Raw genomic sequence first — 144,179 nt, 5'->3', positions numbered from 1 at the left:
GCCCAGTGATGGAGTTTTGGGGGAGGAGGGTGTTCCGGCTTGTAAACACCATCACATTACTCCGTACCTCTACCCTGTGCACAAGTACCAGAGTACAAGGTCTATTGTATTAATACTGTGCTGATAATGTCACTGACAGTTAAAACACCAAAAATATATTGGTCAAAGTAAAGAATAAAAAATAGGGGCTCCTGGGTGGCTCAGTGGGTTAAGCATCTGACTTTGGCTCAGGTCATGATCTCACAGCTCATGAGTTCAAGCCGCACATCAGGCTCTATGCTGACAGCTCAGAGCCTGAGCCTGCTTCAGATTCGGTCTCCAAATCCCTCTCTCTCTGCCCCTGCCCCACTCACACTCTGTCTCTCTCTCTGTAAAATAAAAATTACCAAAAAAAAAATTTTAAAGAATAAAAAATTTTAAAAAATAATATTTTATTTACTCAGCTTTTTTGCCACAACTGAATGACACTATTTTTAAAGCTTTATTGAAGTATAAGTGATACACAATAAACTGCATATATTTAAAATATAAACTTTGATGAGCTTTGGTGTATGTATACACCTGTAAAGCCATCAGCACAGTCAAGATCAATGAACCCATCTATGTTCCTAAAAGTCTCTTTGTGCCTCTTTGTAATCTCTCCGTTCCTTCCTTCACCAACCTCCTTCTGTCTCCTGATCAGAGACAACCGATCTGCTTTGGTCACTAAAGTTCAGTTTGCATTTTATGGAATGTTACATAAATGGAATAAGATGATATGCACTCTTGTTTGTTCAGCTTCTCTCATTCAGTTTAGTTATTCTGAGTTAATCTGTGTTCTTGCATGTATGTCACTGCAGTGTATTATTTTTTATTTCTGAGTAAATTAATTCCTTTTTATTACTGAGTGGTAATCCACTGTATGGATATAGCATAATTTATTTATCCATTCATTGGTTGATGGACATTTGGGTTGTTTCCAGTTTGGGCTAATACAGATGAAGCTGCTTGAACATTCCTTTACCAGCCTTTGGAGAGACTTATACTTTTTATTTCTCTTAACTAAATGCCTACCAACAGAATAACTGAGTTGTATGGTAGGTGTGTGTTTAACTTAAAACTGTCAGAACTGTTTTCCAAAGCGATTGTACAATTTTTTATTCCTTCCATCAGTATTCTCCCCAACATTTGGTATAGAAAGTCTTTCATTTTAGCCAGTCTGCTGAAAAGGTACTGAGGATCTCATTGTAGTTTTCATTCACATTTCCCTAATGCCTAATACTGGGCATCTTCTGATGTGCTTATTTGTCCTCTGTGTCACCTGCATGTCTCCTTTGATCATATACTTGTTCAAATCTTTTACCCATTTAAAAAAAGTGAGTTGTCTTCTAATTGAACTGTAAGAGTTCTTCAAACATTCTGGATACACCTTTTCTTCATATATGCACTTTGCAAATGGTTTCCCCCAGTCTGAGGCTTATCCTTCATTTTTGTAATAATGTCTTTAGAAGAACAAAATGTTGGGGCGCCTGGGTGGCTCAATCAGTTGAGCATCTGGCTTCGACTCAGGTCATGATCTCACGGTTTGTGGATTCGAGCCCCCAGTCAGGTCTGTGATGACAACTCAGAGCCTGGATCCTGCTTCAGATCCTATGTCTCCCTCTTTCTCTGCCCCTCCTCTCACGCTCTGACTCTCTCTCTCAAAAATAAATAAAATGTCAAAAAAAATTAAAAACTTCAGAAGAATAAAATGTGAATTTTGATGACATCCAGGTTATTATTTTATCTTATAGTTTGTGGCTTTTTGTGTCCTATTAGAGAAATCTTTACTAAATGTAGGGTCACTAAGAATTTTTCTGTTTTCTTCTAGAATTTTTGCAATTTTAACCGTTACATTTAGGTGTGTGATTCATTTTTAATTACATTCTGTACAAAAATCATTGCTTAGCAAAATTTTAAAAAGACGTAAATAAATGGAAAGATATATTAATGGATCAGCAGACTCAGTATTGTTATTAATTCTTCCCAAATTGATCTATAAATTCAACCCAATCCCAGTGAGAGTTTAGCAACCTTTTTTTTTTCTTTTTTTTTTTGGTAAATATTGACAAGTTGATTTTAAAATTTACAATGGAAAGGACCTAAAGTAGCCAAAACAACTTACAAAAGAACAGATTTGGATTGACTTACACTACCTGATATCAAGACTTAACTACAAAATTATGGTAATCAAAATAATATAGAATTTGTATATAGAGGAACAAACAAATTGATGGAACAGCATACAGAATTCAGAAATAAACCCACACATATATGGTCAATTGGTTTTCAACAAGTGTGCCAAGGCAATTTAAAGGGAGAAAAGATAATCTTTTTAACAAACAGTGCTGGAGCGGTTGGCTAGTTTTAGGCAATGAAATGAACCTTAACTCTGTGGACATTTTGTTGAGTCATTATCAAGAACCTAAAAAAGGACTCTGGTTTGAACAGGTTTTTGTTTTGTTTTGTTTTTTAATTTTATTTATTTATTTATTTATTTATTTTTAAATTTACATCCAAATTAGTTAGCATATAGTGAAACAATGATTTCAGGAAACAATGATTTCCTTAATGCCACTTACCCATTTAGCCCATCCCGCCTCCCACAACCCCTCCAGCAACCCTCAGTTTGTTCTCCATATTTATGGGTCTCTTCTGTTTTGTCCCCCTCCCTGATTTTATATTATTTTTGCTTCCCTTCCCTTATGTTCATCTGTTCTGTGTCTTAGAGTCCTCATATGAGTGAAGTCATATGATTTTTGCCTTTCTCTGACTGACTAATTTCACTTAGCATAATACCCTCCAGTTCTATCCACATAGTTGCAAATGGCAAGATTTCATTCTTTTTGGTTGCCAAGTAATACTCCATTGTGTGTGTGTGTCTGTGTGTGTGTGTGTGTGTGTGTGTGTGTGTGTGTGTATCTTTATCCATTCATCCATCAGTGGGCATTTGGGCTCTTTCCATATTTTGGCTATTGTTGATAGTGCTGCTATAAACATTGGGGTGCATATGTCCCTTTGAAACAGCACACCTGTATCCCTTGGATAAATGCCTAGTAGTGCAATTGCTGGGTCGTAGGGTAGTTCTATTTTTAGTTTTTTGAGGAAACTCCATACTGTTTTCCAGACTGGCTGCACCAGTTTGCATTCCCACCAACAGTGCAAAAGGGTTCCTCTTTCTCTGCATCCTCACCAACACCTGTTGTTTCCTGAGTTGTTAATGTTAGCCATTCTGACAGGTGTGAGGTGGTATCTCATTGTGGTTTTGATTTGTATTTCCCTGATGCTGAGTGATGTTGAGCATTTTTTCATGTGTCAGTTGGCCATCTAGATGTCTTCTTTGGAGAAGTGTCTATTCATGTCTTTTGCCCATTTCTTCACTGGATTGTTTTTTGGGTGTTGAGTTTGATAAGTTCTTTATAGATTTTGGATAGTAACCCTATATCTGACTTGTCGTTTGCAAATACCTTCTCCCATTCTGTCGATTGCCTTTTAGTTTTGCTGATTGTTTCCTTCGCTGTGCAGAAGCTTTTTATTTTGATGAGGTCCCAGTAGTTCATTTTTGCTTTTGTTTCCCTTGCCTCCGGAGACATATTGAGTAAGAAATTGCTGCGGGCAAGATTGGAGAGGTTTTTGCCTGCTTTCTCCTCGAGGATTTCGATGGCTTCCTGTCTTACATTGAGGTCTTTCATCCTTTTTGAGTTTATTTTTGTGTATGGTGTAAAGTGGTCCAGATTCATTCTTCTGCACGTCGCTGTCCAGTTTTCCCAGCACCACTTGCTGAAGAGACAGTCTTTATTCCATTGGATATTTTTTCCTGTTTTGTCAAAGATTAGTTGGCCATACGTTTGTGGGTCCATTTGTGGGTTCTCTATTCCATTCCATTGATCTGAGTGTCTGTTTTTGTGCCAGTACCATACTGTCTTGATTACGGCTTTGTAGTAGAGCTTGAAGTCTGGGATTGTGATGCCTCCTGCTTTGGTTTTCTTTTTCAAGATTGCTTGGCTATTTGGGGTCTTTTCTGGTTCCATACAAATTTTAGGATTTTTTGTTCTAGCTTTGTGAAGAATGCTGGAGTTGCCTTGATAGGGATTGCATTGAATATGTAGATTGCTTTGGGTAGTATCAACATTTTAACAATATTTGTTCTTCGTATCCAGGAGCATGGAATCTTTTTCTATTTTTTGTGTGTGTGTGTCTTCTTCAATTTCTTTCATAAGCTTTCTATAGTTTTCAGTGTATAGATTTTTCATCTCTTTGGTTAGATTTATTCCTAGGTATTTTATGGTTTTTTGTGCAACTATAAATGGGATCGATTCCTTGATTTCTCTGTTGCTTCATTGTTGGTGTATAGGAAATATTGGTTTAATTTAAGTGTGAACCTTTGTCTATGCATGACAGTTCCCCTCCTACATGCAACCCCTTTCTAATTCTCTGTCTTGTATGACAGTATTTGTATCTGTGTCTGGGTACTATAATATACCATAAATTCTTGAAATCAGAGACCATGGCTTGTTCCTACAACTAAAAAAGCAATGGTTTGAAGACACTGGGCATTCACACAGCATTATTCAAAACTAATAACTAGATTTACTCTCTTTCCACCTTCTCCCAGGGTGTAGACTTTCACTACAATAAGTCAATTGTGATTACTAGGTCCAGCACATATCAGGGAAGGACAAAAAACAACAGGCTACCAATCACATAGCTTCATAAAGATCACATCAGACATTCCACAAGACAATGTAATGGGCCATATACAATAAAACAACTGTCACTATTAATTATAATATAATAATGATATTAATTAGTATTAACTAAGATTTGCTATAAGTCAGAACTGGTACTAATGTATTTATATACTTCAGCTCACTTAGTCTTCACAACACAAAATTCATTATGTAAAACTATTATTATCCCTCATTTACTGAATGAGCAAATTAAGATATGGAGACATTGAACAATTTACCTAGGTTCATCCTAAGTGTTGAAGCAGGGAGTGAGCAGGTTTGTACAGGCTCAAGTGTTCCACGGATCTATGAGTTTGGCATTATTTTTATTGCTTTACTTTATCGGAGTTTGGTTTTTGTTTTTTGTCTCCTTTTCATGTGATTTGTTTATTTTTATTTCATCAGGGTGTTCTTTAGACTTACATAAATAGTCTTCAAGTATAGGATCTGTATCATTTTCAGAGAGCCTGTGTGGCCTTTTGTAGGAATGGAGAGAGCTGATTTCTTGATTACCCTGCACTGTTCTATCACTTACAGTAATAATTACAGAAGTAAAAGTGTAATAAAATGGGAGGATTTAACCCATATTTTATGAGTCACTAATGGGCTCTAAAAAGCTGCCATTTTATTATTTCCTTTAGAGATACTTAATAGGTAATGTCAGTAGTAAAGTTTAGTGCCCAACCAGCACTTAATATTCCATGTCTCCAGAATTATCCACACTCCTCAAAGGAAGAACAATCAAAAGAGGTCTGGTGTGCGTGTGCATGTGTGTGTGTGTGTGCATGTGCGTGTGTGTGTGTGTGTGTGTGTACATGCGTGTGTGTGTGTACATGCACGCGTGCATCTAAATTCATATCATCTAGGTAAATAACTCAAATGTAAAGGAGCAGGAATCAAAGGGGTACCATCAACTATATAGATTAGGCAATGAGAAAAATGTAGGAAAAGAACCAAAATGAGAATATTATCCAGAAAATTAAAATTGTATGTGGCTATACATATAGCTTATACCACCTGGAAGAAATGACCTTAAATTGTAGACACAGCATGAAACAGCCATTGCAGAGTAGGTTAGTTTCACATTGACTCATATTATCTGACCTCCTTTGACATAGTTCAACACCTAAAAATTTTTCATTCCTCTCTAATAAACTAAACATCTCTTCATCTTGGTTTAGCTAGATGTCCAATAACTACCCTTGCTAGAAGCTGCTGACTTCTTTTCAGCCCCTGCCTAGCTGCCTGGTTTCTTTGCATTTTCTGGAAAACAAGTGCGTATCTTTATATCTAGGCACCATTGGAAGTAGTGTATCACCTCATAATTAAATTTGCTACAAGGCCTATTCATCCCCTTTCCCAACACCACCAACCCAAAGTTGTAGATCCATCTGGCCACTACCAGAGTCTCTCCAAGTAGAATTAACCCACACAGTTGTTGTTGCTCAAGAGTTTACTAGAAGGCTCCAGTATTTCTGAAGATCTAGGAGATAATAGGTTATAGGTCCGTGTATATAACACTGATTCTTTGAAATTTGTGGACACTTGCTTTTTAATCCAGTTCACGATCATTTTTTGTAAGTGTTCGATGTGTGCTTAAGAAGAATGTGTATTTGGGGCACCTGGGGGGGCTCAGTTGGTTATGTGTCTGACTTTGGCTAAGGTCATGATCTTATGGTTCAGGAGTTTGAGCCCCACATCAGGCTCTGTGCTGACAGCTCAGAGCCTGGAGCCTACTTCAGATTCTGTGTCTCCTTCTGTCTCTGTCCCTTCCCTGCTTGAGCTCTGTCTCCATCTGTCTCAAAAAGTGAATAAACACTTTTTTAAAAAAGAAGAATGTGTATTCTTTAAGCATTTGGTACAGATATCTATTAGATCAAACTTGTTTACTGTGTTGTTCAAATTTCTAAATCTTTATTAAATTTTTTGTTGAATATGACAGTAATTGAGTCAGTGCAATAAACTATTACTAGAAGTCTGTCTTCCTCTGGTTCTATCAGTTTTTGCTTTATATATTTAAGATGTTTTGTTAGAGCCATATGAGTATATGAGTTTAGAGTTGCTAATCTTCCTGGTAATGTCAGTATTTAATCATTATTTGGTGACTATATATATATATATATATATACATATTGCTTCCTTACTTAAAACCTATTTTGTCTGATAATATGTCTGTGTCACTTTTGTTTAGGTTAACACTTGCTTCGTATATTTTTTTTCCATCCTTTAAGCCATTCTATGCTTTTATACTTTAGATGTAAACTGGAATATTTTTAATCTGATCCCCCCGTCTTTAACTATTATGTTTAATCTATTTTTCTTAATTGTATTATTGATATAGTTAGGCTTGCTATCTTTTTGTATTTCTATTTGCCCCACCTTTAATGCTTCTTGACTCTGGGATGCATTTATTTAATTTGTTCATTTTTGTTTGTTTCTTATTTTGTATTGAACCTGTCTTATGTATTGCTTCAAAGTCTCTTGCACTACTTGTCTCTTAGTTCAGCTCCTGCTGCAGTGACCATTTCTATGTGGATTCCAAGAGCTTCACATAGGTACAACACAACAGCACGTTGTCTCAGCCCTGTGGCATATGCTTCTCACTTCCTGCCTGATAGCTTCTGGGGGAGCCACACATGCGGGCATAATCTAAACATTTTAGGGAGAACAGGGAAAAAGGACCAATGGGTAAATGCTTTCTGTTTGTTTGTTTGCTTGTTTGTTTGTTTTGAAGGACAGCCATAAAATGCACATCTTATAACCTCCCAGCTGTATACCTAATGTGAGAGTAAGCAATTACTTGACTGGACCAGTGAAAAAGAAGAAAGGAGGAAGAAATTTAAATTAAAAGATCCTGACTTCTTACCATTCAAAAGCCACTGGTAGTGGACAGATGTTGGCAAGTCATGAGCCTCCATAGCTTTATAAAATAGGGACAATAGGGGCACCTGGGTGGCTCAGTCAAGCATCCAACTCTTGAGTTCAGCTCAGCTCATGACCTCACAGTTCATGAGATCGAGCCCCATATCAGGCTCTACTCTGGCAGCAAGGAGCCTGCTTGGGATTCTCTCTCTCTCTCTCTCTCTCTCTCTCTGCCCCTATCCACTTGCATGTGCTCTCGCTCTCTCTTAAAATAAATAAACTTAAAAAAACTAAAATAAAACAAGGACAATAATGTTTATCTCACAAGATTCTCATAAGAATTAAATATGTAATGCAGAGATAAACCTCTTTTTAAAGTGTATCTCTAATTTTAAGTGCTATTTTATTCTGAAAGGGTGTTATTTAGCATTGGCAGAATGCTTGGGGAGATAAGTAATTTCTGTGATTTCTGAAGATCATTCTAATGCTGGGCAAAAGCAAAATATCTCTTATATGCTCACAACAGTGGACCTGCCATTGGGATCATTCCATTTACTTCTTAATTTATTTCTACCCTGTACCGTGTGACTTGGACAGATTACTCAACATCTCCCAGCCTCGGTTTTCTTTTCTCCTCTTTCAAATGGTAACAACACCTACCTTGTATAATTGTTGGGGAGATGAAGACTAGCTGCTTTTGACAATAAAGTGCTGTATGACAGTAAAGACTATTGAGTCAAGGCATGTTCAGATCAGCCTTGAATGCTTCCTTAAAGAAGGTTTTAGAAAACACTTGAATCATAACCAGAAAGGGCTTTGGGTTTGGATCGGCCTGTCCCCCTGGCTACCTCTTTTACCCCATTTTGGCAAAAAGGCTGTAAACAAGCGTAAGGGCTGCTGGAAGAAATTCACTACTGAATTCCTCCTGAAGGAACTCTCAGCCATGAGGTGCAGACTCTGAAATCCCCATAGTTGGGCTATGAGGAACAGCACACACGTGAGTAATTGCTGAGACTTAAGTACTGAGCCACTGTGGGAGAGTATTATTCATAATTAGTGCCAGTAGGACTACACACCTATCTGTCTGCTCCAAAGGCATGAAATGCACACGATTTACCTCCCATCCCAGCATTTCGTCAAGAAAGAGCAGCAGACACCTCTGTGCTTAAAAAGCACTGCAGAACAACTCCCTGTTGACCCCTGCCCAAGTTTTGAGTTGATGCAAAATTTCCATTTTTCTAGTTTTATCTGTTTTTTTTTTATGGCCAGGATATGTTATCTAGATCTTTGTACTCCTCATATTAATGTGGTCTCTAAACACAAGTCAAAATTCATTCTCTGATCCCAAAAGAGTCTGTAACTACTTTAAAGAATTTCTCTCCACCAATTCTTTTTTCAAGGGAATCGAGCTGACAGGCCTGAGTTATTTCAGACAGTTTAGATACGAAATTTTATGCACACATTTGTTTTTATATATACTCACAGGTGTTCACACATATCTTTCATTTCCTTTAAAATTTAGAAGGAATAAAAACACGAGCCTTGAGTAAATCATACAAGATCTACTGTCTGTCTGGCATATCCTTTGTTCAGACATGTCTCCTTCCCATGTTTCTTTCCTTGCCTGGTCTATTTTATTCCATTTGAAGAAGCCAGTGTAAGTCTGTTCAGTTTCTGCTCACTAAGGACCTTGTACTTCTACATAACCTGGGAAAGTGATCTGAAAACCAGCATTCTTTCAGGACCTCAGAAGCACCACACCATAATAAACTCCACAGAGAGAGGAAACTAGAATGAGGAAACAGACCAATATTTTACTCCCATTTCTATGAGGAAGACTGCCAAGGAAACTTGTTTATGCAAAAGTCAATATATCAAGATATTCTTTATGCTTTCTAGGTAGGGATTACAAGGTGAAAGAAAGCATTGCAGCAAATTATTTACCAATAAAACAGCGCTCGGCCTGAAAATGAACGTACAACTCCAGTGGTCCTGCGTCGTCTCTTTGGCAACTACATTGCACAGTATCAATCACATTCCTTTATAAATTTAATTTTTAAATGGCGCAATAAATTTACATGGTATAAAAATATCACCATGTTTAACGTTTCCTATTTGTTCTGACATTTTTATTATTCCAAACATAAAGCAGTTTATATGTAAATTGCCATATGCTCTTAAGTTAAACTGATAGAATCTTGTCCGTAAAGGACTCATCATTTTGTTGTAAATATGTGTAAAAACGCATCGCACAAACAATTCCAAGAAAGAGAAAAAAAGTGTCACACAAAAGTAGCAAACGAACTTTGTGCCCAACCCAACTGGGTCATGAAAAATATTTTGTGCTTGTCTTTAATTATGTTCCAACAATGACCACGTTCTCTGTTTTAAATGAAGGCCATTAGGTAATAAAACATTATTCTTTATCATAACGCTTAGCGATTAAATGTGCTAAATGGGTTGGGCAGATTGTGTCTTCCACTATGCAACTGTCCCAGCTTCTAAGACAGATGTGCACCCATACACCCAGAGTTAAGGCACAGAACAGACAGCTGAAGGTTAAAGAAAATTTTCTGTATGATGAAATAATTTCACTCAAATTTATCCCCCGCAAAACTGTCCTAATAAAGTTTTGTTCATAAACAGACTGTTTTATAGAAAAATCCATGAGAGCCATATTTTATGTCACTTAATCATCTATTTGTTATATACTGTATTCCATTATCCAGCACTCTAAACTAATATTTAAATAAATTGCATAGGGTAATAGAACAAATCGCATAACATTAAATTTTTATATATTGAAGAGATCCATGGGATAGTGGCTATTTAGGATGAGACAGGAGGATGAAGTAAGCAATGGTATTTGAAGAAACAATTACAGGATCCCAGGAGTGGGCTGCTTCCAAGATCATTTATTCATTCATTCATTAAATGTTGACTAGCACCTCCTCTAAGTACCCGGCACTCTTCTAGACATTGGCAATAAGGAGGTTGCTATAGACTCTTTGTATCGTCTCAAAATTCATATATTGAAACCTAATCATCAGTATGATGGCATTAGGAGGTGGGGCCTTTGGGAAGTGATTAGGTCATAGGGGCAGAGCCCTCATGACTGGATTTGTGTCCTTATAAAAAAGACTTCAAAAAGCTCCCTCACCCCTTATGCCATGTAAGGATACAGCAAGAAAATGGCCATCAATGAACCAGGAAACAAATCCTCACCAGACACTCAATCTGCTAGACTCTTCATCTTGGACTTCCCAGCCTCCAGAGCTGTGAGAAATAAATTATTCTTGTTTAATGCCACCCAGTCTGTGGTATTTTTTTTAGCAGCCCAAATGGACTAAGACAGAGGTGAACAAGACCAACAACGTTCCTTAAATTTTGGCATTAAAGTTTACTTTTGGCAGGAAAGAAAGTAAATAATCAAATTACCAAATAGTAATATATGTCCTGTAGTGCTGAATGCCATGAAGAAGAGAACAGAGAGATAGGATACTTTTAATGAGAGTATATCATTATCTCATTTAGACTCTTTGACATATCATTCTGGCTACCACGGAAAGAATAAACTGCACTAAGACAATTATGGAAGCAGAGTGACTAGTTAGGATGCTATCATCTTAGACAAAGCAAGAAATAAGGACAACCTGAATTTGAGTGCTCGTGATGCACACAACAAGCAGGGGTCATATGTGAAATCTATTTTGAAGGTAGAGGCAACAGGTTTGCTAATGGATTGGATGTGGAGTGTGAGAAAAAGAGATGCCTCACAGATGATTTCAAGATTTGGAGATTGAGAAATACTGGGTGCAAGAGAAAGCATTTACAGAAACGAGGGACACAAAGTAAAAATATTAAATTTACTTTTAAAAAAATTTTTTAAAAGGCAGGGGGTGGGGGGGCGCCTGGGTGGCTCAGTCGGTTAAGTGTCCAACTTCGGCTCAGTTCATGATCTCGTGGTTTGTGAGCTCGAGCCCACATCGGGCTCTGTGCTGACAGCTCGGAACCTGGATCCTGTTTCGGATTCTGTGTCTCCCTCTCTCTCTGCCTCTACCCTGCTCATGCTCTGGCTCTCTCTGTCTCAAAAATAAATAAAACATTAAAAAAATGTTTTTTAAATGAAATTTTAAAAAAACTTTTTTTAAAAGGGACACTGATGGAAGAATGGGTAAGAAGGGGAAAAGTCAAGAGTTTTATTGGCCATGTTAAATTTCAGAAGCCTGATAAACAACAGGGTCAAGCTGATGAGCAAATAGTTAAAAATGCAAGTCTGAGGTTCAGAGAAAAGTTCAAGCTGGAGAAACAAATGTTGGCATCATCAGTATATCGATGATATTAAAGCCTCAGGAATGGATGTATCATCTAGGAAATAAAAATTCAAAGAAAGGAAAAGAAGGCCAGGGACTGAGCTCTGGAGCAGTCCAGTTTGTGGAGGTCAGGCAGAGGAGAATGACCTGGGAAAGGAATCTACAATGGCTAGCCCACAAAAGAAGGAAGAAAAATCTATGAGGGTACAGCCAAAGGCAGACAGTGTCTCCAGGAGAAGGCAGAAACCAATAGAGTAAAATTCTGCTGGTCTAGTAAATGAGCACTGAGAATCATCCAGTGGGTTTTGCAGGGGTAGTCCTTGGTACACCTATACCTTGGTACAACTATACTTCAATAAAATACAAATAGTAATAGTAATAGTAATAATAAAACTGTGTCTTAAAAACCTCAACAGAAGGATTGGAAGATGAAGTAACATTCAAAGACCTAAGACAAAAATCAAGGTGGTGGATACTGTGACAAAAGAAATAATTTTTTCTTTTAAATTGAGAGATTAGGCTAGGAGGCCCCACAACGAAACAATGAAGTCCTGAAGAAAAAAACACAAAGACAATGAAGAGAAGGAAATTATCAAAGAAATAATTAAAGGGTATTTCTCAGAACTGAAAAAACAGGGACCTTCAGATGGGAAGGGTCAACAAGAATCTAGCACAATAAGTGAAAAAGGCCCTCAGGTCGTTAAATTCCAGAACACCTGAGAAATGAGCAGATTCCAAAAGTTTCCAGAAAGAAGACCATGTATATATGAATAAACAAGCATCAAAATGTATTGGACTTCTCAACAGCAAAGTTATAAACCAAAAGAAATGGAGGAATAGATTTAAAATTCGAAGGCACAGTTATTTCCAACCTCATATGTTATACCCACTCAAATTATCCAGCAAGAGTGAGGGTAGGAGAAAAATATTTTCAGCCATGCAACTTCCCAAATCATTTCTTTCCCATGTACCCTTTCCCTCAAATTACTGATATACTCTCCACAAAATGAGAGAGTATATCAGGAAAGAAGACATGGGGTCCAGGAATCAGGGGATCAAACACAGGAGAAATAAAAAATAATTTCAGGCAGACAATAAAGGGAGGACCCACGAAGTGATGACATTACATCAGGTGAGAGAATTCCTAGATTAAAGTAGGTGGATGAAGGGCTGCAGGAGGGATGTTATAGGTGAGGCAAGGGGGAGAAGGACTTGCCAGACCATCGGATATGTACTTTAAAGGGTGTTGGTAGGATCAGGAAGCTTCATAAAAATAACATAGAAAAATTAGCAAGAGAAAAACTGGCAATTATGAATACCAAGAAAATAACTTTAATTGGAAAAGTAATGGATCCATAGTATGCTATTTTGCCCAGAAGTGAGAAAATATTTATACTGTCAGAACAATGTAAACACTAAAGTTTTTAAATAAAAAATTATGATGTAAATATACTGAAGGAGGGGAATATAACTATATTGGTATGGGGAGGAGGGTGAAGAGAAATATATCTTCATCTACCACAATACCAAGTCAATAGATATTTCCAAAATTGATAAATCAATTTAAAGTTGATTAACTTAATTTGAATAAATAGCAATAGAAGCATATTATGTAGAAATACAGAGGTAAAAACCATAAAAAATAATTAAAAGGCTTCACAGTCGTGGTCTCTGGGGAACAGGACTAAGGGGTAGGAAAGAACATGGTAGAGGGCTACAGTATCTATTGTAAGCCTTCACTAAAAGCCTTGACATTTTAAATTGTGTGTGTGTTATTTTGACAAAAATAGAAAATACTTTTTTGGAATTCATTTTCCTTTTCAACATTCCATTCCTTTCTCCTTTCTTTTTCTTAAGTTCTAAATGCCCATAAACGCATACCATTGTAACGGACAACACAGGGCAGGGAGGCAACCATCATATTGGTTATTTCAGTAGCATATGCCAAATGTTTGTTGAGCTGCAATGGGAATTATCTGCTCTTTTTAGATTGATTTCATATATGAGATACTTAAATTCATATCTTTATTTTCAAAAGATGGAATTAGGTAGACATGAAAGTTTCTACATTCCATGTAAGGTTTTCACATAATCAGGATCCAAAATATAGTAACAAGTTCGATTCTAAAACTAGGTCTGCATGACATTTGATCATTCACTTAAAAAACAAAACAAAATCCGGAACATTTTCACAAAAGCAATAATGTCATAAACACAAAATTCACCAACCCCTACTTACAGAATTCCATGGAAGGTTATGAATCAATACAACCAAGAAGAGAGGCCTTTGTTCTCTTCATAGGGGGCAGGAAGAGGAGAGTTCACCAATATCATGAAATAAAATAAAGAATAAACCAGTAGGTCCATCTCCTAGAATATCATTTCCTTAAATTTGAAAATATAAAATGCTTTCTGTGTCTTACAATTAATCAAAATAACCTACATTCAGATGCTAGAAAATACTTGCCAAATCTTCCCACAAAGAAAAGACATCTTTCTTTACCCTTCATCCTCCCAAGATCTTATGCGGTTTTTGTTTTGTTTTGTTTTTTGTTTTGGATGGCTAAATAGCATTGAAAATTGATAATAAATCAAGCCAGCCTAATATACAGTCTCAAAGTTAACTGACATTACATTAAACAGATGATCAACCATCAAAATTACTACAGCAGTGTTTATTTTCTAGATCATATTTTGTAGTCTTTGAAATGTCAAATATGCATTCCCACTGAGAGGCAAATGTGGATATACATATGCAAGGATGTCATCAACATGGAGAAGATTGAAAGCAAACTTACAAGGATTCATTATAGAACTAATCCTTCCTAAAATTCTGATTAAACAAGGGACTGACAGGTTGCTTGATTCTGAGGGATTCGAGTTATTGATTACTGACAGGAAATAGGGCTCCTTATTGTCTGACTGAATGGAATTTCAGATTGGAAAGTCTGAGGCCTCTAAAGAACATTCACTTAGGCTGTGCTTTATGGAAATTAACATTATACAGTCTCTTACAATCTATTAACAGACTGAGAACTGTCACCTGAAGAGCTGTATTCCTTTTTATCACATTAAAGAGCAAAAGGCCACAAACATGCTTATTAGTGAGCCTAAAAGGTTTTCAAAAATATATAGGCCTTTCAGAATAATGATGGGAAATGTTATACCAGACTTCTATGCCGATCAACTTTTCTCAAGCATTTAAATTTGCCTTTGCTTTCTGGCTTAGCCAACCTCACCCTACCCCAAGTACACACACTTTAAAAAGTATCCATAAATATCTATAAATGTGTTTAGCCATGACACTCGAGTATTGACTCTGGCAACCACCATCTTGTCTTGATCCCAGTCACAAAACTCCAAGGCACTAATTGGGAATAATGGCTCTACTCCAGACTACTTGTGCCTTTGTCCCTACACTCTGTCTGGGGACAATAGCATAGGTTTGCCTCTTTGAAGGGGTCACAGTTTTTGTGCAGAAACAATAGCCAAACAGACCATTGCAGATAATGGTTGAGTGATAGACGAAAGCATGAGGGAGGAGCAGGGAGAAGGAAGGTGCTCACTGGCTCCATTTGAGGCAGCATTTAAGCTTGCCCTTGAAGGCTAGGGGAGGGATGGCACCACCAGAAGCTGAGAGTAACATTCCAGTCCAAGGAACAGTTTCTGAAAACAAAGGCATTGCTTGAAAACACGGTGTTTTCAGGAACTATAAATGGGTTCCATGTAAATCAGACCAGAATGCACTGGTAGAGAATATAAGAGATGAGGTCAGAAAGATAAGTTTTAGAAATAAATTACAAGGTGTCTAGTATGCTGAGCTAAGACGCCTGAATTTTTCTCTTGTAGGCAATAAGGAATCATTTAGAATTTTTAAGTAAGAGAATACAGTCCTATACATTTCAGCGTTAATCTGCTTCTTCATGTTGTAACACAAATTCACCTAAGAAGACCCTGAAAATGCTCTTATCTGCATTTTGGAGTTGAAAAGAGGATTCATTCACCAGTACAGATTCCCATAGTGCCTTAGATCAAGTGCCTATTAAAGGAGAGAATACAACTCCTCTGTGTTTTATACCCCTTCTAATTCCGCTTAGCCCTAAGCAAGAGGGCCTTAAGTGCATGCTAAATCTATTCCCAGAATTTCCCAAAGTAATCTCCAGCTTCGAGTCTTCTACAAATGACACTCACCAAGAAAACTTTCAGAAACATCTCATTTTCATTCTACATATTGCTTCATTTTTTAGAATCAATGTCTCCATATAAAAAATGTCAATATATTTGGATTTTTTTTTGCTCTTTCCCCAAAACGAGTGTGTGGTTATTTGTCCTGACAGTGCCTCCATTCCTTTGCATTCCACCTCAGAAGCCAAACATCTGACTCTGGGTCACCTCTTCAACTTAAGTGAACACCATTTTCTTGCATTCCTATGAAAAGAGATCCTTCTGAAGGGCAAAGTAAGTGTTCAATAAATGCTGACTTCTGGACTTGTAAGCACCACCTGCTAATTTCTAAGCAGATTAGAGCAGAGGCAGATCTCCAGACAAGGCCACATTCCCAGGACTGACCTAACCAGAGAACACAAAAACAATCATCACTAGAATGAGCCACAGCTGAACTGCCAGTTAGGGATAGTTCTTTGAAGAACCTAGCTGCACAGTGCCAGATGGACAGATATAGTTTATTCAGAAATCTCTCGAGAGATTCCCAGGCTAAAAGTTGCTACTGGGGCTCAGGAGAGGCCAGTCCAAGCCTGGACGCCACGGCCTCAGGCCAGTGCATGTGACAGTGACAGCCTGGGCTTCTTACATTGCAGAGGAAGCAGTGGGAGCAATGGGCCCACCTCCGGCCCCACACTGGAATCCCCCATGCATCCCCTCTGAATCAATCAATACCTGTTAACAATGACCCCAGGCATCATGTTGATGGAGGTGCTCTTTGGGTACCTTTAACACCTACAGACATGGCCACACAATCACTCAATCAAAATATTGGGGTTTTTTAATTTTCCTTTATAATTTTTAATATTTAAGGTTATTTTTCAGCTTAATTAAATATAGAGAATTAAACTACTTTCTAAAGCACTGTTACATGTTTATGCCATACATGCAGCATACCTAGCCCTTATAATAAACATTGTGTCCATTCTAGAGATGAGGAAAATGAGTCTCTGGGAGGGTAAGTGACTTGCGCATCACACAGCTTTTAAGCAGTAGAACCAGAGCCACCTCCCGGAGTTTTCTGTTCCCTTGGTCAAGGCTATTTCCCCTGTGCCACACTAACTCTTGGGGCTTGCTGAGACAAGTGTAATCAGTGAGAAAATTAGAGAAGATTAGAGATTTTCTCCTGGAGATTCAGGTGTGTGGTCAAATCTTGATAGACAGGAGGGATGGAGAGGGAGACAGAGAAGAAAAGGAGGGAGGGAGAGAAAGAGAAGAGGAATAGAGGGAAGGGGGGCAGGCTTAACTTGCTGATTTCCATCCCTCCAAGTAGACCTTTTGATACATTGACACAAAACTTATGTTTCATAATTAGAAATATGTCTAGCTTCAGCCAAAGGAACTGAGTTTACAAACGTGTTGAAGATTCATCTCTTGATTTTAGAGAGATTTTTGTCAAACTAAGTGTTTGGGGTATTGATTCCCCCTTCTCTCTGCCACTGACCATTGCTGCCATATGTGATCTGATGGTCATCAATGACACAGAGGCAGGAAATTCCTGAGGCATTAGGAAACTCCATTCCAGGAGGCTGCTGAAGGCCTTGAGTGTTGTGTCCTGGTTAAGAGTGTTTAAGATGGCAAAGAGAACCATGAAAGTCACCTTCTCCTACCAATTTCCTTCACTACAGAATCTCATTTTGTTTTCCTAAATCCTTGGCTGTGAAAAAGCCACTATTTTTCTCCCTTTCTTCAGAACCCATGTCTTCTTCTAATGTTGTACTCAGAATTTTTTTTTTTAAGGGACCATCTGACTTGGGAAATATTTTCTTGAAATACAATAAGACAGACAATCCCTAACTGTCCCTTACATAATAGCACTTTTAGGGACCAATCTTGGAAACATCAAATTGTGAATTGTAGGCCCGTTGATTACTGAAGTATAATAATTAAATTACATAGAAATTTCCTTAACAGTAGGGTTGAAACGAACAAAATAACTGGCAATTGGTCTCAACCAGAGTAAATAATGTCCTTCTTTTTATTTACATTTGGCTTTCCTATAAACTGCCTACTGGGTTGTGTGGAACTAAGAGGCCAGCAAAAAACTGAATCCCCATCCATCAGTATTAATCTCACACTTTACTGTGGCTCCATCCATTTATCTTTCCGACACAAATTAGAAATTCAAGAGTTTTAACAAATGAGCCTGCAAATGTAAACTTATTAGGCCATATATTTTTACTACACACTGTGCAGTGCCCTCCACAAAGCTGTCCCTTCAGAGAGCATTTTCCTATTTTGTGTTATTGATGGCAGCTAACTAATCACATTTTTAATGTTGTCTTTGGGGAGGGCTGTTTGAGTGAATGTGCAAGCTAAACTACCCAGAATAAATCTACCTTATTAAATGCTTGAAATTATGTGTCTTTTACGATAAAGAAACTCCCGAGCATTGTTACATTTGCTAACCTTCTTTCTGCAGGAATCAAAAGACTGGGATTAATTAAAATAATACATCAAAACTGGGGTGTTGTACAGAATGTGTCTATGTGTGAGGAAAGGCCAAGAAAAATTGGTTAATTGGTCTCTTCATCCCTATTCACTCCCCTCCATCTAAATAGCTTTTAAGTGTTGCTTTCTGAACTGGAACTATAATCACATGAGCTGATGTTCAGACAATGGCTGATCCCCATCCCTACCTCCACCAGAGGAAATTCCTTCTGGTTTACATAGCGCCTCTCTGATTAACAAAGAAGTCCAAAAAATTGGTCCCTAGACCTAGATTCTCTAAAACATAATGTATAGATACATTGTGGTCCCAGCGTTGTAGCTCATCTAAACAAAGATGCACTGATTTAAATGCCTCCGAATGATACCGTTTATCAGAAGTATCAAAAGAAAACATCTGCCAGTCAATGCTTCTCTTAAAGCACAGGTCCTCCTTTCCTGTAGCTGTAGTGGTCAATCTAATGATGGGGCTCACTCTGTACCGTGTGCAACCATTTCATTATTCTGAGGTGGGTTCATTACTGACAGGTCCCTTATTACTGAGCTCAAGTGCTGATCTGAGCCCTGAGTGCATCTGCTTCCCACCTCTTTGCTTTGGAAGTTTTGCACTCTCAGAAGCAAACGCATACAGGGCCACAATTCTGGCTTGTCACTTAAATCTCAAGGATAACAAATGATGCTGAAGCTAGAGTAGAGGGAATGGAGATCATCTGGGAACCAGAGCTCTCAACGGCACAAGTGGTAGAAACTTTGGAATCTGCATCAATGCATGCACTTCTGGATTTAAAAAGACTGTAATGGAAATTTACCTAAAAGGAAAAAAAAATTCTTGCATAGTAGGAGTTGATAAAGCAAGAACTCAATTTTTTGCAAATTATTTTCCTATTACTTGATTATCCCACTTGAGATGTATGGCTTTTGTGAAACTGACATTTAAACACAATAAGCATATGCTCTTTGTAGAAATTAAAGTCACCAGCATTTCAAGACTGTGTAATAGATGGCCCTAGTGTTCCCTGCAATCAGAGTTCTTCTCTATTACTTAGCTTGGAGGGGAAACATAAACTTGATTAGTACTTAACTAGAGTGTAATGGCTGATAAATTGGGCTTAATGTTTCAAAACCAGACAACTATGCTAAGGTTGCCTAGAATTTATTTCTTGACTACACAGATACACTCATTTTTCTCACTCAGTCACAGGAATCAACAATTTAAGGATGCACTGGCTCTCTTGAAGTGTATTTCTTATTTGTCTTGGATTACTTAAAGATTTAGCTGTTCTCCCCAGCAAAGGTGAAATCCCAAGGGAGGTGAGGACTGATAAATTAAAAAGAAACTATGGTTGGCAAAGGTGACACCCGCTGGGAAAGCATTCTGCATTAGAACTTGGTTTGAAAAATGCAAGGTGTTTATTTAGTCCCTCAGCAAATACTTACTGAGCACCTACTAAGAGCCAGGATCTGTGTCATGTGCTGGAAAGACCAAGTTAATGACTCCTGCCATCAAGGAGCTAGTGAAGAAGACAACCATGTAAGCAGGTAATAAAACATGGTAAGGGCTATTATAGAAACATAAACCAAGAGTTTGGGAGCTCAAATAATCACTAAAGACATGTCTCTGCCTATCAAATTTGTATGTGTTACAGTGCTTAGCACCTAAATTACACTTGCTTTCATTGCATTCACCTGGAGAAAAGAAAATTCATTTTGCTGTTAATGTTAATGGAAACAACATTCACATTTTAATGTTACACTGTTACCTTCCTTGTGCAACAGGCGGAACTCCCCACCCCAGAAGAGCTTCTAAAAAAGTTGGGTTTACACAGAAGTAAATAAATGTTCGTTTCAATATTTCAAACAGTACATACTAAGGGATATTTATACTTAAAGAGCATCTTAAAATTAATCCTTTATTTAAGCAAAGAACCCTTTTGCAATTTGAACAATCCCCATGTGTATTTGCAATATAAGCCTGGATTTTCATATATTAGGTTTGAATCACAAAAATCTTAGTGATAGGTTCCCCAGGCCACATATTGTATTATCTTCTTAGGCCATGACACTGCCTTGTTTGCAATGAATAGAACAAAAGGCATTAAAAGCACTAATCCCTCTTGCCCTCAGGATAAGGTCCAAACTCTTTAACCTTTCATGGATCTGGTTCCCCTTAATCCTCCAGCCTCCAGTTGACTGACATAAAATAGTGGGACCTCTGTCAGTCTAGCTTCCTGAGAAACTGCATGGAACAGAAACACCTCCACCCCACCACTGTCTCTTCCAGTCCTATTAGATATATAATGTGAGCCATAAATAAACAAACTGTTTTCCTGAAGCTCTTGGATTTAAGAGTTGTTTGTTACAACAGTGTAGCCTAGCCTCAGCTGTCAGCCCTTGGGCAGCCAAGGTACAGTGTGGCCTGGAACACTGCTTTCCACACTTAAGCCCTGGACTTCCATGTTCACAACTTTTTACATCCCTGAATACTATTTTTATTGAAATCAATTTAATTTTTCCATCTAAAAATACGTATTTTAAAATAAAACTACATATAGTAAAACCTTGGTTTGCAAGCATAATTCCTTCCAGAAACATGCTTGTAATCCAAAGCATTTGTGTATCAAAGAGACTTTCAAGAATCATTGGCTCAGTTGTGATCATGTGACGTATGACATCACATACTACTGGTATTGCTAGACATCGGTCTTTAGCAAGTTAAAATTTATTAGAAATGTTTGCCAATCTTGCGGAACACTCACAGAACAAGTTACTCACCATCCAAGGTTTTGCTGTATTACTATTGTAAGCGGAAAATCAGTATCACTTCCAGTAAGTAGAAACTGTAAAAACATTAACTCTTAAAATAAGGTATTTATTTAGGTACTACATTAAAATAGGTAATGTACCACTGACATGGATCTAACACACTTTTAGAAATACTAGTGAAGTAAAGAAAGGCATTAGCCTTGACGTCTAATTGACTGGACATCATCTCCACTTCCCACACTGTATCCTCATGTAGCTTAACTGACCTCTCTGAAGCTCAGATATTTTATCGATTTTATAACATGGAAAGTGATTACATAAGATTAATTTGAAGATTAAGTGAGAAATGTCTGTGAAATTCCCAGCACATACTTAAAAATATATATATTTTTTTAACCTTTATTTATTTTTGAGACAGAGAGAGACCAAGCATTAACGGGGGAGGGGCAGAGAGAGAGGGAGACACAGAATCGGAAGCAGGCTCCAGGCTCTGAGCCATCAGCCCAGAGCCCGTCGCGGGGCTCGAACTCACGGACCAGGAGATCGTGACCTGAGCCGAAGTCAGACGCTTAACTGACTGAGCCACCCAGGCGCCCCTCCCCAGCACATATTTTTAAGTGCACAGTTTAATAGTTTTTAGTATACTGGCTCATTTTTAATTGTCAAAAATATTAGATTTATTGCTATTATTATCAGCATCTCATATCACTAGAGTGTGAGCTTCTTAAGGTATGACGCTTATTCATCTCTGAATCCTCATACCTAGTGTTGTCCTTTTTTGAGGAGGATAATATACCTGGTATTTGTCCTTTGTTTTCCATCCCTGTACATATAGAATCAACCAATCGATTAAATTACTTCTCATGGTTCAACTGTAAATCGCTTTAACCAAGCTGTGCCTGATTCCTACCTATAGGCTAATCAAGGGTTCTCATCTTCACAAACTGCTTTCATTCTTCAAAATAACCTAGATCTTGTCTTTTAGCTCAATGGTTTACTAATTAGTAGCAAAAGGATCTCAAGTTTGAAAGTTTGATGTAATTATAATAAATTATAATAATTATAATTATACTATATAATTATATATAATTATATATAAATTATAATAAAAGAAAAAGCCAGATTTTACACTGGGAAACCACAGGATCCAGGACATTCAGACATTCAGAGTATAAATTACAGCTCGCCCTTCCTGCAGACATCCAGAGGCCATTTTGCAGTGGCTAAGCACACAGCATCTAAAATCAGAGACTTACGTTTGAACTTTGAACCCACCATGGACAAGTCACAAATCCTTCTGTCCTTAGTTTCCTCATCTGTAAGTGGCCCTATTAATAGGACTCTCCTCTTAGGATTGTCAAAAGGGCTAAAAAGAAATGCACAAAGCTTACAAGGGTTTAGAACAGGCCATGGCACACAGCAAGAGCTCATTAAATGTTAGCTGTTATTACCATCCTTTGTATACATGATTATTATGATTATAAAACTATACATCTGACAAAGTATAAAGATTCACACTTTGAATCACGATAAAAATTTCAGGCAACTGAAGGGAGAGACCTTTTAGACATCCTACAACTGCTTTTTTAAATATTTTTTTTCCAGTTCAGTCATTTTATTAACAATGATAAACTAGATTATGCTGTGGTTTAAAAAGAAAAGTCCAACAAACGTTTCTCTCGCTCTTCCAGATGACAGAAAATAGGACACCCCAGTGTCGCTCATCTCCACATGCAGCCTTCGTTCTTACCTGCTTGAACCGGAAGGCATCTCTACCTCAACATGCATGTGCATGGCTGATGGGAGGGATGAGCAGGCTGGGTAGCTGAGCTGTAACTGACACACTCTACTCCCTTTCACAGGCCTTGGCCAAAGCGAACTGTAGAGCATACCTATCCTCAGGGAAGCAGGTGGAGAAAAGCCGCCCACCCAACTGTCGGGAGGCAAAGGAGAACCAGACACTGAACAGGAGTCCTAATGCCTGCCACAGTTGTGAGTGAGTATGACAATCACTTGTGTGGTGACCAGGTCTTGGCATTTATAATGTCTCGAAACTCTTAATAGAAAGCTGTCATTACATCATAAATCCAATAGAACACTTAACAAAATTCCAAAACAGATGTTAAAGGTTGCAAAAACAAAAACAAAAACAAAAAAAAACCAAAAAAAAAAACCCTGCTAAAACATACTTAATTCACATACAATTCTGTGATTTATAGTAGCTTATTTTCCCACCCTAAACTCTGATCTTAATTCATGCAAGAAAAAAAGGGGGTTTCCTCTTTTTTTTATCCACAGAAAAGCAAAAAGGGCTGTTCTAATTCTCAGGTCCAAGGAAATGTGGGTTTGGATTTTAGTCAATAGGATCGTGTGATTTGCATTGGGCAGGCAAAAAACCAACAATTACCTTCACACAGGAAAGAGGTGCCCCTATTTTTCTGGCTCCTTCCAGTTTCCCTCCGCTTTCTTCAAAAATGATAACTTTCTTATAATTCTCCTGCTTGTTCAAGCTATCTCCCCAGTTTTCTTTTTCCTTTCACTGTCAAACTACTAAAGCAAGTTATATCTCCTGACTCTTGTTCATTATTCTCTGTTTCCTCCTACCATGTAACTTTTGAATTTGATCCAAATCAGCACCTCCAATCTCAATCATCCAGCTACATGGATGTGACGTCACTTGAATATCTTACTCCACAAATCTAGAATCGCACCCAGAATTTCCTCCAAAGCCAGGTCTCTCTGTTTCATTATTTTAGTTAATATTCTGCCCAAGTTGTAATTGTCAATTAACTCTGATTTCCTCATGTTTCTTGACTCTAAATTTTATCTGGTCCCAGGCTTACTTAATTCTTTTTATGAAATCTTTGTTTTGCATACTCCTCCCTCTCCGGTCTTTGTCATCATTATACCTAGTAACTCATACCTGGACCACTGAAATCATCTTCTAACTAATCTCCCTTTCTCTAGGCTTTTCTATCTCCTGATTTCAGCATGCCACCTGCACAGTCATTCCAAAACATTACCTTTATTAAGTTAATCTCCAGGAAAGGGAAAGACTCTTTTATAACTACCACTGCATACAGTATAAACAACCATCTCCTTTTCATCATTGGGAGTTTTGTCATGGGGCATGACTCCCTCCCAAACAAAACCAAAGCACTCACTGATTTTAGGAAAGATCACCTAATTTCTCTTTCTCTGCCTTTCCCCATCCATTGTCCCTACCTAGCATATTATCTCCCACTTCAAATCCCACTTGTCATTTAAAACCTAGAACCAATTCATCCATAAACTCTTCCTGAACCATGGTTGGCTCTGTAAATAAAACTTAATTTGTATACAACTATGTAATCCCAAAGCAGCATCCCACAGCATGACACTCAGGTGTATTCTGTTTAATCAACATGGTGTTGCTGTTGTTGTTGCTGTTGCTATTGTTTAAAATTTAATACTCTGAGGGACTACATATACTCTTCAGCTTCCTTACCACTTGAGTTTGAGAACCCTGGTCTATGCTGTGTCATGCTGGTGGCATCATTTCATAATTTTTGTCTGTGATTTTTAAACATATGCTTTGTTTATTTTTCCAACTTGTACGTTTCCTAAGGTCAGAGAAATGTTTTTATACAATTAAAATTTTAAATAGGGCAAGATGAGAAAACATTTATAAACATAATTAGCCAAAGAGTTGTTGGCTGTTCTGTTTCTTTTACCCCAAGTTCTGCCAGCACCAACACCAGGCGACATCTTTAAGCCATTCAGGAACCAACATGGTTTTATTACTGGGGAAGAAAAATCGTTCCATAAATCTCTTCTTTCTTCTTTTCTCCTTTCCCCACCCAACTGATAACTTTTATTTTTGTATTAATTCATAGATTTCTTCAGCCCTTGATCCCGATTTAATATTCAAACAAAAAAATCTGTATGTAAAAGCATCCATTTGGGAGCTCTTCAAAGCCCGTATAAGACAAGTAGTTGTTAGAGAGAGTAGATCCAATATAAAGAAATGAGCAAAAATCATTTCAAAGAAAAAAAATATGGAAATTCAGCAGAGAGGGGAAAAGTAATCTTAGTGTTTATAATGGCTTGGAAATAAAAGAGGAAAAATATTTACAGGAAATACTTTGAGAAAAGAGCAAAAATAGGAATATAGTAGTGATTGAAAGAGCAAATTAACTAATATTTTTGAGTATCTAATGCCCGCCAAGATTTCACACACCTTCTATCATAGTGACCATACAAGGTTGATGTGATTGTTCTTATCCTCAGTAAGGATCCTTTGTAGAATTTACCTGAGGCTACACAACTCGGTAAATAATAGCATCATGACCCAAACCTGGATCTGTCTGACTTGAAGCCTGCATTCTTGGAACTTGGCTACACAGCCTCCTAATAAAATAAAATAGAAATAGTAGGCTTAGTAGATGACAATTGACCCAACAATTTATATTAATTAATAAAAGCTTTCAACTTTATTCAAAAAGAAGTAGAAGCCCCAGAATAAAAATTCTAACACTGGCATAAGAAAAATTATGATTAAGAAGAACTATTCTAATGTGAAATGAGTAAGAAGTGGGCATCAGGCATAGCAAAGCAGCAGTCTGGAGAGTCCTCGACCTGGGACAGGACTTGGAGATAACGAACACACAAAGGCAGGAAATTCTAGCGAGACCACACTAGTGAGGGCCGAAATTAAAGTTGACTTTGTAAAGTGGTTCAGATATTTTGGATGAGGATTTTGTAATATAGTTCGATATCCATTAAAATTTACATGCCTTATGTGAAACAGAAATCTCAACCTCTGGAAACTTAACTCAGAAAAATAATACAAAACATAGGGTGCTGGGAAGACAGGAGCCTGCATGAAGAGAAATGAACATAGCTGTGCTTATATACAAACAAAAACAAAAACAAAAACAAAAAACAAAAAAAACAAACAACAAAAAACTGGTAATAATATGAATATCCAATTTTGGGGAAAATATTGGTAAACTATGGGATATTATATAAGCCATTGAAGTGCTAAATGTGATTGCTTAGAAACCTTAGAAAAGTACTTAAAATAGGCTAAAGGCAAAAAGAAAAGCATTAATCATTTCGCAACTATAATAATGGCTACTATTTTTGAGTACTTACTATGTGCCAAATTCTGATCTAAAAGCATCACATGCATTAACTCATTTAAACCTAATAACTACTCTTTTCTATGAGGAAAGTGTTATCATCTCCATTATGTAGAAGGGAAATCTGAAGGTAACTAACAACAGGTTTGTGCCCCAGGTCACACAGCTACTGAAAGTATGGGACAGGTTTCCAGCCCATGCGGTTTGGTTCTAAAGCCCAAACAATTAACAACCACAGTGTTAATGCTGCCTCCATAATTACAAAATCTACAATTTAATGAATGCGGAAGTGAAATATATAGATAAATATTAAGAAATATTTCTGAAGAGGAATTAGTACAACTTGGAAGTAAGATGAAAGTAGGCAATGGAGTAGATTTATTAATTTATTTTGTTCCTAATCTGTGTAAGGGCCTGTACTGTCATAATAAGAGAGCTCTCTGGCAATGCTTTCATTCAATCCTTCCTGGAGTGTTAAATTAATCTTGTGGTCCTTTCCACATTTTTGTTTTAGAGACATTAAAATCTCATAGTTAATACTGATCATAGGTAACTAGCCACATCTAGTTGAAATTTATACATACAGGCTCACAGAAACTTTCATCCACAAAACAAGACATTATAATGACATAAAAATAGTGAAGTATAAACAAAAAACCAGTAATAGGAATAAAATTATTCCCCCAGCTCCGTCAAAAAAAAAAAAAAAAAAGTTAAACTCTTAAATTTATCACGTATGCCTTAAAGTAGTGAGCATTTCGTACCATAATCTAATTTCTTTGAACTAAAATATGATTAAACATTGTAAAGAGATTAGTGAACATTCGAATTTTCAAGTTAGATTTAATCCCTCAGCATTTTGGGGGATTATGGTAAAGAGAACTACATTGTTTTCTTTAGGATAGGACTGTATAAAATGATATATAATCAAATATTTCTTCAATTAATCCATGTCTTATGACCTACTACAAATAAATCCCAAAGGACTACTGCAATAAACGATGTTACATCTAACTTCTGCAAACCACAAACTGTCACTGTAATGTCACATTTCACTTCAACCCAATTTCAAGACTATAACCCTCCAATTCTCAAAGGTAATTTAAACTGTACTCAACTTTAAAAGGTTTCAACTTCAGTTAATGCCATCTTCATTGTTGCTTGGACATTACATACCTAAAATATTAGGGACAAATTAATGTAGTAAAGCAACCAGAGGCTCTGTTATCAACAAAAGAGACATTTTTCTCGTGCTACTCCTGGAAAACGATTTTTTTTCACTTTATAGACACACCATATGTATTGTTTTCATAGGCATCAAGAAATTATCAACCTAACAGCTATAAAAAGAGAATGGTTAAAGCCTCTGCATAATGAACACTGAAGCAAACCATATATATTACACATACAAATTTTCAAAACACTCCTATCACATACCATTTAAAAGGAGCTCATGTGATTGAGTGTTGTAAGCCAAGGAATTTTATCCATTGTTTCTAATACTGTTTCAAATGGAATCATTTGAAACCTTGATTAAAAATGTATACTGGCATGTCAGGTAAAGTATTAGGGAATAGAAATGTGCTTTTTAAGACCCATGATACAATTTTTTGCTATTGGAGGAACAGAAAGTAAGAAACAAAATACCAACGTAGGTTTCAAAATAGCAAAGCTTGCCACAGCACCCATCCTCAATTTTCTCCTACCAGAGGTTATATAAAGAAATAAAATTACCAAATGGAAGAGCATACCGAGGCATACAGCAGCATTGTAAAAATCAATTTAAGAAGTACAGCTGCAGTTGTCTTTCCTGGGTTTTTAATTATGTGTTTGTTTGCCATGGTGGCCTAATTTAGTCAAGAAGATGAGCCAACATTAAAAGCTGGTAGGAGAGGTAAGTAATCCCCAGGGTGGGCTGCTTGTGCTCAAGAGTTTAAAAGCTACATATACAGAGGCAGAAGCCAAGGCACATTTGAGAAGGGGGTCCACATGACAAACAGTGAAAGGCGAGGAAATCAAATTTTTCACAATTAGTTGAACAACAACTGTGACAGGTTTAGCGCTTAGCATTTTCATTTGTGTGCTCAAATTTGGTTATCTGTCCTCTTTTATGCAAATGCGATGTGACAGGAGAAGCTGGGAGCAGTGGAGCAGGCCAATCACTCACAACAGGGGCGAGGGGCTGCTCAGCTGAGAGGCCGGGATTAAATGGACTGAATGCTGATGGATAAATGACAGGAGCGGAGCTGAAAGCCTCATGAACTGATTTAAAACTTCTAAGGGAGGATGCCAAGAATATAATTATGCTTTATGCCCCAGCCTAAACTGTCAAAAATAAAAAGATAAAAGAAGAATATAAATTGTACCAAATGAATATTATCAGCATTCATAATTTAACTAAACCCAACATGTTTATCCTACCCTGGAAAATAGATAAGATTGGAAAGCTGTGCTTTTCTACCACAGGCCTTGGGACTGAGGCAAAGTTTAAAAAATTTAAAAGCCGAGCACGGTGGAAGGAAATCCATGTCGCAGCCCTCTCCTTAAAGGGCTTCCATCTCCAGCAGCGCAGAGGCCCTCTCTGCAAAGGGGGTACAGTCAGTTCACCTTCCACTGTCTCTCTGCAAAGAGCTGGAGGTTCAGGCTGGCACCTCCTTCATGCCTGGAGCCTCAGAGCACAGTCACCAGCACCTAGGAGATCCTGAGTGACATTTCCATGAGGTTGTAGGCTGTCTGCATTCTGCCCAACCAGCACTAACAGTCCATGATTCTATCAAGCCAGAAGGGTTGGAAAACACTAGAGCTTATTGTCTCATTTGCTTCATGTAGGTCTTACAATGTTATTGTCTCTACAAGTTCCTAATAGAATGTTCTATAACACTAAATTTCTCAGAAGGTAGATTCTCCTATCTGAAAACAGGGGTATGAACTATCATCCTTGGTTTCTTTCAGCATCTGACTACAATTTCTCTATTATCACTTCACTGCACGCGCGCACACACACACACACACACACACACATATCCCTTTCTGGGAAGACATCAATGATGTAAGACAAAAAGACAGAAAAACCCATGGTTGTGTACTCTGTGGATAAATACATACATGAAGGGAAAATATAATCTTAAATTCTCTTCATCAAACAGAAGAATACCAAGCAATACGATACAACAGGAAGAGACACAGAAAGTAAAGATGGTAACAAAGGCAATCGTGTTTAAATGAGCTGCATAATACTCATACTGAAGAAAATAAATACATAAATTTAAAACATAATTTGTCCCAATCAATTGATGCTATTAGCTAATAGACATTATTTTTACTTTGTAAGAAACTTATTTCTTTATAAGAAACATATTTTGTTACCTTGGTCTACCTCTTAAAGTTCATCATGATTTACCACAAAATTAACTACTGTAGAGAATGTCACAAAATTCAGAAAATATTAATTGCTATACATAACGTATTTAACAAAAACAACAGGATAAAAATACCAATTCTTGTGCAAAAGACTTGACCTTAATATGCTCCTAAGAAATAATTAAGCCTATCTTTGCAAGACTAGAATAATATAAATAAAACATTTATTACTAAACTAACCTCTTAATATTTTTTATGAATGTAAAAATATGTATGCAGAAAAGCATTCAAATCATATATATCGATGACATTTTACAGAGTAAATACACCTGTAGCCACCATCAAGATCAAGAAATAGAGCATTACCAGCACTGCAGAAACACTTGATATGCTCCTTCTCAGCCACTAACCCTTCAAATGTAACCACTCTTTTGAATTCCATCAGCACAAATCTCTTTTTCTGTTTTTGAAATTCATACAGATCAAACCATACAAAATCTACTCTTCTGGTCTGACCTCATTTTTAGGAAGGTGGGAATGTCCGACTTCTTTACGCAGTATTATATCTGGGACATTTATCCATGTTGTTGTGGAAGGGCAATTTATACTTTTTCATTGCATAATATTCCATTGGATGTACAGAATATTCTACTCTGACAAACACTTGGTTTGTTGCTGAACATTCCTGTACATTCACTTTGGGACATATGTATTTTCATTTCCATGGAGTACATATTTAGGACTGAGATTGCTGGGTCATTGCCTCTGCATGTATATTTTAACATGAATACACGGCTTTAGTAGATCTGGCCTAATAACTTTCTAAAGGAGAACAAACACTTTTTATATAGTAGGAAAATCTCACCATGCCCTGTGAAATTTTCTTTTAGGTTACAAAAAAATTAGCAAGAAAAAAATTAACCAAAATTAAATACACATGCCACAGACACAATTCTCAGCCGGAAAATAATGCACCTAAATTGAAACCTGGATTGATTTCTCTTAGCTCTGCTGATAGTATTTATGCCTCACCAGGAGAAGAAAGGAGTGGTAGTCATGGCTGGCAACTTGGACGCAGGCTGCTTAGAGCTCATTGAATGAACTAGAAAATGATCCGTTCATTGAGTGGTTTCCCCAAAAGTGTGCCGTGTGACTAAACCTAGGTATATTCCCACAAGTCCCAACTGTATGTGGCAGATACAGGACCCACACTATGTTATTCAGAACATGAGCCACACTTTTATTCATCTAATAGATCTGGGTTTATCCTTTTAGAACAACAAAAGGCCTGTTGTTTGATTTATAAATGTGTTTTTTCAGTGGGTAAACGGACAGAGCCCCCGCTGTTCAGTCTCATGGCCAGTTTCATACAGGTGAGGGCTTGGACGACACTGTAAGTCAATAACGATACTAATGAGGTTCCTCTACTGCTGAAATGGGGCCACACAGCTTAAGAAGGAAATCCAACTCCTAACGCTATCTACCAGGCATGCCAAGACATGGTCACAACTGAAGACATCAGCAATCTCCAAACAACATTCAAGTTTATATCAGCAAATTTACAGTCTGTGTCACACTCACTTCTTCCCAAGCTTTCCATAGCTCACAAGGAGGAGGAGCTGCGATCTGGATCTGTTCCCTCCAAGAAGGCCCTTCATCTGAGACTTTGCCCCACTTTCTCCCCAGAAGCAGTCGTGGTCTCTGGTGTTTTCTTCTATTGGAGTGGAGGGTAGTTCGCACACATTGGAAATGAAATCTTCACCCACTGTACGCAATCAGCTTATCTTCCCCTGGGTTCCACATCACCTTTCTTCTGGCAGCTGACTCCTCTTGTTCACCTGACCAGGTGATCTTGATTGTCATTCTCATAACTTCATATTTAACCTCACTGCCATTCCCCAGCACAAGATACTATTTATGTCTCTATTTTCCTAGAGAAGCTAGGTCCTTTCCTGGGATGTCCTTGATTTCAGGCCACCCCTTTCGAAATCCACACACAAATTCCTTCATGAACCCCTCCAATCCCCAACCCCCTTCCCAGTCAGTGTGCCCTCTTCCATTCTCTCTGAATGTCCAGTCTTGATTAGCATGGTTATGTCATCTCTGCCACCAGGTTGTTTCCTGGTGTTATCATCAAGAGATATTTAAACTTCCATCTGAAATGCCTCATCCTTCCTCTCCCAGGCAGTTCAAATTGTGTTTCCACCATTTGACTCAAGTTTCTTAAACAAACATCAGAATTCTCATTAACTATTATATTTCATTTTTTTACACTCTACCTCAACCAAAACAATATGAAAAATATAAATAATTTGTGGGGAGAAATTATTTTTCAAAAGTGCCAGCATACCTAAACTATCCTTCTCCACCAGACACATTTTTATTCATCCGTTAACACTCAGCTCAGATGTCATCTCTGTAGAACCTGCAGCAACTCCTTGAGACAAAGTTAGTCATTTCATTTTTTGAGATTCATAAGACCATTGCAGCATTTAGCATGTTGTATTGGAATTATACCTGCTAGGATATATGCCATCTCCACTGGGCCATGAACTCCACAAGAGCAAGGGCTGTGTCTGTTCATCTTTCTATCCTCCATTTCAGTTCAATTCAGCAAATATTCAGCACGCAGCACTGTGTCAATTTCAAAGTTGGTACTTAATAAATATTTCATGAGAGAATGGAAGAGTGAAGGGAGATAAATTTACATTCTTTTAAAACTCTTTCAAAAAAGTTCTGTCAGAACCTTCCTTTTTCATTCTCACATCCAAAAGGAAAAAGTGTGTTCTTACAAAATCCATATTTAGATCAGGGAAACTTGAGGTTTGTTTTTCCAAGTTTATTTTATGTTTATAAACGTAAGTTTACGTGATGAATAACTTGAATTATATGGCATTGCACAAGTGGCCTTGGAGGTAATCTAGTCTAGGGAGACAGCTAATATATGACACTCTCAGTGCTGCTCTCCACCTCCTGCACCCATAGCAGACAGCACTAATCGATCATGGCACTCCTTCTCATTAAGCCCAGACTCAGCCTTAGAATTCTCCACTCAGCACTTAACAAACAGGCTGCTCTCTAGAGTTAGTGGTCACGATGAATCCTGCTTGTCACTCTTGGTCTATTCTCTCTTATTACAGATAAGCAAAGAGAGTCCCAGAGAGGTTAAATGGCTTTGCCCAGGTCATAGAGCTAATTAGTAGTAGAGGCTGAACCAAACCCTTATCACCTAAGACCCTTTCCACGAGAACACACTTTTTATTTCTATACTTGATTAATAGGAATGAATACTTCATAGAAAATGTTAGTTTTGTTTATTTTATGTACATATGTGTTATATACTAGATTATATGTTATAGATAATGGTTTAGAGCCTTGGCTTGCTATCTCTCAACCAATTGTGTCAACGGACCAATGTATCATAAAGACCTCATTGGTATGTCATACCAATCCAATCTTCCCTTAAAGCCATGGAGGCATAGTTTTTAAAAAACTAACAATAGCTTAGTCCAGCTCTCTGGAACAAACACTAATTTTTTTTTTAATCAAAAGTGAAGTGCCTCTAAAGTTTGCCATAAAAAGTTGTAAAACAGGGAGTGTGGGTGATGGGTATTGAGGAAGGCACCTTTTGGGATGAGCACTGGGTGTTGTATGGAAACCAATTTGACAATAAATTTCATACATTGAAAAAAAAAGTTGTAAAACACAAAAGGATGCAATGAAAAAGAAGCACTGGTCAGTTTAACTGTTTGATATCTTTCTTAGAGCTTCTTTTCAAAAAACATTGATTGATTGATTGATTGATTGACTGATTGATTTTGAGAGCGAGCAAGTGAGCGAGCAGGGGAGGTGCAGAGAGAGAAGGAGAGAGAGAATCCCAAGCAGGCTTCATACTGTCAGCACAGAGCCCAATGCGGGGCTCGAACCCACAAACCATGAGATCATTACCTGAGCTGAAACCAAGAATCAGTGCTTAACTGACTGAGCCACCCAGGCACCCCTCCTTTTTATAGCTTCTTATCATATCGAAGACATATTTGAAATTAGAATATAAGCAAGAGTTGTCACCTATGTTAGTGTTTCAATTGGTTGTTCAATTAGTAACTTTAAACTTTCTCTTCACATTTTCCTCTTCCATTGCAGTGTCATTGCCACCAGTACAAGTGGGGTCAGGTAGGAGTTCAAAACTTCTTATTAGTATTTTTTTAAGCTGCTCAAATGCTGTAGTTATCTATCTTTATCATACATAAATGCTTATTATGTGTAAAAGAATGTATGTAAAAGAAAACCAAAAATATATTAAGAAGTAAGTGTAAGCCATTGTTTTCTTTTCCAGAGTATAAGCTTCAAATTCTCCAAAGGGGTAGACTTGTTTCTTCCCAGTGGGCCAGCAGGGGTATAAGAAAGAAACCGAGAAAGTTGAAATAAATTAAAATCTCAGATTCCTTAGCCTCTTTTTCTTTGAGTAGCAAAGTGAAAAGTACTCTCAAAGAATCAACACCCAGGATACCTCATTACCAGAAGTAGAGAGGCAAATAAGAAAGAGAGTAAAGAAAAAGCAACCCCACAGCCCAAGAATAGATGAAAGAAGACAAGCTAAGTTCTTAGACATGGAATCACACAAAGGTTAGCCATTTGAGGAAAAATGAAATAAACCATTAGCAAATAACAATGATAGCTTTTTGTGGGGGGAAGTATCTGACTTTTATGGACAAAGAAAAAGTGCTTATAACTGACCCCTGATTGATATTTGGGCAACATTATTTCAATGCATGACTTACAGGTGTAGCAGACTTATGACAGTGGCCCTGTAGAAATGCCTCTTCAAAGATCTGAGGTAGCAAAGGAAAGCATCAACAATCCTATTTTTGCAACAATACCTAGGAGAAATTGTGATGGCAATTATTACAGTTATTTACCTACTGCTTCTCAGACCCAGTCCGACCCTTCTATATTTGGCTTTAACTGTGTGTCTCCAAACTACATTTGCCAGACTAACTGCCGATAGGAGGCACTGCTGGAAGACTTACAGGGAGAAGAAGGGGAGAAGAGACGCTCCCACTTCAGTCTTTTTTTTTTTTTTTAATGTTTATTTATTTTGAGGCGGGGGAGACACAGAATTTGATGCAGGGCTTGAACTCACGAACCACGAGATCATGACCTGAGCCGAAATCAGCCACTTAACCGGCTGAGCCACCCAGGCGCCCCCCCCCCAACTTCAGTCTTATGTGCATCCTTCCAGCATCTTTTTCAGCTGCGTGTGATCCCCTTAGAAGTCCAAACACCAGCTGTGAGTCAGTTCTCTTCCATGACAGCTATCTGTTCCCTTCTATTCTTTGCTGTTGAAAGAACAATGACTGCCTCCATTACTTTTAAGCTGTTGTAACTAACACTCCATTACCTATTTTTGTAAACTGTTACATGAAATTTATCACTGGGAGACAAGAAGGCGACATGCTATATATGCATGAACTGAATAAAAGATGACAGTGACCAATCACAGACAGACTTAGAAAGAAGCAATGTGATTGTTTACTGATCATGATGCACATCTCTTATTTACGCAGTCATTTGTGGACTTAAGAGATAGTGATGAAGTTAGTACTTTAAACACTCACAGTTAATACACTATGGTAACTGATTGTGAATCGTAGTGTGTGGGACTGGTGTTATTAAAACTGTGGTAAGTAAAATTCATGTACATTGGGGTAGTCTAGAGCAAAGACTGCCTGTAGTTATTTGTATTAAGACTCAACTATTTGGGGGCTCCTGAATGGTTCAGTTGGTTAAGTGTCTGATGTCAGCTCACGTCGTGATCTCATTGTTCTTGAGTTCCAGCCCTGCATAGGGCTCTATGCTGACAGCTCAGAGCCTGGAGCCTGCTCCAGATTCTGTATTTCCCTCTCTCTCTGCCCCTCCCCTGTTCGCACTCTCTCTCAAAAATAAATAAACATTAAAACGTTTTTTTAAAAGACAAGTATTTGAGGGTTCATAACTTAATTTCTTTTGAATCATAATTTATCCATTTCAACAAATGTACCTCCAAACAGACCTGACTAACCTTTACTTTTGAAGCAAATTCATGGAAAATTTTCAAACGAGGGTTATCCATTTCCTTCTATTCTTTATTCCTTCATTCTACTGACACCTTTCCTAGAGTTCACACACTAGACATGAGTCATGGTGGCTCATGCCCATTGGCCTATTTTCACTGTGGGATGCTCTATTCAGCAGACTTTTGTTAAGCACAGCCAACGATTACATGAGAGTGGGTACCTGATACAGACATAGATTATAGTTGTCTGGGACAAAGTTTGAGTCACTGTTTACAGTTCTCCATAATTTCCTGTTTTAGAATTTTACACCCATGCTCTTTCCCATGAGACATTGCTTTATTAGAGTAAGAAGAGTATATTTTTACCATATTGGTGGCTTTGGCTGTGCCTTGCTTGAGCTGATGCAATATGGGTAGATGTGACAATGTACCAGACTGATGTCTCAAGAAGCATGACTTATTCGATTATCTACCATGAGAAGAGAATGCCCCAGAAAGAACATATATGAAACATAGCTGAAGCCAACCCGTAGCCTCAAGCAAAGCTTCTCAGTTGACTCCAGTTCTAGATCAGCTGAATCACTGTCAACCTATAGACATGCAGAAGAATAAAGCCTTATTGTAAGCTACTGGGTTTTTTGGATGTTTTCCTACACATCTGTAGTTTTTTTGTTTGTTGTCATTGTTGCTGTTGTTTTTGCAATAGTTGATTGATGTAGGACAACAGAGTGCATTTAGCCAATTAGAAAATCCCTCCAAAAATGTATATTGGAAAATACAGAAAAGTGGAAGGATCAGAATGGAGTAGAGACACAGAAAAGGATGAGATATTATGGAAAAAGAGGCACAGAGTAATGTTACCAACCTTGACTAATTTTGGAATTCCAGGCCATATATACCTCTGAAGCCAGTTTTCTCCAAGACATTGAGCCCACAAGGGGTACCTGAAGCAGCCTGAGTTCTTTGCAACACGAAGAGTTCAACTCTCACTATTCCACAGCTTCCATGCCTCCTAAGATCAGGGCTTCAGAGTATATTAGAAGCAGATGGAGGGGAGAAAGAGAAATGATGAGACTTTCCACAGCATTCTCTATATCTAAAGCAGACCAGGTCTGAGGGCAAATCCAATTCATCCTTCTGAATAAGGCACTGGGAGTAGATGGTAGAACTAGCCTGCATCCATTTTCCTTATAACTATGTGGGCCTTTCCTTTGCCCTAAGACATGGAGCCCATAGGAAGTATTCTATTCTCTGAGCCTTTCAGATAAGTAAAAATACATTAAGCCATTACCATATTCCAAGAAAATCCTTAATCCACATAATTTCGTCAGATTTTCTCAATAGTTCAGTGAGAAGGTGGTATTTTTTTTTACTTCCATTTTACATATGAGGAGACTGAGATGGACACCGTAAATTAGTTGCTTGAGGTCACATAGTGACTAAACCCCAGGTGTTCCACCTCCATTCTCCAGTCATCTTATACCGGTTGTTTTTAGGAAGTAGTGGCAGGAACCAAAGTACCAACTCTTGCCCTGGAAAGATTTTCATTACCCTAATCATCAAGATACAGTCCTTGAAAGAAGCAAACAGTTCAGGGGGGTGGGAGGGAATCTTTTTCTTTTACTCACAATAAGCATAGACAAACACATTTTTCCCTTACACTGATTGTTTTTATTCTGGCACTAGGCTTTGTTATTCTGTCTTCCTTCCCTGGGATTCCCCCCCTCCTCAATAGTCCTTCCTACACCTTTTTTATTTTATAATTTCCCTTCTTCTGAGTGGCCTGAATGGCTCAGTTGGTTGAGCACTGGACTCTTGATTTAGGCTGAGGTCATGATCCCAGCTTCATGGGATCGAGCCCCACTTCGGGTTCCATGCTGAGTGTGGAGCCTGCTCAAGATTTTCTTTTCCTCTGCCTTTGCCCCTCTCCCCTACTTGTGTTCTCTCTCTCTCTCTTTCTCTCTCTAAAAAAAATTAAATAAATAAAATATAATTTCCCTTCTCCCTTTCCCCAGAAAAATCCAGGGTAGCCTAATCCATTTATTTGACAAACATTTGGGTGCTTAGTACTATCAGCAAGTTACTTACATTTTGTAATGGACAATTACAATATTCCAGCAATGTTAAGATTTCTAGGGATTGGGTGAAAACAGTAATCCACATATCCTAACACCTCACAGCTGCCTCAGTTCTGAGCAAAAGAACTTTCTATCAAAACTGACTTGAAACACAGAATTCCATTAGTTCCATGCATTTCTTTCGGCCATATCACACTTGGGCAGTCCTCAAATGATGGGGCTGTGATGACTATGTTCTCATGTGCTTTGTCACTCTTCTCACAACTCATTCTGCCATCCTTTCCACCGTGCACCCTGAAATGTCTATCAGTTACAAATTCTCTTACGTTCTTCCCTCCTTCCCATTGACTCTCTTCCTTCAGTCTGTAAAATATGGACCTTTCCTTTGCTTTACCCAGCAAAGTCTTCAAGCTACCATCCTAAATTTTGCCTCCCATTCTGAATTTCCTACATTCATTCTCTACCAAACATCAGTCTGACTTCTCCTTCCATGAAACTGCCCATAGCCTTTTGAATCGGCAAATCCACGGGTCCTCGCTGTTCTGATCTTACGTCTTATTTTATCAAGCCCCCATGTGTGATGTTCTCGTCCTCATTGGCTTTTGTGACATCCTTTCAATTAGGTCTTCTTTTTTTTCCTAGCAACTCATTTTCATCTACTCCTCTGGCCCTTGCACATGTTGGGGTTTACCATCCTTAGTTTTCCTGCTTTGCATGCTACCTGTCCTAACTGGGAAATCTCATTCATATAGTGCCTCTGGTTCTTAGGCTTGTATCTCCGTCCCAGACTTCTCTCCTATACTTTGGGTAGCAGACATCTGCCTACAGGATATTTCTGTTTTGATATCCCATGAGGCCCTGAAGCTCAACATGTCAGACATGAATTCAACTCCTTTTCTTGTTCTACAAACTTTCTCCCAATCCCACAGGCCCAACTCAGGGTATGACACAGCCAAACTTGGTTGCTCAGCCTAGAATCCAGGAGTCTCCCTGCCCCTACTATGCCCAGTGTCTCCCTTGCTTCCAGTACATCCTCCTCATCACTGTAAAAAATGAACTGCAAATATAATCACTTCACATTCCTCTGCCCTCATCTCTGTCTTCCACTCCATCCCCTTCTTTCTTCTAAACTTTCAAACCTTTCCATGCCTCCCCGACACCTTAGCATGATGAAATTCAATGTTCTTACCATGCTCTGAACCATGTTTCTTACCAGACTCTTTGTATTCTAGCTTCCATTTCTTTTAAAACCCTTTACATTCCAATCGCTTCATGCTCCTGGCCACTTCTCTCAGTACTTTTCTTTTCTTTTCTTTTTTTAATTTTTAAATGTTTATTTTTGAGACGGAGAGAGACAGAGCACAAGCGGGGGAGGGGCAGAGAGAGAGGGAGACACAAAATCTGAAGCAGGCTCTAGGCTCCAAGTTGTCAGCACAATGTATGAGAGTTTATTTTCATAAATTGATATTTATGGGAATTTTTCCCCCTACATATCAGGAAAGAGAGTAGATAGAGCAGAAAAGGATTATAAAAGAGATGGCAAGATATTTGTTGACTCACTGGCTTGAGAGGTTTAGGGCAATAAGTAAAAGGAGCTGTGTTCGAGAAAGAACAGATGCTACGCATTGTGTCCCAGGAACAAAGACTGATGGAGCTGGAGAGGGGTCAGTGACTTCTTCAGACTGCAGTGCAGCACTGCCACCCTGAAGGTGTGGTGTGGGTAGGGGAGAGGCACTGTGAGGTCTGGGTGCACCCAGTAAAGCAGTGTTTTAACAGAGACCACTGTGATTGGCCATAGAGGCTGTGGTGAAGGGTCCAGTTGAATCTGGTGGGGAAGAATGTGAGGGGACTAGTTAAGGCAGATATTCAGGGAATGCTCAGGTGTAACTGGGAAAGAAGGTAAAGCAGAGGGGGTGCTATTCAGCAGTTGTACGGGGGGTGGGGAGACCATGCAGCAAATGATATTCCCACTAGCTGAAAAGAAAACTGAAGTCATCTAACGGAAACTCTGAGTTCTACTACCAAACTTTCCCAGAACACGAAATTTTCTTCCCCTCCTTGCTGCCAATTAAAATGGAGGACTTGTGTCTACTACTCTCTAAGGACACTCTTTCTAAATGTGCTTTGGATCTTTTCTTATCCTATGTTTTTAAACTACCATTATTGTTCATTCTATCTTATTAGAACTCCTTTCTGTAAAGATTTTAAAGTGTTTTTTGTCTTGTTTTTGTTTGTTTGTTTTTCGAGAGACAGAGAAAGCATGAGCAGGGGAGGGGCAGAGAGGAGGGAGAGAGAGAGAGAGAGAGAGAGAGAGAGAGAGAGAGAGAGAGAGAGAGAGAGGATCCCAAGTAGGCTCCACACTGGCTTGAACTCACGACTCATGAGATTATGACCTGAGCCAAAACCAAGAGTCGAATGCTTAACCTACTGAGTCACCCAGGGGCCCCTCTGTAAAGATTTGAACATGATTGTCTGGCCTTCTATTATCCTACCTGCCTTGCAAACTACTAATCTCTCTCTCTTCCACCTTTAAAACTCTTCTAAAAAAACCTACCTGTACTCTGTTTCTATATCCTTGTCTTCCTTTTACTCTTTAGCCTATTCCTTTTGGCTCCCATATCCGTCATTAAAAAGCAAATAAGCAAGGGGCACCTGGGTGGCTCAGTCAGTTAAGTGTCTGACTTCGGCTCGGGTCATGATCTCCCAGCTCGTGAATTCGAGCCCCATGTCGGGCTCTGTACTGACAGCTCAGAGCCTGGAGCCTGCTTCGGATTCTGTGTCTCCCTCCCTCTCTCTGTCCCTCCCCCACTCACGCTCTCAAAAATAAACATTAAAAAAATAATCAAAACAAAACAGAAACATTCCAGAGTCATTAATGACTTCCTTATCCTAAAATCCAATGGACATTTTTCATATTTCATCTTACTTTGCCTTGTAACATTTGACACTTTTATCACTCCCTCCTCCCTAAAACAAATTTTTGTTGTTGTTTTGGCCCCTATTTGTAATTACCATCCTGGTTTTCTTCCCACCTCTTTGGCTGTCCTAATTCTTTGCAGAATCTGCCTATATCACAGAAGTTCTTCATTCTATATGTGATCTCTAGGAATCTCAATCTTATAGATTAAGATTTCTATGCTAAATAATTCTCAAATTGTGTATCTCTGCATTGCAGTCACACTGGGCTTCTTTCCGTTCTTCAAATATACCATACTTGGTCCCTGTATAGTATTTTTGTACAAAATTGTTCATTCTTCAAGAATATGCTCCCCCTCTAATAAACTCCTACTCAGCTTTCAGATCTCAACTAAAAGATCACTTTTTGTGGGAAGACTTTCCTGACATCAAAGGTCAGGTTCATTCACTTTATACTCCATAAAACTCTGCTTCTTTCCTTCAGAGAATTTAATTTATAATTTTGCTTTTGTTCTATGTTTCTTTTCTCTTTTGAATGATTTCAACGTGCTCCCTGCCCCCCCCCCAACCCCTGAACTATGGTAAAGGGCAAGAAAAGCAAGGTAAGTATCAGTTGTTTTCATCTTCACCCACCTTTCCATAGGCGAGCTCTGCCCTTCCTCAGTATGAAGTCTCTTTTAGGCAGCAGTGCTGACTGGAAGAGTAAAAGGTCAACATGTATGTAGAACTACTTCATTTACTGGCACTGGTTGTAGTGTAACCAGTGGGAGAAGTAAATCTGCAGTACTTCCAGAAATTCTCAAGCATGCAAACTCAATTGACTCCTCTTACAAATATACCTCAAATACTTGCTCTCCGGACCTTATTCTTTATGAGGAACACACATCTTTCCGAGACATTTCCCCAGATAGTGCCCTAAAATGGAAGTAGATGTTACTCTGCCTTTATGTTTTTCTCAAATTAAGCTTTTTGAGATAATTTAAATCCACATGCAGTTGCAAGAAATAAAGGTCTCATGTATCCTTTACCAAATTTCCTCTCATGGTAATATCTTGCAAAACTATAGTATAAGATCACAACCAGCTTACTGACATTGGTAGTCAAGAGACAGAACATTTCCATTACCTTAAGGATCCCTCAGGTTGTCACACCCACCACCTCCATAATCCCCTGGCAACTACTATGTTCCCATCTTTATAATTATGTCATTTCAAGAATGTTATGTAAATGGAACCACACACTATGTAACCTTTGGGGATTGGCTTCTTTTCATTCAGCATAGTCTTTGGAAATTCATCCAGGTGTGGCATGTATTAATATTTCTTTTTTTGCTGAGTAGTACTCCATGGAATGAATGTATCAGATTAATCACTCACTCATTGGAAGTCATATGGGTTGTTTCCTGGTTTTTATTATGAACAGTTATGTACAGGTATTTGTGTGAAAAAAAAAAGTTAAATGCCCAGGTGTACAATTATTGTTGGATATGATAACTGCATGTTTAGCTATTTAAGAAAACACTGTTTTCCACACTGGCTATACAATTTAACGTTCCCACAAGCAATCTACGAGTGATCCAGTTTCTCTGCATCCTTGCCAGCGTTTGGTTTTGTCACTATTTTTTCTTTGGCCATTCTGATAATATGTAAGGATATCTCATTGTGGTTTTAATTTCCACTTCCCTAATGGCAGATGTCGAATATCTTTTCATGTGCTTGTCACCTGAACATTACCTTCAGTAAAATGTTTGTCTTTTGCCCATGTTCTAGTTGGATTGTTTGCTTTTTATTGTTGAACTTTAAGAATTATATATTCTGGGGCACCTGTGTGGTACAGTCGGTTGAGCATCTGACTCTTGGTTTCAGCTCAGGCCATGATCGTGAGTTCGAGCCCTGCATCAGGCTATGTGCTGACAGTGTGGAGCATGCTTGGGATTCTCTCTCCCTCTCTTTGCTCCTCCCTTGCTCGCTCTCTCAAAGTAAACATGTATTAAAAAATAATTATATATTCTGTATCCAGTGCTGACACATACTAGATGTGGATTGTAAATAATTTCTCCCACTTTTGTAGCCTATGTTACTATCTATCCTCTTAACAGATTCTTTCACAGAGCAAGTTTTGATTAAGTCCAATTTATCATGCTGTTATGGATCATACTTTTGGCATCAAGTCTAAACTTTTGCCTAGTCCTAGATCCCAAAGAATTTCTCCTTTATCCTATTTCCTTCAAGTTCTGTAGTTTTACATTTAAGTCATTGATCCATTTAGAGTTAATTGTTGAATACATTGAATCTTAGGTCTGGGAACAGGGCATTTTGTTTTTCGCCAATGGTGATTGTTCCAGGATCACTTGAAAAGGTTTATTTTCTCCAATTGTTTTTACCTTGCCAAAAATCATTTGGGCATATTCACGTGCATCTTTATGAGATCTGTGTTCTGTCTCCTTGATCCATGTGTTTATCCTTCCCATCAAGATCCATCCATCATAAACAGTCTCAATTACTGTAGCTGTAAGTCTTGGAATTGGACTCCTTCCACATTGTCTTTTTCAAAATTATTGTATTCTAGTGCTTTTCCATATAAGTTTTAGGAGAATCTTGTTATACACACACACACACACACACACACACACACACACACACACACACACACTTCTTGGGATTTTGATAAGCATTAAACCTGCATATGAATTTGGAGAATTGACACTTATTATGTTGGATTTTCCAATCCATGAAGCATCTCTCCGTTTACTGAGGCCTTCTTTATGGGCATTGTGTAGTTTTCAGCACACAAGCCCTGTCCACGGTTTGTTAGATTTACATTTAGGTAGATCTTTTCGTTTTTTCCAGGTATGGGTGTACCTACCATTGTGTATCTAATTTCACTCTCCCAAGTGCTCAATGTTAGTATATAAAAATACAATTTTTATGTTTATTTGTAGCAAGCCATAGCTAGAACTGCACATAGGAAGGCCTGAAGTGTTCGCATTTTGGAAAATTCCCAGGCAAGAGCGGTCACAGGTAGGGCACAGAATATAGCTGTGGAAATCTTAGGAAATTGAAGTTGGTTGGACATTATATCTGAATGGTTTGGCCTATGACTTCATGTGGGAATATAAATTGTGCTGAGGTGCTCTTGTGGCAGATTAAAAGGGTGTCTTTTTTGGTGGTGGTGGTGGTGGGATAACTTGGAACTCACTCAGGTTGCTATCATCACACCTATATTGAGTGCTTCCCATAAGGAACGGAAGAGGAACCCTGAATTAATGTACTCTCGGATGCGTGTTAACGTAATTTTTATACATTTGATGCTCAATAAAGTTTGTCAGTTGCGGGGGGGACAAAAACAAAAATGTATTACTTGCTTATAGGATGCTTTCCTTCCATTAGAACTTTAGCAAATTCAAGATTAAATCTGGTCTTCCCATCTTCAGCACCTTAGAAGGCTCTGTTCTTTTGTGAGTACCCCCAATTTGAGGAGTCTCTCCTATTTTTCAATGGAAATCTTGATCAAACAAAATTTAAAAACCCACTCTAGGTTAATCAAAGAACGGTTGGTTAGGATTCTATTTCATTTTTAATATATGTAGTTTTCATCCATTTAGTATTTACAAATATGACACATGTGAGGGCTGTCATGGCTAACAATCAGATCAGTACTCAAAGAATATTTTTGTTAAAAGTTACCTGTTTGGTGCTTAAATTCTTACCTCATTCAGACATGACAATTGTTAAGTGCCAGAGATCTTCTTTTCTATCATTTCTTTAATTTCTGTTAACTCTGAACATTAACTTGATTAAAAAAATATATATATGAAATTGACATACCACCTACTACACTTACAACACAAAAATACTACTACATTGAACTTAGTACCAATATGACTGCTGACCATTTCTACTCCAAAATCTCAGACCTCTACAATTTCTATTTCTTCCTAACACCAATTTCTAAAAAAAAAAAGGGGGGGGGGGATGGTCATGTCCCTAAAATATTTTATTTAAATAAGACCTTTGGAATAAGTAACATTTCAACATTAAAAACGTTCCAAAATGTGGAAGACTTTCAAGGCTTACTTTGAAATTTGCACTCTATCCTCCTTGAAGTCAGAAGTCTTTTCATTAATTCCACATCCTAAATTCAAAATCCTCAAAATACATTGCATACTGTATTTTAAATAATCAGAATCATGATTCTCTTTAGCACTGAATACAAAGTGCATTCTTGTACACTTCATAACACATTTTAGGTTTAAAAAAAAAAGTGGATCAAATACTGGCAAGAGAAGTCTGCCACATTCCAAACCCTCAAATACTAGAATTTAATGTCATATGATACAGCATATTAAATATTAGATAAAACATCATTACATAAATAGCTCAGGAAAATGTTCATGGTTTGCAAGGACTTTTATTTTTCTCAAGAATCTAGATTATCTTTTCAAAAACTATTTTTTTTTTTTTTTGGCTTAGGACATAGAAATAAAATACATATGGAACCCATCCTCCCACTTCTTTATAATTTTCTTTCAGCCTATTTCATGCTTTATGTTTCAGAAACAAATGTTCATGAATTTCATGGGGAAAATTGTTTTTTCTGGAGAAAAGGAATTTAGAGAGAGAAAAAATATGGGGAGTTTATTGTTGCTATAAATTACATGGTCTTTGTGTATCTAGTGGATGTGGTATTGAGAAATGGAAATTCCAGTCCTGATTCTGCCATTCTTAAAATCTTATTTAATAAATGTAAAGATTATCATTCTATCTTTCAAAAGGCTAGTTACAAGACTGCAAAAGTTCTTAAAAATTTATAAAATGCCATAACAAAATTATAAAAATCTGTAGTTCCAAGGAAAAAAATTTGCTAAGGTATACAAAATCTTGGCAATGACATATTGTAGAAAATACTAATAATCGTGTCAACTAATGCATCCAAGCTGAACTACTGTATCAGGCATAATTTGGTTCCTGCTAAAACATGAATATAAATTCAACAAATTTTAACACGTGCAAAAAACTGAATTTACAGAGTTCTCCAAAGCTAGAATACTAAAGTATCTAGGCGTTTACACATTATGTCCTTTGTAAAAGATCAACTGAGAAAGTCTCACGAGTTTTAAAAACAAGTATACTTTGGCCCAAAAGTTTTGAGAATTCATCTCGAAGGAATAATCAAAGATGCTCAAGGATACAGTATCATTTATGTTAAAATAAAAAATAGAAAGAAAGGCCTTACATGCCTAAAATGAGGATTGACTCAATACATTAGGCTTTATCTACAAACTGGAAGGGCTTTAAAAATGGTATAAACCTAGTATCATAAGTGAAAAAAGACTACAAAACAGTATACATTATATAACCCCATTTTTAAATGCTCTGTGATCACTTATAACAGGCTTTCAATCATCCTTTTTAATTTCTAGCTTTTCTACATAACAGGTATGACATGTGATTTAAAAAAAAAAATTTAAGACCAAATTCATATTTCATGCAGAAATATTGTTTCAGGTTAAGTGAAAGCTGACAACACACTCAATCTGCAAATATTCCACAGGGGCTGTATATGTAAAGTATATATTACATAAAGTATGTTTTAAGAACAATTTTACTAAGTACATCATTATTTATTAACCAAAGTCCTCTACTATTTCAAGCCAGAGTCCTCTACTATTGCATAACCAGATTTCTTTAACTAGATTTTTATCAAGACTTATGCACTTTGAGATTGATAATGTATTTTCTTGTAGAAGCAGTGTCACAAGTGGAAGACAGATGATTACCAAGCTTATTTAACCCACGTTATAGGTGATAGAAGGTATATCTGCAATGAACACAAAAGAATATGGCAATATTTATCACTCAATGCAATTAAATATGAAATGAACATGCTGAATGCTGGAAAAGCAGGTCAAATCAGACCAGAAGAATAAATGTTGAGATGAAAACTGAACATTATGGAGGGACGTTCCAAAAAGTGTCAATGGCTTTAGAGGCTGACAGTATAAGCACTTTACATCTAGTTTCACTTCAGAATATATGGCAGTCTTTCTTTGACATCACAATAGTACTCTACCGTTATTACTCATGATAATGATAAGGAGAAGCACTGTGGCCTTCAAACAGAATAGAGATCAATTCTAGCAGAAAAGAGGCAGGAATTGGAAGAAGGGTATGAAGGATTTGTAGGTGTGTGAGAAAAGGAGTCATCAGGCCAACAACACACAGGTACCAAAGGTGACTTAGAACAATTTAAAGTGGGAATGGAGGGTAGAGAGGGGAAGAGGCAACCTGGAGCCATTTGTATAGATACATAAACATTTTCAGAATTCTCAATTGTACAATGCCTGAGGGCTGCAAATTTTTCTTTCTACTAGGTCATATAACTGATGCAAGATGCAGGACAATTTTAAAAAGTTAACAACTGTTTTTAGTAAGACTATTTTATTTAAAAATTTTCAAAATATAAAAATAATAAACATTATGGATATTTAACAAACAAAACAACATAATTCAACTATAAATAATAAAAATGTTGACAACCCCACATAAACATGTAACACTATAAACATTCTAAGCATACAAGAGTAGTTTTCTAGTTCAAGTTTTACCTTTTTCAGTTCAAGTTTTATTATCATTTTGAAAAATAAACAAAAAAAAGCTGCTACAGCTTAACCAATTACTTTCGCTCCACTCAAAGAGCAGGGAATTTTTTCCCCATGCCAACACACATTCGTGAAATGGGATACTTATGGGCACAGGTATTAAAAACTGGAACAACCCAGTCTCCAGACAAGAAAAGACTCCTTTGGTGTTTTTAGGTTCAACAATCCACAGAACTTGAGTACAACTAAACCACTTATTAAAGGAAATCTTGTGCCAGATAACATGTTCTGAAGTAATAACACACCCAAAACAGGTTCAGGATTCTGAGAATCAAAAGTAAGTATCTATGAATGCTTTGCTGATACTTAAAAATTGTATCTTTAGAACATTCACTAAGGTGCTGGAATGAGTCTTATAGATGTAGAGAACAATCTACACAACCAACGCAAAACTTGTACAATGTAAATAATACATCTCTTTTCAACTCATCAAATGTTCTATAAATATTTAAGAATTACCCTGCCTCCTGTTCAGCAAAGACAGATGGGAATTTGAAGCAGAGCAGGATTACACCATATTTAAGACTAGAAAAATTTTCCATGTGAAATATGGGAAAACTGAGCCATGCTGAATGTATTGTTGTTTTTATTCTAGCCAGATTAAATTCCTCTTATCAAAAGAGCTAATGACAAACTGAAGAGACTATCTTCTTTTTTGGAAGCTGGGCACAAATAAGCATACTGTCATTCTGTATCGTATCTTTAAATTATGGGGTGTTTCTAATGGACTGGGCTCTTTTCCTGACTCACCACAGACCACTTTTATAATTATGCTGCTAGATTAGAGTAAGTCACAAGTGATCATACATTAAAGCCTAGCAAAGTCTAGATAACAGGTTCAAAAATGATATTGAAAGGTTTTGTAGCACCAATAACTTTTTCCTAAGACACTTGAGGGGCTGCATCACTTTAAAGTATTATTTATCTTGTAAACAAGATCAAAAAATATTCAGTTGATCTGTATTTTGAGCATAAATATTTATAAACTCTATTTAAAAAAAACAAATATAGCATGACTAGAGCCGCTAATAGTGTAAAATCTAAGAATATTGAAAAATATAAAGATATATAAAAGGCTTCCATAATGCAATCATGCAGAGGTAAACTGCTTCAATCAATTACACAAAAGTGATTCTGTACAGTTATCTACACATAGCTCCATGAGAATCCTATTTAGGAAAATGAAATAATGAAAATCCTCATCTTTAATTAATCAACATATAAGGATTTAAATATGTAATGACCTATTGGCTCTCACAGAAATTTTCAAAAAGCACAATGATCTTAATGAGAATCAAATCATCTCGATTTCTGATTCCCAATGGCATATTCAATTTTGTTTTGCTTTATTTTGTTTTTAATTTAAAAGCAAGGGAAAGAAAAAAGAAAGATGACAAAGTAAAGTTGAGGGGGCTGGTATGTGGTCCACATCTAAGAACCAACTGAAACTGTTAACAAGTATGGTCTCTTCAGACTATGTTCTTTGGGCTTCTAACCTAGCAAGTAAATCACTATCACAGGGGAAGAGAATTTTCTTTCCTTAAAAAGAAAAAATACTGAACTAATCTGGGAAAATATCTCCGAACTCCTTGTGGCTATATGCTAGTTTGCAAATGTGAACTAAAACAAAAGTCTAATTTTAAAAATGCCCTGCAGGCTACCAAGTCATAATTATATTAGAAGACTTTCTGAAACATGTACTTTTCCCTTAAATCAAGCCTAATATTCAGGAAGCTGTTGTCAACTAATGTGGATCAAAATAGATAATTTACATTATGATTGATGTGTTCATTCTTTTTATTTTTCACGAAGACAAATGCATTGAATACTCAAAAAGAAGTGTTTGCAGAATAGTCAACTTGGCACAAAAACTATGAAAATATGAGCACGGCTGAATGAAACTAAAAAAAAAACAAGGGCAAATAGAATCAAGTGTAATTTCCACTTTTCTAATAAAGAGCTGCTACTAAGAACAACTTCCAAACTTCTCAAATGCCTCATGAGAATCTATGAAGAAATACTCAGAAATTAATTTTCTGAAAACTTCTTTATATGGTGCCCATTACAAAAAATGGTATTTTGGGTGAATATTTAGGATAAGATTTAATCATACTCTTTATAAATAATTTTAAGCCACACTGCTTATAAATAAATATGGACATACACCTTTTAAGACAGTAAAACTATAATCTTTAACAATGTTACACACACAACACAATTTCCCCTTGCTTTTAAGATTGTCTTTGATGTCTTGATTGCAAGTGAGGAAAATATGGACAAACTGTGTAAACCAGACATTTAATAGAAATATCTCAATATTTATAATCCACAGATCATCCTGTATTATTTGAAAAGAAAGAAAATTATTCTCCTTGTTGGTTTTGAAGAGCTAAGAAATTTTTTAAAAATATTATTTGGGTAAGTGGCCTTGGCAACAACCTCAGTAAGTGTATTTAGAAGAAATAGGCAAGTTATTATAGTGTATAAAAAAGTATTTTAGCATCTGTTCAAAATCATTTAAGTGACTACCTTAACCCCAGAAATGTATCCTAAAACCCAGAAAAATTAAAACCAAACCCATGCTTAACTTTTTAATCATTTTCTTCATTCTAAATTGTTCATGCTAATGAACACAATATCATGGCTTTATAGATTTCTTAGACACAATTTTCAACGTGGCTGAGACTGAACTTATCTCATATTAGGAAACCAAAAGGTCTTTTTCCTTAGTGTTTAAAAAATAAATGGATATAAAGTAAGGGGAGAAGACGTTTAAGAATAAGGTCAGACAAAGCACACACTCAGACATACTTCTGGACTCGGATGTACCAATTAGAGAACTGTGAAGAGACAAAATGCCAATTATAGTACATGTAAACATCTATTCAAATTGATAAAGAGCAAACATAAAATGATAGGATGATATTTTAACAGTCGTCTCCAGACAGGAACAGGTCTTGCTGTTGTAGTCACAAAGCTAAATTCAGGCAATGATGATCTCTCTCTGCTGGAAAAAGAGAAGACTATTAAAAACACTTTGAAAATAGTAAGTAAATCTAAAAACTGAATCACACCATAAATTGATCGCCAACTTTTCTAAACATTAAAAAAAAAAATCTATTTCAGAAAGGAATCAAAATCAAAGTTGAAACAAATTCCACAAAGAATCAGCTTTGGGTTAATGATATTAACAAAACCTCTCTGCATCATGCTTCCTTAAAACATTAAGCCACAAAGATCTCAGCACTACAGCATGGCTGTGGTCTACAATTTCTGCTTAGGAAATGCAGTAACTGACAAAAGAGTAAACTGTTATAGAAGTATGGGTAGGCAAAGTAGTTTTAAGAAATTATGAACAAATTCCAAGACACTGTATATAAAAATTAAAGCAAGAACAATCTTCTTAAATTTCCCAAAGATTTCAAAGTAATTGTGAGTTGGATCTACTTTCCTTAAGCTCCATATGATAATGACTTCATTCTTTAATTAATATAGGACATAAAATTCTATACTAAACACAATGATTAACAACCAAAAATAAAAAGAACACATCAGAATGAGACAGTGCTTGGTATACAAAAGAAGACTAACTTTGGATGATGGGAAGATAAGTGGATGGATGAAATAAAGTTAATAGGGAGGAGTAATTAGAAAGAAACAAGTAATCTTAAATTGATACAAAAAAACGCAAAAAATGCTTTCAGTTACACTAAGTAATGAGTACATATTACTGATAAACTGCAAGAAAGTTATTTACCAAATTAAGAATTTTTCTACTAACAAAGTATGACGTTTTCAATTAGAAATTACTGAGAATGGCAGTCATTTCACCAAGATTTATTTCTTTCTTAGAACTTTTAGGCAGCTAATCTGGAAGATAATCTGTCATCTGATAGGTGTATAATGATCGGAGAGAGAAAAAAAAACTACTCTTCTCTAAAAGCCTGTATACATACCTTAGAATAACTAGCCAGTTCAGGAAGTTAACAAGAACAAGGTAGTTCCTGAGATCTGGGAAAAGGAAATTTTCCTCTCTGCCTTACACACATCATTCCCTGATGGTTTAATCCTAGATTGAATTTTCATTTTTATTTATAGGGCTTTAGAAGAGTAAGAGAAGCCCTGAGAGAAAAGACCAAAAAGTGAACTAATTTAATTAGCCAGAATTTCATGCAGAATTTCATGCAGCCTTTGTTTTAAAAGGCTAAAAGGGAAGGGAAGGGAAGGAAAAAAGCTTACAAATATTTATACAAATTCTAGAAGGACTAAAACTAATTTTCTACAACTGGTTCACATCATGTGTAAGGGGAAGGAAAAAAAAGAATATATAGATTGATAAAGTTTGTATAACACTCTAAAATAACCATTCATATTTCCACATATCAAACAAGCAACTGTTTTTGCTTTCTTAAGTAACCCTTAGAGTCAATGATTAGTGTTCCAAGTAAGATTGGAAATACAGTTCCCATAAACAGTTCTAGTCACAGGAAATTTCCTACATTTAAGCTCAGCCATACTTTCTACAGTTCATCAGCTAAAACACTAAAGTCTCATCTTTATAGTAAACTACTGGTTGATACACTTGATCATATTACAGTAAAACAAGAGCTATGGAATACTCTCCCATTCCTGCAACATGATTTCATTAAATGGTTGGGCATCAGTTAAATACTAAAATTAATTTTTTAAATCTTACAATTATCCAGTAACATTTAAACAACACTGCTTAAGTAGACATAAAATATTGAGTGAAATATGTAAAATGACAACTCAACCATCCCTTGAAGTAATCCTAATCAATCTTTTAACCAATAATATATAATTTCTCTCAATTTTTTCCTGTAAGCAGTGACTACTACATTGTTCTCAATCCTTTTTGACTTCAAATTCAGCTCAGATCTATACTAAAACAAAGAACTTGTTGGGAGAACTGCAGAATTTAAAATGTGTTTCAAGTTTTAGGTAGCATATTGTAATAGGAAAAGTGTTTTAGCCTTTGAGTTTAGAAGCAAAAGGAAAAGTTATAGGTAGGAAAAGTCTAGTGAATTTGGAAGTTTATCTATACTTTAAAGGTTAAATGAATTTTGCACCAGCCAACGGTGAGCATTTGGGAACACTTACATATAAAACTGTACCAAGACATGATATACAGATTATCATAATCAAATCTAAGTTGCTTCCATTGATGACAGAAATAATGGCAACAGATAGGGAGAACTGGTACAGATATATTAAATTGTTTTAGATCAAATACTAATATACCACCAAGGAAACTGTAGATGTGCAAGGGACCTTACAGATCATCTAGTCCAAGCCTTTTCATTTTACAGACAAGGAAACACTCCTGGTTGACACTTGCTTAAGGCCAGAGAGTTAGTTGCAGAGCTGGGACCATAAGCTAAATCTCTTATCTGGTATTCTATGCGAGGTCATCTTTGGATATAAAGAAAATTAGTGGGATGGACTAGATTGGTGGCTCTTGGTATTTCTATTCTTATACACTGACAGAAACCAAAAGCTGTTTTACTCCTGAAACTGACAACATTTAATACTCCAAATTATTAATGTCTCACTTAATTGCTGTGGAAATTCCACTAAGACTACATGTACATTCCTCCAACAGTATTTGTAACCCCACTGTTGCAATACTTAACTGTATCACTTGTTTAGCAAAATAGTCTCAATAACGGAGAAGACCTTCAGGAGAGACTTTTGAAAAATTGATAAGAATTAACAAGGGTGGTAATTGTCACTCCATTATTGGAGATTTAAATATGCATTCATTCGTTAATTCATCCAACAAACATCTGAGTGCCCACTATGAGCCAGGCTTTGTGATAATCACTAGAGATAAAAAGATGAATAAGACATGGTCCCCTTCCTAGAGGAGCTTGTAATTTAGTGGGGAAGACAGACATATAAACCAGATAAATTATATTACAACATAAGTACTGTAACAGAGATATGAACAAAGTGCTGTATTAGAAGGGAGTGTAAAGGTATGAACTAGCTAATGACCAGGAAGTCTACTAATTTTGTGCAAGAACTACCACATTTACTGCAAACACAATCTCATGCTCAATCAATAATTAGGAAGGAGTAACAATGTAGAAGTAAAAAAAATAAAAAAATAAATTGGCACTGAAATCAGAATGCCGGCATTTAAATCTAGTCCTTTCACTCACTAGCTGTGACTTTGGGCAAGTCACTCCAACTCTATTAGCCTAAGTTTCCTTATCTGTAAAATGGGAATCAGCAACTACTTCAAAGGGATATCTTAAGTTTTAAATCAGAAACATGATAGTACATACAGAGTACTAGTATTTATAAACATATTAATTTTAAAAATCCAATCATTAAATACTAAGTAATATTTATAGCTAAGATCTTATTAATGAGAATAATAATATAATTGTGACCCTAATGAATGTGTGTAATGTTTAATCCCCATACTTTGGGACCAAACTGAAACGCTTGTTTTCTGATTCATTCAAAGCAATATGGCTTAAGAAAACATTTTAATTTTGGGTTACTAGAGAATTTAAGACTAGGGAAACTGATAAGCTATTTATGGATTTAAATAAGTAGGAAGTAATTATTTTACAATAATTTTTAAAATATCAGGCTAAAATGTATTAATCAAATTATAAAGCCAAAAAATCAGCATGGAGATTTAACTGGCCTTTGAAAGATTTTCTTTCTTTATAATACCTGTTTGGTGTAAAGAGAAGAAACGTGAGCCTCTGCCAATTTGGCACCTTTCACGACTACTAAAAAGAAAAGAAAACAAACTTACCTAATGAATCAGAATAGCACATAGTCAACATACAAGAGACTACATAAAAATATATCACAGATCTAAGTAAAGAAGTTTTTGAGTAAAGTCACTATTTTGACAAAAGAAATTGATTTTGAAATTTTAAATATTAACACGTGTACCAACTGCAAGCCCAAACATTCCTATGAAATAGCATTATCATCAGGAACATATATACAACTTTAACCCTAAATGTGGGAGGAAAAAAAAAAAAAGAGGAACAGCATCCATTATTTACCCCACTGACAGAAGATTATGGTGTTTGGAATTACAGTTGTGACTGTGAGGATCCCAGTATGGGAAGAAAGTGATTTTTTTTTTTTTTTTAATGTGACATTTAATATAATCACTATAATCTCAGAAGGGGCAGGAACACTTGCAACTGAAATGATGAATTTTAAAAGATAAACAGGTAATCTCCCACCCCCTCAATCTACAAAGAATGCATTTATTTCCTGAAACTGCTGTTTTATCAACTTTCAATGATCACGTTCATTTGCCAGAGAAATCCACTTAAAAATCACAATATTGTGTCAAATGTCAAAGATTTTTATACAAAGTATAGGAAATGCACACTTAAAATATCAGACTGGAACACTTACCAAACAGTGTTTTCCTAAAGTAGTATCTATAGTACATTTCTTTATTCATACATCTTCAAATGGTCAAGTTTTCTTTCATACATCCAAAATGTAATGTGATGTTTTCTTATTCACCAAATGTTAGCTCTACTTGAAGTCTGGTTCCAAACTAATCAGCCTGCTTTTAAATTTTAAGACAGCTGTTGAAAATTTATAGGATCAAACCAAACTGAAGTGGTATAAATTTTTAACATTGGATTGTACATTATTTGTAAAGGTACCAGTAATCATTATTAATAAGTTAGTGATTATAGCTCCTTTTGTGATAATTGGGGGGAAGGGTAGATCACCATCTGGAATGGTCTATTTATTTTAATTTTTTTTCTTTTCTTTCTTTTTTTTTTTTTTTTTTTTTCTTTTTTAAAATCAAGGAACATTGTCTTGGTCTTTGTGGGCTTTTTTTTTTTGTCATTTTCTTTTCTTCTCTTTTCTGTTCTTTTCAAGAGACCATTCCGCTTTATTTTTAACATCTGAATGTATAAGGACTCATATGCAAAGCAGTCATACACCATTATCATTAAAACCCATATGGTAAAATACATACACAAGTCCAACAAAAGGCTAATACATAGTAAAGCCTAAGCATACTACTATGTAATATTATGAATACATAACTTGGAGACTTTAGTTAGAGTACTATGTTATCTATTCATTTTTGAAAACATTCATTAAGATTTTAAATGCAAATTCATTCCTTATTTGGAGTAAAACAAAATCCTCTAAGTTATAACAAGTATTGGTCATAAGTTTTTAGACCTATTCATTAAATTACAAAGAACCCAAAGAATTCTGTAATGTTCAGTAGAAGTATGTAATAAAAACATTGCATATGTTCTAGTGTGATGTCTTTAGCAATTGTTTACTGAAATAAAATGCAAACATCAATCTTTCAAAATACAGGATCAGAAGGTAGTTTTCTTCTCTTTTGTCTATTTGTGAAATCCATCTTCATCACATTTTACCAAAAAATTGTTTTTACAAATATGTAAAAGTACATTAGATAATACTAATGAAACACAGGTAGAGTTCTAGCATATGCAGATCAATGATCAGTCAAATCATCTTCTCCAAGAACGAGATTCATTGTCCTCTTCTTCTTCATCATCATCTTGAAGTAATGAGTCATCCACCAAAGACTCTTCCTGAAACTTTAGGTTAAAATGCATTTAGGAATTTACCCAAAAAAAAAAAGAAAAGAAAAAAGGTGACACTTTTAAATACTGATTTCTCTCAACAGAGTCGAATACAAAAGGTATTTCTATAGCTACAATATTCAAGAAACAAAGAAAAGCAACCTTTATCCACTCAATGGTTTCTCTACAGTATCTATTCTATTGCTTCTAGCAAACAAGCACTAAAAAAATATCTAAGTAAGCTTTTTGTACATGCCATTTCTCCTGCCTCACTCAATCAAATTATGCCATCTTCTACACCTACAAAACATTGCTCAATACCTTTTGTTGGAAAAAAAAAAAAAAAGAAAAAAGAAATGAAAAAAAAGAAAGAAAGAAAACATCAATAAATCTTCTCTGACTTACCCTAACCCTGGACACTAAATCAACCAATTAACTTGTAGAAAAGTCTATCAAGATTTATATTTCTTTTCTGCTATATGTAACAAACATTTCTTTTATAGAATTCCTTGCTTTTCCCCATTCCCTTCATAAAAGCTTCTCAGACTGCTTTTCAAACTTTTCAAAATACCTAATACCAGGAGCTCTCCTGCTTTTCTCCCCATTCAATTCAAACTCATGGAAGGACAAAGGTATAATCTAAAATATAAAATGACAAATCATGTATATGAGTTTCAAAATACACATTTTATTCTTGCATTTGACTACGGATATGTATAACAGCCTTGAATGCTCTTCAAACAAAATGAAGTGCCATTACAAGAATCTAACAAAGGTAAAACATGGAATCAGTTCCCCACCTTACCTTTATTTATTAACTTCCTCAACTTTTTCCTACAGCTTATTTCATGATTAAAATAGAGTTGCTTATTTTTAAGTGTATGGTTTCAAAGTGCTCTCCCATTTCACTGTTCCTTATGCTTACACCTCTAAGCCACCATACTGATTGCTGTACCCAAGAAAAAGGGACCCTTCCATACCTATTCCTCTTCCACACCTAAAATGCCTCTCTCAACTATATTCCCAGTCCCAGCTCTTGGTTATGGAAAGCTTTCTTATCCTTCAGGGTTCAGCTCCACTGTCACCACCTTCTTCAAGATTCTTCTGGACAGAAATAATCACTCCTTCTCGTGGGTTCCCACAGCGTATTGTTCAAATCTTTATTGAGCATATCACTCTGCCTTTCATTATAATTAATTTTTTATGTGTCTGTCACCACCCCCCTTTCCAGATTATAAGCTCCTTGAGGATAGGGACCGTGTCTTATTCATTTTTGTGCCTATCACAGTATCTACCATTTAGCAGGCATTCACTCTAATCAACTAAAACAATATGAATTAAAATAAAGGAAACCTGAAATGTTAATAAAGCAAATAAGTAGGATATATACTCTAAACTTAAAATATTACAAGATTTCCTGTGGATAAAAATCTAATGAATAATTATTGTTTTCTAAGAGTAAATGAAAACTGAGTATGTGTGTGTGTATATATATATATGTATATATGTATATACACACACACACATATATATATATATATATATGATTTTCTTTTTCTTTTCTTTTTTTGGATTAGCAATCCACAGTTCTCATTAATCCAGAAAATTTAAAGTTGTCTGCATTTATCTGATATCCCCTGCCTGGAATATGGCTCAGGAATAAAAGTTTTATGTTAAAATCACAGCCATAAAATCACATTTCATAAAAAATGTGAACATTTGAGGGCAAAGACAAATTAAAAAAAAAAACATACTTCCTCTTCATCAGGTTCAACTTCTTCTGTTTCAACAGCTGAAATATTAGTTATTGGTTTATTCCATGCCAGTTTTAGATCCTGCCCTTTGAAACGAGCTCCATGAACTGCAGCCTAAAACAATTAAGAACATTACAATGTAGAACATTAATAATTTCTGAAGAAAACAATGAAATGTTACAGTACTTAATATTTAAATCAGTAAAACAAAAGTGAAGACAGCTATCCGTTTACTTTGTGGTTATTTCTCCATTTACTATTTATTATTATATTTATAATTTACTTTTTATGGTTATTTACTTCTAAAATCAGTCTTGTGATTGGAAATACCTTTAAACAGGAAACAAGAACACTTTCTCATACTTCAACGGAACTACTTTACTACTGGCCGGTATCTGACTAGAGAACTATGTCTACATGTTTATAATACAATGATAACTGCTATTCAAGCAACAATCTCAAACCATTTCAAGATCTTGGCTGTAGGTTCTGAACTGAAGTCTCAATGAGAATCAATAGGCTAAATGTATCTTAATGCATTTTAATTCTTGTTAATTTACGAATGACATATGTAGTAACTACAAACTGGAAACCTTTAACAAATATAATAATTTTGCATGCGTAAAGTATCATATTATTTTAAAATTACATCAGTAGTTTAAAGTATCACATTATTTTTAAATATACGATGTATGACATATCACTGTTACAAAACGTAAGTATCTCCATGAGAAAAGAAACCCTGAATGTTTCTATTGAAACTAAAGTACTTCCTACAAAGCTTTCAGAACTGCATATGATATAAGTTAAACTTAGTATTTGTTACATTAAGTGGCTGGTGAAGAAATCGTCCATTCAAATTAAAGTAACATGAACTAATAATATAAATCAATGTTAGCAACATACTGAAATAACTCATAGTCACAAAAGATTTATAGTACAACCTCAAAGTATAGCATAATGTGAAATCTAGAAACAATTACATGTTCAATGACAACTGATCATAAGTTGTATGACATTAAAGTCTCTAGGTATAAATTTTAAATCTGCACATAAAAATCCGTGATAAATTTAAAAGATTCTGCGCCTATTAAAATGCAGCTCGGGAGGAGTTTTTAGTCCATGGCTTCATCACAGTGTCACGTAACTGAAAGAATTTTTAAGTACTTATATATGATATTCCACTTAACAACTTGCAAGTTTTTAAACCTGTAACTATTACATAAAAATATACTACAGTAATATATGTACATATATATACATATATTACCGTAAGGAACTCGAATAGACTCATGCAAAATGTCTACTCAGAAAGTCCATCTTTTCATCTAGTTAAAAAAGGCCAAAAATTTCAGTGACATTTTCTATAGGTTCTTGACAAACATTTCTGATGACCTAGTATTATAAATCTCTATATTTAGCACACACATCTTCAAATTTATAAGGTGAGTCTACAACTCTCTAAAGTTTTAATTTTAACATTTTACAGGATGATTTTCAAAGTTAGATGTACTCAACATTTTATCAATGTTCTCCATTAGAAACTTTTGACTATTTGGCTGTATAAATTTTTGAGATAACGGAGTCCTTGCTTTGTGAAGAGGCAAATTTATTTTAGATAATCTGCGACATAAAATCTTTAAAGTTAAAAAAAAAAGTTCTGCAATCCATCCATTTTATTATTTAAAAAATTCAAATATTTCAGGTCACATAATATAAAAAATTGTAATTCATGATTAATCTTCCCAAAGAGATAACCACCATTCCATGAAGAATTTGGGAAAAAGCTCTGCAATACACTAAAAAAAGTCCTGTACACATACTAAAAGGGTTTGTGTATATACATATGTACGATATGCACATGGGAACATACTTTACATCATACTTAAACTAATTTCTTGAATGGAATTTTGTCATATTTGGCAAAATACTCTTATCTCAAATGGATCTGGATTTTTGTTTATAATGCATGTTTTTACTGCTGTTGTATTTGTCATAAAGAAGCTTAAATTTTCATGTTCTGTAATTTATCTATCTTGTGCCAGTCCTTTAAAAAGCTTTTCCACACTAGGATTATTTTCAGAGATCCCCTAGCTTTTTACTAGTCATATGTATTAAAAAAAGAAAAAAAACTTTTATTCATCTTGATTTTGATACCAAAAATAAAGACATAATAATGTACTATTTTTTTCCTAACAGTCCATTGTCCTAACACTCTTCACAGATTATTCAGTAAATTTAAATTCCCTGACTTAAATAAAGCATTTCCTTGTAATCCTCTATAATTTTTATATATACTTATTATGTCTTTTCTAGACTCAATTTTGCCCTAGTCTCTATCCATACCATTACTATATTCTTTATTTCATAATGAATTTGGTATGCTTTTCAGAATATTTTTGGTTATTCTGACATTATTTTGTCCTATGACCTGTGGAATCTTTTGGCCAAGTCCAGTATCATACTGTGTTACTGATGCTTGATAATATAGTATCAGCTAGATCAGTGCTTTTCATTTCTGTGGCATTTGCTTCAAGAGTTCTGCCACCATTTTATTAAAATGTACATTAAAAAATGAACTTCATAACTACTTATAAAATGTTAATAAAAAAACATGTTTAAATATATTCCAGGGGATGCTTATCTGAGCAAGGTGGCAGTGGTCATAAAGGTGGAAGTGGGGCTTAACATAAAAATATACAAAATAAGAAAGGAAAGTGGGAGCAAGTAACTTCAGAGAAAGATATGAGGAAGATTCAGAGGAAGAAATTAAATTTGCTCATCTCAATGTAAACAGTTGATAATCCAAATGAAAAATTACCAAAGTACCAAAGTAAAGCCAGAAAAGGAAAATATATATATAAACAAATCTTTTCTAAAGAAAAAGGTTTTAAAACGATACATGGTCTAGGGGGCGCTGGGTGGCTCAGTCAGTTAAGCGTCCGACTTCAGCTCAGGTCGTGATCTCGCAGTCTGTGAGTTGGAGCCCTGTGCTAACAGCTCAGAGTTTGGAGCCTGTTTCAGATTCTGTGTCTCCCTCTCTCTGCCCCTCCCCCACTCACGCAGTCTTCCTCTGTCTCTTAAAAATGAATAAACGTTAAAAAAAAAAAAAGATTACATGGTCTAAAATCAGTAAACCCTGATAATTTCACAGATAAATTCTATTAAACTTTTGAGAAAATATATCTCCAGTGCTACTTAAAATTAACTCAAAGCAAAAAATGGAAACTTTTCAAGTAGTTTCTATGAAGTCAGGTAAAACGGATAACTGATAAAAAATAATATCCACTCCCCCAACCTACAAACCAATTTTACTTTTGAAAACTGAATTAAAAGTAAAAATAAATACAAGAATAAAACCTTGCCATTTGCAAAATCATGGATGAATCTGGAGACTATTATGCTAAGTCAAGTCAGAAAAAGACAAATGCCACATGACTTCACTTACATACAGAATCTAAAAAAACAAAAACAAACACTCTTAAATTCAGAGAACAAACTGGTGGTTGCCAGAGTCCGGGAAAAGGGTAGGGGAATGGCGAAATACACATAGGGGATTAAAAGGTAAACTTCTGGTTAAAAAATAAAAAGTCACAAAAATGAACAGTATAATACAGGAAATATTAAAACCGTAATAATGTACATGGTGACAGATGGTGACTACACTTGTGGTGAGTACTGAATAATGTAGAGAATTATCAAATCACTATGCTTGATTGGAACTAATTGGAACTAACTTGGAACTAAGAACTAACTAATTGGAACTAACTTAATTGGAACTAATATAACACTGTATGTCAAGTATATCTCAATAATTTTTTTTTAAAAGTGAAACAAAACCAAAAACAAAAACAAAAAACAAAAAACCAAAGAACAGACTTCAGATTTCAGGGATTTATCAAAGAAATACAATACTGTGGGAATTTATACCAGAAGCAAATAGTTCAATTTTAGGAAACAATATAAATAGATGAAAGAAAACAAAAACCCTCAAATTTCTAACAAATACACAAAAGTTATGATATAAAATCTGTTTTTGATAAAAACCCAAAAATCTCTACAGCATTCAAAAATGGGAATCATTTGGGGCGCCTGGGTGGCTCAATCGGTTAAGCCTCCGACTTCAGCTCAGGTCACGATCTCACGGTCCATGAGTTCGAGCCCCGCGTCGGGCTCTGGGCTGATGGCTCAGAGCCTGGAGCCTGCTTCTGATTCTGTGTCTCCCTCTCTCTCTGCCCCTCCCCCGTTCATGCTCTGTCTCTCTCTGTCTCAAAAATGAATAAACGTTAAAAAAATTAAAAAAAAAAAATGGGAATTATTTGCATGCTACCTTCACCTAAAAAGTCAGCATCATATATATTACTAAAAGTATTAAAAATGTTTTCATTCATTTACCATTTTCATTCATTTCATGAACAAGACAACGAATGACATTTCATGAGTGAGTAAATGAGTAAATACACAACTACTACTACTACTACTGTTATTTAACATTTTTCTTTTTTTATTTTTTTAAGGTTTTTTTTTTTTAATGTTTATTTATTTTTGAGAGAGAGAGAGAGAGAGAGAGAGCAAGCGAGCAGGAGAGGGACAGAGAGAGAGACACAAAATCCGAAGCAGGCTCCAGGCTCTGAGCTGTCAGCACAGAGGCCAACGCAGGGCTCAAACTCACGAACTGTGAGATTATGACCTGAACTGAAGTCAGACACTTAACCAACTGAGCCATCCAGGTGGCCCTATTGAATAACATTTTTCTGAAGGTACTAACAATTAAACAACACAAAGTAAGAAGTTATAAACATGAAAGACGAAGGTAAAACTACCATTACTTAGTGTTATGATTGAATGAATACTTGACAAACCCAAAAGAACAAAATATAAAACTATCAAAAGATAATTTGGTAAAACAACAGTTACATATTTAATAAAAACAAATAGTTTTTCTACATACAAACAATCAAGAGAAAATACAATGGAAAAAATACCTCATTTAAAGTAACTTTAAGTTAAATGATTGGGGAGAACTACTAATATATTTACCTATACAAAGAAATTATACATATTGTTTATATATATTTTATATTATATAATCTGTAACACATGTATATTACCTACATCTTATATATAAATAAAATACATACAAATATATATATATCTAATCTATATAAAGAAAATCTTTAAATGCTCTCAGAGGATAAAAAAAGGATTGAAATACAATGATATGCTAGAGGAGTATTTAGTATCATAAAGATGTTAATTCTACTATAAAGTATTCTTCTTTTTAGAACCAGGTAAGTAATTTCTAAAGTTTATATGAAAAATAAACACATAAACATCTACCACGAAGATTCTGAAAATGAATAATAATAGCTGGGCATAATAAGAGGGAATTCAAACAACAGCCTTGAAAAGCTATTAAAATATATTATAAAGTTTAGCTTAATTAAAGATGAGGAAGAAGCACATGGAAAGAAAACTGATCAATGGAAGAGAACAGTACTAAGTAAGAGTACCCTTACATCCTACAGGTGAAATTATGGGAAAACTAGCTTTACTCAATGAAATCAAGTAGACACCTAGTTTATTCCTTACATCAAATAAAATTCTTATGAATTTTCATAAAAATGTTTAGAACTAATGAGCTAATTTTCTAGTATATAAAGAATTCCCATAATTCATTCAGAAAAAAAAAATCAGTAGAATAGACAACTCAGCAAGATAATAGGCAAATGACACAAATAGTTGACAGAAACAGAAATAAAGAGTATTTAAACACGAAAATGTTCAACTTCAATCATATAAGTGTATTAAAAATGAAATGAGTTGCTATTTTTACCAAAATAAAATTGCCTGATATCTCACGATGGCTTATGTACCCATGTATTTTACATAAGCAAACCACTATGCAGAGTACACACATATGGCAAGTGTATGGGGAAAAGGCACTCGCATACATCTTTGGTGGGCAAGCAAATGTGGTACAACCTATATGGGTGGTGGGCAATTTCAGAACTTTTAAATGCATATATCCTTTCATCCAGTAATAACGTTATCAAGAATATATCTTATAGTCATATTCACATACATACATAGAGAAATATTCACCAAGAATATTCACCGCTACACTGTAAAAGAATAAAAACAACTTAAAGTCCATTAACACGGTTATGTTTGGTATATCCATTTGGGGACAATCTCTCACTTTTCAGTCATATTTGAATGTCTCGTGTACCTTATTTTGTACTTTCACTTTGAAATATTGTGCATCTACGGATTATAGAAAATACAAAGACATTCATTCACTCATCTAGGACAATGGTTCAGTAAGAACAATGATATATTTGGAAATAAACACTGAAAAAGGTTGACAATTTTTTTTTTTCCCCTTGGGAAGACTTATCACTTACCTTGAGTTTATATCCTCTTATATTTTTGGTGTTAAAATTTTATTTATTCTATAAAATGATGATGATGGTGCATGAAATTTCGTTTGTACTTTTAACGCATTTTCCTTGATAAAATTAAAAACTGATACCTCTATGTCAACACACTAATTTTTAAATTCCTAAACGTTAATGATCCCGGATATCCAGAAGTTTGAAAACCAATGCCTTAGCCTATATACCCTGCTTGTAGAAGATCAGCTTCAACTTAATTTTCTATTCTCTTCTACAATAGGAAGGTTACAAAATTTTAAGAATTTTTTGGTTTAAGCAAATGATTATGATTTAACAACTTCCATAACTTAATTTCAAATGTGTATCATGGCAATGGTAGTTCTTCGTTTCAGCCTACTGAATAATTCCAACTAAAATGGTATTTACTCTGAAAAGGTAATTCTTTATTATATCTAACTTATTTTGTCACATATTCAAACTCCATATAATTCAGCGTTAAAGTCTTGTTTATGCATTAATCCCTAGTCTTTTGAATTGATTGCTATTCATTTGGAAAACATGAATTGTATTACACACACACACACACACACACACACACACACACACGTGAGGTGGAAAAAGCAACACCCAAGAAAGAAGGTATATGTCAATAAATCTTGTAAGAGCAAAACTTCCAATACTTATTTCAGGGGTAAGAGGTTTTTATTCCTCAGTCACATAAGCAAGGAGAAATTTTAACAATGACAGCTACCATTGTTTTATGACTACTGCCTAGAAAATAGAACATAAAGAGACATACTCAAGCTACCTAACATTACACTGAAAATTGTCACTAAAGCATCAATTAAAGGAAGCTTATTCTTAACTTATACTCAATAATACTTTTTGAAAAAACCTGATCAAAGATTTACTTTGGTTAAGTACCTGACTCCTTCCTCTCTCTCAAAAAAAAAAAAAAAAAAAAAAAAAATTATAAAGTATTTTAAAAAGGGTTTAGTTTTTAATGTAACATATATACATACAAGTTTTAAGAAGTTTTAAACTCTCATCAATAATACTCTCACAAACGATCTTTAAGTGAAAAGATTACCCAAACGAGATTTAAAAAAACATAACTCTAGGATCCATTCCTATTCTATAAAATGATCCACTTCCTACATCACTGATCTTAAAACTAGTTATTCCAGGGCCCCAGCTGAATGCTTAACTAAGATTTTTCAGACCCACACTCTTTTACTGGTTATAATGCCCCAAGAGCAACTCCCACCAGGTTAGGTCCCCAATAAGGTATCATTGTGTTGTCAAGGAGTATTCACTATAAAGAAGATAAATCAATTTAGAAAGTTTTTTTAAACTTTAACTTAGACCACAATCAAGTTAAAACTTCTGAAAGGCATACCACTCTTCCATTCACATTAGGTTAACTGTTTGGAACTCTTACAGCATTTTTCCAAGGACAAAATGGTACATGTATCTCTCTATAATCCTGAAGAAAGAACACACAAGGCTAAAAACATTTCCTATAAATCTCCCACACCTCATATCCATTTTCCTTTTTTTTAATCTTTTAAACCCAGATGAAAGACAAGGTTGCATATACTTGACCATTCTTTGTAAAGACAATTCAAGATACATAGCTTAAGATTACTATAAAGACCCTAAAAGCTAGAGCTATATATCATACGTTGCAAAAAGTTGTAGAGGCCTAGTTGGGGGTATGCTAAGCTAGGGACACTTCTTTAGAGTTCAGCTTACTGGGACTAGTAAGTGGCGGATGACAGATGGCTTAGAAGGACTGCCATCAGGATTATATCTTAGCTTCTACCTTATCTCTCATCACTCATTCTCCCAAAGCAGACTTTGTTCTGGGCCAGCTGAGAAAAAGTGTAATGGAAAGTGGGATGGCCCTATCCCAGGTGAAAGAGAAAGGAAGGAGAAATGCTGGTGTCTCAAGACAATACAACTTAACATTCAACTTGGTAACTATTCTATCATGTTATAAACAGAATTGCCTAACTGCTTTAGGACATTCTTTGTGGCCATGAATTCCAATTCATATGACCTATCTACTGTCAAAGTGCAGTTATCTAGTAAGTTAAAATGTTTTCCTTTATATAAAACTTAAAAGAAATATTTACAAAACATTTAAATCTGAATTTTCAATAAATTAGATTTCTAATACTTACTGCTTCAGCTTCTGCTCTTGTCTTGAATGTAATTACTGCATGAAGTGAAGAGTCATCAATCTGACAATCTTCAATTTCACCATATTGCTTTAAATTAAAAAGAAGTATTTTCTCCAAATAAATATTTGAAACATCCAAAATCCTAATGGTTTTTAAAACACCAATAAATGTAACCCAGAATATATAACAATTCATGGTGATTAACAGAAAAAAAGATGAATAATTCATTTAGTACTTGATGTTACAAGATAAAGAGTAGTCCTGTTTACAATTCTACACTTTTTAGAATTAGGGAAACTTATACTTGATTGAACTGTGCTTTAAATCAACGAAAGAGCGTCAAACACTGGGTTTCCTTATTGCCTTTCCTTGTACACTCATTATTCCAATCCCATAACGTGCCACCTTCTTTCTAAAACAGAATATTTAATCCTCAGAATTCATATTTTTGTGTGTGCCGTTCTCAATTTAAAGATGGTGCAAATAAAAAGAGTCAGAATTTAAATAATTTTCCCAAAGTAATTCAGTTAAATACCAGAAGAGTCCAGGTCTTTTAAGTTTAACATTCAAACTGACCCTGCTTTCACTCTTAACACATACTCCTCTACACCACACTCTTATAAAGAGTTAAACATGTTAAACAATGCTTGCTTCTGGTTTGCTGGATTTTATTTTTTCCATATGTACAAAGATTTTTCTACAAACAACCTTTATCATATAAATTTCTAGTCCTTTATATATCATCACTAATACCTTTCTTCTTTTTTACCCCAAAATAAAATTATAATTATAATCTCATTAAATACACACGCACACACTCTATATCGAAAATTTCTATGAAGATAATGGACTCTAGAATCTGTTCTGTCAGGTACTAGCTTTGTGAACTTGAACAAGTTACGTAATCTCTTCATGCTTCATCTTCATCTCTAAAGTGGGCATAATAAAGGCACCTACCTCAGAGAGTTGTTGAAATAATTCATAATATATTGAATTATATAAAGCACTCAGAATAATATCTGACACGAAATAAATGCTCTATGATTTTTATTACTACTACTACCACTACTACTGCCACCCCACCACCACCAGGCCCAGTGGGTAAATTAAAGAAAGCATTTCGTTAATCACAATTTGTAACAGTCAACAGTCCTATGAAAATGTAGGTTCTTTTCTGTTACTTGCCACAGGTTCAAATTCCAGGTTGAGACAGAGAACTACACTTTAAACCTGCATTCTTAAAGACTGATCATTTTTAAATGTGCATTACCACTACTAAATTTGGACTTTCCAGACTCCTCTTCCTTAAATATTAATTTTAGTAATTTCATAAACATATACCACTTTTTTCAGTAACTCTCTACGTCCCAACAAAGTATAGTTTCACCTTTGTAACTTCTGTTAACAGCTTAGAATGTGACTGTCAAACATATAAATCTGAATTTCCAAAAAGATTTAATCATTTCTGTAAGCTTATTGATCCTTCAAGATCTAAGTTCCAGTTTTACTGCCTTATGAAATTTTCTACTATCCTTTTCCGATCATATGCCTGTGTAAAAGATACTTCTCTAAGTTACTACTTACAGTTTTTAATAAATGTAACTTGATTATGCCACAAATTATGTTTATAATTTACTTTAACTTATCTGTGTTAAAATAATATATATAAAATCTTTGGAAGGTAAAGAACTGGTTATTTCCTACATATCTCCAGAGCAATTACTATAGGCCTGAGGGCATGACTGACGCTTAGTAACTAACCTTTGGGATACCACTAATCACAACGTTTAAGTTGAAACTGCCTTTAAACAAATATAATTTCCATTCTGCACATGAGCCAAATGGATCCCAGGAAGTCCAAGTTAAATAATGGCTTAGCCAGGACTAGAATCTCATTCTCCTTTCTCATAAGTCAGTCAGTCTGTATTAGACTGTATACCCTGGCACTGACTAAGGCAACTTCAAGATCATATATCAAAATTTCATCTTGCTTCATTTCTAAGGTCAGCTAGATCAAGAATACAGTATTAACAAATAAAATTCCATCGTAATTTAAAAAAATCTGGATGGCTTACATATGTTAAATTTTCCCTTAAAAGTATCAAATGACACTAAACTACTGAACTTTTCCCTCTGCGATAGCAAAGTTTAAATCATTCATTTCACAGTATCTGAAGGCCTACGAGGTGTTAAGAATGGTAATGTTTCTTCCAGATAATAAACAAACAAAAATATGTCTGCTTTTTAAATAATTAACAAAAGATAATTATAGATTAATCAAACCCTTTGGTCAGATTAATTGGATTAAATTCCTCATCATTTTCATAATTTCTCCTTTAATCATTATCCCCAACAATGACTATCAGTACTTGTTTTGTTGGACAGTAAGAAAGTACCGCAAAATGAGGAAGAAGATCTTCTCTATCACTCTCTGTAAATGCAGAAATTTCCAATGCCCTGGGACGATGATCCACCACAGCATGACCAGGCACACCTCGACCTCGACCTCGACCCCTGCCTCGGCCGTGAGCTGCACCTCGACCTCTTGAGTGAATTCCTCTACCCCGACCAGATGAAAGAATCCCTCGTTTTGCAGCCTTGAAGAGATTATAGACACACAAGTTAAATGCCACAATTTCTAACACAAGCCACACGTTATACATACTCTATCAAACTTTTATACAATCTGATATCATATTCAAATACTGGCTTAGAAAAGGGTATCATAATTTAAGGCTTTAGTTTTTAAAGTGAGCGTAAACTTAGGTAGCTAATGCATTTAGAAAACAAACAAAGTAATATTTAAGTCATGTTTAAAATTGTTAAATGTGCCTTTTTCTAAGTTCGTTATTTTCCAAGATCTCAGATTGTATCATTAGATGACCAGCAATTCTTGATTTCCAAATAATACACGGTATAAAAATGTTACTTCACTAGCTTAATACATAGATACATAATTAATATACAATAAATTAATTTTTCCACTTAGGACCTTTGAATACAGTGTGTCTATTTATTTGCCTGGTGGCTTCAGTAGGTATAATTATCTCAAATTATCACTTTGGTCACTTACACTAACATCATCATACAACCAATGTAGCATGTTTAACTTCTATTCCACCACAGTGCTCCACATGAAAAGCACACCGTTCCTTCATTCCACAAATATTTAAAGAGCACTTCCTATGCTCGAGTCCTTACCTTCCTGAAACTCAAATCCTAGAGGGGTAAAGAGACATTTGGCAACCAAGTTATTTAATTATATTAATGAGAAGTAATTAAAAAAGTAAGGAAATGCTTTACTTAAAGACTTGAACAGAACATTCAAGATCTTCAATAAATATGCTAGAATATCCATGAGGATATTTTTTCCTTGTTTTATTCTCCACCTGATCCCTAGCACTTACAATGGCAGCTGGCAGACTGTAGATATTTAGTATGTGTTCAATGACTCAAAGAAGAAACAAAGAACAAGCAAGGTAAGGGTGAGGGGTAGGGGCCACAACATGAACAAAGGAATCAAGGCTAAAATAAACACCGTACTCAAAAATACAGGAAATCCAGTGTAACTGGACCACATGGGACGAAGAAATGAGGCCACAGAGATAAGCAGAACCAGATCATGAAAAATTTTAAGGATCACTAAATTAAAGATTTTTATTTTTGTCCTAAGAGCCATGAAAACCAGTGAAAACATTTTAAGTAGAGAAGTAGAGTGATACAATAAATCAGTATTTACAATGTTATTCTTGCTAGTTTTAAGAACATAGTAGAAGAAAGATGAGAATAAGCTGGGAAAGCAGTTGGTAGGCTACTAACGTAGCCCCAACAACTGAGGATGGAAGCTATGTCTACACTGGTGGCAATACAAGTAAGAGAGAAGAAAACATATTTATGACATACTTGGAAGTAACACGTATAACACTTGGTAACTACTTAGATATGGATAATAAAGGAAAGGGAGGAATCAATGAAGATTCCCAGATTTCTGGTTTGTGTAACTGTGTAGATGGAATTTAGGGGCAAGATAAGCTCAATTCTGAACAAGGGGGAGTCTGAGGATGTGAGATATCCAAGTGGAAATGTCAAGCAGGCACCAATGACAGATCTTTTCAAGTATTAATATTTGTTTCTTCATCTCAAGACAATTCATCTTAATTAACATTAGCTAAAGTAATAACCTAAAATCCAAATAATAAACTTCACAGGTCAAGGATTAATGTTCATAATGGGAGTAGCATATACAAAAGCATGCTCTGAGGAATACTCTCTCAAAATGTTGCCTGAAAAAGGGGGTCCATGGACAAATAAATTTGAGCAATATGGAATACTGATTATGTATATTTAAGGATTCACAAATTAAAAACCTCTAAGAAATCCTATGGCAAAAAGAATGTTTAACCTTTTCCAAATTTATTTGGCCTTAGAAGTTTTTGCACTAAGATCTGTTAACAAAGAATGGAACTGGCATGTTAAATGACACACTCCGGGACATACTGCATTATAATATCTGCATATGCTAATAGTAACTACAAACTATAAAGTTTAGCGATCATAAAAGAAAAGCAGAAAATGCCATTCAGTGTTTAGCTAGATCATGATAGAGAACCAAAGCATGGACTAATAAAGAATACTGGTAGAACTATTATTTACTAAAATTTTATGCGCCCAAACTTTTTATGTGGTAGCTTAAGTCCCATCAACACAAGCAAGTATCCTCCATAATAAAGAAAACACAATTTCTATATTAACATAAAAGAAATACATGTTTTTCAAAACCTGTTATCTTGTCTAAGACGTACAGGCAGCCCTACCAACTTTCCAGAGAACGTAAGATGTACACAGGGTTAGAGGCCATCCTATGATTTCCTATGACAAACAAGACAGAGCTTTAATACAAGCAAAGTGGCTGCTAAATGTGAAGTCTGTTAACGTTAATACCTGGACGCCAGTACTAAATTCAGATCTGTCCTAGGTCAGAAAAAAAAATCACCAGGGTGCTAACAAATTTGGGAAAAAACCCCATAATTCTCAGATGAAGCAAAATAACCTGAACCATAAAAAAATGCTAACTGTGGCATCAAACGATGATAAATATAGGCAAGTACCAATTACATTGATGGCATTAATGTCTCTGTACTTCAAAATGTAAACATTTTTACATTTAATTTTAAACATCTTTTTGCTAAATGTTACAAAATGCTAATTTGTAATAATTTCATAATGTCACTAGATTTTTCTTACAAAAAATAATCATATAGCTAAACTAGAGAAGAAAGTAGTTTATTTTCCTTTATAAACATCCACAGCACCATCTATAGGCAAAACTTAAGTAAGCATGTTTTCAATACAGTTCTCCAGTAAAAGTCTGGGTCGTATAGCAATTTAATATAATATGCCTATATATGTACAGAAGATCTCGTGAAAGAATACCTGAAAAGGCTTTAATAGATTTTGGTCTCAGGGAGGAGAGCTAGAAAAGGAACCAAACTTACTAGAAGTAGAGGGACTTGGGTGTAGAGGTAGAACTGCTGCCACCCCTCATTAAATGAACGATTTTATCTACCAGGTCTGAAACATTTGCTAACTTCTTCTCTCTTTCCTGTATTTGTCAGAGACTACCAACAATTATTGATTAGGATGAGGGGATACATTTTCAAATTGACCACCATGCCTACTACATCTGCTCATCTTTAGCATACTGGGTAGTTGTGGTGAAACGTACTTCCAGCTGTAATTCCGTATACTTTCTCCTAAGTTCAGTGACTTCTTCTCCAGCTTGCATCTTCTTATATAAATCCAGTTCCGTATCAAGCAATTCTTTCTGCATCTAGAAAATGGTAATTAATAATTTAAATGACAATAATTCATATCCTACATTTATAAAATGTTTTTTAATAAAAAATGTTTTTTAATACATATATTACTTATATATATAATAGTTTCTGTATTTATATATATATATATATACACACACACATATATATAGAGAGATATATATATATATATTTTTTTTTTACAAAGAACTTTTATAAATTCCCATTTAATCCATACATTCCTTCTCTATCTCCATCCAGTCCTACAGCCCTAGTCCAAGCCATCAATCATGTCTGGTCTACACTCCTACAATAGCTTCCTAATTTGTTCCTACTTCCGCTGATTTCCCTATAATTCATTTTCCGTACAGAAGCCAAAGTGAGGTTTCTATGGACTCATATGAACTAATTTTCAGGAAATAACTGGGAAAAGAAAAACAAAAAAACCCAAAGTGTTAATGAGCGCTATACAGTATGCTTTTATGTAGGAAAGAATACATACACGCCAAGAGGGAGGGAAGAATGGGAACAGAGTGGCAGGAATCAAAGGGAAACGGTCTTCTATATATACCTTTTTATATAGTTTAACTTTTGAATCATGTTTATGTTTTATTTATTCAAAATAATGTTAAATCAGCAAGAATGAAGGGAAGGGGTTCAAAACAGACTATCAATAGAAATACACCTAACTTTACCAAATTGATAACATAACCGCAGAAAGAAAAAAAAAAAGTAATCCTAGGCCACAGTTCTGACTCTATATCCTTAGTCGAATATACAGTGAACTTTTAAAGAATACAAATAAATTTTGAATCTTTTACTTAGTCGTTGGAAGTGGACTTCTTGTAGCAATTCTGGAACTATTTGGAATGTATTAAATGACTGTGCAAATGAGTACCGTATTGGTGTTAGTGGGAAGCAAGTTGTCATTATGGGAACACAAAGGTAAAATATGGAATAAGAAGGAAAAGAACCCTGGGGTGTTGCATTAGAATCAGAAATATCAATATGAACTCATGATTCTACACATGTATGTACATACACACAACACCAAGTATAAATACTATATAACTCCGAAGTTTTAAAAAAATTGCTTATCAGGTAAAATTATCTTCCTTACTTATTTATATCTAATGGATTGATCTATCTAAATTTCCCTCCTTTTAATCAATTCTATATAATGCTGTCAAAATGTTACTTTTGTTTATTAACCTTTTAGACTATGAACTTACAAAGTTCAAACTCTTCAGTCAAGTATTCATCAAGCATTCAAGTACCTGTATCACTTTGTCCTCAAGATATCTTTTTAATTATTATTATTATTATCCATAAATATTCTAATTATGGACTTTCCAACTGAAATCTAAAAAGTTTAAAAGATGAATAGAGTTTTGTTTGTATATATTTACTATTAATTAATGAAGGAGGGGAAAATGTTAGCATGTAACAGTCAGATTTTAAGCAAAGGTTATTACCTAAAAGGAAAACAATGTTAAGCAATGCAGCACTGTAATGTTTTCAGTAAGTAGTAATATGAATAACAACATAAATTAAAATACCTGAGTCTTGGTTTTTATACTCTTTGGAAGACAACGTCCAGGAGAAGCAGCTTTGACCTCATCTTTCAACTTGGTAATATTTTTTGTCAAAACTTCTAAAGTTTTCATTATTTCTGCTTTATCTTCAGACTTCATTGCTTTGTTTTTCTCTAGTTTTGAAATTAACATCTGCCAAATTTTTAAAAAGAGAAAAACTAAGATACACAAAGTAAACATAGCAAAATAAATATAAAAATAAGTAACTACTAGTTTTAGTTTACATATTTATGGCAAGGCTTACAACCACTAAGACAGCAGAACAGATTTGGTGATGCTATCTGAACTCAAGCCTTAATCTTGGCACATTTTGTGAAGAATTACATTGCCACTGGTCTCTCAGAATGTAAGTTCAAAGAATACAACCTTAAGAAATTCAACTGAAAAGCTGTCAATTTGAAGCAATACTTCAGAAAGTAATACTTTTACTTTCTAATGTATTTGTGGGTATTATGGTCTCTAAGTATTCCCACTCCAAATGTAGTCTACAACCCAGAGAGACGCACAGAAGTTTTATGGTTCCCTTCACATAATGAGATCTTAAAACAATTAATTACTTTCTTTGTCACAGGGAATAGAAACTGGCTAACGTATGAATGGTATCGCCAACGTGGACAGGAAACAAAGGATAAACAAGGTGATATGGGGTGAAAGATAGCACATATTATAGGTTTTATGAGTCAAGGTAGCTTCAGGTTTTGGTGTCAAGTACTGTGATTTCTTTATCAAGTACTGTATATCCAAATTTAAATTAGAAAAGATACATTTTAAGCCAATATGTAAAAAGTTTCTGTGTTTTTAATATTTTGAGATGCCATAACCTTTATTACGAGACATAATCAGGAACTGGCACTAATTAAATGTCATAACCTAGAGCAACAATGTACAAAAGAAATACTGTAAGCCACATAAGTAATTTTACATTTTCTAGCAGCCACATTAAAAAGATAAAAAAACATAAAACAAAAAACACCCAACCAGTAAAGTTAATTAATACTGTATTAAACTCAGTATATCTAAAATGTTATAAGCTTCAACAAAAACTATTGAGACATTTTACTTTTCTTCTTCGTATTAGGTCTTTGAAATCTGGTATGTATTTTTTTAAAAAAATTTTTTTAATGTTTATTTATTTTTGAGACAGAGAGAGACAGAGCATGAACAGGGGAGGGGCAGAGAGAGAGGGAGACACAGAATTTGAAACAGGCTCCAGGCTCTGAGCTGTCAGCACAGAGCCCAACGCGGGGCTCGAACCCACGAACCGTGAGATCATGACCTGAGCCAAAGTCAGACACTCAACCGACTGAGCCACCCAGGCGCCACTATATTTTATATACTTACAGCACATATCAATTTGAACTTGGAACATTTCAAGTTCTCAAAAGTTGGCTGTAGCTATTAGCTACCCCACTGGACAACACAAAAGTAGAGGATCCCAAGAAAATTAAAGAAAGGTACATATCTCAACACTGAGAAAAAGTTTCCAAATTCACTATCTGTTGACAAACTACTGTGTAGCAGCGTATCTGGATAAACATTCCTTATTTCTACTTCACCGGCCACCACAGTTCCTTTAAATCAGTATAATCCCCAGTTCACCATTTAATGTATGCTCTTCATCCCCAATACACATTAATCAACTGACATACACATTATCATTTATATACATTTCAGTGTTACCCTTATCAATTTAAAGTTTCTTAAAAGTAACTATATAGTGTGAGATTAAATTTACTCAAAATTATAACATCTATATTTTGCCAAATCTAGCTTAAATATTTTACCTTCTGTGTTTCAATGTGCTTTTCTAAAATTTCTTGTTTCCTTTTCCTTACATCCTGCTGAAGTTTCAGTGCCTCCTAGAGAAAGATATCAAAATATCACTAGTATACTTACTGTTTATTGTTCTGATAAACAGATATTCCAGAGGAGACAAATGGTTGTGGATGCAGAAGCTTGGCAATAACAATTAAATGCAAAGTTTTGGTATGCAAAAGTTAACTATGTATGTAAGTTTCTAAGACCAATCAAGAGAACCTTTTGTCCCCCTCCCCAAATTAATATTTACTGCTATACAATGAAAAATAAAAGTTCAGTGGCAGCCAACATACACTTTTCTTTTAGCTCTATTTTGTGATAAGCCTTAAAAAAAAAAAAAAAAAAAAATATATATATATATATATATATATATACACACACACACACACATACACACACACACACACACACACACACACACACACAGAAAAGCTTTCCTACATGCAAATTTTATACACTGCTAACTGTATTTACCTGTTTTTTTTTCTGTGCTTCATTATTATCAACTGCAGAGGTGGAAACAAGTAAGGTTTTCTGTGCAGCCTTCAAAGCAGCTGGATTATATACTGTTTTAGTTAGGCCAGTAGATGTAGACAACACCTACCAATACAAATTCAGTTTCTTAAAAAATGTACCAAGCATTCATGATTACCTATCTTGTTTTCTATAAAACTCAATTTTAAAACACTTTTGTCAAAATTCAGTACATTGAAATAAATGTATTATATACATATAATAACTAAAGCACATTTAGCGATTTGAAAGGAAGGGTATGAATGAGGCTTAAACTATAAAATAAAAAAATTAACAGAATATACCTATAGAAAAAAAAGAACATACAAAAACTTCAAATCAAGAAAAAAACACTGACGTGATATAGTCACAAAGCCCTAATCATTTATTTCTTCTACCCAGATCCTTCCATGAAATTTATTCCTACAGTTACTCAAATATTTAATAAAAATCATCTGATGATATATTAATTTATGTGTCTCTCTCCCTGTCTACAAAACCATGTTTTTCTCCTCTTTGTGCTTTTTCTAGTACCTAAACCTTATTACCAATAATTATGAGACCCTGGTTAACTTTAGGCACTTTTTTGGGGCCTCAGCTTGCTCATCTCTAAAATGAGAATGTTTAAGTTGATGGCATCTAACATCCTTACAAATTCAAAAATTCATTCCATGAGGGTAGGGATGTTTGGCTTGGTTTATCACTCTATCTTCAGTGCCTAAAACAGTGCCAGGGCACGTAGTCAATACTCAATGAACACTTTTGCACCAAATTAAACTGAAATGATGATAGATCAGGATGGACAATCTTTTCCACACAAGGGTCAACTCAAGAAAATAAACTGTACAGGCTACCTTTTTTATCCTTCAAAAGCAAAAAGTTGTAGGTTCAATGGAGTGGTTAGTTACTGGTTCTTAGGAGTTTAGAGATCCCTTAAGGGAAATCCATGAATGTTATAAAAACTAAACATGGAACCGTATGTGTGAACAGTGTAACTTTCCAGAGGAAAAAAAGTTTCCAAAGAGTTAAGGGAGTTCATGACCTAAAAGAGGTTAAAGGAACTACACAAACAAGATTATCAATGAGAAAAAGAGCTCACCATTTTAGCTAGTAAAATGTAAACATCCAGGTCTATTAGAGAAGTAACAAGCAGACACTATTTTCTAATCATCTATCATACAGTTAGATTAGGGAACATCACAAAGAATAGGCAATTCATCGCTGTTCTAAGTATTCAAGAATGTTTTAGCCTCCATGTGAAACAAATCTAGAATACTGTTGGGGTGCCTGGGTGGCTCAGTGACCAACTCCTGATTTTGGCTCAGGTCATGATCTCACAGTTATGAGTTTGAGCCCTGCATCGGACTCTGCAGGCAGTGTGGAGCCTGCTTGGGGTTCTCTCTCTCCCTCTTTCTCTCTCTGCCCCCATACCTTGTTCTCTCCCCACCTCCCTCAAAATAAATAAACTTAAAAAAAAAAAAAAAAAGCTTAGAATACTATTATACTGGTTGCATGCAATGCAGATGATGTTTAAAAATAAAAGTTCTTTATAATACTTGACATATATCAAATCTGGTAATTTTCTTATATAATGAAAAGTAATACCCTGACATCACTAACAAATAATGAAATTGTTGCATTCAGTAAAATATGGAGTAAATCTAGAGTTACTTTGCAGTCTGACTTCAGTCACTGTTCTCTGTAATACTAGAGGCAAATTTCTCCCATGCTACCTTACCATACTACACAATGTTAAACTGCAGGATTGTACAAGGATTAGACAGTAACTTCATAAAGAGAGAAACACAACATTATATGCTAAAGACAGAGTTTGAGTGTCTCCTAAACTTTTCTTCACAAGGGTTCCAAGACAAGTTGAAAAGTTGTGACCAAAAAGATTTCTATACTCAAATAAGTTGGAAGTAACGAATATCATAACCCTATCTTCTAGTTTCAAAATGTCTATTACCATAAAAGTTGTGAGAGAGCCTGAAGTAAAGAAACCCATGTAATGCAATCTGTTTAATTCAGCATTCCTTAATTTCAGTATACTCCTTTTTCAAAGTATACTTATTAACTAATATCAGGCTAAGTAAGAAGTGGTGATGCAAAGTAAATAAAAGTATATGACAAGATTCCTTTAAAAGTATCCCACTTCCTTGTTTTATCTAGAAACTCCTTCTGTACAAACAGAACATCAGCTAACATATTTCATTGAGCTCAAGACATCACTATGAAACACATTATGATAATAAACCGCTATTAAAGACAAAAAGGGTGCCAATTATAACCATGAGCACCAATACCGTAAGATATTCTGGTGTTAAAAAGTGAAAGCAAGATGTCTTAGAAACAATGAACTATATGAATCCAAATACTGCTCAGTATTTGAATCTATTTGATTCCAGAGTTTAGAAAGTAAGAGTATGAATAGCAAGGGACATCTGTATTTTCAAAAGAACAGAGTTGTGATAAAAGAGAAGAAAATCTGTTAAAAATGAAACCAGTGGAATGAAGTAACAAATCCAACAGAAAAGAAGATGCTGCAATTCCGAAGAACAAAGTCAAAGCATAGGCTGTGGCCTTTCAAACAACCACACTGTCTCTATTTTCCAAATGAGTTTCTTCATGTGCTATATTTTTATATATTGACCTTACTGCATTCACCTGTGAATTCCAAAGACTTGTAAATTCTTTTGGATTTTTCACATATACTATCATGTCATCTGTGAGTAAATATAATTTTGTTTCTTCTTTTGCCACCTTTATACTGTTTATTTCATTTTCCTGCCTTACTGAACTGGTTAGGCCCCACCCTACTGAATAAAGTGGAGAATGGATATCCTTTCTCGTTCCTGATCTCAAGAGGAAAAGTATCCAATAATTCACCATTCAGTATGTTAGTAGATAAAATTAAGGAAGTTTCCTTCTATTCCTACTTTGCACATTGTTTATTATGACTAATAAATGTTATCATATGCTTTTTCTACTGAAATAGTCATAAGAGGTTCTTCCCACCCTTCTGCCCCTTAGGTGAATTAAACCAATTTTCAAACGTTAATTCAAACTTGCATTTCTGGAATAAATCCTACCTGGCCAGGATGTATTATCTTTTTTCATATCACTAAACATTTGGTAATATTTAGCTTAGGATTTTTATGTCTACATTCATGAGCTATTGGCTTGTAATTTTCCTTCCTTGTAATATACTTGTCAGGGTTGGTGTCAAAGGTCTGTTGAATTCAAAAGGTGAGCTGAAAAGTATATGCTTCGTTATTAAAATGTACATCACTCATACCTCTTACTTCAAGACAAAAAACAATTCCCTAATAAGAAAGAAGTTGAAATCCATTAATACCTCTTTATCTTATTTCCAATGTAAAATATTACCAGCCATAACTACCATTAGTACTTGTAAAGAAAGAGAAAAACAGATTTTTCTCATGGATAAGAGTGGAAAGGAAAAAAAAAGTGTTTTGTAAAAATTACTAAAAATAGAAGACTTATATATTAAGTCATCAGAGTGTTATTTTTTTAATAACTAATGTCCAAGTTGGAATCAAATATAAAAGGAACAGTTACTATGGTTCACTGTGACAATCAAACTAAGCTAGCTCTAACAGGTTTCTACAGCAGAAATGCCTTGTTTAAATGTAATAAAAAGAGAATATGTGAGGAGTTATGTGTATATAGCTTATTAATACAATTATTGTATGGTCAACTTTTATTATAAGTAAATTATTTTAACAAATCTAAACATTAATATATGATATTCTCATAAAGCAGCAAACTGATGTTTTTTTCTATAGCAAAAACCAACCTTAATTGGGAATTCTAACGAGAATAGCATTTTACTTTAAAGTTACATTTATAAGGGGCGCCTGGATGGCTCAGTTGGTTGAGCGTCCGACTTTGGCTCAGGTCATGACCTCATGATTCGTGGGTTCAAGCCCCGGGTCAGGTCTGTACTGACAGCTCGGAGCCTGTGGCCTGCTTCAGATTCTGTGTCTCCCTCTCTCTTTGCCTCTCCCCTGAACACACTCTGTCTCCCTCTCTCAAAAATAAACATCAAAAAAATATTTAAAAAATAAAGTTACATTTATAAAATATTTTCAGGGATTAACAGGTTTTTTCCCCCAAGAATATAAGCAGCTTAAGAGACAAAGGGATTAAAGAGCTTACAAAAAAAAACATTTTAATGTCAAAGAAAAAAATGTGTAGTCAGTAATCAATTGCTGCTGCAACAGCTTGATTTCCAAAAAATCCAACATAGCAAATAATTTTATAGAAATCATTTTTCTCCATAATAAAAATAATCGTAATAATTCTAACTAAATAATCTAGGTAATAATCCTGAGAGAGGTTAATGCATTAAAAAAAAAAAAATCAGGGGCACCTGGGTGGCTCAATCGGTTAAGTGTCCGACTTCAGCTCAGGTCATGGTCCAACAGTTCATGGGTTCAAGCCCCTCGTTGGGCTCTGTGCTAACAGCTCAGAGCCTGGAGCCTACTTCTGATTCTGTGTCTCTCTCTGCCATTCCCCTCCTCACTCTCTGTCTCTCAAAGGTGAATAAATGTTAAAAATTAAAAAAAAAAATCAAAAGTAGGAAATGATCATACATTCCCTTAACCTTTATATTTACAACAGCAAAATTACACAACAAATGCAAATTAAAAAAATCAAAGGGTCACTTAGATGACTGCATTTTATAGCTCATGAAACAGAGGGTAAGACTTGTGCAGGATCATACAGACTGTCAGCTGCTAACTAAACAGCTGAAGTCACCAAAAGACATGCAATGTTCCTTCAGAATACCACACAATTTCCCTTTCAAAGGTTCCATAGTACATATGTTAACATGTCATAACACAGAGACCAAGATATATTTTCAGATTGCAACAACAACAAAAAAAAGTACTGCTAAGGAACAACAACATCCTGTATCACAAAAGTCTGATACACCTAAAACTGGTCTGACATACAAACATTAAATATTCAAGTGATTAATCACTTGCTTCTTAGTCTTTAGAAGAGCTTTGGGAGATAATCTGGACAGTCTAAGAAGTCTTTTTTCTAGACTAACCACGATGGTATACACACAAGTGCCACCTTATTCTTGATAAATTGCTCTATCTCTTGACAGGTACTCAAACATCATTTCACTGATCACTCTTTCCAAATAATACCTATTTAACAGCTACTGCAATACCTTAAGATTTAACAGTTATCAATTAGGTTTTAAGTTTCCTCTCTCAACCCTCTCACAAAAATGGAATTTTAGAGTAAAGAATCACTCAAGGGTTACTCAGTGTTGTTCATAGAAAGGGGAAAATCTGTGTATATGTGTACTTCTTTGGTTTAATAATGACAGAAATACTGTATAATTACTAGCTTTGAGTACTACCCAAAGTACTCTTCTTACTTCAATTAAGAAGAATAAAAAAAGAATTTAAACAATATTTGATGATGGGAAACATTCTTCTAACCTTCCTAAGACTTCTCTGAATTACTAACCTCTAAGGATTCTTCAGAGAAAACCCCTATAGACTTGGGGAACAGGAACAACCAAGAATAAGCAAAAACAAAACGCTATTCTATAAACAGGTTCCCTGAAGATGACTGCAAGTTACACATTTGTACATTATGGCTTTCCTCAAAAGAGTCTTTACAGTATTTCCTAAGTAATTCTTTTTCACAAACAGCCCACTACCATTAGTGATTTTTCACAAATTTAGTTTTTGGTATCTATATTAGTAAATGTATACTATTGATTCCAAGTTTATATCCCTTTTATCCTAAAGCTATACAAAACACATTTAAAAAAACAAAAGCAGATGCAAACATACCAGAAAGATTCTGTAAAACCTATAATAAGTACACATCAACTTCAGAGTTGAAATCTTAACATAAACAGATGTTAAGCGTAAGGTTTTTAGGCCTCTCCAGAATTGCTCAGTACTACACAAAGTATAACAGACTTTATTTTCTTTATTCCTTAGTTACTTATTATCAAGGAAAATAAACCTAATCAAAATAAGTATTTAGATACAGCTAAATTCAGTACAATAGATTAATACATGGACAAATTCACAGACATAAGGAGGCATGATATGGAAAAAAAATTGAAGATTTCATAGAATAAAGAGATTTTCAATCTTTAAAAGAATGATTTGAATCCACTTAAGAGGAAAATGCAATCCAGGAAAATCACCACCAAAAAAAGGAAAAAAAGGCAGGCAAGACTGAGAAACAATGAGCAGAAAAGGGAGCATTAAAGTAGAAAGGAAGGACTAGAGCAGAGGTAACTGCGCCAGAATAACTGAGGTCTGATGAACTATAAATCAAGCAGTTCTTTAGCCGGGGAAATGAAAGTTTCTGCAAGAGTTAACACTGAAGTGAGTCTCTGAGCAGGATGGTGGTAGTAGAAAGCACAGGAGGAACATGCAGCTAGGACACCACAGTTAAAGGCTGGAAACTGAGGGTGGCAGAAAAAGAGAAGTGGGTGACAAACACAAGTGAATGATTCTTGGGCTTTTGAGACAGTACAACTTAGAAAATGCTGATGTAACTTCCACAGGTTGGGGTACCAGAAATTCATTTATGTGGGAAATGGTCATTTCAGGCACATCATGCCTGAAGTATTGCTGAGGTGCCCAAGATGAAAATCAGATACACAGAATTAGATTCAGATTCAAATTTCTACAATTGCCTTAGTTTAACATGGTAAATAAGGAAAAGAATATACTGAAGAACCAGTGGAGAAAGAAAGTCAGCCATCTCATGGGATGCTGGTCTATGGACACATGAAGTCAACTTCCTACATAATCTTAATAATGGAAAGAGCCACGGATGTGAAATAGGAGACCCACATTCCAGTCCTGCCTCAAAATTCCTAATGTATCTATCTGAGCCTTACCTTCCTTTTAAGGTGAGGACATAGAAATGAGAAAGACTACCTAATTCTATTCTATAATTCCACATACCTCAAATAAGACTAAAGAACAAAAGCATTCACTCATACCTAAATAGAAAAAAAAAAAAAAAAACAGTAACAACACATCTACACCGAACTGTTAGACAGGTACTTAAATAGTCTTAATTTAATCAGTGTTTATACCCTCATTTAAAAAAAGAAATGACAAACTGTCAGGCTATGCACAATAGCTGTTAGTAATAAATAAAAAACTTGCATTTACATCATCCTGTCCAGTTAAATACTTTTAAATCAATCATTTTATTTAATCCTCACAAACCCCATGAGCAAGACAAATATTACAATCATCATTTTACCAATGAGGAAGAAGAATCAGAAAGGTTAGGAGCACTGCCCAATCTCATGCTGTTAGTATGTGAAGAGCCAGAAACTCAAACTCAGGTAAAATTCCTACTTTGTGGTCTTTTCTATTAGGCTGCCAGAGTTTTCAAATCAAAATGCACAATATCTCTAAAGAAAATATAGTAAATAAAAAGAAAAAACAAAAAGAAGGAAGCACATGGACACATACTGAAAGGCAGATATTAAAATGCTAATGCAAAAAGTAAACAAAGGTGGGCAAATAGTTTTCTTTTTCAGCAAATGAAAAGCAAAAGGGTAGGAGTAAGAGGTACAGATACTATTAAGAAGCAAGAGTTTGGAACTATGAAAAAAATTAAAAACTTAAGATGCCACCTGAAAACATTTATGAAGCCAAGACAAACACATCATGCTATTCTTCTTACCTTTTCAGTTGCTGAAACAGATGGCTTTGATACAAAACCCAACCTGTCCTTCACAGATAATTTAGTTACATTCTAAAAAAATTAAAATGGACATATTCAGTGTTTCCCCAAACATATAGGTCTGTTGGGATTTTGAACATTCTGTTTCTACTAATTTATACTGACTCTTTTAAGTATTTTGATGTTAATGACAAAAACTTGGGCCATTTTCAAAGTGACAGAAAGAAAATGTGTATGGAAAAACAAACAGTATGCAGTATTACTCAATCATAAAAAATGATGCAGTAAGGTATTTACTAAAAGCCCCCTCCATCAATACAGAATCATAAATTCTTAGAATCCTATGTTGACAAGTAGGAAGTTTGAACATTGTAAATATTAGATGTGAGTATGAGTAATTAAAATATATGACGGCTTCTCGAGCTTAAAAGTAAATGCCATTCTTGCCTAAAGTATGTTTGGTTTGTAGCCAAATATACTGGATCTGGTGATGATTTGAGATCACAGGACTGGGCTTCTTTTTTTTTTTTTTTTTTTTTTTTTTTAGTAACTAAGAATTTATCAATTTCCATTCGGCATGTTTTCATAGAATCTCAATACCTCATGCTTCAGGAATTATCTAGGAACACTATTTTAAGGAAGTGGCATCCTATCAACATCCTACCTCTAAACAGCAAATGCTTAAACATCTAGAGACAAAAGAAAGCTAAGTTTCAGAGGCTTAGGGTGTAGAAACAAGAAATTACCACTCAAGTGTGGAAGGGAGGGGAAGGGAATGACATGTGGAGAAGAAAATCTGAAAGTCAGGAATAAGTGATGCAAAGTTCAGAGACTGTTGCATATATAACTGGAAACAAGATAGTATCAAAGCGTGCTTAAACTTGATGGTTTATCCCTTCCCTTCCCAGAAGCTTTTGGTTCAATTTGGTGTACAATTTTCTCTGGAATAAAATTCTAGTTAAGTAAAAGATGACAGGAAAAATAAGATTTAGTACACTGAACTTCATTTTTCAGGCAGTTTTGCTTGAAAAGTACCTCCTCCACAAAGTGAAAGAAAAATAAGTATTAATGAGAGAGAGGAATTTAAAATTCAAATACTATAGGAAAAAGTAGAATATGAAAATGTTATGGTAATGGTAAAAAGAAAATTTACAGGTGGAGTTCAAATATGTACAGACTATGATATTTCTGTATGAAATATATACAATTAACTATAATTCAAATCACAAGGGAAACTAATTTACTGAGAACCTGCTATGTGACAGACACAATGTTAAGACTTTTCATTTACCTGAGGAAGGTCTGAACTGGCACTTTGGGCTTCTGCCGGTTCAACAGTACTTGAAGGTACTGGACCCAACCGCTCTTTGACTGACTGCTTCACAACAGGCAAAATGGGCTGCTGGACTAAGGGCTGCATTACCTCAGAACAAGAAAAAAACGTTAAACAAGAGGATTAGTTCATGAACTTGGAAAGTAACTTTTGCTAGTTTGTTATTAAATTGCCCACACAGATACAGTTTTAAAAGCACAGCTTACAATCAAAACCTGTCTTCCAAATTCCTTCACACATACCCATAAACGCTTTTCTTTGCATAAATTATTTGTAAAGTAGGGGAAAAAAATTAAAAATCTACCCTTCACTGTATCTTTTGTATCTTTTAAATGAAAAGGAGAAAGTTAAATCGAGAAACAAATTGCTATAAAACTCTCCTACAAGCAATTGATCTAACTTTACAGACTGATTGGCTCAATGACTGAAAAACAGAAAGAGGGAAGGAAGGAGGGAGAGAGGCAGGGAAGGATTTCCAAGATGAACACACAGTCTGAGTTTCTGGAAAATGTATAGCTGCCATATACTGAGTTTCTACTACCTACCAGGGACCTTTCTCTCTAACTTAGCATCCTATAATTGTCTAAACTAGGAATTCACTTCATAATAAAATGAGAGAACAGGTTGGAGACATTAAGTAACTTCCTTTAGTCTCTACAGCCAGCAGTGGAAGAGCCAGAATCTGAACTCAAGTCTACCTGACTGCAGTAACTCTGTTCTTAAACACTATGCTAAGAGCTTTCTAAGGAAAGCACTGAATTTCACACAAATCTCTCTCCTACCTTTGGAGAAGCAGTTTGTAACTGCTGGGTACTTCCTTCTCTGTGCCAATAAACCTTAATAAAGCGATTGTTTAGTACTGCTTCTGTACTGGATATTGCTTTCTTTGCTTCTTCATATGTTGCAAATTGGATAAGGGCACCTTCAGGATCCCCATTATAAGCAACCTAAGATTTAAAATATGAAGAACACTGAATTACAAATGAATCCAGTGCTTCATCCAATAAAATTCCTCAAGAGATGAGGTTCTGGTCCTTCCCGGTACTATTCTTTGTTTACCCTTTCTTTAAAGCTAGATTATTTACCATGGTCTACTTTCACTCCAGAAGAAAGGTAAACTGAGTACTGTTCAGAACAGAACCAGAGCCTCCTCTATGTAATACTTTGTAAAGAACGCTCATTGCACAAATGTTATATACAAGCAATCAAAACGTTTCATTTTTTACCCCCAATATTAATACTGAGAAATAATCTCTATATCAATGAGTGATGAGGCCAAGATCCAGAGTCAGGAGAAGCCAGTAAACTACTTTGAAAGAGGTGACTCAAACTAAAAATTACAGAAAAATCCATTTGTAAAAATTTCCATATTTGCAGCTGTCAAAAAAATATTTCCAAGAGTGTGAGAAAATTTAAGGGGGGGAAGAGATTTACATAACAATAGCAATTACACTTTACACATAAAGAAAATGAGATTCAGAGTATGTGAGTCTGCAGATCCATACAAATAACAGGTAACAGATCCAAGGCTTTCACTTCAAATTTCTTGTTCTCTCAGTAATAGTAGTGTTTTCTAAAGTGTGGTACACAAGTCATTGGTAGTGAAGCAATACAAAATAGGGACTAAGAGCACAGACTCTAAATCAAACTGCATGACTCAAACCTTGACTGCTATGTTCATGGGAGACCATGAGCAAGTTATTTAACCTGTGACTCTGTTTCCTCTTCAAAAATGGGATAACAATACTTCACTCTGTAGTGTTAAGAATCAAATAATAATTTATGTAGAACAGAGAATATAGGGCGCCTGGGTGGCGCAGTCGGTTAAGCGTCCGACTTCAGCCAGGTCACGATCTCGCGGTCCGTGAGTTCGAGCCCCGCGTCGGGCTCTGGGCTGATGGCTCAGAGCCTGGAGCCTGTTTCCGATTCTGTGTCTCCCTCTCTCTGCCCCTCCCCCGTTCATGCTCTGTCTGTCTCTCTCTGTCCCAAAAATAAATAAAAAAACGTTGAAAAAAATTTAAAAAGAACAGAGAATATATAGTAAGTATTCAATAAATATTTACAAGCGTGATTTTAGGTAGCATGTTAATAATCATACATTTATTGGAATTTAAAACTTCAATTTTACCCATAGGCCTAATCAGAATAAAGTTAATTTTTAAATGATTTTTAAAAACATGTTTTGCAAATAATAATACAGGTCGTATGCATACACACCAAAGGCCTAGTAAAGAGATGAGATATTAACCTCACTAGTAACTGAGGAAATGCAAACTGAAACAACAGTGAGATACCGTGTTTTGCTCCTCAGCTGAAAAATTTCTTAAATTTAATTTTACCAGGGCAGTTAAATTGCACAAGGAAAAGAATATTCTGAAAACTTTTTGTGTCTGGATCTAAATGTGGGAGATACAATTGTATTGCTGTAAAAAGATATTCAGAGACATTCAAGATTAGATAATTACAGGGTAATACGTATACCACGGGCCTATATATTTTTTACTTATTAAAAAATTTTTTTCCGAACATTTATTCATTTTTGAGAGACAAAGCATGGCACAGAGAGAGGGAGACACAGAATCCAAAGCAGGCTCCACACTCTGAGCTGGGGCTCAGACTCACAAAGTGTGAGATCATATATTTTTTAATATATATATGTTTTTGATGTACTGATTGATAAGCAGACACAGAAATACAAAAAAAATCTAAAATAATACATGATAAATTGTTAATAATGTAATTATGGGGATATATGGTAAGGGGAACTGAGAAGGACACACAGTTGAAGGAGAAACACCTTCTTTAAATTCTATATAAATCTCTATTGCCCCATACCAAGAAAGCATTCATTTTTTTCATGTTACTTTTGTATTATTTTTTAAATGTTAAGAGGGGCGCCTGGGTGGCTCAGTCGGTTAAGTGTCCAACTTCAACTCAAGTCATGATCTTGAGGTTCATGGGTTCAAGCCCCGCATTGGGCTCTGTGCTGACAACTCAGAGCCTGGAGCCTGCTTCAGATTCTGTGTCTCCCTCTCTCTGCCCCTCCTCCGCTCGCTCGTGCTCTCTCTCTCTCTCTCAAAAATGAATAAACACTAAAAAAAGAAAAATTTAAATGTCAAGAAAGCAAAATTTTCCAAATAACATCAGCTGTACTCTCTAAAATTTATTCTTATTTTCATCAGATTAATGGAAAGAATTATTTTAGCTGACAAAAATGGGGGAAAAAAAGGCCCTACATTATTTAACACTTTCAGTATACCTAATAATGTAAACTTAATACTGAATAACCTTGCAAGTTAATATACACTCCAGCCAAGGTCTGATTTTAGGTGAAGTCAAATACAAATTACATTGATATTTAATCTTGAAGGACATTCAAAAGTGATAGGGGAAAAAGTAAATGTTTAAACTAATTATGGATTACATGGTATTTGGTCCCCAAAGGTATCTGTTACATGCTTCCCAACACATACAGGCAGCAAAAATAATCAGACTGAAACTTTCTGCAGTAATAATGTGGAGAAACTAAGGAAATGAACACTACCATAAAGACTAGATTTTCCTAGCTTGATGATTTAAAGTTTTTATAATTCTATGATAACTTCTATCAGGTAAACAGTACATAAAATGTGATCAAACTCCTGCTTTTTGAAAGTAAAAAAACTTACTCAAAATCACACAATATTTCAAAAATATAGTTTCATTTCATTTCCAATTTTCCAAATTTAGAACATAAGCAAATTTTCCATATTCCTTTATAAAAGTATTCTTCTACTGTATTAAGTTTCCTCCTAAAATAAGCAAAAACCACAAAATTACTTCATAGCTCTTACCTGTAAGTTAACCAAGGTTCCAAATCGACTAAAATGTTCATTAAGTTTGCTGATATTATTTAATTCTGGAGGAACTTTTCTAAGTTCAAGTTTGGTATTTTCATTTCCAAACTGAACCTTTTTCTGGAAGCCTGGGCTGTTTGTTCTATTAAAATTTGGCCTGTAACAAAAATCAAGCTGATTAATACATTCATTTGTAAATCCTGACCCCTATCAAGTACAAATTAACGAGGTTTTACAACTTAAGCTTAATTTTTTTTTCAAAACTGAAATTACTGGTTGATAAAGAAAATTTAAATTTCTTCCAAAAACTGAAATTTCCATTAGTAGCATATATATCTTTCATAGAAGCCAAATGAGAAGGGTTCTTGTCATTTATCATGTTCCACTTTAAATCCATTCCTACTTAAAATTCTTAGCAGGAAAGATCCAGCACCCTCTTTCAATAAATTTGCATATATAATTTTTGTTGTACTTCTGCAAAAGCTAGCTTACTGAAATGCATCCTATTCTAAAACACTGATTAAAAACAAGAAATGACTGTTTCAACCACTTTCCAACTCAGAAAAAATGTCAAAACTATAGCCCATAAATTTGACTATTGAATAAAGGACAAAACTGTGGCCCAGGGAAGTTACACTGCTTGCCTTAAATCACAGAATTACAGGCAGAGCCAGAACTAGGTATTAGCCATTATTAAATGATATTAAAGTATGAAAGTGTGATCCTTTCCTTTAACTTGCAAATATTCATAAGAGAATCATCACACGCACCCCAAAATTCAGATTCCTTACCTCTTTCTCTGAAGCCCTTCCCTGACAATTTGTGTCTATCCAGCCTCCCCTGCTCCCCAAAAGATCACTTTCTAGCTCTTAACAGGACCAGCCTACATGCTAAAGCCTCCTCCCAAACCAGACCCAACCTCTTTCCTTAATGGGCTCATGACTATCCTTTATATAGGTAGTTTTCAGTGACATCTCTAAGTGAAGGGGTGTTTTATGGGGAGATGCAGGATGACAGAAAGAGGAAAAACTGTGTCCTCAACTACCACACCGATTCCATTTGAAAATGCCTCCCAAGTGCCAATTAACTTAAAAACTTTTGGAAATCAATGTACACACTAGTGTGGCATCACCTATAGAACAAAGTTAGAGAGCGTTCATTTTAAAAGAGAATACTATACTGTCATAATAATATTCCAGTATTCTAAAAATCACTGCATAATAAAATTCCTCAATTTTCCCTGCCAGCTTACTTATCAAACCAGGTCTTCTTTGTAGGAGCTCCAGGCTCCCCGGAACCAATGGTTCTTTTCCTTGATTCAGAATCCACTACTATCCTCATACTGCTTTTATTAGGAGGCTTTTCTATTTGAAAAGAAAAGAGAGCACAGATTAATATTTTCTGTTTATCATAGCTATTTCCTTAAATGCAGAGTGAAAACAAAGTTCTGGCTTTTGTCCAAATATGCATTCTTAGAAGAAATAGTTAAATGTATGTTCACATATAGTAATTTAAGGGATTTTAACTTATTTTGAGTTCATGTCATACGTAAGTAAAGAAGACTCAGTAATTCTTACATGTCAAATTAAATATGACTTTGTAAGCTACTTTTTGAGGGTGTGGAGGGTAAAATCCGTATCACTGTTTCCATTTGCCATCACCCTCGCCATAAATAAGTAAATGTACAAATAAACAACAAATAAACTATCTTGAGGCTTTGAGTTCATAGTTTTGAAATCAAAGGCACAACCTAAAAGATTCAAAATTTAACATTAATCCAATGACCTTTCTTTAAGAACTGATAACTCAGAGTTGCGACTGAAGTGAGTTGCCTATTTAAGTATCAACATAGTAACATAAAGTATACTTGACTTTAAAAAGTAAATATTCAAGATTGAAATACAGTGCAGAAGAGCTATATATATCTGCTACTTTCAACACTTTACATTTACTTTGTTGGAATTTGACAAGCACAGTACATTTAACCTGTTATTCCCAAATGACCCTAAAGCTTAAAACATGCAAACCTTAATCCACACAGAAAAATATAATGGATACACTGATTGCATATATCCTATTCTTAGTATTTCTGAACAAATAGCTAACCAAAGGAACTGAGGATTTTTCAGCATAATCTCTCTCGTGGATGGCTACAACTATGATCTCCACACAGAAGATCGTATCAATCTTTCTACCACACACAAGCTCTGCTCTAAGAATAAGTCCGAAATTTTTAATTTGTTGGTTTTCTTTGGCCATCTTCTGGAAATCCTACAGGTTTCTTAAAATTCACTACAGTATATACAAAATACAAGTTATCTTTATATCAAATGTATGTTTTTAAATCTTTGTTAAACATTACTATCAATGAAACTAACATTCTCCCAATCATATTGATTTGTGACTCTGCCCATATCCCTTCAATTCATCTTGCATATATTTCCTCTCATTTCTCACTGAGACAATCTTAGTACAAACTTGCATTACTTTTCACGTAGTCTACTGTACTAACTGGATTTCTGCTTCTGGATTCTCCTTCCAGAAATTTATCCTACATAAAGAACTGGCAAAATCAGTGCCCCACAGCTCTGCTGTTTTCCTCCCTCTTCAGCCTCTTCCTCTAAACTGACACTTCCCTCCCATTAACATTGAAGCAAGCTCGGGGCGCCTGGGTGGCTCAGTCGGTTGAGTGGCCGACTTTGGCTCAGGTCGTGATCGCACAGCTCATGAGTTCGAGCCCTGCGCTGGGCTGTGTGCTAACAGCTCAGAGCCTGGAGCCTGCTTTGGATTCTGTGTCTCCCTCTCTCTCTGCCCCTAACCCACTTGCATTCTGTCTCTGTCTCTCTCATAAATAAATAAAAACATTAAAAAAAAAAAACATTGAAGCAAGCTCAAATTACTCCATATTTATTTATTTTTTTTTTTTAATCTTTATTTATTTTTGAGAGAGAGACAGAGTGTGAGCAGGGGAGGAGCAGAGAGAGAGGGAGACACAGAATCCAAAGCAGGCTCCAGGCCCTGAGCTTTCAGCACAGAGCCCAACATGGGGCTCAAACTTACGAACCGCGAGATCATGACCTGAGCCAAAGTTGGACGTTCAACCGACTGAGCCACCCAGGCCCCCCAAATTACTCCATTTTTAAAAGAAACTGCATAAAACTACTTCCTCTCCAGATACAGGTGTCTCCCTCTCTCTCTCTCCCTCTCCCTCCCACCGCCCCCCCCCCCCCACCAGCTATTTCCTAAGAGGTGTCTGTCTACATTTGCTAACTTGCTTCCCTACCACCAATTTCCTCTGGAAATTGGCAGCTGCTTCCATTACTGAACTTAACTTGTTCATCCTAAATTCCCTGATGTCCTAACTTGTTGCTTAAGCTTATAAATAAATCCCAATCCTTCTCTTATTTGACCTCTCAAGAGTATTAAATGCTGTTGATCACCTTCTTCTCCTATCTTGATTTGCAGGACTCTGCAACAGGATTTTTGACCTTACTCCTGTCTCCCAAGCCTGGCTCACTAGGTTTTTTGAAGTCTTTGAGCTATCAAATGTCCTTTTTTACTTTATTATGTTCTTTACTTGAAGGTTCACTAAGAGAGACAGTAGTAAGTTTTCCCCCCAGTCACTCTGATGTGTTTGTTCCAACTCATCTATGTTCTCTATCAGATTCTCTTCCATTGTTATTTATTTAAGACTGTTAAAAAACAAAAGCAAATTCTTCTTGGTATATAATTAGCAAACGTGTCTATTAGTTATATGTACTGAGTTTTCACCCCAATATCCTTTTAATGAATTGGTTTTTTTGCTGACAGCAAATGAAAAACCACTCAGCCCTTATTTCTATATATATCCAGTGAAAGGAACATCCATCAAATTCTCTACCTCCTTAGAAATCTGAAAAGAACAATTCTCAGAGCCCCTCGGTCACTTTTATACTAGGAATTCTAAGGCATCAATGCACCTATATTTTTTCATTTGTTTAATAATGAGAATTCCTCATAAGTTTAAAGTATGAAACATAATGATATAATTATCACATAATAGTCTGTGACAAATTTAAATTAAGGCCATCTACAGACTATAAGAAATGTACATACAGTATTATATAATAAACAATATTAAAAACTTTTAATTATGCATCCAGGACAATAAATTTCAAACCAAATAGGCAAAAGATGAAAACTTCTTAGGGGGAGAAAGAATGACAACAGTTGAGAAAACAGAAGTATAAGTACTACTCAATTTAAATGGGCTGCTAAATCAGTTCTGTGGTACCGAGAAACAATGTTATTACTGGAAAATATATTCCTAAACCAGGTCACAAAAATAGTACGGGATGTATCTGAAGAACAGTACTAAAATAATCACTATGTACAATGATTCTATAGGAAAAGGCATTTAAATGTCTAACCATATATACTAGACATTTCTCTCTCAACAGGGCCACTTCCTGTAACTTGTAACTACAAGCATGTGGAGCTGAAACTACCCTCAGTGCAACTTCTACATTGTTGCAAGATTGTTTGCAGGGAGTGTGGTCCTTCTTCCTTTTCTTAATAACCAACAAAAAAGTTTGCCTGGCATTGGAATGGGTCTACTAAAGACTGATCTGTAGTAGCATATATTTATGCCATTCCAAAGCAGCAAGGTAAGAGCTGACTTCACGTGGGAGGTTCCAGTAAGAGCAAGAAGTGTTGATTGGCATGATGAAAAGAAAATACGTGCTAAGTAGTGACCAAAGAAAAAAAGGGTTTTCTCTGAACTAGTCAAGTAAGAGATTTGAGGGATAAAGAGCCACAATCTTAAGTGGCTTATAACTTTCATTTATGAGAAATCTTATGTCCCTTACATAAAACTGTTAAAAAATCTTTTCTTCTCTAGTTGTTGTTAATGATAGCTATTAGAATTCCTCAATGAGAATTTAAAAGGTATGAAGGGAAAGGTGGCATCCACATGAAATGCTTTCCTCTGATGTCAAAGATGATATAAATTAAACTGGATATAAATTATCATGTTCCTCATATCTCTATTATAAAAAGTGCTTTGAACACTGAAGTTAGATGCTCAGAATCCGATAGCTTCAACAAACAAATCAAAAAATGCAAAGTATAGTAATCACAAGCTTACTAAACCACATTAGGTATTGACTGTTATTTAACAAGTTGGGTTATTTTATTTGTGATTAATGAGGCATGACTTTTTTTTTTTTTTTGACTAGAAAAAAAAGACAGCAAGACTAGAAAGAAAATGGGATTTAAAAATTAGTTGAATTAAGGAAAAAGATCTGTAAGTATTGGCCTACATAATATTTTCCATTATGTCTAACAATCCCTCATCCCCTGATGTCAAATACTATCTGTAGCAAACGCTCCCTCTTTCAAACAAATACCAGTGCTCTCCCTCCTCTGAACCTTCCTATCAGTTTGCACCCCCAGGACAGCAGTTTTGCTCCCAGCAGTCTATACATAGGTCCCCCCAGCTTCTGACTTTATCATCAAAACTCTTATCGTCTTCTCTCATTTAGAAATCTTATCATATAGTCTGTCTCCTGTAAGAGAATTTTAGAAGCTAATGAGTCACTTCCTAAAAAATAATTCTTTTTGCTTAACGTAACAAATTCAATACATGTAAAATGCGTATCAACCACAAGTTTGTAAAGCTGATTTCATTATCCAATCTATGAAAAAAATATCTATTTTCAGGAATTAAGCATTATTTTCAAGAGTTTAAATGAACCAATTAAGACTGCAAATGATAGAAAATACCCCAAAAAGCTACCTTAGAAAATATGCACTTTTCGGAAATTCCTTTCCCCTTAGGTGGCAGAATAAAGTGGCACCAGTAACAGAAATAGAGAATCACACACTACCTTTTCTCTTAAGAGAGACCAAAGCATCAGAGGAATAAACTTAATCACCATCCCTTTCTCAACCCCAATAAATGCAAAACCACATTCTTTACAAATGTCTTGCCATTCATGATATGAAAATGATAAGAAGAGAAGATTAACTGGGGTACCTCTGGGTGGCAAATCCATATCCCCTGATGTCAGTCCTATCAAGTTAGGCCTCTGTGCGTGCACTCTGTGTCTATACATAGGTCTGGAAGTGTTTGTTATGCTGGGGGCCTCAGGATTGTAGCCGTCTGTGTCATATGTATCTGGTAATACAAAAACTGTAATTAAAAAACAATTATAAAACGCCACTTGGTAATATTTTTACATTGATAATAAAAAAAAAGTACATTACACAACATATTCTAATATACAGCTAACATGCTGTATGCATTAAAAAGAAAATTTAGTTTTATAAAAATGAAAATGTTATTAAACCAAATATAACTTAGTTTTTAAAACAAATCATAAATGAGGACTTGCATTTAACATCCATTCGCTAATCTACATCTTATTCTATAGGATTTTAGTGAGAAAAATAAACCTAATAGAGCTAGTCAGTCTCTAGACGTTTTTATATTCCTACCTAAAACTCTGCTCTAAAACTTCATTACATTATGAATACAAAGAGGGGCAAAACTGCACCTGCAGTAAAAAGAGAGGGTGGAGCAGGAGGAGGCTGGTGATGGATGCCAGTCGTTACTACGGTAGGAACAGAACTGGTTGCAGAGTTTGGGGGAGCATCCATGCCAGATGGCTGCAAAGGAGGAAGTGGAGGTGGTGGTCCTGTCAAAACCAAAGAATAAGAAATATCATCTGAAAGCAAACAAATAAAATAAGTTACTATATATCCAAACATGATATTCTCATTTATCAGCACAATTATAATATCTACAAACTCCCAAGTTCTTACAACTGTATTAGTTTTCTAAGGTAAGATATCCTGTTAATGTATACCAAAAACAGGTTTGTCTTATAAGCTATAAAGGACTACTGGCAGCTGGGATTTATCAGGGACGTGCATTAAGTCAGGGCCACTCCAAACCACAGTAAACCATAGGTCTGGCAAAGCCTGCGAAGTCAAGAGTATATTCTAAGTAAGAGTACCTTGCTCTTAGTTTTTAGCAGGCAACTATAGGATTACTTTAGATATTTTTAACAAAAGCAAGCATCAAACCATTAACTTTGTAAAGACTATGAAGAGACAGATATTAGGCACCAGCAAGCAAATGTAGTTACTTACCTGTGACAGGTGGAAGGCTGGGTGGTAATGGGCCTGGTGGTGGCACTGGGGGTCTCAGATTCACAGGTGGGGGTGTAAGAATTGGTGGAGGTGGGGGAAGTCCAGGAGGAGGTGGTCCTTCAACAACTGGAGGCTGTGCTGGGAAAGGCAGCATGCCAGGAAGATTCACATCTTCTACAACTACGGGGTCACTTCCGTGGTCAAAAGGGCACATGTCTCCTCTCATACAGAAACCTTTTTCTGTAAGGAAGAATAATTAAAAATATGGTTAAGTGCTGGATATATCAATTTTCTATAAGTTATCAAAGGCAAGACTTTTAAAAATAAAAAAATTTTAACATTGGGCCAGTTTAACTATGTGAGAGCTAATTTCCAGTAATATAATTTTGAAGTAGATAATATAGCTAACACACACATTAAAAAATACATCACCAAATTAAAATAAGTCTACTTAGCTAGCAAGACATAATATATAACTTTTATAACATAATATACATATTATAGTATATATACTTTTTGTCACTAGAAATACTTCATTTATATCTCACCAAAAACTTTAAGACTATTGCAACTACAGCCTTAATACAAATTATAAAACTTTTACAGTAAAACTTTAAGAGTCTTCATTAATAAAATTCTTATACAGGTGAGTCACATGTCTAGGTTCTGCTTACATGCCAATAACTATTTACTTCTAAAGAAGTAAGTTTTGTCAAGAATGTTTCAGTAGCAGATTCTCAAATAACTCAGTAAATATTTTTATTTGGTAAACTTCAAAAATCTATTAAGATTTAGGTGTAAATAAGCAATATCTTTAAATTGGTATACAACAGTCAGTGGTGACTAATGAAGGTTTAAATAATATGAGGAATTCAAGAAGTGCTAAGACTAATTTACCACCATTTCCAATACATTAATTATCTTTGAGTAACTATAAAATCTAGACTCATGGAATGCTGTCAACTGGAAATACTGACTCAGTACGTCATGAAACATTAGAAAGACTTACCATCATAGTCTCTACACCGTTTCTTTGGCATGGGTGGTCTTACATATGAGTTATGGTCCACTTGGTCTTCATGAAATTCAGACCAACTTTCGGTAGTGTTATTACCATGATGAGTAGGAGCAATTACTGTAATAGTGCTGCTCAAAGTAGGTACAGGGTAGTGACCAGATGATATATTGGGTACCGAAGAGACTGGAGTATAATTGTTTTCTAGTGGATCTGTTCTATCCAGGTCGTATTTAGGTTTTACTAGATCCCTTTCTGCAACAAAATATAAATGACTTATAAAATTATACTCTATTAAAAAGAAGTCCCAGATCTACAAAACAGTGGTAATTTTGCTGAACAGAAAAAAAATGTTCATATTTTACACAGTCCTCCTTTTCTTTTGAAAACTACTAAATGAATATACAATGTTCCAAGATCAGCGGTTTCTTTTCAATATGACCTATACTATAAAATTACATATGTTGCTACACTTAATGAACATTTTTTCTGTTTACAGAAAAGAGATTTTCTTCACTACAATCTTAGTATGCGTAACTTCAGCCCACAAAACATAAACTAAAATATGGTTATTTTCTCTGTGATGAACATTTGTCATCTACCTAAAGTTCCTAGCATGCCTTTTTAATAAATACCATGCATTATTAATAATATTAATGGTGAAAGCTATTTATTGAAGATAGAAATGGATGAGCAAAGAGGAAGGAAAAAAAGTTCATATTAAACATGAACAAAAACATTAGCTAGGCTGTCTATGGTCCCAAGGAAAGAGAAAAGGATTAAGGAGACTAGTTACATAAAGCGCTATGTGGAAAGGCCTAGTACACCTAGATCACAGAGGAGGAAAACACTAAGAAAAAAGTAACGGCGAAGTATAAAGCTTATACGCAGACTTGGTATAATAGAAATAAAAATTGTTTCCCAATAACTAAAGGTGACTGTACAATATAGGCTGAAAGAGTAGCAAAAAATCTAAGCTTGAGTAAAGGTGTTTTATTTGAAGGTGTTTTAGTTGTTTTTATCTCCTTTGGTTTCTTCCTTTCAATAACACACACTGGAAGAAAAATTATACATGTTGGAAATGACATGCTCTTGCAAATACACACAGCTGAAATGAGAAATTTAATTGTTTTCTTAATTTTAAGGTATAAACTGAATACATTTATACAATTTAATGAATTTTATCTATGTATACACATGTGAAACCAAACACCGTAACCAAAATAATATACACACTAATACATAATCATCACCCCCCAAAAGTACCCTTTGCTCCTTAGTAAGTCATCTGTCCTTTACTCCATGCCAGGTGACCACGGATTTGTTTCCTATCACCATAGATTAATTTGCATTTTCTAAAATTTTATATATATATTCTTTCTCATCTAGCTTCTTTCACTCAGCAGTATTATTTTGAGATCCATCCTTGTGTCACACACATTATCCAAAGTTCTGTTCTTTTCATCCACTGTACGGATGCATCAGTTTATCCATTCACATGACATCTGAGTTGTTTCTAGTGTTTGGCTACTGCAAACAAACGTACCATGATCACTCATGTACAGTCTCTGTAGAAATACACTTCTGTTTCTCTTAAATACTCAGGCGTTAGGACAGCTGGGTCATTCAGTATGTATAGATTTAATTTTTAAGATATAATGAAAGTATGTTCCAAAGAGTTCAGTTTATCTCCATCGTTACTAATACTAGATAGAGTCAGCCTTTTCACTTTCAGTCATTCTGAAAGGCATGCAGTGGTGATTCACTGTGGTTAAAATGTGCATGAAATAAAAATTTTAGAAGAAATTTTTAAAAAAGCATTCACTTGGACCACAAAATACATCAAAATGGAAAAAATGAAGACAACACTAACAAAAATTAAAACTCAAATACAGTTTTTTCACAACAGAAGAATGCTAATCAGAACATACATATATATGAATTATTTACCCCGGCTTCGTGTTCTGCTTCTGCTTCTAGTCCTACTTCTATCCCTATCCCTGTCACGAAGTCTCTCTTTACTCCAACTTCGACTCCGACTCCTGCTGTAACTGCGACTTCGGCCTCGTCTTCTATTGTACCGATCTCTGTATGAATCTCTTCGAGGAGGGTTTCGATCATAATCTCTTTTGCGAGAACGATCATCTTTTTTCCTCTCATCACGACTTCTAAAGAAATAAATGATCACTTTTAGGAAAATAATTTTTAAGTGGATACAGGAAAAGAATCATTAAATGCAAAAGTATTATTTAATTCTTATAATGTTATGATTCTTTAACCCACCGCAAATATAGGAAACTCAAACTGAAAAAACTGAACATGATCTGCTCAAGAACTCTAAAACACTTTAAAGGAAAAAAAACCTCCCAAATAACTCAGTCCTTTGTCTTATACACAAAGACATTTTTACATTTAGCATCTGTACATCATGTCGTATAGAACATACGATCTTGTACATGTAACTCATACTTATAGGCATGTATCACATATAATTGGCCTCTAAATGCTTTTGAAGCCTTAGTGGGGAAAAATAATTTATTCACACTAAAGGGAAAAATTCATGCAAAAAACATTCTCACACTAAGATTTCACTGGAATTTGAAGATGGAAATAAAAACAATAGCAATAATTAATGCATGCCAAGCCCTTTTTTAAACATCACTTCCAGAACCTACAAATCTGACACAAATACTCTTGGTAAGAAAGGACTGAGTTGCACTGTCCTAGACCAATAGAAGAGTACACACTACTTGCCCCTAAACAAAAGATAATCAGTCTAAGCATTCATATAAAAGATATCCAATGTCTGAACAGTGAACATGGTTCAATAAATCGATCACCTATTTTCTCTGTATCGGGAACTTGACTGGGGAGGACTATGATTTAGCCTTCTGGAAAACTTCTTCTCTCGCTCTTCCTCCTTTGTGATCTGATATACAAAGAAAAATTTGCTAAGTTTAGCAAGTTATTCCTTGCCATATTACTATTTCAGTGACTTAACTGATATTAAACCAGAAAAGTGTTTTCTTCTAAAAGCATTAAAAATATACATTTCGAGTACAATCATTTCATTTAACAATAGAAAAAAGGCTTGTTGAAAGTTAAAGTAAATTCAAACAAGACTCAAAAATGTTTATCTTAGATAGTAACAGCTGTGAAAAAACATTTAGACAAGTGTTCTCATTTTAACATTATTAGTCTAAAGCCACTTTTATTCCTTCTTTCAAAATTCCAACATACATTCATGTTTTGGTTTCATGAATTTGGTCTGGCACCAAACACATTAATATAGGAGAATGCATTAGAACTAACCAAGTCAAAGGGCAGCTAGGTGGCTCATTTGGTTAAGCGTCCGACTTCTGCTCAGATCATGATCTCACAGTTCCTGAGTTTGAACCCCGCATTGGGCTCTGTGCTGACAGCTCAGAGCCTGGAGCCTACTTCGGATTCCGTGTCTCCTTATCTCTTTCTGTCCCTCCCCCCACTTGTGTGTGCGTGTGCGCGCTCTCTCTCTCTCAAAAGTAAATAAACATTTAAAACAATTAAAAAAATTTTTTTTCAAAAATAAACAAAAAACTAACCAAGTCAGAAATAGAGACATATGAAAAAACAATAAACAAGGAGAAACAGTTCTTCAAGTTTCTCATAGCAATACAGCAACTATATATTCCTCCTTTCTACAAAGGGCCTCCATTCATATTACATTATTAATAGAAAGCACCCCTGGAAAATATTCCCTTTACCAATGCTACTTTTCTGAGGCCAGAATTTTCCATGCTGTACTGTCTAGAACACAGGTTACATAGGACATTAACAGGTGTTACCAGGAAAAACAGGATTTAGAGGATAAACAAATAGAGGAAATATTGAACATGTGGCTTCTGTAAATATGACAGGGCTCAAGGTTTTCCATTTTTAACAAGAAGTCTAAGATATTCTGATGCAGGCAGTCTACAGGATAATATAACTGTGTCCATTTATGCCAGTTGTTCCGATATCCCTCTGGGAGGAGCCTCTCACTGTCAAAAGTGTTCTATGTTGGATGAAAAATGGAAATCCTATCACTAGGCCAAACTTCGAGAAACACTGCTTAAAAGCCTTTTTTAATGCAAGTCCATAGTGTAAGATACTATGCATAAGAGAGTTAAAAGTAAACCTGAGACTGTTAGCCTCAGAAAGGCCTGCTTCTTGTAAGATAAGCTCTTGGCTTGCATCTGTGAACTTTGATTTCTGAAGGGTTCCCATCATTCCCTGACAATAATAGCTCACTATATGCCTGAATTGTTTGTGTAAACAATATGGTTTTAGGCTGAACACATGCTCTCCTCTGGGAGTTTGAAATGTTGGTACATATTAGGCCGAAGGTTCATGTGTGACCAGCCCTAAATTGAAACCCTGGACACTGAGTCGCTAAGAGCTTCCCTGGTTCACATGTGTTGAACTACTTGTTAAGATCTTCTGTGATTCCACTGGGAGAAGCCTATGGAAGCTTGTGCCTATTTTCCCCCAGACTTTGCAACACCCACTTTTTCCTTTTCCCTATGCTGATTCTGCTGTAAGAAATCACAGCTGTGAGTATGACAACAGGCTAAATCCTATGACTGCTCCAAGGGATGTTCTTGAGAAATCTCGATACAAATACAAAAAGTAAAATTCAGTTTAATTATTCCATGTATGTTAAAAAAATTTTTTTTAATGTTTATTTTTGAGAGAGAGAGAGACAGACAGACAGACAGACAGACCATGAGTGGGAGGAGGAGCAGAGAGAGAGAGACAGGGAGACAAAGAATCTAAAGTTGGCTCCAGGCTCTGAGCAGTCAGCACAGAACCCGATGAAAGGTTCAAACTTGTTCATGAACCATAAGGTCATGACCTGAGTCGAAGTCGGACATTTAACCAACTAAGCCACCCAGGCACCCCTAATTCCTTATATGCTTTTAAAGAACATCCAAGGTTTAACACAAATCCTTACCTCTTCTTTTTTTATATCTTTTTCTTGGTGCTGAAAAAATTCTACCTTTAAGCTTCCTGATGATGGCTGCTCTGGAGGAGGTAGATAACTCTTTGTATTCACAGCATCAAAAAGTTTTTCCACAAATATCTGTGTCTCTACAAATAAACCCCAAAAAAACCACAGATTAAAGAGATTTGCTAAGACATCAATTCTTCCCCTCTACACATCAGAGTTCAATATGATGAAATATACACTGACTTTTATAAATCTAGAACACTATAACACCAAGAGCTTTCCAACCAGTGTGCCATGGCACAAATCCTATGGTAATACTAATCCATTCAATTTCAGGGTAGAGGGACTAGGATGGCCAGAGCTTCTAGGCCAGTTGCTTCCAGCCATGACTTGTCTCCATGTACCCCGTGCCGTGTGTGCCAAACATAAATATCATCATTATCTAGATGGTGGCAACATGAAAAAAGTTAGAAGCACTATCTAGACAACATTCAAAGCAGTTTCTTAAGCAGTACTATTTTTAAATAAACAAGCATTCAATCATTTAATCTTTTAAGGAAAAGTATCAGCATGCTTTAAAAAAGAGAATAAAGATGTTAAGGGAAAAAAAGCTTCCATATATGGCTAACATCAGTAATAATACTGTTTATGACAATTAGAGCCTATTCTCTGAGTTTCTTTCATATTGTGGAAAATCTTCCTTTAAATGATTTATTGAAATAAACTAGTATTTTTAAACCAAAGATTTTTTTTACCTTTTTGAAGAAATACATCCAGTTGATCAATACATAATGCCTTTAACTCTTTTTCACTTTTATCTTTCTTTACCAAAGCAAGAACATATTTTGCTAGGGCTGATGGATCTGCATCACAGCTGAAGAAAAAAACAATGTTGAAGGAAATTTAGCCATAAGCAATTAATTACACATTCTAAAAACTCCAGTTATAAAACTGACTCAGTCAGTATGGTAGTTAAGTGAGTTAATATATGTAAAAAGCACCTAGCCCATAAAGCAATGAAGAAATCGAAGTTCTCTCTTATAGGAATGTATTTTACATGATATATGCAGCCATTACTCAGTATCCTTCCACATATATACTAACATATGTATTAAAAACTCAGCAGGCTTTACTATTATTTAAAAGAGAAGTTTTAACAAAGTAAAAACAGTATCAAAACATCAAAAACGTAGTATTAGTGTGGCACCAATAAAAATCCAAAAAGGCTTCCCCTCCATCCCAATAACTAAATTAGCTAAGAAAATCCAGACAGAGAGGGCACTAAAATAAAACCTGAAAACCCACTGCATAGTACATTAACAACAGAAACTTTAGCTTTTATAAAGGGCATTAAAGTATCCGGAAAAAAATAAGACAGTTACTTTAGAACTCTGGAGTAATGAAGACTTTTTGAGTTATGGCAAGTTATCACAAGAGTAATTTGATTGTACAAAAAAAGGGCAAAACTTCAGAATGAAGAGTCAAAAGACAAATAAAAAAAGCTCAAATGGTTTTTTGCAAAAGGTGAATTCTCCTAATATGCAGAGTTTCTATCAATTAGTAAGACCAAAACCATAAAAGAAAAAAGACAAAGAATACAAATAGATGCTGAACAGAAAAAGAAAAGTCAGTCTGAATATGAGTAAAAATACACCCTCATCCATAAGAGAAATTCAAACTTAAGCTATACTGAAATACTATTTTTTGGTTATAAAATTGGCAAAAATCTAAAAAATATGAAAATATATTCTGGAGATAAGACTATGAGCATACAAGCAGTTTTTCTCAAACACCGTGGCTGCTGTGAGGAAAGCAGCAGCCCCTAAGGTATGGCAGCTTACAATCACAAGTACAACGGACAGCAGTTCTACTTCTCTGAAGTTGCCTCGCAGACATACTTACATACTCAAAATGACACATGGACAAGTCATTCACTGTCACACTGATTGAAAATAAAAATGCAAATGTCCACTTACAGAGGACTGGAAAAAGCAATTATAGTATAGTAAATCTACACAAGGAATGGGATACACCAAAAAAATGCAAAAAAGAATGAAGAAGTTTTCCTACTACAGAAATGTTCCCTATGAATTTGTTAAGTTTAAGAGGCAAGTTTAAAAAGGTAGAGAAAACCAGGTATGTTACCATTTGTGTGGGAAAAAGAGAAGAAATTATATATTTGGATTGGCTTATGTCTGAGTAACAAATATGTGAAAGTATAAACAAATAATTATGGTTATTGGTTGTTTTTTTCTTTTTCTTTTTTTTTTTTTTTTTTTTTTGAGTGGGGGGAGCAGGTAGCGGGGACAAGTGAAGGAGGAACAGAGTGAGGGGAGAAAGTTTTTGATGCCTGGGCCATGCCCACCCTAACAAAAAGTCAGATAACTCTTTTTCAACTAAGCTAAGATTGTTACCTATTTAATTAATGACCATTTTACAAGTCAGGGTGAATAACAATAAAATACTAGCAATAGCCAAGCATTAATATCTACTAATCTAGTTTGTGCTATGCACAGTACATACTGTATTTAGCTCTATTCTGTAACAGTTCTACAAAAGTATAGCGATAACCTATGTCACTGAATCAAAAAGTACATCTTAAAAAAAGACAGTGAACAGCTTTGGTTGTACAATAGAAACGCCTATGGAAAAACCTGAATGCAAGTCAATCAACAGGCCTAATACAACCATCTATGTTTTGCTTCAATGTTTCATAAAGGCTGCACAGGTTAAGTCTAATACAGTGTCAGAATTGACAACTACTCTATTAAGAAAATAGTATATAGCATTTATCATATACTGTAAGACTTCCTAGTCTACATTGCTGTGATAATTAAGTATGTCTTCAAATTCTTCACTCTTCCCTTCAGAAGGTACAGCCTGATTCCCCACCCTTTGAGAGAGGGCTCAATTTAGGTACTTAACTAAACAGAACAGCAGAAGAATGCTCTCTTTCTGGATTCACTTCTAGAGAAATCAGCTGCCATGTTCCAAGGACACTCAAGTAGCCTTATGGAAAGCACCATGTGGCAATGAAATGAGAGCTCTGTTGGCTAGAGCTCTGGCCAACAGCCAGACGACTGAGTCTCTTGCCAATAACCACATGTGAGTGAGCTTGGAAGCCGATTCTACAGTCTCAGTAGAACCTTGAGAAGACTACAGAACTGATCGACAGCTTAACTGCAATCTCATGATTCCGAGGCAGAAATACTCAGCTAACCTGCTTCTAAATTCCTGACACAGGAATGATAAAGGTCATGAGGTGATAAATGTCTGCTGTGCTACTAAATTAAGTTTCAGGGTAATTTGTTAGTAATCATAAGTCAACTTTCCTCATAGGTCTATTTCCATTTATTTACAAAGACTTGAAATGGGCTATTACCTAAACAAGAATAAAAAAGAAATCTGTTCCAACGGTACATGAAAAAAATTTTTTAAGACTTTTCCTTTGAAATTTATTCCAATATACGTACTTAAACCCACACTTTAAAGAAAAGAGACAAAATGATTTATAGCAATTTTTTTCATGTTTTATCATAATGGGCATAGAAATATTTACATCTGTGATAAAAATAAGCATGAAGAAATGGGACAAATATAATCTCATGATGTACCTATAGCTTTACTTAGATCCAGCAATCTGGTAATACTGCATGAGAGACCCTGAAACAATACCTATTCATGTTAGGTAACCTGAATAAACACAGTCGACTAAACACTTACTTAACCAGACATCAAGCTAAACAAACTTCAATTTGTTGGAAATCACTGTGATACATAATACTATCACTGTGTTATACTGTTTTATTGCACTGCTGTTAATAAACCAATTCAGACTCTCTACACTGAGTCCAAATGCTACAATTTTATTCAACACTGGTCTGACTGTTGTGGTGAATTTTCAACTTAGTACTGGCTTTTCTAATGACTTAACTGTGAGTTTATATTTCTCTTAACTAAACACCAAATCTATCTCATTGTTGCTACATTATTTTTCTAAACAGGACACTGTAAGTCAATTAAAATTTTACTAGCTAAAAATCTAGAAAAAAAAAACCCTTGCAATTTCTGTAATATTATGGTTTACAGACTATAATTTCATAAAACAGCAGGACGGAATCATTTCTGAACAATGATTACTCAACATCTTCTACAGGAAGCAACTGAATCAAATCAAAAACCAATAAAAATAACAACCACCACAGCAAATTAACTACCATACACAAATATTCTAAATGCTTGAAATTGTCTGAAAGGGCAAATTACTTTTTAAAATCTGTTAGACTGTAAATTATATGGTAGAAGCAAGGTTTATAATTTCACATTTAACAGAAAAATGGGTAAATTTATAGTTGAGAGGCAATTTTTCTTAAATCTTATAAGATTTCATATTTATTTTTAAAAATAAAAAAGGTATGTACTTGAAAATTACAGCTCAGTAAAAAAATCTGAACTACGAAGTAATATGCCACAATGTCATAAATCAAGAAGAAAAGGCAAAATATGTGCTCTCTTTTCTATCTTAATTAAATGTGCCAATGCTACATTATGTGAACACCTTGCAATAACCTGCTATGCAAAATTAATGCAGTAAAAACGTTTAAATCACCTAACCAGAGAAAATCATATTAAAATAGTAAGGGGCTATTTAAAAAAGTCTCCATGGCAAGCAAGATTGTTCATGTGGTACTTTACTGCACCAGTTGCCACTGTTGATGAGAGATTTGTAGACTGAATGAATATATCTTGTCAGAGCTAGACTTTGCCCTATGCTATGTTACTAGCATTCTAGAAACAGTGAAAGAAAAGTGAGACTGAAATCTCCTTTCACACCAGAGACAGCGAAAGAAAGAACAGATTTTGAAAATAGTTTCAGTACAAAGAACACTTAGTGACCAACTTCATCCCTATCTTAGAAAACAGGCCAAATTCCCTGAATCTAAGTTCCATTAAGTACTTCTCAACCAAGCAAGTACATAATCTGCCAATAAAACATCAAATTAACCACAGAGTGCCCCAACTCCAATTACCCTTGTGCCTGTGTGTGTGTGTGTGTGTGTGTGTGTGTGTGTGTGTGTGTGTGTTGGGGGTTGAAGAGGGCTGGGTGGGCAAAACACAAAGAAACCATAAACTACAAAATAAAGCAGGCATAAGACACGATTTGCCAACAGCACTTGTGAAAGATGGAGTGGAAGAGGAACAACTAGGTATTTTAGTTATTAAGTCATATGAGACAAAGTGTGAAGTGGTTGGGGAAAAACTTAAATCATAAAGATGCAATAAAATAAAAAACTAAGTACTAAAGAGGACAGTGCAGCTCTCCTATACAGTAAAGAGAGCCAAAGCTTTCATTTCTAGGTACCACCTTTTATAACTACATAAGCAAACTCAAACGGATTCCTGGGAAATGACCAGAATAGTAAATGAGTATCATTATCAGATAGCTTACTAGGGATTCTCAGCCTGGAAAATTGAAATGTCAGAGAAAACTTGGTGGGTTTTCAAATAATTGAAGGGCTATCACAAAAAAGATTACACTTATTCAATACATCCTCCATGGGATATAATTAGAACCAGTAAGTGGAAGCAACAGATTTTGGCTTAAAATAGAGATGAACTTTTTTTAATAACCAGAGGCCTCCCAAAGGCAGAATAAACTGCTTACAAGAAAGGGAGTTTTCCATCATCAGAATGGTTTTGAGCATAAGCTGAACAGCCCCTGGCAGATAAGCACTGGAATGGATAGTAAATCGCTCACAAAACTGTAAGAGTTTAATCCCTTAGGTTTAATTTTGTTCATGCAGATATATGAAATATAAGATAATACAGTATTGTTTATAATTATGGACTTGTAAATATTAGTAATAAGAAAAATTAAGTTACCTGGCATTATAAATAAAATAGACACTATTACATGAGAATTTTACCAAAAACATACGAAAATCCAAAAATAAAACGTCTTACTCACATATGTAGCCTCTGGGCCTAATACAGCATCTAAGACAAAATATACTGAGACAGAGAAAGAAAATATATTCAAATCTATCTCACTAGATCAACCGCTCACTTTTCTCAGGGATCCTTTCTTTTTCATCTTCATAAAGTACTGAAAATAACATGATTTACTGATTATCTTCCAAATATCACATTCATCTTTTGAAAATATTTAAGCACGTACTACGTAAGGCGCTATTCTAGATCTTGAGGATACAACTTTGAAAAAACTTAAGTTCCTGTTCTCACAGAATTTACATTAGGGGTATAGCGAGGAGACACAATACACACATAGATCTACACAACATACTGTCACGTAGACAAGTGCTCTGAAGAAAAATAATGTAAAGCGTGGGGATAAAACAGAGTAAAAGTAATGAAGCAAAGGAAGGAGGAAGAAACAGGAAAGAGGAGAGGAATGAATGAATACATATTAGATAAGATCATCAGGGAAGGACCCTGATGAAATAACATTAAACTGAATCTAAACAGGGATCAAAATGGAGTACAAACCAGCTTTGGGCTATCTGGAAAAAGGACAGCCTAGACCAAGGGAACTCAAGAGAAAAGGCCTGGAGTGGATGCTTATTTGACACTTGAGGCACAGAAGTCTAGTGGAATGGAGCAAAGACAGCATTCATGAATAGCTGGATTTCTAACCTCTCCTGTAAAGATTTAAAATTAACTGTTTCAGTGAGCTTTGACAAATTAAAAGTCCAAATCACTATGAAGTCATTCAAACCAAAAATTGTAAAGACATAAAAGTAAAATTTTAACAATCTTTGAATTTATGTTAAGGATAGAGTAATAATAGTGAAAAGCATTAGCACGGGTGACCATCTAAGGTCATTCTCTTCCAACAGTATCTGGGGAGGGAAGTACATACACTAAGTAAGCTGGAGAAGCCAAAGTAATGCAGAAAGTCAAATGCTAAAATAAAATCTCCCAGGGGCGCCTGAGTGGCTCAGTTAGTTGAGCATCCCAACTCTTGGTTTTGGCTCAGGTCATGATCTCATGGTTTGTAGGATGGAGCCCCATGTCAGGCTCTGTGCTGGGCATGGAGCCTGCTTGAGATTCTCTCTCTCCCTCTTTCTGCCCCTCTCCTGTGGGCACAGGCTCACTCTCTCTCAAAATAAACATTAAAAAAAGTAATAAAATACCCCAGAGGAAGAGACTTTTATTAAGTAATACTTTAAACAGCATGAATCAAATTGCCCCTAGTTACAATGATTGTAAATTAATCCTAACACACTTTTCATATTAGTTTTTACCTTTTAATTTAGGAGTTTCAAAATAGTAATGGCACATTAAAATTAAAAAAGGTACCCTTCTAGTACATTTTTTCAAAAAGAAGTTTGTTTTGTTTTACTCAAGTTTCTCAAGCAAGGCTTTAGAAACTCAGTGGAAGATAAATGAAGGAACTGAACCCAAGCTTCCATTTTCGGTAATCTTGAGAAGGTGTAGCTGGAGGTGGCAGTGGAAATTAAAAATTAAATTTAAATATGTTAACTCAGTAACTTTAGAACACGGATATACACCCACATCTGTTCCCACCAAATTTTCACTTTATATTCAAGAAAAATATCTAATTTGCATCAAAGTCATAGTTTATTATTCTATGCTTAGGATTATCATTTAGAAATCCAAATCCCATTGCAACAATTATAATGCATATATTGAAAAACTCAATTGCCATAGGTTATTATACAGCTTCATTCAATTCAAGTAAGGAGGCAAAAATAGATTATTTGTATGCAGTAATTAGCTACCGCAAAAACCTTCAGAGAAAAAAATCTTTAAAGAAAGGTTATTCTTTAGAATTATCACACCACTTCATTCTACAAGATAAAATATAAGCATATCTAAACATGATCGATCCATGAGCATCATACCAATCACTTATCACTGCAAACACTTACCACAATATATATAATTACAACACTGAAAACTATTCAGTCAGTTCTTTCATTCCCTATATTACCCCCAAGAAATAGCAGCAATACCTTAACAATGGTAGTTTTCAAACATTTTGGTCTCAGGATTCCTTTACATGTTAAAAATTATAGAGAACTCCAAAGAGCTTTTATTTAAAAGGGGTACATCTATCTGGGACTGCTGGGTGGTTCAGCTGGTTGAGCGTCTAACTCTTGATTTTGGATCTTATGGTTTGTGGGTTCAAGCCACACAAGCCTGCTTGGGCTCTCTCTCCCTCTCTCTGCCCCTCCTTCCCTGCTCGTGTGTACATGCACTTCCTTTCTCTCTCAAAATAAATAAATAAACTTAAAAAATAAAAGGTTTACATCTATCAGTATTTACCAAATTAGAAATTAAAACTGAAAATAATTTAAATTATTTAGTATAAAATAACAAATCATAAAATAAGTATAACAATTATTTATATAAATATAAGTCAAAAAATAACAAATCTACAATTTAACATAAATAGCCCTTTGGGTGGGGTAATCAAAAGGAGGAATTTAATAAATGGGAAGTGTAAAGCTAAAGCTAACTTTAGGCACAGCTGGATCCAGGAGTTGAAATGATGTCACCAGGATCCTCTTTTCCATTCTGTTTTTCTCGGAATTCACTTCATTTTAAGGCAGGCCCTCTCCAGGTGGCAACAGAGATGACCCTGAGCAGTTCCAGGCTTATGCATTCTGATAGCTAGTGAATCCAGAGAAAGGCAGCTGCCCCTGGTCCTTGAAAATAACTAATCTTCTCTAGTTTGGGTCCTATCCCTACACAAGGCAGGGATGGGCAGAGTTCCATGACTAATAGCCTCCTCTGAAACTAAATACCCTGTTTTTTGGTTTTTTGGTTTTTTTGTATGAAAAGATAATTATATTTCCACAACAAAATAAAAATGTAGTGAGAGGACTGATGATGTTTCACAATTTTTGGAAACACCATTATGTATGGCTTAAAAGAAAACAGACCAATTCTAATATCTACTTTTATATTCAATCTGTTGGGATATGCTATTCTGGTTGAAATACATAAAGAAATCTGACCTCAAACAGATGAATAGTTGGAAAAGTGAGGACTTCACAGACCTTAGTCTCAGGAAAGCCCAGGAGTCCTCCCACCACACTTGAGAACCACTGTTTTAAAATTCATTTAGAGGGGCACGTGGGTGGCTCAGTCAGCTGAGCATCTGACTCTTGGTTTCAGCTCAGGTCATGGTCTCACAGTCTTGAGACTGGGCCCACCTTGAGTAGGGCTCTGTGCTGGGCACGGAGCCTGCCTGGGATTCTCTCCTTCCCCCTTTCTCTCCTCCTCCCCCTGCTCACGCTATTGCGCATGCACTCTCTCCCTCTCTCTCAAAATAAATAAACTTTAAAATTCATTTAGAAAGTATCTGTTAAGTATCTAATTCAAAGACAAAGTCAGTCATCAGCTTCTCAAAGATAAGACCCACTAACTCAGATTGTAAAACTGTATTGTTCATGGAACCATTACTCAGCCATCAAAAAGAATGAAATCTTACCATTTGCAACAATGTGGATGGAACTAGAGTGGATTATGCTACGCGAAATAAGCAAAAGACAAATATCACAGAATTTCACTCGTATGTGGAATTTAAGAAACAAAACAGATGAACATAGGTAAAGGGTAGCAAAAAGAAGTTAAAAACAGAGAGGGAGACAAACCATAAGAGACTCTTAAAATGCAGAGAACTGAGGGTTGCTGGTGGGGTACTGGGTGGGGGAATGGGCTAAACTGGCAATGGACATTATGGAGGGCACTTGTTGGGATGAGCACTAGGTATTATATATAAACACATGTAAGCGATGAATCCACTAAATTCTATTCCTGCAATCATTATTACACTATATGTTAACTAACTTGGATTTAAAAAAAGAAAAAAGAAAAAATAAACAAACCTCTATATTGTTCAGTGCAAAGAGCAATAAATAACCCAAATGGCAAACTGAGCACAGACACGTGTGGTTATAGCATGTTGTCACAGAACTCTTTCTTAAAAGAAAAGTGGGGACTGGAGGTGAGGTGCTGATATGGCAGCCCACAATAAAACCCCACATTTCAGTACATGTTTTACATTCCAATTCATGGAAAAGTTGAGTTTTCTGGGAAAGGACTCTGGCCTCCAAAGGCATCCCCTTCAGTTACTCATTCACATTCTACCTACTTATAAACCAAATCTGAGGTACTTCATTCCTTCAGTTACTAAGGAAGGAAGAAGCTAGGAAGTGTTTTCTCTCATGACCAAGAAGCAGCAGAATTATCCAATAGAAATAGCAGTCATAGAATCCCCCTTTCTGAACACTCATGAGCAAATTTTAACACCTTGGGAGAGATAAATAATAACGAAATTCAACCAAGTAGAAACATTTTATAAATTGCCAGACCTTAAGATCTACACATATTTCTATCACTATTAAATTGTTACTCTTGGTATGCTTGTCTGTTTCCCCTACAGAAATTCTAGGTAACTATGTCTACCTTTACCCCAGACCCGACCACAATGTGTTGAGAAATATCTACTGATTATCACATTATGTAAGCGTATACTAAATCGAGAGCATTATCAACAAAAACTCACAAAAAACAACTCTCAGTTTAGGTCGAGACCAATTATGACACATACAAAGGTGTACTAACAAGTTTAAAGATCTGTCACAGATACAAAAAAAGTCAATAAAACATCTCCTAGCACACTGACGAGTCCTTCCTCATTGCCTTTTCCTCCTATACCCTCACCGCTGATATGGTCTTCATATACATTTAGTACAGACTCTCCCAAGAATATCACCATCTCTCTTTGTACCTCCTGCCAAAGTCCAAGTTCAGGCATTCACAACTCACTCTTAAAGCTACAAGAAAAAAACTGCTAACTAATATTATGTCTCCAAAACGCTACAATCTAATCAAATCTCTACACACCACAGTATCATTCTTTAAAAAAAAGATCTAATTAAGTTACTCCCCAGCTTGATCTTCCCCAGTATTCCATAACCTAGTCCCCCAAATGTCCAAACATTTCAGCATGGCAATAAAACCTGTTCTTTACTCTGAAACCAACAAACGCTAGCTAGATTCAAAAGACTCTTCCTAACCAAAATGAATAGTTATAATTCCTCGCAGAATGGTTTTTCCAATTTTGGCTATTTAATGTAACCAGAAGATCAAAACTTTAACACAATCCAATTTGAGAAGGTGCATGAAAAACTTCATAGACTGGTCACTGAAAGTTTATGAACAGTTTTCAAAATGGGATCTGTGTCTTGCACTGTCTCCTATTATAAACAATTAAACTTTATGAAAAGTAAAATAAGGGGGTGCCTGGGTGGCTCAGTCAGCTGAGCTTCCGACTTTGGCTCAGGTCATGATCTCACGGTCCGTGAGTCCAAGCCCTGCGTCTGGCTCTGTGCTGACAGCTTGGAGCCTGAAGCCTGCTTCGGATTCTGTGTCTCCCTCTCTCTGACCCTCCCCCATTCATGCTCTGTCTCTGTCTCAAAAATAAATAAACATTAAAAAAAAAAGAAAAAGTAAAATAAGAAACAGAGATATCATGGGGCACCTGGGTGGCTCAGTCGGTTAAACGTCCGACTTCAGCTCAGGTCATGATCTCACAGTCCATGAGTTCGATCCCCGCGTCAGGCTCTGTACTGACAGCTCAGAGCCTGGAGCCTGCTTCAGATTCTGTGTCTCCCTCTCTCTCTGCCCCTCCCCTGCTCATGCTCTGTCTCTCTCTGTCTCAAAAATAAATACAAACGTTAAAAAAAATTTTTTTTAAAGAATTGGAGATATCATTTAAAAAACAGTACAAACATATAACACATTGACAATTTCTTATAAAATGCCCCAAAGAAGTCCTAAATTACGTATCTTAAAGTACTTACTACATTTTAAACTGTATTACAATCATCAGCATCACAGTAGCCTGAGTCATTCCCTTTTTCTCTCCTTTTTGCTTTACAACTAATTGGACATCCATAACCAAACGAGAAAAAAAAGTACCTCCACACAGGATACCAGGACACCTGAGAGATCTATCCATCTGTGCACCTTAAAGTGAGTGGACTGAACCAGAGAGGCTGCAAGAAGAGCAAAGAAGGTGGTGGCTGGTCCAGCAGCAAGCCAGCAAGCCTTTCTGGCACAGGAGGTGGAAGGTAAAGGCGGGAGACTAGGAGTCTGTCTACCTGACCATGCATGCAGTAGTGGCAAAACCCAGCTGCTCTCTCTGAAGAGAGACCACAGTGCCTGCGAACAGCAGAAGGAAAGGGAAGTAGGCAAAGGAAAGTGTCTCCTGCTATCTGCCAGGGGGAGGAGGGGGAAAGGGGGAGTAAGAAGAGAATAACTCATGGACCTCTGGTACCCACCCCACCTTGAAGATTCCCCAGCAGGCCCCTGGCATACCCAAAGCCCCAAGTGCTAAATATACACCTCTCCTCAAGCTCTGCAGCCACCTTTGCTCCTTTTTCTTTTTCCTTTTAATGCATCTGCTTACAACCTTAATATGAGTTAGTTCTGGTAAGAGAAACCAAAGACTTGTGCTATAGTGCCACCTTCTGGAAAACAAAATGAAGGCTCCTAATTACAAATCTGTTGAATTCTAAGAATCAAAGTAAACAAAACCTTGCCTAAATAAGAAAGGTGTTCACTACTTCAAATGGAGCAGAGGCACTTTCCATCTGTAATATGAAATCACAAAAGAAAATGACAGTTTTCCAGCAACTGAACCCAAAGGTCTTGAAATATTGTAATCTAACTGATAAAGACTATAAAACAGCTATAAAACAGCTATTACAAAGAAATTCAATGAGCCACTCAAAAACTCAGAAAGGCAATAAATGATCCCAGGAACAAAATTAACAAACAAGAGTATTCTGCCAGACAGGTTAAAATTCGAAAAAAAAGAAAAAAAAATTCTGGGGTGAAGAAATGAATATATGAAGAATGAATTAGAATACCCTGGAAACAGAACAGATCATATGGAAGAGTAAGAATTAGCACACTCAAGGATAGTAATATAGAAATGATCCAGGTGGAAGGCGAGAAAAAACTAAGATTTTTTTTAAATGTTTATTTTAGAGAGAAAGAGGCGGGGTAGGGGCAGAGGGAAAGGGAGACAGAGGATCTGAGGCCAGCTCTGCAATGTCAGCATAGAGCCCAATGCAGGGCTTGACTCCTGAACCATGAGATCATGGACCTGTGCCAAAGTCTGACACTCAACCAAGCCACCCAGGAGCCCCAGATTTAAGATTTTTAAAAAGTAAAAAAAAAACCCTGGGGTGCCTGGCTGGCTCAGTCAGTAGACTCTTGATCTCAGGGTCTTGAGTTCAAGCCCCATAATAAGGGTATCTCAAAAAAAAAAAAAAAAAAAAAGAGGGAGAAGGGAGCACAGAGTGTACTTAAATGATAGTTGAGAACTTTCTAAACCCAGGGAAAGAACTGGATACAACTCCACAATGCTGACAAAACACATTATTATACCAACACACAAAAAAAACTTCTTTAAAACACATTGTATGAAAACTGTCAAAAGTCAACAATAAAGAATTAAAAAGGCAGCCCAAGGAAAAAAGACAGTAACCTACAAAGGTACCCCACCCCATAAGGCTATCAGCAGGTTTCCCAGCAGAAACTCTATAGGCCAGGAGAGAATGGAATGACACATTCAGAACACTGAATGATAAAAACAATCAAGAATACTCCATTGGCAAAGTTATCTTTGAGCTATGAAAAATAAAGAGAAGTTTTCCTAGACAAACAAAAGTTGAGGGAGTTTGCCATCACTAGACATACTTGTAAGAAATGTTAAAAGGAGTGCCTCAAGCTGAAATGAAAAGACCAAAGTACAGAAAATTCTGATTCAGGTAATAAATACTCAGAATACTCAATATTAGAATACTGTAACTCTTTTTTAAGATAGTATATTAAACTCTTAACTACAGCATAAAGATTTTAGAAAGTATTAAGAAATAACTATAGTTACCTCCTGATAATGAAATCACAATATAAAAAGACATAACTGGGGCGCCTGGGTGGCTCAGTCGGTTGAGCCTCTGACTTCAGCTCAGGTCACGATCTCACGGTCCGTGAGTTCGAGCCCCGCATCGGGCTCTAGGCTGATGGCTCAGAGCCTGGGGCCTGCTTCTGATTCTGTGTCTCCCTCTCTCTCTGCCCCTCCCCCGTTCATGCTCTGTCTCTCTCTGTCTCAAAAATAAATAAACGTTAAAAAATATATATATTTAAAAATAAAATAAATAAATAAATAAATAAATAAATAATAAAAAGACATAACTTACAACATCAAAAAAATATAAAAGGGGAAGAGTAAAAGGATAGAACCTTTATAGGCAAATGAAGATAAATTTTTTATTAGCAGAAAAAGGACTTCATTACCTCTGAAATGTTTTGTGTAACCTCATAGTAATCACAAAGCAAAAATCTACAGCATAGACATGAAACATCAAAAAACGGGAGACTGAGCAAATCACCATGGAAAACCAACTTACAAACAGAAACAAAAGGAAAAACGAGAAACAAAATAACCAGAAGGAAAAATATGAAATGGTTGTAGTAAATCCTTACATATCAATAATTACCCTAAGCATAAATGAATTAACTTACCAATCAAAACACAAAGTGGTGGCACCCAGGTGGCTCAAATCATCTGAGCATCTGACTCTTGATTAGGTCATGATCTCACGGTTTGTGGGATCAAGCCATGCATGGAGCCTGTTTGGGATTCCCTCTCTCTCCCTCTGTCCTTCCCCTGTATGCATGGGTGTCTCTCTCAAAATAAACTTAACAAAGCAAAACACAAAGTGGCTTGATAGATAAACAAAACAAGACCCAACTACATACTGCCAATAGGAGACTCATTTCACTCTAATGACACACGGGCTGAAAAGTGATAGGACAGAAGATGATATTCTAAGAAAACAAACAAAAAAACAAACAAAAACAAAAAAAAAAACAGGTGAGCAGAGCCATAATACATGAAAAAAAATAGACTTCAAGCCAAAAAGGGTAACAAGAGTCAAAGAAGGTCATTATATAATGATAAAGGGGTTAATACATCAAGAAGATATAACAATGGTAAATATGTACATTCCCAAATCCTAAGCACTGAAATCTATGAATCAACTAAAACAAATCTTAAAGGAAAAACAGACAATACAGTAAGTAAATATGAGAGACTGCAATATCCCACTATGTGAAGGAAAGATTATCAAGGCAGAACATAAACAAGGAAGCACTGGAATGAACCACATTTCAGAACCAAGTGTTCTTAACAGACATATAGAACATTCCATCTAACAAAATAAACAAAATAAACATTCTTCTCAAGTGCACACGGAACATTCTCCAACACAGAGCATATGGTAGGCCACAAAACAAATCATGACAAGCTTAAGAAGCCTAAATTCATACCAACTATCTTCTCTGACCACAATGGTATGAAACTAGAAACCAACAAGAGAAAAGTAAGATCTACAAATATATGGAAACTAAGCAACACACTTCCAAACCAATGGATCAAAGAAGAAACCAAATAGGAAATAAAAAATTACATCAAAGCAAATGAAATAACACAATATTTCAAATATTGTGGATGCAGCAAGAGCAGTTCTGAGAGGAAAAATTATAGTAGTAAATGCATGTATTAAAAAATTAGAAATAGCTCATATAAACAACCTAAATTTACACCTCAAGGAACAAGAAGAATAAGTTAGGCCCAAAGTTAGCAGAAAGAAGAAAATGGTAAGGATAAGAGTGGAAATAAATGAAATAGAGACCAGAAAAACATTAGAAACCATCAATGAAACGAAGACCTGGTTCTTTGAAAAGATAAACAAACCTTACAAACCTTTAGCTAGACTAAGAGGAAAAGAAGTGAAGGCTCAAAAAACAAAAATAAAATTAGAAATGAAAAAACATTACAACTCATATTACAGAAATACATAAAATTTTAAAGTACTGCTATGAAGAATTATATGTCAACAAATTATATAGCCTAGAAGAAATGTATACATTCCTAGAAACATACAACTGACCAAAACTGAATAAAAAGACATAGAAAATCTGAATAACAAGAGACTGAATCAGTCATCAACAACTCCCAACACAGAAAACTCCAGGACCAGGCAGTTTCACTGGAGAATTCCAAGCAGCATTTAAAGAGTTAACACCAATCCTCCTCATACTCTTCCAAAATAGCAAGGAGGAGGGAACACTTACAAACTCATGAGGCTAGCATTACCGACACCAAAACTTGGTAAGAATACCCCCCCCAAAAAAAACAAAAAAAACAAAAAAACTACAGACTACCATCCCTAATGAATACAAATGCAAAGTTTCTCAACAAAATATTAGCAAACCAAATTAAAGAATACATTAAAGGGATTATATATCATAACGAAATGGGATTTATCCCTGGGATGGAAGAATGGTTCAACATATGCAAATCAACAAATGTAATACATTACATCAATAAAATGAAAAACAAAAATCACATGATCATCTAAATAGATGTAAAAAAAAGCATTTGACAAAATACAATATCCCTTTATGATAAAAAATCTTAACAGGCTGAGTAGAGAAGGGCCAGAACTCAACACAATAAATGCTATCATATAGGAAAGCCTCACAGCTCATATTATACTCAGTGGAGAAAAACTGAAAGCTTTTCTTGTAAGATCAGGAATAACACAAGGATGCCCACTCTTATTCAATATACTACTGGAAGTCCTTGCTAGAGCAATTAAGCTAGGCAAAAAAGTAAAAGGCATCCAAATTGGAAAATAAAAAGTAAAACTGTCATTATTTTCTGATGACATGATTTTATCTATTTAAAAAAAAAAAAACTCTGAAGACTCAACCAAAAAACTTTTGGAACTAATCACTGATTTCAGTAAAGTTGCAGAACACAAAATCAACATACAGAAATCAGCTGCATTCCTTTATACTAATGATGAATCATCTGAAAAGTAAAGAAAACTATCCCTTTCACAACAGCACCAAAAATAATAAAATATATAGGAATAAATTTAAACAAGGAAGTGAAAGATTTGTACAACAAAAAATACAAGAAATCAAAGAAACAAATGGAAAGACATCCCATGTTCATGGACAGGAGGAATTAATATCGTGAAAATGTCCATCATTGCCCAAAACAATCTATAGCTCGTGCAATCCTTATAGAAATTACAATGTCATTTTCACTGAAAAAGAAAAAATATATAATGTATATATTCTATTATAAGATATATATATATGTTATATATACATTATATATATGTATTACACACATATATATACATATATATATACACATATATATACACATATATATATATAACCTATATATTCTATTCACTGAAATAGAAAAAATAAGCCTAAAATTAGTATGGAACCACAAAAGACCCTGAATAGTCAAGGCAATCTTGTGAAAAAAAAACAACAAAGCTGGAGGCACCATACTCCCTGATTTCAAACTATATTACAAACTGTAGTAATTAAAACAGCATGGTATTGGCATAAAAACAGACACACAGATCAACAGAACAGAATAAAGCCCAGAAATAAACCCACACACAAATGGTCAATTAATTTATAATAAAGGAGCCAAGAATTCACAATGGGGAAAGGACAGTCTATGGTCTCTTCAATAAATGGTGTTGGGAGGGGCACCTGGGTGGCTTAGCTGATTAAGCATCCAACTCGATTTCGGCTCAGGTCACAATCTCATGGTTTGTGGGATGGAGCGCCATGTGGGGACTCTGTGCTGACAGTGTGGAATCTGCTTGTGATTCTTTCTCCCTCTCTCTCTGCCCCTCTCCCATTCACGTTCTCTCTCAAAATAAAAATAGTAATTTGAAAATGGTGTTGGAAAAACTGGGACAGCCATATGCAAAAAAATAAATAAATAAAACTGGACCAGTATCTTATACCATATACACAAATTAACTCAAATTAGACTAAAGGTCTAACCTTAAGACCAGAAACCATAAAACTCCTAGAGGAAAATATGCGTGATAAACTCCTTGACATAGGTCTTGGCAATGAGTTTTTGAAGCAGACACCAAAAGCAAAAGCAATAAAAGCAAAAACAAACAAGTGGGACTACATCAAACTAAAAAGCTTCTGCAGAGCAAATAAAACTGTCAACAAAATGAAGACAACCTGCAGTAAGGGAGAAGATTTTTGTAAAGCATAAATTGGAAGCGGTTAATATCCAAAAGATATAAGAACACGGTCACTCAAACACAAACAAAACCAAACATTCCAATTAAAAAATGAGAACTAAACAGCCATTTGCCCAAAGTGGACATCAAAATGGTCAAAAGACACATGGAAAAGATGCTAAATAGCACTAATCATCAGGGAAATGCAGAAACAACAAGATACTGCCTCACACATATTACAATAGCTACCACTGAGAAGACAAGAAATGACAGATGCTGGTAGGGATGTAGTGAAAAGAGAACCCTTCTACATTATTGGTGGGAACATAAACTGGCCCAACCACTACAAAAAGTAGCACGGAAGTTCCTCAAAAAATTTTAAAAGATCTATCATTCAGCCAATGATTCCACTTCTGGGTGTATACCCAAAGAAAACGAAAACAGGATTTTGATGAGATATATGAATTCCCATTTTAATCATAACACTATTCACAATGGCCAAGATCTGAAAAGAACTCAAATGTCCGTGGCCAGATAAAAGGATAAAAAAGATATGGTACATATACACAATGGAATATTATTCAGCCACAAGAAAGGAAGATATCTTCCCTTTTTTGACAACATGGATGGACCTTCAGCACATTACACTGAAATCTAAAAAAGTTAACTCTATAAAAGACAAAGTAAAATGATAGTTACCAGGGAATGGGTGGGGGTGGGGGGAGAAGGGAGATAAGAGTGATGGTGTTTAAGGGTACAACTCGTAATGAATAGTAAATAGGTCATGGAGACCTAATTCACAACATAATGGACACTGACAATAATATTGTATTATAATTATGTGATAAGTATCACTACACTGGCAATCATACATATGAAAATATATAAATGTACCAAAATAACATGCTTTATACCTTAAACTTACACAAAGTTACTCAGCAACTTTATTCAATTAAAAGAAACTATTACAAAGAGCAACAAATGACCTGCTGAACTGCATATTTTAATGCTTATATGCATAATTTGTAATCATTCAATTATTTATCATTTGCAGTAACTTTTTAAGATTTGTATGAATCTTAAATTTAAGGTTTGTATAGACGTTTTTTCATAGCAACTTTTTAATTGCCAGCAATGGAAATTGCATAAGCAATGGAAAAGTAGTAACTGGGGAATGTAGGCATAGAAGCAGGGAGTGTAGGAATAGCAGGACACAGAAAGTTACAAAGCAAAAACAGACCAGAATTTATACAGACATATTATCTCTCCTTCTGTCACTTTTTAAATGGCTGAGGCAAGAAAACTAGAGAAATTACTTGCCACAACGCAGTACGCAACTTCATAAAACAAGTTCATCTGAACTACTGGATTTAAACCACCACCACCAAAAGTACACCTGGTTAAGCTTTCAAATTCACATCTCTTAATGTTAAAAAGGCCTCCAACAGCAGCATTAGGTGACATCTGGAAAAGAATTATCTAATGAGACTGGGAGTGGGGGGTGAGGAGGAGAAACAAAGAAAAAAGAGAAGGGAGGGAAGGGGAGAAAGATATAGAATGAAAGAGAGGGAGGGAAAGGAAGGAAAGAATAAGGGAGAGAAAGAGAAAAGAAACAAACTACATACAGGAAGATGTTCATTGCAGTTATTTATAAAGTAAAAAAAAACCTAGGACATGAACTAAATGACAAGAATATGGCTAAACTATGGAAGAATCACTCAATAAAACTGGAATCAGCTGTTTTAAAAGTATAAACACTACATATTAACAATGCTAGGGTAGGAAATATGAAGAGGACTTTAACTTTTCATTTCAAAGCCTTCTGGGAAGTTTTCCTTCTTGTAACTATGTGCAGGAATTTAATACTTTAAGAAAATAAGTTAATGTTTTTCTTCCTTTTTTTTAAGTTTGTTTATTCATTTTGAGACAGAAAGTGCAAGTGGGGAAGGGGCAGAGAGAGAGGAGAGTGAGAATCCCAAGCAGGGGCTCGAACTCACAAACCATGAGATCATGACCTGAGGTGAAGTCAGACGCTGAACCGACTGAGCCACCAGGGCACCCCACTAAGGTGTTTTTTTCCTAAAAAGTAATGACCATGTCTTACATAAAGAACTATTAAAACAAATTATAGGGGTTCCTGGGTGGCTCAGGCAGTTAAGTGTCTGACTTCAGCTCCAGTCATGATCTTCCGGTTCATGAGTTTGAGCCCCACATTGGGCTCTGTGCTGAAAGCTCAGAACCTGGAGCCTGCTTGAGATTCTGTGTCTTCCTCTCTCTCTTCCCCTCCCCCTCTCATACTCTGTCTCTCTCAAAAATAAACATTAAAAATTAAAAAAAAAAAAAAAAAAAGCAAATTATAGTATATTCCCAGAACATAATACTACGGAACCACTGGAAAAAAAAAAAAAACACAGGAAACTACTTAAGAATATACTCCTATGAGAGGATATGTAGCACGTCTGTTACCTGTAATATCAGTTACAGTAAAAATGAATAAAATTATCCTATGTTAAAAAATTACAGTCAGCTCTTGAACTAACAAGGGTTAGAAGCACCAACCCCACACAGTCAAAAATCTGTGTATAACTTTTGACTCCTGAAAATATCTTTGTTTCTTCTTCTTTTTTTTTTTTTTTTTAAAGTAGGCTCCTTGCACAGGAAAAGCCCAATGTGGGGCTTGAACTCATGACCCTGAGTTCAAGACCTGACCTGAGTCGGACACTTAACTGAATGAGCCACCCACGGATGTGACAAACAGTGAGATCATGACCTGAGCAGAAACAGTCATTTAGCACACATTTTGTATGTTATATATGATTACATACTGTATTCTTACAATAAAGCTAGATAAAAGAAAATGTTGAGAGTTATTAGGAAAATACATCCAAAATGCTGTAAAATAACCATGTATAAATGGACCCATGCAATTTAAACCAGGGTTGTTCAAGGGTCAACTGTACACACCTAAATAAACATAATACATGTATATTTTTATATACATACAATTATGTGTTTATGTACAGGGATCAAGAAGGGGCTAGGAAGACTCACTTTTAGTTTGTATTTCTATACTGTTCGAATTTTATTACAAATATGTATTATTTTTAATTAAAAACAAAAACTGTGTCCAATTAACTAGTCAAAACTAAAAATAGCATGGGCATTATAACTACACAGCATGCATTGGACAATGGAATACTACACAGCAATAAAAAGGAGCTACAGATATTTGCAACAATATGGATAAATCTCAAGAACATCTTGAGTAGTAAAAACAAGTCTTGTTCAAGAGTACTCATTTTAAAATTCCATTTATATGAAGTTCCATAATAGGCAAAACTAATATATAGTAAATTAAAAAAATCAGAATAGTGATTGTTTGTATGGATAGATGGCAGTATGGGGAGGAGAATGAGGAAACTTTCCAGAATGAGGGTAATGTTCTTCATTTTAATAGGGAATTGAGTTACAAAGATGTATGCATTTGTCAAAGTTATCAAAGAGTACACTTCAAGATCTGTATATAAATTATATCAACTTTTTTAAAATTACAAATACTGAACTCTTATGATATGCATGATAAGTATTTAGGGGTAAATTCACTGACATTTGCAATTTACTTTGAAATAAATCAAAGGATAGTGGCACGTACACTAAAATGTTAACAGCAGAACCTAAGTGATGGGTATATATGGGTGTGTCATGTGATAAATGTACACACTACAATAGTATTTGTTCAGTTCATCAATACAGATGGTTAAATTATGGCATATCCACTGAAATACTATGCAGCCTTAAAAAAAAAGACAACATTTTTATGATTATACAGAATGACATCCAAGTATGATACTAATTATATAAGAAGCAGAAAGAATAATACATAAACATATTTGCTTGTATGTTGGTAAAATAGCTCAAGAATCACTGAGTACCAGATTTCAAGTGAATTTCATTATTTCATACACATATACAATAGTAAATATGACCCCAAGTTAAAAATAAACTTTTACCAATTTGAGGTTATTATTTGTAGACTAACAAGGATTTTTCCACTGAGAAGAGGTAATGGGAGTAAGTAAGTAAGTCTGGTAGGGGAGGGCTTATACCATCCACTCATTTCTCTCATTCTCTAGTTTCTGGGGCTAAGGAAGCAGGAGGAAGACAAAAAATTCCTAGAAACCATTTAGCTCACGCCTGAATTAGTCATTCTTGATGTCAGACACCAAACACTGGAATATCTTATTTTCTGTTTTGCTAATAATACTATCCCTGTCTCTTGATTTATGCATATAGAATAATTTTATTTGAAAACATTATAAGCCCAAGATAAGAAAGTGCTAAAACATATAGAAAATGCTAAATCCATTTTAACTAGTCAGTGTTCACATGGAAAAGCCAAGTTGCTATGCAGCAGTGAAATGTGGTGATGAGTCAACTCAACAAATGTTAAAGGGATGAAGAAGGCAATGAAAAATATTTTAGCCAATAATTAATTATAGAAAAACTCTTCTACCAGCTGTAAAATTCATTAGACTAGAATTACCATATATTAATTATTTTCCGGGCAGCTCCATGGAGGCCAGCAGCTTGCACATAACAGTATTCAAAAATGCTTTGAGTAAATGTCATTAATACTCTTCACTGTCCTTTCCCCCTAAAAAAAAAATCACTTAAGCTTTACATAATCTGAAGATGCTATGAAGTAAAAATAAAGAGAAAGAGACCCAGGGATTAGTAACTTTTCAAACTGCTCATATATCTGCTGCTCTGAAATAAAATTCTAAAGTATGGTAGATTCTTTTTTTTAAGTTTGTTTATTATTTTGAGACAGAGAGTGAGAGAATGAGAATAAGCGGGGGAGGGGCACAGAGAGAGGGAGGGAGATAATCCCAAGGAGGCTCTGCACTGTCAGCACAGAGCCCGAATCGGGGCTTGAACTGACAAACCGTGAGATCACGACCTCTAAGCGGGAACATTAATCAACTGAGAAAGCCCAGGTGCCCCTAAAGTATGGCAGATTTTATAGTTTACACTCCTTTCTGCTTAGGTTATGGTTATATAAACTACAAATATCAACCAGTGCATTTAAACATACCACACACAAGGTATTATACTGGGTGTTGTACACAACAGGAAGACATTTAAAATTTAAGACTTGGAGTCTACTTTCAAGAACCTGAGATTCTAATAATGAAGCTAAAATAAGTAAGGATTACTAAACAAGTGTGCAAGTGATGACTGTCACAATCGACACAAACTAGTTCTAGGCGGAGAATCATGTCACGCCTTCCAAATGGATGGATCTTATAAATAACTTTCTGGAAGAACTAGAATCACCCTTGACCTTTGATTTCAACTTATATATAAGTGAAACAGAGAAAGGCAGTATATCATAATCTACAAGGGTCTGATCAAAATGTCTTGTTTCAAATCCTGTCTCCATCATTTATTAGCTATGAATGAAGCATATTACTTAATCTTCCTAAGACTCAATCTCCTCATATTTAAAACTGTGATAACAGAATCTAGCTCACATTCAATGAATACACAATGATTAGCATAAGATAAGTGCTCAATGTTACATTCTAAAAGTTGGGAAAAGGGGACAGTATAAACAATGTGATGATACAGAATCACAATGAAAGTTCAGCCTTGCTGAAATTAAGACTCACACACAAAAAATAGGAAGATACAAACTGGAAAGGTAAGCAGATTACTGTATATGTTTGAAAGCCAAGTCTAAATGTACGCAACTCATTTAGGAGTGCTAAAGATTTTGATCGGACAAGAAGATATAAACAAGGTTGGGCATCCAGGATGGAACTAGAGGGGAGAAAAAACCCAAAAGTTTAGGTAAGGAGTGTGAGGCCCCCTACTGAGCAATGTCATTATTAAGAATTATTAAAAGAAAGAGACAGGGGCACCTTCAGCTCAGGTCATGATCTCACGGTTCGTGAGTTCGAGCCCTGCACTGGGCTCTGTGCTGACAACTCAGAGCCTGGAGCCTGCTTTGGATTCTGCGTCTTCCTCTCTCTCTGCCCCTCTCCCATGTGCACTCTGTCTCGCTCTGTTTCTCAAAAATGAATAAACGTTGAAAAAAAAAAACAGGAAAGAAATGATTAACTGATGCAGGAAAGGAATGAAGTAAGGAAAAACCAAAAAATAAAATTCCAAGCCTGGAAAATCTGAGGAAATGAAATGGAAATCAGTGAATTCAGAGAACATTTATTCTCAGAAATGTAATTTGAAGTTCATGGGAGAACCAGGTGGATATTTAGCTAGCAACTGGAATAAGAGGTTAAGGCTTTGAAGAGTGATCAAGTCTAAAGGTACATATGTGAAAAAGTAATGCAGAAACTAGAGGTTCTCTTGGAAAAGCTCTGAAATTCAATGCAAATGTGTATGTAGCATATGCAATATCCTAAGGAAGGAAGTCTTTAATCAAACTTTCAAAGACTCTACAACACACACACACACACACACACACACACACACACACACGGTTTTTAAGAACCACTGGCACAGATTATAATAGAAACCATCCATGGAAATGAATGTGCAAGAGAGGACAGGAGTAGAAACAGTTGAGGGAAAAAAGGCATGGAAACAGAACTTGAAAAAATACAATTAAAAGGCAAGAAAAAGAACTAAAAAGGGTAGGGCTGATTTGCGAAGAAAGAGAAGCAATGCATTAGGGATTCAAGATATGTGATGTTAAAAAGGCAGCATTAACATTGTTAAATGTTATACATATAGGACAAAGAATATAAAATTTATATAAAAATCTCTACACTTAATTAGCATAAATTGGTAACACTGAAATATGCAATTTGGTTTGAATATAAACAGAAAGAAACTACATGACAAGGGATTAAGAAGTAAATAGTTGGGGCAAAGGAATGAAAAAATAAAGACTACTATTTCAAGATTTACTAGTAAAAGGAAAAGAAAGCTAAAGCTAGTATAAAAGTAACTAGAAGTATGATTTTATTTTTTTTGTTTTCACTGCTACTGTTGCTGAGTTTTTCTTCCTTAAAGACCAGGAAAGTGAGTTTCTATGCCCAAAAGTGTCTGTAAAAAGAGAAAGATCAAAGGAGGGAAACAGGAATAAAGTTCAGGAGTAAAAAGACCACCTTTCAGTTCTTCCTGTAAAACAGGAACAAAAATAATTTTAACGTGGTGAGAAAGGTATAGTTAACAAGTGTGAGTGAAGGGAGAAAGACTACAAAAGTTCCCGAAGAGGTTTCTTTCTTACACTGTAAAGCACTGATAACCATGACACTTTAGAACTTTATTCCTTTATAATTGCAGCTAGTATTATGAAAATGTAACAGTAAAAAGTGCATACAGTTACAAGAAAGAATACATGGTATTGTGTAGTAGTAAATTAAGAACATGGCTCTACAATCAAAAAAGTCTGAGTTTAAATTACTGTTTAGTCACATGCTATAGCTAGCTGTGTGACTCTGGACAAGTACCTTAACTTCCTGCTTCAGTGCCCCAGTGGCATCACTTGCAAAATGGAGGTAACAGTGCTTACCTCATAGAACTTGGAAGTAATACAAAACCTTTCAACAATGTATGCAAATACAGGTGGGTAGCGCCAGCAGCAGTGGTAGTGATAATAGTAACAGTAACAAGTAATGTAACCTATTTGTGTTTAATCAAGTAGTATTTAAGGAAGGTCGAAGGGGTAAACTCTTAAAAATGTGTTTCAATTCTTTCAACTACAGAAGAAGTATAATTCTACCTATTATACCAGTAAGGAAAGAGGAGGTTCATTTGCTTAGATTACTCACTAAGTGGCAGAACTGAGATGTGAACACCAGTCCACGTGGATCAAAGCTTGGCTTCTTTCCACTACACATTACCTCCACAGCACTACACAGCAGCAGGAGGACAAAACGAGGCATTGTGTTCTTTACTATTAAGGTCACAAAATAAGGGTACATCATTAAGTCTATCTGCCTTTCCATTTTTTGAAAAATTAAGGAGTTTATTTTTACTTGATTTTAAGGCTTCCCTCCAGCTAAAAAAAAGTCCATAATTTTATTAAATTACCACACTTGGTGATGTGTAAACTCATAAAAACGTCTTAGAACACAGCAGAAAATCTTTTCTGTTTAGAAAACAAAAACAGAAAAACCGAACATCAAAAAAAAAAAAAAAAAAAAAAAAAGCTTAAAATTTTTTCCAGGACTTCAAATTAGCAAAAAGAAATGAATGTTAAACACCAACATCTAATTTCATTTTATTATTAGCAAGCATGACTAAGCAAATGTTTTGAGAATATAGTATCAATCTTAAGTATTTTAAGATGCCAATTTTAACACCTACATTTTCAATAATTTATGTGAAAAACCCACAAAACTCAAAACCCTGACATATCTACAGACCTTACAATCATATTAAATGCAGATCTGCCAACTTTCATTTCATGCCAAAACAGTGCAACCAGGCTGGATTTCGTGTTTGCTTTTATGTCAATCTGAAAACTCTCTGGCTTCTAAAACCCTTCACTGGCTTCCCACTATCCTTCAATTAACATCCAAAATCCTTAACATGACTCAACAAAGTCTTGAATGTTCCTGCTTCTCTCTCTGAGCTATCCACTGCTATTCTTCCCTTTGGTTTTTTTAATTTTTTCCAACTTGTTTCAATTTCCCCAAGACACTTTTTTTCTTCCATTTTTGGGCTTTCATACAATCTGTTTTTCAAAACCTAGGATGCTTTCACAGTTCTCCATCATTCCCATCTTTTTAGCCTAGCAAACTGCTCTTCATCCTTGCAGGCTAAGATCAAATGTTACCATATCAGCAAAGCCTTTCCTGACCTCCCAGACATATATTTTGACAGCATTCTGGACTTAGTAACACTCACTGGCCTTGTAATTACTTGTTCAACACGTCTTCCCTGCTAAGTGGTAAACAATACAAAGATAGTCCTCTCCGCTCATTTCCCACTATCCCCAATATCTAACACACCGCTCAGTACAAAGTAGATTAAGTACTCAATGTTTGCTGAATTAACATACTCAAAATGCAGAGGAAGTCCAAAACCATGAGATGCTTTACTAGCATGAGTAGCTAGATAGTTCCATACAAGTTCTGAGTTACATCTTACCCTTGGTCCTTCAAATGTTCTCCTTCAAACAGGTGCTATTTGGCAATTATAGTTTTAAAGTAAAACAAAAAAATCCTTTCAGATAACAAATACACCTTAAAGTTTCACAAAACCAAGGTTAGAAACCACAAATCTTAAATAATTGGAATTAGCTTTCAAAGTTACCAAGAATTCATCTGAAATGCAATTAAAGGGACAGGAACTTGGATAAGGGCTCAATTTTACCACAGCAGTGTACATTATGAAAGGACCAATTCCAATTCCTACCAGGGTTTAGGCTGTACTCTAGCTGGCAGTGCCTTATTTATTCTACCAGTAATGACTGCAGTGCTACAGTCATCTGAGTAAGCTATATGATACCTGAAACATGCTTTATTAAAACTGAATAAAAATCATAAGCATACACATGAAGTAACTATAAATAACCTTCTTTTAGATTATGGCATAAAATATAAAGATACTGGATCACCATATTGTATACCTAAAGCTAATGTAACATTATGTGTAAACTATATTCAAAAAAGTTTTTTTAAAAAGGAATGCTATTTCAACTTAAAACATTTTAAGTTTTCTGTTCACCTAGTACTTATTGAACACTAATTACAAGCCAGGCAGTGTTCAAAGATTAATACATATTCATTATTTCCCCCATACAGATGAGGAAACAGGAGGCACTGAGTTAAGTAATTTACCCAATTTTAAACAGCTGGCAAAGTGCCAGAGACGATATTCAAAGCCAGCCATTCTGGTTCCAAAGTTTGTCCTCTCAACTACTACACTACACTGTTGCATATTTTCTCTCCATTTGCTGAAATAAGGGATCTAGAGCACCCCACTTCAATGAAGCTGTTTTGCTAAGGCTACCAATGACTTCTACCGTTCCAAACTTAAGGGCCACTTATCTGCCTTCATCCTTTTCGGCCATTCTGTAACATCCCATCAAGTTGACAACTCACCTCTTTTGTTTCTTTAGTAACATAAATCTCAACCTTCTACCTCAGACCTTGGCCCTCCTTTCTTCCCTATCAACACATTCTTAATTAGGAAATCTCCCACAACTCCATAGTTTCAAATACTATCTGCATGACTCCAAATTTCTCTAGTGTTCACCTGAGTTCTAGATTCATAACCCAACAACTTATTTGACATCTAACTCAGATGTATAACAAACACTTTATATTTACTGATCAAAACCAACTATCTTTCCTCCTCCCCTCAATGTGTTCTCCCAGCCTTCTCTATCATCACCCATCCAGTTGCTAACTTCTTAGTCATCATCCTTGCTTTCCCTTTCCCTCATCTCCCACATCCAATCAATATCAGCAAGTTCTATCAGATCCACTTATAAAACATGTTTTGTTGTTTCCACTACCACTCTAATACAAACTACTCACATTTCTGCCTACAATGCCCTCAGAACAGTCTCCTCACATTAATGCCTGCCCCCTTAATCTCCACAAAGCAGGCAGCATTAAAACAAGAACAGGCCTGGGTGGCTCAGTCCGTTAAGCATCCGACTTCGGCTCAGGTCATGATCTCACAGTTTGTGAGTTCAAGCCCCACGTCGGGCTCTGTGCTAACAGCTCAGAGCCTGGAGCCTGCTTCGGATTCTGTATCTCCCTCTCTCTCTCAAGAATAAAATAAATTAAAATTAAATTAAAATTAAAAAAAAAAAAACAAGATCAAATGAGGGGCACATGGGTTGCTCAGTTGGTTAAGCATCTGACTTCAGCTCAGGTCATGATCTCGTGGCTCAGGTCAGGATCCTGTCGGGCTCTGTGCTGACAGTTCTGAGCCTGGAGGCTGCTTCAGATTCTGTGTCTCCCTGTCTACCCTCCCTCCCTTGCTCACGCTCTCTCTCTCTCTCTCAAAAATAAACAAACATATTTAAAAAAAAAAAAAAAGAGTTCAAACCAGTCCCTGCCTGCTTTAAATTATCTAAGGTCTTCTCATTATAAATGAAATCCTAGCTCTTGACCATGGCCTAGAAAATCCTACATAATTTGCCCTGCCAACTTCTCCAATTTCGTGTCCTTCCATTCTCTCCCACCCCCATCACAAGGTTCCTTGCAGTCACATTGCCTTCTTTGTCTTCCTGGAACACACTGTGATCATATCTGCTAAAGGGCCTTTGCACCTGCTGTTCCTTCTGCAAGGAAAAGTCTTTCTCCAGACTCTGACACAGATGGTTTTCTCCTAAGTGTTGTTCAAACGCTAACTCCTGTGAGAAGTCTTCTTATCACCCTTTTATATGATCCTATGTTATTACAACCGCCATTCCTATTTTTATCTGAAGTTATCTTATTTAATACTCCTTTATTATTGCCTTGTCAACTTCGGAATTTAAAAGCTCTATCACCAAAGCCTCCCAGAGTACATAGCAGACACTGGATAAACTCATTAAATGAGTGGACTTTCCATATTTTAAGTTGTTTACTGTAAATCAACCAATCTTGATAAAGCACCTGGATCAAGATATATTTTGTATGTATTACTGTAAAGACAAATCCTTAAAACATTTTTTCAATCTAAAACATTCCGGCACCCTGAAGACACAAACCTACACACACACACACACACACACACACACACAATCCATCTACAGCAACCCACTTAAAACTGCTAAATATTCCATATGGATAGATAACATTTTCTTCCTCCTCTCCAACTTAACAAACGTGTAGGTGGGAAAAGGGAATCTTACTGGGTACCTTAGCACCTGTTACATCTTCAATCAGTTAGAAGAGGTGCGGATGAGCCAGATAGCACATGGGAAACGTGGCCTTTCTTTCAGGGACTGTATTTATGTAAAACGTGAGTGGCCTGCACTACAACTGCCCTAATCCCTAATAAGGGCCATTTCACTCCACTTAAAGAAACAAGGTATATTGTTTCTGTGGGCAAGACGTTATGATTGGATTCATTAAACGAAAGGAAACCGATTTGGGGGCCCTCGTCCAATGTGTGTGCGGTATGGGGTCGATCTACACATAACGGGAAAACAAGAGAAGATACCAGTTCAAGGACCAACTCGGTGATAAGATAAAGATCAGCTCAGGCTCTCCTAAACCTGGGAGCGACGGTGGAAAAGAAGGAGAAAACAAAAAAACCCTGGGACCTCCGTTCACCGCTTCGGCCTCCATCACAGGCACTTGGGGGAAACTGCACAGATCTATGTGTCCGCCTATCTCCCACTTCCATCCCTGCAAGGAGATAGCCCCCGGATACTCACATGGGCTCGAGAGTCTTGCTGAGCCAGGACTTGAGTGCCTCGAAGTTTTCAATGATCATTTTAGAAACCATCCACAGCGGCCCCGAGGCCCGTCACACTCCTCCGCCCGCCCAGGTCTCGGCCGCTACAGCCGCCGCTGCCCCCGCCCCCTCCTCCGCGCGCCGCCCGCGTGGGCCGCGGTGGGAGGCGCCGGTGGCAGGTTCCCGCGAGCCCGGATCGGCGAACAGCTCTGCGGGTACCGTCGCAGGCCGCGAATCCACGGGGTGCCAGGAGCTCCCCGTCCCCGGACCCCGGCCCGGGCTAAGGCAGCAACGGTTTGCCCGAGCCCTCCCCTTTCCCTCCACCCAAGCAAATCTTCTTGGACCGGGAGGTCGACACGCGCCTAGATCCGAGCTTTCTCTCAGCCTCGGAACCAGGTGGTGTTGGCAACGGAGAACAGGCAAAAGTGAAGAAAGCGAAGACGAAGGGCAGCTCAATGGGAACGATTCGGGGGGTCTTCCCGGCTCCCAGCACCCCCAAGAAGATGGCTGCCGATAAATCTCGCGAGAATTGATGAAGTCTCGCGGTGACTCCCGGAGCCTGCTGGGAAGAGACGTAAGCTAGGCGGAGAGCGCGCTGGGCGAGTGCGGTACTTTGATATTTTGCGTATTTGCCTCGTTTGAGGCCTTTGTGCCTTTTTACGCTTTGGTCCGCTTATGGAATAAAGACTTTATTTTTATGCGCGGAGGGAAAGGCCTCTGACTTCAGAAACAGCGGGAGCCCCACTCGTCCTGTGTATAGACGGCTGTGGCGCATCAGCCGGAACGAACCTGCGGACTGGAGCGCTCCTTGAGAGCGTCTACACGTTGTGCGAGGACGCACGGCGGCCAGTGGGTTCCAGGTGTGCTGTACTGCCTCCTCCGTTTATCTCAGTGTCCTGCAATACCGTATAGTGTGTGCTGTGGTGTGGACAAGGTTAGGAAGCACAGGCTGGTATAATCTAACCCAGTGAAACTTCCAGAGGATTAGTGTTTTGTCCAGAATTACTCAACTTGATGGTAGGACAGTAATGATCTAGGAATGCCCCAAAAGAAAGGTGAGATAATCTTACTAGTTCTCTAATAGTTTTCAAGCATCTGAAACTTCAGACTTTTCCCTGGCTAAAGATAAGAACAGTGTGTTTTTAATTCTCTTTATGTAGAGCCGATTCAGTCACAGATAGGGAAAATAAATAGTATCAAAAGACAGAGCCTTCATATCAGCATCCTAAATTAACTTCCCTTCTGAGGAAGTTTGGATCCTGCCTGAATTGGTCTATTTGCTATTATTTACTATCATTAAGGTGCTAGGTGGAGGTGGGGGCGGGGACGGGGTAGGAGGCGCCTGGGTGGCTCAGTCGTTGAGCCTCCGACTTTGGCTCAGGTCGTGATCTCCCGGTTCACGAGTTAAGGCCTCCGTTGGGTTTTGTGCTCACAGCTCAGAGCCTAGAACCTACTTCAGATTCTGTGTCTGTCTGTCTGTCTGTCTCTCTCTCTCTGTCTCTCTCCCCGCCCTTTCCCTGCTCCCGCACGCGCTCTCTCTCAAAGTAATAAAATAAAATTTAAAAAAAGGTACTAGGTGGGATTTTGCAAAAGGTCTAGTACCTGTAAAACTATAATGAAATGAAAATAATTTGCAATATAAAGACGCTTAGAGTAAGTAGACAATGAAAAGCTCTTTAATGATAGATAGTGGTAGAGTAAAATTGCCCTTAGGAGCCCTTTTTTATAATTTGCTAGATTGAAGTGTCCTTAAGCAATAAGTGGGAAAGATTATCAAGAAAGCTAGACATTTGTTTTAAAATATAGCATGTAGAGTAGAATGAAATTAGAATTCAACCACTGAATAATCAGGGTGTTGATTAAAGTGATTTAGCTGAGTGAAATAAGCCAGAAACGAAAGGACGAATATTGTATGATTCCACTTACGAGCTACCTAGAGTAGCCAAACTCCCAGAGATACAAAGTAGAATGGTAGTTGCCAGTGCTGGGCCGGTAGGGGAGGATAGGGAGTTATTCTGTAATGAGTAAAATGTTTCAGTTTGGGGTGTGGAAAAAGTTCTGGAGATGAACATTGTTGATGGTTGCACAACAATGTAAATGTACTGAATGTCATTGAATTGTACATTTAAAAATGATAAAAATCATAAATTTTATGTATATTTTACCACAATAAAAGTGATTTTTTAATTTAATATTGCTGTGGGAAAAGCAAAATCCTAATTGTTTAGCCTGTTTGATAGGTTTGTCACGGGCTGACTCCAGCATTGTTTTCAACTTCATCACCAACTGTTCCGGACCTGGCCTTCTGCTCCAGCCTTCCAAAAGCTAATCATTTTTCTTCTGTCAAATATTGTATACTCCAGGCAAACTGACCTGCTCACCCTCCCCTTCTGCAAACATTTATATCTATCATTTCTACAAGGAATGCCTCTACTTCTTTCTCTGGCTGCTCAAACCTTACCCATTCTTAGTACCACTGAGAATGGTAGTATATGTTTGAAGTCTTTTTTTATTTTCCATAAATAATAGCAACAGCCTTTTAATCTCTCTGCCTCTTAGGCTGCCCCCATTATCATTTCATCTTCAATTGCCTTTATCATCATTGCCTTTAATAGTAATCATTGTAAAACTTGAATCTAATCATGTCACTTCCCTGCTTACAATCTTCATCAACTCCCATGTTGTCTTCAGGATACAAATCCAAATTCTTTAACATTCTATAAAAGGCCTTTCATAATCAAATCTCTACCTATTTGCCTTAGAAATTTCCTTCACAGGGGTGCCTGGGTGGCTCAATTGGTTGGGCGTCCAACTTGGGCTCAGGTCATGATCTCACAGTTCACGAGTTCAAGCCAGCCCTGCAAGGGGCTCTGTGCTGACAGCTCAGAGCTTGGAGCCTGCTTTGGATTCTGTGTGTGTGTGTGTGTGTGTCTGCCCCTCCCCTCCTCTCAGAAATAAATATTAAAAAAAAAGAAAAGAAACTTCCTTCACTGCCTTTCAGCCATTACTTTGAGCTATTATTCCATGTTCCTTGAGGGAGGTGTGTTCTCTCACTAAATGGAGCCACTCTCACTAAATGGAATGTTTTTCCTTCCCTTTCACTTGATGAAATCCTACTCATCCATCATAATTCAGTGCATACAGCATCACCTTTGGAAAGCCATCCCTGACCTCCCTGCTCTAAAGCAAGAGTCCCTCTGAGGTTTTCTCACATCAGCCTATGCTTGCCTCTGTCATAACACTCACTGCTTTATTTTTTGCAAGTATCTGATTATCTGTCCTTCAGTAACTATAGTTTTGAGTTTTGAAGTTCCTGCTCCAAGCATAGCTCCTGATATATACAGTCAGTTCTCAATTCTTGAATGATTAAGTGAAGCTTTGCCACTTGCATGAGATCTTCCCTGACCAATGAAGTTGACAGCAACCTCTTCCTCCTCTAAATCCATTATACAGTTGTTACTACTCCACACTTAGTCGTCAGTGCTTTGCAGCATGCTTCTCTTTCTTAACCATTAACATTTACCCCTTATCACTTTAGTACTTCTTTGGCTGTGCCTTCAAAGGTGATCATTAGCTAGTGTGATTATCAATGCTGCTAAGGGAAGACGAAAATAATCTCCATAAAGTACTTTCTGCATTCAATAACAAACATTTCAGAATGTTCATTATTAGGTTACCTACTTAACATTTTCCAATAAACTTTCAAAGTCCTGTTTCTTTGTTAGTGATGTTGCCTGGAATGACTTTCCTCATTGCTCAAAAACCAGCTTTTCGGGGTGCCTGGGTGGCTCAGTCGGTTAAGCGTCCAACTTCAGCTCAGGTCATCATCTTGTGGCTTGTGAGTTCAAGCCCCACATCTGTGCTGACAGCTCAGAGCCTGGAGCCTGCTTCGGATTCTGTCTCCCTCTCTGCTCGTCCCCTATTCTCACTCTGTGTCTCTCTCTCTCTCTCTCTCTCTCAAAAATAAAAAAAATATTTTTTTAATTAAAAAAAAAAAAAAAACCCAGCTTCTCACTGATGTCCTAGGCGAAGGTAGATGCCTCTTGGTTTCTACCTGTAGGATAGGAGTTAAAACATTTAGTTTTCTGCTCTGTCTCCCTGACTAGATTATGAACTTTTTAAGGACTAGAACTCAAGCATATTCGTCTTTGTACTTCCTATACTTAACAGTGTCTGGAGCTCAAAAACGTTTATTGAAGGACATGTGCTTAATTTTAAATAGGAAGGAGGTAGAGGCAGGGGAAAATATTTTGGACAGGCAAGTCATAATGACACTTCCTAACAGACTTATATCTCCTTGTGGTTTCCTTAGCTGCCCTCATCCTAGGAATATTCTATATAGTGTACATAACTCCTCCTTGGGTTCTTCCAGTTCTCTCTCCTAGCTGATGGATATAATCTTATCACTCTCAGTGTTGCCTTTGGGCTCTTGTTTAAAAACTCAGCCTGCATTTTGACTTCACAAAAATATCCTACATTTTCTATTTCCTTTATTGTTCATTACTCTCCAGAGAATCACATTTAGATTGTTATTCTCTCTGGAATATATTCCTTTATTTGGTGTAAGGTGGGCATCTAGCTTATTTTTCTCCAGATGGCAAGCCAATTTTTCTCTGTAATTATACACAATAGTCTGTCCCTTCCTCATTTATTTTTGATGCCACTTTTGTCATATATCATATTTCTATTTATATATGGCTCTGGTTCTGAACTTAGTTGGTCTCTTTGTCTATGACTACACCAGTGCCATGTTGTTTATATTTACCATCATCTTACAGACTGCCTTAGAGCAAATCCCTCCTTTTTGCTCTTTTTTCCCCTGAAATTTTACTTAGCTAAACATTAACGTTTCTTTTTCCAAATACTTTCTACAAGATTGTTGAGCTTATCAAAAAAAATCCTTTATTGAATTTATAGATTAATTTGGGTTGAATTGGCATCCTATAATGTATGGCAGTCGCAGGTACACTTCAGCTCTGCCTCGAGAAAGGACTCACTGCCCAGCTGAAGGCATGTACTTAGCTGATAGCCTCCGGCTGTTAACTTTGGGTTTGCCTCAGGTTTCAAACTTAAGTTACACTATTCTCAGGGCAGCCCCTTCCCCCATGCCCATCCTCAGCCAAAGACTGAGTCAAGCATAGTATAAAGACCTACTCAACATTAGGAAGACAGAAGCTTTGTCAGACCTGCATGGCAATCACATGTCTCCCCCTGCCCAGTCCTGCTTCCGCTCTCTCCCTTTCACGAGTGCCACTGCAATAAATCTTTTGTACTTCTAACTCATCTCAGCATCTCCCCAGAGAGCCCAACTTATGATACAACTTAAGTCATCTGACTAATTCTGTTTTCATAAATTAAAAAAATTCATAGTTAATAACAAAATCTAACCATACTTTCTGGCCCAATTACTTCTTTGAAACCATCACTACCTGACTCAATTTAATACACTTTCTCCCGGGGCTCCTGGGTGGCTCAGTTGGTTAAGCATCTGACTTCGGCTCAGGTCATGATTCACGGTTCATGAGTTCCAGCCCCACATTGGGCTCTGTGCTGACAGCTCAGAGCCTGGAGCCTGCTTTGGATTCTGTGTCTCCCTCTCTTTCTGCTCTTCCCCCACTTACGCTCTGTCTTTCTCTCGCTCGCTCAAGAATAAACGTTAAAAAAAAATACACTGTCTCCCAAAACATACATTCTAACAAGCCTTTGACTTGCTCTGTCCATCATTGATTTAGTACCTGTCATTTTATTTTCTAGTGTACATATACTTTATCCTCCATCAAATGCTCTGAATGTAATCCCCAGTGGCCTCCTTGAGTACTTTGATCAGTTACTTTCTTATCTCCTGTGTTCAACCCTTGAACTCTACTGGGCCTTTCTAATGGCAATGTTCAACAAATGTTTCCTGAAGGTCTGCTCTACTTGCTGACAATACCATATCATCATGCCATTACTTGCTGAGAATATAGTGGTAGATAAAAAAGACATGATACATGCCCTAAGGAGCTTACAAGTTAATAAAGAAGGCAGACTTCTAACAAATAATCATATAAGAAAAAACTTATGCTTACAAGTTATGTTAGGTATTATAAGGAGGGAAATAACCATTTGAGCAATTTAGACTGGAAATGCTCAAACATGGCTTCTCTGAGGGTATGTTATTTAAATGGTTTAGGAAAGTGAATTATGAATACAGGTTAGCCATGTGAAACAAAATAGAGATGAACATTCCAAGCCTACATGATAGCTTGTGGGATGTTCAAGGTAAGGAAGGGCCAGCATCTTAAAGGCCAGAGAGGTGAAAGCATGTTGAATGAGGAGGAAACATACCTGTGGGTCAAATTAGGTAAACAAATTAGGTAAACATAGCTGTGGGTCAAATTAGGTAAATTAGGTTAAGATTTTTAAGCAAGATTTCATTTAAAATATGATGAGAAGCCGTTGAGAAGGTTTCAATGTGGCGGGATGAATTGAACACCTGAACATCTCATAAGAGAAAGCTTAATTAAATTTTGGAGTTTTTTAATCTATTTTTTTAATTTAACTTATTTTTTTAATATTATTTATTGTGTGTGCTCTTGGTTTTGGGGGTAGATTCCCATGATTCATCGCTTACATACAACACAGTGCTCATCCCAACAAGTGCCTTCCTCAATGCCCATCATCCATTTTCCCCTTACCCCCGCACCTCTCCATCAACCCTCAGTTTGTTCTATGTATTTACGAGTCTCTTATGGTTTGTCTACCTCCCTCTCTGTAACTATTTTTCCCCCACCCTTCCCCCATCATCTTCTGTTTTCTCAAGTTCCACATATGAGTGAAAACATATGATATCTCTCTTTCTCTGACTTATTTCACTTAGGATAATACCCTCCAGTTCCATCCACATTGCTGCAAATGGCAGGATTTCATTCTTTCTCATTGCCAAGTAATATTCTATTGTATATATGAACCACATCTTCTTTATCCATTCATCAGTTCATGGACATTTAGGCTCTTTCCATAATTTGGCTATTGTTGAAAGCTCTGCTATAAACATTAGGGTACATGTGCCCTATGAATCAACACTCCTGTATCCTTTGGATAAATTCCTAGTAGTGCTATTGTTGGGTCATAGGGTAGTTCTACTTTTAATTTTTTGAGGAACCTCCACAGTGTTTTCCAGCACTGAATGAATGGTTTGCATCCCCAACAGTGCAAGAGGGGGTCCCCTTTCAAATTTTGGAGTTTTAAATAAAAACAAAAAGGAGGCAAATCACTTTTAATGTAACACTAGGATTTTTATTTCCCTAGAAGAAGAATCAAGATCATGTTAATAAAGGGAATATGGTTTTCTCATCTGAGACTAGAAACCAATAACTTGGAAAGAGAAATAATGCTTTGTGCCATGGTGAAGTATGTCCTTAGGTAATTCAAGAGGAAACCCTTCAGCAGTTGCTAATAGTGTAAACTAGGAGCAGAGGACATACTATAATTTCCCCCTTAATAAGATCAGAGTACTTCTGGTGGCAATAAAAGAATTTGAAGGACAATCACCAATTCTTTAGTGGGCACTCCATTTATACCCATAATTGATTATAATGACTCCCTATTGTAGTACTTTAATGGAAGGGATCTAAAACCTAGCAGAGCAGTACAGAGTAAGAGGACTAGAAGTTGTGCTACTAATACACTGAACTCTTTGTAAGAAGAGGAGGGGCCCTGGTGGCTCAGTCGATTAAGCATCCAACTACGGCTCAGGTCATGATGTCATGGTTTGTAGGTTAGAGCCCTGTGTTGAAATTCCTTGAGTTTTGACATACATTGTTTTCTCTCACCTTCTTACCATTGCTCAGAATCTTTTCTGTATAATTATTTTTCTCTACCTCCTCTCTCCACCTAAAAAACAAACAAACAAACAAACAAAAAAACCAGGGGCGCCTGGGTGGCTTAGTTGGTTGAATATCTGACTTCAGCTCAGGTCATGAATTCATGACTAGTGGGTTCAAGCCCTGCATTGGGCTCTGTTCTGACAGCTCAGAGCCTGGAGCCTGCTTCAGATTCTGTGTCTCCCTCTCTCTCTGCTTGCACTCTGTCTCTGTTTCATAAAAATGAATAAACATAAAAAGATTTTTTTTTAAAGAAGAGGAAAAGTTCTTCCATTTTAGAAAAGCACTATCCAATAAAAATATAATAGGAGCCACATGTGTAATTTTACATTTCCTGGTGGCCATATTTTTTTAAAAGTTAAAAGAATGGTGAAATTAACTTTAATATATATTAATTTACCTATAGTATCTAAAATACTCTCATTTCAATGTGTGATTATATAAAATTTATTGATATTTTACTTCTTTTGTTTACTAAGTCTTTGATATTTAGTGTATACTTTACAATTACAGCTCACCTCAACGCCACATCACAAGTGCTCAATAGCCACACATTGCTAGTGGCTCTCTATTGGACAGCGCAGGTTTAAAACTTTAGAGAGTGTCTCATGTGGGTATTTAATTGTGGCTGATGTCTGTTGTTTCAGTGTCATTGGTCATTTTCCTCTGGTCAGGTACTGGCCTTCAATAAAAGTGGGCTTGAATTTGAAAAGCCCTAATTAAGGTTCTACATCATTACTTTTATAATAGACAATTTTGTCCTAGGGCTACTATGGAAACAAAAACAAAGCATCTAGGTGAACTTTCTCCAAAAGACTGTTCCTCCCCTTATTTCAGGTGGAGAATGAGAAGGGAAGGGACAATAGGGTATATACAATTTTCTTCTGATTCTTGGCTTGAAGGACAAACACATCTCCACAGTAAACATTTGTTGGATAAAAAGCAATGAAATGAAATGATATGGCAGAGTCCCCACAGAAGCTCTCTGGGGATCTTATGCATATAAGCATGTAAATACCTACTTCTCATGGAATTCCAAAATGAACTTTGTCGATCTGCTTTGCTTTCTCTTTGGATGTTTTTGTTTGTTTGTTTGTTTGTTTGTTTGTTTGTTTTCAGGCATTCATCTTTACAATAGGTAATGGAATGCTATATGTAGCATGAAAGATAAAGGGAACCTCAGGAGTCTTGGCTCTCAACCTAAGCTGTCAGACTGTCATTCAGGTTATAGGAATTGTTCTCCAGTGTTAATTCATTCAACAAATATATATTGATCATATTCATCATATATATATATATATATATATATATATATATATATATATATATATGTATCTAGGTCCTGGAAATATAGATGTAAACAAGACAGGCGAGGTCCCTACCTCAACAGATTTTTTTTAATGCTTTTTATTTTTATTTTGGAAAAAATTAAACATACACAGAAGCAGAAAAGAGTATAATATTTCTTATTCAGTTTCAACAATAATCAACTCATGATCAATCTTATTTCATTGATACCCCATCCTCTCCTCTTACTCCATTTCAAATTATTTTGACAGCGTAAACATCATATCATATGATTTCCTTGACAGATGGTTTTAATATTACACATTTTCCCCATCTGGATACTGGAGATTTATACCTGTCATCATCTATAGCAGTTTGCACAAGAACTTTGTAAATGTGTGCTTATGTGTGTATGAATATGTAATGTATATACCTGCATGTATGCATATATCTCTTCACCCTCCATCCAATCAATCTTTAGTATTTATTGAGTCTTCCTCATAAGTACACCTAGAATCTACTCATTGTCATTCAACCCAGGCTATACACTGAAGCCAAAGAAATCCATAAAAGTCCATGCTAATCATGTTACTACGTAAAATCCTTTATTGACTCCCCATTTACCAGGTTGAAGTACAAATTTATTCATAATAATACCTAATTGAAATTTAGCGTGTTTTATGGTATTAAACACCATGCTAAGTGCCATAGAGAGACAGAGTGTGTGAGAGAGAGAATATCAGAGGGAGAAAGAGGGAGAGGGAGAGAGAATGTTAATCCTCACAATTGAGCATTCCCATTTTATAGCTGATGAAATTAAAGTCTTGAGTTGCCTAAATATATTCAGTGAGTGCTCAAGCATGGTAGAGCTTGAACTCAGATCACTAAACAACAAAGACCACATCTTTAACCACATTTTACTAAATCTTTCATTAATTGGTATCTGTCTAGCTCTCCAGCTTTATCTCACTTCTTCACCTTTCACACTCTACCGTACTGCCTTACCAAAGTATTTGTAGTTCCCCAAATAAACAATACTGCATTCTGCAATAAATGAACTGGTATATTCTGAAGAAAACATCAAAACAGGGACATGAATATATTTTTTAGAGAATTTGGAATTTCTTTTCTTTCTTTTAATGTTTATTTTGAAAGAGAGCGCAAGTGAGCAAACATGGGGGAGGGGCAGAGAGAGAAAGAGGGAGAGAGAGAATCCCAAGCAGGCTCCACAATGTCAGCATAGAGCCTGATGCAGGGCTTGAACCCATAAACCGTGAGATCATGACTCAAGCTGAAATCAAGAGTTAGACGCTCAACCGACTGAGTCACTCAGGCATCCAAGTGATTTCCTTTAAAGTATCAAACTGAACATGATAAGAAAAACCAGACAGAAGGAATTTTCTGCATGTATTTTATCATTAGCATTATTTTTATTTTGAATTTCAAATGGCAAAGCATTATAATATTCTTGATGCATTGGGCCTATAAAATCCTCAGTCTATTCCTAGCTGTCCTTTATTCTGTTCCAAAACACACTGCCCTTTATTCTGTCCTTTGCACAAGGAGCCCCTGCTGTTTAGAGCATTTACCATGCCCAACTCTATTCTGTATTTAGCTCCTAATCACACTTCAGTGTTTAACTTAAAAACCACTGCCTCTGGGATACCTTTTCTGACTGGGCTGAGTGTTCACAGTATTTATTCCTGTTATAATAATATCACCTTGTATGGTTAATAGTTGTCTGTCTACCACATTGAAGGATTATGTTCCTTGAAGGCAAAAGCTTTTTTACCATTCACTGTTTTATTCCAAATATCTAATGTATAATAGACAGTATTTTTCTTTTTTCTTTCCTTTCTTTCCTCTCCTTTCCTTTCCTTTATTTTTCTTCATATTTAGGTTTACTAGTTGGCTGCTGCAAGGGAGAGTGTACACCATGGAGAGTTCAAATTTCAACAGGTGGCAGTTATGAAAGAATACCTATAGAGTTTGAAGAACCAGAATTAGTCAGGATGGCCTTGGCAGGAATTGGTCAAAATTTGTAAATTAGAAAGTTGCTAGAACCATCAGTGGTCTTATCTTTAGGACACATGACTTTGTTAGGTTAGTTTGTTTGCCTGTGGTCTTATTCAGAATACCATGGGTCTAATGAGTTGGTATTAAGGGTCCGAAGATAGTTTGTGGTGCATGTCATGGGTTTATACAGTTTTGCTATTTTGTGAGTGACAATACAGTTTTGCAAGTTGTGGTTTCTGTTTCAACTTTTAGTTCCCTT

At 35.9% G+C, this 144,179-nt stretch overlaps 1 protein-coding gene across 15 annotated transcripts; it reads right to left on the bottom strand.

The window, feature by feature from the left end:
* Positions 1-47,308: 47,308 nt before the first annotated feature.
* Positions 47,309-133,269, bottom strand: RBM26 (RNA binding motif protein 26). 15 transcript variants are annotated; one of them, XM_053895453.1, is made up of 24 exons: positions 132,733-133,269; positions 102,981-103,099; positions 102,229-102,365; positions 100,097-100,185; positions 99,207-99,424; positions 97,251-97,511; positions 96,242-96,481; positions 95,644-95,814; positions 95,124-95,279; positions 90,360-90,471; positions 89,105-89,264; positions 86,054-86,218; positions 85,230-85,361; positions 83,939-84,010; positions 76,181-76,306; positions 75,673-75,747; positions 73,853-74,020; positions 72,203-72,307; positions 68,874-69,074; positions 66,478-66,564; positions 57,894-58,007; positions 54,968-56,154; positions 54,260-54,318; positions 47,309-50,555 (listed from the first exon to the last, which is right to left on the bottom strand). In XM_053895453.1, the coding sequence occupies exons 1-22, from the start codon at positions 132,801-132,803 to the stop codon at positions 56,065-56,067; spliced, it is 3,069 nt and encodes a 1,022-aa protein (XP_053751428.1). In that variant the 5' UTR covers positions 132,804-133,269; the 3' UTR covers positions 47,309-50,555; positions 54,260-54,318; positions 54,968-56,064. The 15 variants fall into 15 exon arrangements, with proteins under 15 accessions (XP_053751428.1, XP_053751475.1, XP_053751406.1 ...); XM_053895500.1 differs by having other exon boundaries at positions 47,309-50,552; XM_053895431.1 differs by having other exon boundaries at positions 54,260-56,154.
* Between the last annotated feature and the right edge of the window lie 10,910 nt (positions 133,270-144,179).

Source organism: Panthera pardus, unplaced genomic scaffold, assembly GCF_024362965.1.
Source record: "Panthera pardus isolate Hobbes unplaced genomic scaffold, ASM2436296v1 HiC_scaffold_1, whole genome shotgun sequence".
In the NCBI taxonomy this organism is placed as follows: domain Eukaryota; kingdom Metazoa; phylum Chordata; class Mammalia; order Carnivora; family Felidae; genus Panthera; species Panthera pardus.
Note: the sequence above shows the minus strand (reverse complement) of the source record. Positions and strands in the feature narration are given on the sequence as shown.

Coding starts and splice junctions, on each gene's coding strand:
- RBM26 (XM_053895431.1), bottom strand. CDS start 132,803: ATGGTTTCTAAAATGATCATTGAAAACTTCGAGGCACTCAAGTCCTGG. Junction 103,100..132,732: donor AGCAAGACTCTCGAGCCCAT/GTGAGTATCCGG, acceptor TTTTTTCTTCAG/CTGTGATGCAGATCCATCAG. Junction 74,021..75,672: donor AGCACATTGAAACACAGAAG/GTAAAATATTTA, acceptor AAAATTTGGCAG/ATGTTAATTTCAAAACTAGA.